This window comes from Lynx rufus, unplaced genomic scaffold (genome assembly GCF_022079265.1).
Source record: "Lynx rufus isolate CCGP_SWC_20201006 ecotype Redwood Valley unplaced genomic scaffold, mLynRuf1.p SCAF_20, whole genome shotgun sequence".
NCBI classification, from domain to species: domain Eukaryota; kingdom Metazoa; phylum Chordata; class Mammalia; order Carnivora; family Felidae; genus Lynx; species Lynx rufus.
The window spans coordinates 21,790,458-21,934,636 of NW_025814835.1; positions in this window are offsets into that span (position 1 = coordinate 21,790,458).

A 144,179-nucleotide genomic window follows, 5' to 3' on the forward strand; every position below is an offset into this window, starting at 1 on the left:
CAAACTCTTTCAAAAAAGCAGTAACCTGTCACCATTCTTTTTTGGCTTTAGTTTGCTTGTTTATTTATTTGTTCATGCACGTATTCATTCACACAACGCATTCTTATTGAGTGCCATATGCCAAGCACAGTATTATTAAGTGGGGATCCATTACTGAACAAAGCTCCCCTAATTCCCTAATTCCTGCCTTCACAGAGCATTCATTTCAGAACATAGAGACAGACAATAATCATCAAACTTATTAAATAAGTGTACTGTTGGCTATATTAAAAGATAACAAGGGTTTTGGGGAAAATACATCAAGGTAAGGCAGATTGGGAATTCTGGGTACCAGGTGGTAAATTTTCATGGTGTGGTCAGGTTGGACCTTATTAAAAGGTGACATTTGAGCAAGGAAGTTAAAGAGGAGGGTAGGTGAGAGAAGATATATATAGTGGAAAAGTGTTCCAGATAGGAAAAAAATAGCTAGAACAAAGAAAATGCTATCACTATGAAATATATTAATAATTGATTCCCAATTAATAAGAAAAATATTGATGTGGAGTTTTTCAGTAAACGTTATTTAAATTGCCCTTAAGGCCTGAAGATCCCTAATATTTCTAGCACATTTAGTAATAAATTTGTTTCTCTTGGGAAGATGATAGCAATAAAAAGCAATGATAAACTTTTGTCCTCAAGCAGGTCTGACAGTGATCTGTGTGAATGCTTCTGAAAAAAAAAATGACTTTTATGGTATTGAAACAACTGAAGTTATAAAATGTTTGCAAAGTCCTGATGACAAATCTATATGCAAAATCTGTGCCAGATTAGTGTTTACCGCTGCAGCTGAAGAATGGCCTGTCCATTCTTTTCTCCTCAAAGGCAGTAATGAAGTTACTATCGGAAGTCATCACTACAATCACTGCCATCATAGGACAAGCCTGAAGAAGGGTCTGGAAGCTACACGCTCTTGAATCAGATGGCCTAATAGGAGGCAAGAACTCCTCAAGGATCTGACTCACAGACTGGGGGAAGTGTAGTTTAGATTATACATGTGGAGAAAATTTCAATCCACAAACAGAGTTGAAAACATATGAGAAATGCAGAGAGCAGAAGCAGTTTGCCCAACAACGTGTTGTATGATATTTGGTGTAAGCAAATAGTATCAAAAGAATCCTTTGAATAGAGGTGACCTATGTGCCTTTTGCCTATTAAAAAAGCCTGAAAATTTAATCTAGCCTTAGTATTTTATTTGTTATTATTTTTTAATGCTATTTGTTTTTGAGAGAGAAAGAGAGAGCATGAATAGGGGAAGGACAGAGAAATTGAGGAGACAGAAGATCTGAAGCTGGCTCTGTGCTGATAAGTGGCTAGTCCTATGTGGGGCTTGAACTCACTAACTGTGAGATCATGACCTGAGCCAAAGTCTGGCACTCAGTTGATTGAGCCATCCAGGCGCCCTAACCTAGCCTTGAGTATTTTAACTCAACCAGCCATTCAGCAGTGCTCAAAATATTTTTCTCTCCCTAATCAGCTCTGTCTCCCATTTTGCGCGCACGCACGTGTATGCGTGTGTGTGTGTGTGAGAGAGAGAGAGAGAGAGAGAGAGAGAGAGAGAGAGAGAGACCTAGCACTTAGTCATCAGGTGCTTAGAAAGGTAAGCCTGTTTTCACTAGAATTTAGCTACCGAGTTTCCATTTGACAGTTTCCAGACCATTTGTTTCTATGTTGGTGATATCAACACATTGAAGGAATTATTATTTTCACTTGGAAAAAACTCTCAAGTTTCATTTCAGTATTGAGATGAGCCCAGGTTTTGGAGGAAAAGGTACCAGATCATTTTTTTCCTGATGACTAGGGACTATCCCCTCCTTATACCTTGGTGTGTGGAGCTCAAAGGCTGCTGGGAAAGAGGGTAGGTGAGTTTTCACAATAAACCAAGAGGACTGTGGGAAGAAAAGGATTAAGACCTTGACACAATTTTTTGAGGGAGGTGGGGGTGGTGGAGACTGAATGTTGGAATATTCTGAGCACAGTAAACCCTTAGAGACCAGCAGATGGGAAAGGCCACCCAGCAAAATCACCTAGACCCAAAGAGAAACTAACTATGAAATCAGGGCTTAGGTTATCCTACAAAAGAGCTAGTTGTGGGCATGACGTGAAGTCGGTAGAGAGACACTCTCTGCCCGCTCAGCCCTGGAACTTTGGTCTAAGCTTATGCATGTATTCCACACCACAGATCAGAGAACACACGATTCGATCTGCCAGTGAAGCAGATTGAATGTTAAGACTTGTAAGGGAGCTTTTAGAAGAAATTGCTCTCTTGCTGGTGGTGTTGAGATACCGTGAGCCTGAAGGTAAAAAGGTACGTGATCAGCCAGCCAGCCTTGTGGAAGCAGAACTGAGAAATGCTTTCTACCGTTCTTTCATCCCTTTCCTGGTTCCTTCTCAAATATCATTTGCCCAGGGCATCTGCAGACTTGATGGAAAAGGAATTCTCAGTACGAGTGACCATGTAAGTGTGTTTGGTGTGGCTCCAGTAACTCATGAGCCGCATCTGTTTCAGGGAATAAGGTTTCATTCATAGGTCACTTTTTGTAATTCCATTTTGATCTTATTCACATCTTCTTATATGTTTTGTTTGATGAAAACTGTGCCCAAGCCAGTGGAGACTTAAAACTGATGTTGTTCAGACCTGGTTCTACTGACTTGTCTCTCCCGATAGTGCTGTACACGGTTGGTTGGCTACCACCGTTTAGTGGCAGTGATGATGGCCTTGGTAGTGGTGGCTATAGGTTTCTTGTGGAGACCGGAAGCAGAGAGTTGGAAATGCATTATTGGGTGACGCTTTATTTTTAAAAGTAGCTGAAATATGTTTTTGTTTTCAAGGTGCCTGAGACCAAAAGAAATGTCCCTAGCATCAAATCCCATATACATGCAAAGAAATCCTGTTAATGCTTTTTGGTAAATAAGTCAAACAACACTGAAACTTCCAATGTGTTCTCCACTAGAATGCCTCACCTTCTCCATTAGTTTTCATTTCACCTGTGGACTCAAATTTCTCCCATTCATTTTGAGAATTCTGGAGAGAAGTTTGTGGCTTGATAACAAGCAAATAGGCAGCAGTGCTCTGAACCCTCAACTTCACAGGATGAAGAGCTCCCGATGCTCCAGGGATAGCAAATATTTCATGGGATACGCTGTTTGATCTAATTCTTCTTTTTTTTTTTAAGCAAAGGCTCTCTGAGGTGAAAACAAATTTGTAATTGGTGATACACATGGTGGCAAGTTGACTCTTACCATTGTGAATAGTAGGGAAAATTAAGAATTTAACCAAGAGCTGGTGTTAAAGAGAACTCAGAGGTGAAAGCCTCGCTCTCTCTCTCTCTCAACTTCTCTTCCCTTCAATATGCACTGAACAACCAAGACTTTACGCTGCCTCTTATCTCATTAGGATGCCATGCTGAGCCGTCTTCATTTTCACACTGTCTTTTGCTGTGATTTCTCTTTTCTGCCTTTTCTTTTTTTAAATCTTCTTTCCTACTATGCCCAAAACCAACCATTCTTGTCCTATATTCCATTCTCTCAGAGTGTTTCTGGGGTCCAGAATGAATCTTATAAACTAAGGAATTGCTGGATAATTGTTACAGTTTCCATATCACAAAAAATATTTGCATCTTAAAGGAGTAATTCTGGAGGTGGCATGCCATATCCTAAATTAGAATTTTCAATTCTGGGATATTCAATTCTGGAATAAAGGTGTTCGTAGTCCTTCTTGGATAATATTACCTGGGTACTCTGCTTACATTGTGCATATATAAATGGGCATGGAATGTGTAGCTATAAAACTCTGGGCCACTGAGCCAAGTTTCAAAGTGTAGCTATACAGTGAGTAATACAGATAATGACTTTTACACAGTGCATAGACTTCTTCATATGGCCCTCAATCTTGAACACTTTCCGTACAAAAAGTTGAGAAATACGTACTATTTCAGCAAGAGCAAAAACAATAAAACCTGCATGGGGCTTCCTAACTTTTGTGTTGGGAATAGATTGCAGATGTTCCCTGAAATATTGATCCCTTTATCCTGTTGACTCTCAAACTTTAGCATGAATCAGAAAGCCTAGAAACCTTGTTAACATACAGAGTTTCTGTCTCAAGCGGAGCCTGACAATATACATTTCTTGTAAGTTTTTAGGTGCTGTTGCTGCTGCTGTTGTTTTGGGGACCACATTTACAGAATTGCTTTAGCCTTCGGGGCACTTAAATTGAGTCATCAAACAAGGGCTCAAGGAGCCCGATCTGGCAGTGCTTGCTCTCACATGCCTGCTAAGCACTGAGGAGATGCTCTACCTTGTGGAAATCTACTTTAGAATCCAGTCCAGGCTGCTGCTGGAAGAGTTTACATTCAGAACACAGCATACAGCTCAAGGTGAATTGCACAGGGGTGAGGGTCGGAGAGGCCACAAGAAAGGTCCTGGAGGGTGTTATTTTAGGACTGGGCTCCTCAAGCTGTTTGTGACATGTTTCATTAGTGCATACAATCTAGCTTCAGTATGACCATTCTAAAAATGGATGCATTTTCTGCAAATTAGATGTTCTCCCTTATTTTGGAATATCTCATCTACAAAAGTTTATTTGGGTTTGAAATCCATTTGCATTGCTATAAGAAATTTCAACATTACATTGGTAAAGGAGAGTAAAGGAAGTGCTTTTAGATTTTTTTAAGTATAACTTCAATTGGCTAGTTTTTAAGCAGCTATAAAATGGGAAAATGGTTTTAAAATTTTTTATTATCTATATGTGAACAAAGTTTTTTACTTGATGTGACTCTTAAGGATTTGAAGAAAGATCACCATAAAAATCATGATTAGGAAATGCTTGTCGTCAGCTTAATCATAAAATCAAACATAAAAATCTATTTTCATAAAAGGAAGCTCAAGTTTCTCATTAAAGAAAAAAATGAAAAGTCTTTATTTTGAAGTTTTATATAAATTCAATAGTTAATACTCTTTCTATCACTTTTATTTGACTTTTCTAACATTGTTATCTTACATCAAGAATGTAATTTTTTTTCCCCACCAAGCGCTATATAGATATTCCCAAATCCATTCCAGTTTATCCCAGTTCTCATACAAATATAATAATTTTGTATGTCTACTCTAACTTGAAAATGGTTGGGAGACACTGCCATGGTCCCCACTGAATGTGACTCAGCCAAGTAGTATTTAAAATGATGTCCCCAGGGTGCCTGGGTTGCTCAGTTGGTTAAGCATTTGACTTCAGCTCAGGTTATAATCTCAGTTTGTGGGTTTGAGCCCCATGTCAGGCTCTGTGCTGACAGCTCAGAGGATGGATCCTGCTTTGGATTCTGTGTCTCCCTCTCTCTCTGCCTCTCTCTTTCTTTCTCAAAAATAAACATAAAAAATTAAAACTAAAATAAAATAAAATTATGCTCCCCACTTCTATGTCTAGAACTGTAGAGTAAACCCCCTTAGAGCAGATTTGTGCTATTATGGGACAATCAATTGCATTATCCCTCTTAAAAATAATTTTAAGGTAAGTAGGTACCCATTGCTTTAGGGAAAATATGAAGCAGCATCTATATATGGTTTGACAAAGACACCAGTTTTCCTCAATTATACAGAAATGAGCATGGGAATGAAGTAGATAAATCTGCACAAATGACAAGGATCTTCCTGGGAAGAAAGTGATAAAGACACCAACCATTTTCCTTTTGAGATTCACTGTTATCATAATGAAGCTCTGTGGTAGATTAGAATGGCTCCAACTAATGCCCCCAGGGATCCCCAGAAAAGAATTCATCTTATAAGAAATGAAAAATTCTGATTGGTAGCTTGGATTTATGGCTGTCTATGTCATGAAAGGAAGAATTATTTAGGAATAGCATTTTTCAAAAGTGAGAGATCTCTTTCTAATCCAGATACTCTGACATGGAGGCCAGAATAATGAATACATTTTGTGAATAAAACTAAGTATGATTTCAAATTTATCTGTAGTTTATGTGGCTATTTTGGGGCTAAGTGGAATAGTGCATATAAAATACTTAGAAGAGTTAATGGCCCATGGTAAGTGCTTAATAAATGCTAGTCACTGCTAATGTCAAAACAAATTAAGTATGAATCCTTACTTAGGAACTGAATATTTGGGAGCCCAAGTAGAATACTCCCTTAACTGATCATAATATTGAAAGTAATGAGGTTATTTTTCCTCAAAACAAAACAAACACAACACACACCAGGTTCAGAAAGAACCTCTTAAAATCTTTGTGAGATTAGTTTTCAATGACAATAATTGTAGCCTAAAATGGGGCCCAGTGGTGATGGATCAGATTCTTCATTTGTTTCCTTGGCATTTAGAAACAAGGATGATTTTTGTTGTTGTTTGTTGTTGTTGTTTGTTGTTGTTGTTATAAATAAGTTTCTTTGTCCTTCAATAATTTCAGTGGGCAAAGGAAAGATAGAAATAGAGAGAGAGGAGGGAGGAGGTGGGAGGAAGAAGGGGAAGAAAAAGAGACAGATTGAGAGAGAGAGAGAGAGAGAGAGAGAGAGAGCTGTCAGATAACTAACTTGGCCAGGTAGAGGCTTGAGTCATGAATTAAGATATTATAAGGAGGTTTGACCACAAGGTGGTGAAAGATGTCAACTGGGTGATATAATAATAGACCTATATGAGAAGCATTTTTAGAATTAGAGAGCATTGTGGAGGAGAGTGGACATCTTTACATTTTTTCATTACAGGAATTTCTAGCTTGAGAGGCAATTTAGGAAATCAATAACTAGAACTTTAGAAGAATATTTGAAGGACACTGAGAATAATGTATGAACTTTAAACAGTTTTACACAAAAAGATTTAGGATAGAAATGCCTAGAATGAATCCACATACTTAAATGCATGAAGGTGAACATGTAGATGCAGAATGATAAGCATTAGTGGAGTTGACACAATACACAGTGCAAAAGGTGGATGATATACCAAAAAAAACCACCAAAAAATAAAAAACAAGGAAAATCCACAACAGAGATACTTCCTACAACCATTCCTAAAGATGGATTTGAATTAATACTGTCACTACCAGTTTAATTTTCTTTTTGCCGTTTCAGATATTTCTCTCTCTCTGTCTCTGTCTCTCTGCATACAGACCCAAGTACACACATATACATAGGCATGCGATTGTACTTTTTTACATATGTGCACATGTATGGTATCTATGTTTACCCTTAGTTTTATTGGTAAATAGAATGTGGCTTATTTTACAACCGGTTAATTACTTCCCAGTGAATTTTTTGCCCATTTGTTTGTTTGTATTAATCACATAATATCTAGGTAAGAAAACATCTTACTGGATTCCGAGATCCAGAGAATCAGCACCTTTCAAATAGTGTTGCCTTTGCCATTCCTCTCACTATCACTAGGTCATATTTTATATTTATGCCAACAATAATGCCAAATGTAGCCACGCTTGACTATATTCTCCTTATCCCTGCATATTTCAGGGAAGAAAAAATGATAGAGATGTTGTACATGTAAATTTTGCATTTGGGTTGTAAAGGATGGGTTCTTTTCTCTGAGAACTTCTTAAAACCACAAGTATCGATTGCACATAACTACTGCACTCAAGGGGAATTTGGAAGTATGTGAGTTCATTACAGTGTAGACTTGGACATAAAGTCTTCATCATCAACATACCCAGTTTTGGCCTAGGGTGGGAAACTGTGTGAAAATATTCTTAACATGCTTAATCGAGGTCAACCCTGTAGCTATGACCACACAAAAAATTGAACTCAAAATTTTAGTACTTATCCTTACTAATTTCATCAATACAAATGGCTCTGAATGATTTAGAAATCGACCTTTTCTTTTTCCTTCAAAGGCACATTTTTAAGGAATGCCACGAACACTTACCAATCATTCCAGCTTGGATTTGGAATTGATGATCAATAAAGTATTCATCATTTTCTCAGTTGTTTTTCCTTCTAGATTTACTACTAAATATATCCTCTCTATTTTCATTTTGAAATGGAAAGAGCCCAGCCTTAATCTTTCCAGGATACTAGTATAGCATACATCAAAATGATACATGAGAAGATTTGGACTTATTTTTGAGTTTATATATTTATTTTGAGAGAGAGAGAGCAAGTAGGGGAGGGGCAAAGAGAGCAGGAGAGAGAGAATCCCAAGCAGACTCCACGCTATCAGTGCAGAGCCCAACGTGGGGCTCAGTCCCACAAACCATGAGATCATGACCTGAGCCAAAACCAAGAGTAGGATGCTTAACCGTTTGGACTTTTAACAACAAATCTTCCATTATTAACAGAGATTACTTAGATTTTCAGAAGAACACAAACAGTTAGCAACCTATTAGATGAGTCTGGCAATGGGAAATAGCAATGCAATAATTTAGCCTCGAATTCCCTTCTTCCCTTGATTGTTGCCATTTCCATCTTGAGTTGTATAAAACATTGCAGATATGTTTACCTGGTCTAATAAATAGGGAATGTTATAGAGTTGTGCCAAATTGTCAGTGGTTTGTAATGCACATGTTTTCTGAATCTGGGAGAGTTCTAATGTGAGGTGGGAGTGGGGAAGGGTCTCTCTCTGACTCACACATAGACTCTCAATTCTTCCATGTTTACCGCTTGCACACTACAGGTTTTATTTTAAGGACAGGCATCTTCCAATGCACTTCCATCAAACACACTTGGCAAAATTATGTTTTCTGAGATATCGCAGCTCAAATTTATCATAACTTACTTCCCGCCTCCATGTGAACGTAATTTATAGTAGAGAAGAACAACAGGAGAGATAGATGGAATCATTGTTCTTTCTTTCGAAGTCTTAGAGTCATGAGTAAATTATTCCTGGAGTCTTTCACTATTACCTGAAGCCCTGGTGTTTTGTTAATATAACCAATATTTGAAATAAAACTCAGAAATGAAAGACAAATTCTGAAAATAGGCTAATCCCTAGATTTTATTATTTACAAATATAAAAAATACAAAAACATCTCTCTATCTACCGATCATCTATCAATCATCTATCATCTCTCAGTCTGTCTCCATTCTAACAGTCTTCATCAGCTGTTAAAACTTTTATTTTTATTTAATTTTTACCATTTAAACTCTATAGTTCATATTCTTGACTATCAAATTGTTTCATTCTGGCAACTGTAGAAACATTAATATACCTTATAGTATTCTGGTTATTATCTTTAGCAGCCGTTAACTCCCACAGGAAGTGGGGAAGTTATGAGTTTCTTTTTTCTTGCACATTTCTAATATGAAAAAAAATTGAAAATAATCCTAAAAGAGGAATAAAAATAAAATTATAATATGGTAACTTGCTGTATTATGTTCATGTACCAAAGCTGAAGGAACATGGGGAAACCTAAGTGACAAGTAATTTTGCATTTTTATAGCTTGAGAAAAGAACATTTTACCAATTTTATTGGAATATGGGCAACAAGGAGGGTTAACGAAGAATTTTAAATAGAAAATTATGTTAATCTTAATTCACGTTACAAAATAGTAAAGTCAGTAGACAGACAAGCAGTCACACATACGTACAGTTTTTTTTTTTAAATCTAACAGAAGCTATAGGACTGTAGTCTTTTCTGTAAATGGATTTGAACACCACAAGTACCAAATACTGCATTCAAGGGAATATAATTAGAGCTGAAGAGTTGAGAACTCTCAAAATACAGATGAAACTCGATACTCCCAAAAGATTGTACTGGCTCAAAGTTTAAATGGGTTAAATAAGGGTTTAGATAAATCCCTGGATGACTGAGCCATAGCCAGTCATTTAAAGGCAATTAGAGATTTAAAGGTGAAGGTCTTGGGAGGATTATGTCACAGCAAAGGCAAAAGTCCCGTAGGGCACTTTAAGAGCCAGGATTCTGCCCAATTCTTTCATTCTTAAACAGAAGCCTTAGATACCTCATTCTCTGGGACTTTATATATATTTGAGTGTTTGGTCTGGTCCCCAGGAAACACAGTAGCTACTCCAGGTTAAACCTAAAGTAGTACTAGATGATCTCATCCTAATTAATGAATTCCATTATCTATCTAGGAAGATAGAAAATCATTCCTAGTGTTCCTTTTGTAAAAAGAAATGTAGGTTTGAGATTACCTCTCCATTCTTGTTTGCATATTTTTTCTCCCTAATTTCCTCCATTAATATTATACTTAATTGTAGAAGTAATTCAGATATAATTACATTTTACAAGTAAGAATAAAGGGGAAGGAATCATGTAACATGACTGAAAAGAAATAATTTTGACCATTTCCATTTCTGTTACATTTCAAGTCCCCAAAGATTTGAGTATGTGATCAACTGTTTGCAAAACTGTCCCAAGTTCTTTATCTTTACCTCTCCTTCTACCCTTTGCAATGTAATTTGCAGTTCTTCCAATCAAAGCGTGGCCTATTTCCCTAACTCTTGTTTAGTCTGGTCTTGTTACTAGCTTTGGCCAATAAATTCAACAGAAATGATGGTGTGCCAATTCCAGGTATGGAATGGCAGTATTTCAAACTTCTTTTTGAACCTCAGCCACTGGCACAAGAACAAGCCTGCCGGAACATGAGAGGCCGCGTAGAGAGAAACTGATCATCTTCAAGGCTAACTAGCTCACAGATGATCAGCCAGCTGATAGTAGATGCATGAGTTAGCCCATCTGAAATCTTAATAATTGTGCACATGATTTACATATCCATAATTAATAACGGATGCTTATTTTATGACAGTGCATTTTGCTGTGGATTGTTATATAGTAATAACTAAATAATAAAGGGATGAAGCATGTAATTGAGGTACTTGTTAGCTATATATTATCATAATAAGTATGTGGCTTTGTACTCTCTTCCCTCAGTATTTCCTTGGTGATATTAAATGATTTTGAAACATGTGACCACATATTAAATCCAGGAGAATAAGGAGAAAGCTAGACACCAAACTTAAGGAAGTGAATCTGACAAAAAATATTATTCTTTCATTTAATGGATTATCAGAAAAATACAACTGTCTACTTATATGTACTAAATAACATGTCCTTAAAATATATAAAAAACAAAAATGGTAGTAAATTAATTATAATGAGATGCTTTAAACACTCTACTTTCAATAGTTAAGAGTTACTTATCATTTGAAGAACAAAATTACCAAAAAAATGATTATCAAAACCAACTTACTAGAATATTCCACTCAACTGCAGAAGGCTGGTTTTTTTCCCCCAAACACCCAGAGGATATTTATAAAAACTGACCACAGATTGGGTCATAAAGCAAATCTCAACAGACTTCCATGAATTAGAATCATATGGAATAGTATATTCCTTGATCACATGGATGAATTCATGCGCACACATATATATAGGATAAAGTGGGGCATTACATAATGATAAAGTGGTCAATTCTTCAAGACAGTATAATATGCATGTGCCTAAAAGAAGCATCAAAATATGTGAATAAAAGTGCATTAGAACTACAAGGAGAAACAGATGAATCCAGTATTATTTCTGGATATGTCAACACCCTTTCAGATATGGAGAGATCTAATAGGTAGAACATAGTTTAACTTAACAATACCATCAATCAACTGAATATAATGGCCTCTTATAGGCTGATTCATCCAACAACGGCAAAATACACATTCTTCTCAAGCTAACATGGAGAATTTACCAAAATAGACCACATTGTGGGCCATAAAACACACCATAACAAATTTAAAGGAATAGAAATCACACAATGTCTTTTCTCAGACGACAGTGGAATTAAGTTAGATCTCAATAAAAGAAAGATATCTAGAAAATACAAAAATATTTGGATATTAAACAACATATTAAATTTTTTTAAATGTTTATTCATTTTTGAGAGAGAGGGAGAGAGAAACAGAGTGAGTGGGGGAGGGGCAGAAAGAGGGGGAGACAGAATCTGAAGCAGTTTCCAGGCTCTGAACTGTTGGCACAGAGCCTGAGACAGGGCTCGAACCCACAAACCATGAGATCATGACCTTAGCAGAAGTCAGACGCTTAACCCACTGTGCCATCCAGGTGCCCCTAAAGAACACATTTTTAAATAATGCATGAATCAAAGGAGAAATCTCAAATTAAAAAAAATATTTTAAATAAAATGAAAATGTAACATCAATATTTGTGGGATTTGAATACATATAAAGTAAAACCTTGGATTATTAGTAACTTGTCCTGTGAGTGTTCCACAAGACAAGCAAACATTTCTAATACATTTTAACTTGATAAATGAGCAATGTCATGAAATACAAGTAGTACCTGACGCTGAATGTCACATAGTCAGAATTGAGCCAATGGTTCTTGAAATTCACTTTGATATACAAGTAGTTTGAACTAGAAGCATGTTTCTAGAACAAATTATACCCGCACACCAAGCTTTTACTGTATTTAAAAGAATAAAGATCTAAAATCAATAAGCAAGTTTCTACCTTAGGAACTAGAAGGAGAGCAAATTGCATTCAAAGTAAGCAAAAGAAGAAGAGGAAGAGAAAGAAGAAGGCAGAATAAAAAGTGGAGCAGAAATTAATGAAATTAAAAATAGGAAATCAATAGAGAAAATCAATAAAATCAATAAAACCAAAAGCTGGTTCTTTGAAAAGGCCAATAAATTGATAAGCCTCTAGACACATCTGATAAAAAAGAGAGGACACAAATAACTAATATTAGAAATGAAAGAAAGAATATCATTGCAGATTTCATGTACATGGAAATGATAATAAAGTGGTACTCTGAACAACACCCACAAATTTGATAATCTTCAACCTAATATCTAAAATTATGTTTCTAGAAGAAAACATAGATTATCTCTGTAAACATGAAATAGGCAAATATTTATTAGACTTGAGTAAAAATGCACGAAACATAAAAATGGATAGGTGGTTTTTAGTGGAGATCAACAATGATGCTTTTTGAAAGACATTTAAAAAATGAAAAGGCAAGTGAAGAACTAGGAGAAATATTTACAGTACATATATCTGATAAAGCATTTATATCCTCAAAAATTATAATAATATGGAGTTCTACATTTATAGTCCATGCACTATTCTGAGAATTCAAGTTCCTAATGAAAGGTTAAAACAAACAAACAAAAATGGCAAAAATCTTACAAGTTTCCAGCACATGTTTAAGCTGGCAAATATTTAAAAAATTTTTTTTAACGTTTATTTATTTTTGAGACAGAGAAAGAGACACAGCACGAGCAGGAGAGGGGCAGAGAGAGAGGGAGACACAGAATCCGAAGTAGGCTCCAGGCTATGAGCTGTCAGCACAGAGCCCGATACAGGGCTCGAACCCATGGACTGCAAGATCATGACCTGAGCCAAAGTCAGATGCTTAACCAGCTGAGCCACCCAGGTGCCCCCTAAACTAGCAAATATTTTAAAGAGAGCTTCTGGCATGATACACAAATGTGTTTCTGCACAAAAACAGTACCCTTTCATGCTGGATTCATCAGCTGTTTTCCTTCATACCTACTATATAAACACAGCCTCCCTTTACAAAACAGTAGAATAAAATAGAAATTTCCCAGAGAAATTTTTTTCATAGAAAATAATCAGGGAGCATAGAACAAGCTGGAAATATATATTCATTCTTATATACATATACACAGGCATACAGATTTTTTTCTAAAGTTCCAATCTTTGTGTTACTTTTTATGAAGACGCTGTTGTAGTAACTCCTTCTCAGAACATGATAAGCCTATGGGATGTCTGAGATGCATCACTGGTGAGGCGCCCACAATTTTCTTGCATCCTCCATAACCCTGGAGGAGAAGGCCATTACTGTGTCCAGTCATTTAAGACTCAGGAGAGCCTTGTTTCATGGCATACTGTTTAAAGGTTTCTTGATTACAAGTGAATTCTATGGATCTATTATGTTTCATTGGCAGTTTAAAAGGAAAATTTAATAGATATCCCTGTTTACATAAGGTTTTGGCTGATAACCATATTGAGCATCCTGTACACTCCTATGTTTTTTCTGAGTCCTTTTTGCTTCCAAAGATTGTGCTAACTGCTGTTGATGAAACAGAGGCCATTCTCACCATAGAACAACTGACTGCTTTTACCTTCATTGATTTTTGAATTGTGCTGCTCACCAGAGAGTAATTGTTAGAGTCTCTTGTGGACCAGGGAACTTCAAGCCCAGTTCACACAGCTTCTATTGCCCAAGTAACTTGCAGAAACTTTTTATAACCTAAGTGTACTCATTTTCGAGGAAAGAAGATATTTTGTTCTTTTGGTAAGAAAGGAAAATTTACCTAAATAGACTCCAAAATTGCAACACCGAAATGTTTATATATTCTTTTAGTTTAGTGTTCCTTTAATTGAAGAGAGCTATACTGATATGGTAAAAAACTCGAACAGTATAAGAATATGCACAATGAAAATCAAAACTCTCCCACACCGTGGGACCTCTAATCTTTAGTGGTCCTCACTGAACAGTTTCTTGCATACTGCTGGAAATGGTTCATATACATGTATGAGCATGTGTAAATTTTATGATATATATATTACAGGTATCATATATGTATAAATAAAACACTAAGGGAAACATATGATATATATACTCCTCCGCATAATATGTTTTAAATTTATTTTTAATTTCCATGTGATAAAATTCACTCTTTTTGATGTACAGTTCTATGACTTTTGACAAATGCATAGAGCCATGCAAACAACATAAAGTACAGAACAATTCTATTATTCTTCTCCCCAAAAATGATCCCCTAAGATCTCTCTCTGTCTTTATTGTAATTTTCAGTAGAGTTAAGATACAGTGCTGTATTAGTTTCAGGGGTACAGTCAAGTGATTCAACACTTCCGTATACCAGTGCTCATCAGGATAAGTGTCCTCTTAAACCCCACCACCTGTTTCATCCATCCACCACCCACCTCCCCTCTGGTAACCATCGGTTTGTTCTCTATAGTTTAAGAGTCTGTTTTGTGGTTTGTCTCCCTCTTTTTTTCCCCTTTGTTTGTCAAGTCCTCCCTCAACCTCTCTTTAACTTGTGGAGTTCACTAATTCGTTTTCCTCTCTAGTTTTGCCTTTTCCAGAATATCATATAAATGGAATCATAGCATGTAACCTTTTTAGTCTGACTTCTTTCACTTAGCAATATATATTTGGAATTCCTCTGTGTTGTATATGTTGATAGTTCACTTCATTTGATTGCTAAATAGTATTCCATTGTATGGATGTATCACAGTTTTTCTATTTCCCAGCTGAGGGACAGCTGGGCTGTTTCCAGATTTGGTGATTAAGAACAAAGCTACTGTAAATATTTCATGAATAAATTTTTGTGGGAACCTGGGTTTTTATTTCACGTGGGCAAATACCTAGGAGTGGTTGCATATGACTTTTAACCTAATATATTTTGAGTATTATTTAATATTAGCATCAAAAGCACACACAAACACACTCCACAAACATACTTCTCCAGAGAGGACGTAACTCAGACTCTAGTACCTCTGTCAATGCCCAGAAATATTCCATGGTGTTAAGAGAGGTGTGAGTTTAATTTCTGTTCCTTTCTTTATTATAATTTTCTAAAATGAATTATGTATTATCTATCTACTAAAGAAGAAAACAATAGCAAACATTAATCAGCTCCAATTAAAAAATAACTCTAATTTAAGTAGCTCACTTAATTACTTTAATACTTTTTAGATTTTGTAACTAATTTCAAGTAGCAGTTTCTCAAGTCTGTTTTGAGTTTATAGACACAAACTGCCTAACTGTTGGAACATTTTGCTCATTAAAGCTTTCTGCTAAAGCTATTGTCCCATGTTTATATCTGAAGAATTCACTTATTAACCAGGTTTGCCAACGTCTCTGACTTGACTGGTTACAGAAATTTGAAAGCATTTAAGTCAATTAAATAATTGGTTATATGGACCAACGACAGGAAAGCACTCTTTAGATGTTTAAGCATCGTGTAAATAGCCATTGGGTGATTTCCCCAAGGAAAAAAAATAATTATGAACAGAAATGGAAGTTCAAGTTCAGAGAACTTAAATAGAAGTTGATAAAGTTTTTCAGCACCCAACTCTGTCAGATTGCTTCTCCTGTAAATATACGTGTGGGAGGGGATCTCAAGGCACCTGACCCCTTTGATTTATAGATACTACAGTAATAAGGTTAATTTAAGACATTTACCTTATGTATTCCCACCACATTTTTACTTTTAGGGAGTAGGGGGCTCCTTGTTAAAGAAAATTCCTGACATACATTGCCTTCTTGGGTTTTTCCAAAATTCATATATTGAAAACCTAGCCCTCAGTTTCTCAGAATGTGATGGTATTTGGAGATAGGGACTTTAAAGGGGTATTTAAAATTTAATGAGATCATAGGGCAGGTCCTAGTCTAATATGACTGGTGTCTATATAAATAGAGGAGATTAGGATATACATGTAGAAATTAGGTGACCATGAGAGGACACAGCTGGAAGGTGGTTATAAGCAAGCCAAGGAGAAAAGCTTCAGAAGAAACCAAACCTGCCAACATTCGATCTTGGACTTCTGGCCTCTATAACAGTGAGATGTAACCTCTACTGCTCAAGCTACCCAGTCTGTGACATTTTGTTATGGCGGCCCTAGCAAAGTAATACATTTGTCACCATGGAGGACTGTTTCCACTTCCTGGTAGAAAGTGAAATATCACAGCCTGAGCTTCTGCTATGAAGACTTTGCTTAGAAAGAAATAGAAAAATAACAGTTACTTCCATGGTTACAAATAATGCTAAGCAAGTACAAATAGATTTGAAAGTTCTACTTTTTTTGAAGACTTATAAACAGATGATTACAATAGGATTTGGTAGTAAATAAACCTTTGTTCTCTCCTTTCCTCATTTCCTGTCTTCCAGAAATGCTTATTTCTCACTATGAAATTTTTTTTGCCTCTTGACCTCCTTTACCCATTTTCCATCCCCAGCCCTTCACCTCTGGCAACCACCAATCTGTTGTCTGTATTTATGAGTTTGTTTGTTTGTTGTTGTTGTTATTGTTTGCTTTTTAGACTGCACGCATAAGAGAGATATGGTATTTGTCTTTCTCTGTCTGAATTATTTCAGTTAGCATAACGCCCTCAAGTTCCATCTATGTTATCACAAATGGCAAGGTTTCCTTCTTTTTTTTTTTATGCCTGAGTAATTTATTTTTTAAAAGTTATTTTTATTTAGGTATAGTTAACACACAATGTTATATTACTTTCAGGTGTACAACATAGTGATTCACCAAGTATATACGTTATGCTGTGCTCACCACAAGTGCAGTCAGTATCTGTCATCATACAACACTATTACAATATCACTGATTAAATTTTTATGTTGTACCTTTTATTCCTGTGACTTACTTATTCCATAACTGGAAGCCTGTATCTCCCACTCCCCTTCAACCATGTTTCCCATTCCCCCACTCTGCCTCCCCTCTGGCAACCATCAGCTTGTTCTATGTATTTATAGGTGTGATTCTGTTTTTTGTTTGTTTGTTTATTAATTCCTTTTTTTAGATTCAACATATGAGTGGAATAATGTGTTCATCTTTCTCAGTTTGCTTTATTTCACTTAACATAATACCCTCTAGGTCCATCCATATTGTTGCAAATGGCCTGATCTCATCCTTTTTTATGGCTGTACAATATTCCATGTTGTATATAACACATCTTTCTTATCCAGTCTATTGAATAATTTCTTTTTTAGAAAAATGTGTTTATTTATTTGTTTTGAGAGAGACAGGGAGAGAGAGAGAGACAGCGAGAGAGAGCGTGCACAAGAGGGGGAGGGTCAGAGAGAGGGAGAGAGAATCCCAAGCAGGATCTGAGCTGTCAGCACAGAGCAGAGGTCAAACCCATGAACCATGACATCATGACCTGAGCTGAAATCAAGAGTTGGACACTTAACTGAGCCACCCAGGCATCACTTGAATAATTTCTATGCAGGCAACCTCTACATGGGAAGAATACATAGGTCAGCTTCCACCCTATTTACTTCAACTAACATTTATTGGGTCCATGATAAATAGACTCTAGTGATTTATAGATTCAGAAGTCCATATGCACTCATCATTATTCTTATGAGGGCAGCCAGGGAGATATCAATACTAAGAAAATAACCACAAAAACATATTTTCAGTGGCGTGATAGAAGCATGAATGGGTATTATAGAAGCACACACAGAAGCTCCCAATCTAAAAGCAGTGAGCATATGAGTGAGGCAGTACAAAGCATCAGAGACTGATTTTATGAGAAATCAATGTTTTAGTTGAGATTTAAAGGTAAAGAAAGAGTAAATTTGTAAGAGCAAAAAGGATCTTTCTGGCAATGGGAAATGCATAAGAAGAGGCATGATGGGAGAAGCAGCATGAAAAAGTTAAGGTACTGAAAATAGTTTGGTTTCACTAAAACATTACAGGAAGAATGCAGGAAGTTGCGAGTTTGGGAATGAGCAGGTAGACATATGCAGGATATGAACTTTGTAAACTGTGCTAAAGCTTTAAGTTATTATTTAAATTCTGGTTACTTAACATACAGAGTAATATTAGTTTTAGGTGTACAATGTAGTGATTCGACACTTCCATACAATACCCAGGGCCCATCACAAGTGCCCTTAATCCCCATTACTCACTTAACCCATCCTCCCACCTGCAACCAAAGACTTTAGATTCTACAAATGAGAAATGAGGCATAGGGATTTTTTTTTTTGAGGAAACTGGCACAGACATATTTGCATTTGTAGAAGGATCCTTCTGGCTGCAGGACTGAGAGAAAATCATACAGGGTTGAGACCAGGAGCAGGAAGAACAATAAAGAGGTCATTGAGTTTGTTCAGAAAAGAAATAAGGTAATCCAGAAGTGAGGAAGTCATGTCGGAGAGGAAGAAACAGAAATTCAAGGACTGGGAAGACAAATAAGTTTCGTCTCGTGTATCAACTCCAGTCACCTGGTGGTTGATGAGGGACGTTGTTTTGAGGAATTATGTGGTGGTGAATTCAGGATTAGCTGGAATGGGTATTGTGATTATTTAATTATGTCTGCACAGGCTTAGCAGAGGAGCGTATGTGGTAGGATGCTTTTCATGCATTTGCCGGCCATGATTTCAAGGGAAAAACTAGGAAGCCTAGAGAGAAATTGGATGTTGGAGAGTGTGGGAAAGGAAGCCAGAGGTGAAGGTGACTTAGATTTCTGGCTTGAGTGACTGGATGGATGTCCTATTGGTAACCCTACTGATAAAGGAGATATAAAGAAGGTTTTGCAGTGTGTGTGTGTGTGTGTGTGTGTGTGTGTGTGTGTGTGTGAGAGAGAGAGAGAGAGAGAGAGAGAGAGAGACAGAGAGGACATTTGTGCCCTAATGCATCTATTTTGGGGGACAGTTCCAGTTTGAGTATAGTGAGATAGAGTTTCGTACATAACATTTAGGTAGAGTTAGGTAGAGATGTCAATTAGAAAATTGACTGCACTGGGGTGCCTGGGTGGCTCAGTCGGTTAAGCGTCCAACTTCATCTCAGGTCATGATCTCACGGTTGGTGAGTTTGAGCCCCGCATCAGGCTCTGTGCTGACAGCTCAGAGCCTGGAGCCTACTTTGGATTCTGTGTCTCCCTCTCTCTCTGCCCCTCCCCTGCTCATGCTTTGTCTCTCTCTCTCTCAAAAATAAATAAACATAAAAAAAAAAGAAAAAATTGGCTGCATAAATTAATCAAGCTAAGGGAGAGCTGGAGAATCATTATTTAAGACTGATTAGCTCTTCAGTTTAAAAAAATCAGGAAATGTAGAATGAAACACAATGTGAAAGATTTTCTCAATATGTCAGTTACCTTAAATTTCTTAAAATAGCAAAGGGCAGAAGTCAAATCTGTAGTCTATTTTAATTCTCTGGCATCCTCCAGGGAAGATAATTAATTTTCTTTGGGCTCAACATTTGTACATCCGAAATAGAAATGATATGACTTGTCTTTTACTTTTATCTCAGCAATCTTGAGCCAGATCATTCCAGTTCCTAATCTTCTCATTAATCCCCCTTGTGATTGGGTTAATTCTTCCTAGATGCTTAGTGAATGTTGTCTTAACAATTCACAGCCCTAATTGATGACATATTTATAAAAGTTCCTACAGGCGTGCCTGGGTGGCTTAATCAGTCAAGCATCAGACTTTGGTTTCATCCCAGGTCATGATCTCATGGGATCTTGTGGGTTCAAGCCCTGTATCAGCACAGAGCCTGCTTGGGATTCTCTCTCTCTCTTTCTCTGCACCTCCCCTGCTCACTCATACTCTCTCTCTCAAAATAAATTAAAAAAATAATTAGGGGCATTTGAGTGGCTCAGTCTGGTAAGCATCTGACTTTGGCTCAGGTCATGGTCTTGAGGTTCGTGGGTTTGAGCCCCTCATCAGGCTCTGTACTGACATCTCAGAGCATGGAGCCTACTTGAGATTCTGTGTACCCCTCTCGCTCTGACTCTCTCTCTCCCTCTCAAAAATAAATAAACATTTAAAAATTCATAAAAAAAGAAATAAAAAAAGATCCTACAAACCCTAACTTTGTTTAGAGAGTAAATGTACCTCTCATAATCAACAATCTGATCAGACAAACCAGACATTAAGGATAAGAATTATCTCTCCCTGCCTCCAGTCCACTTCTCAGTTTCCCAGGATTCTCCTTAAGACAGAACATTTCCTCCTTTGCTCTCATTAGATATCTTCACATCAGGGATCATTTTCAAAACTTCTTGGACCACATATAGGATTCTCATCTGTCTTATGCATCCTGCCCATGCTGGCCCATGTTTCCAGAACTTGCTCTCTTTTCAGAATTTTGATAAACTTTCCCATTGATCAGCTCACTCTCATTTTCTCAGAATATGTCTTTTATTAGCAAATACGAGGTGGAAAATAAAACCTTTTGTTGTGACAATAATGGCTTGATCTTATATTTTGTTTTTTATTTTGTATTTGTAGATTTTTTTTCTTAATAAGCACTTCTCTCAACTATTGGAAACTCTAATGTCTACAAAATGTTATAATTATTAAGGTACATGGAAGCAGTGTATTTGTCTAATGCTTTTAATATTGTTATGGTTTTCTAGAATATCAATGTAAGAATTAATTATATTGTCCAGATATTACAGACCTGGGCAGGGAATGGGGTCAGATAAATACTTAGGTGATCAAGTCTAAGAATAAATTGATAAACAGGAATCCGTGTGATTTGAGGTTTAAACTTAAGGGAAAAAATGCCTTGCACCTACCACTGGAATTAAATATAAAAATGTTAATGATGGTGTTCTTAATGATCTAATTCTAGGATATTCATGTGTGTGTCTTGTAAACCAGGGGGATTAATCATTTCAGTGGAGAAAGACTAAATGAATCTGACAGGTGACACATTTAGTCTGTAAATTTAGTTCCTTGAGTGACTACCTGATAATTTATCAATGAAAAAATATATCTCTTTTACAATCAGAAGGAAAATAAACACAGCCCTTAAAATTAAAAAGAAAAAGCCTTATCAGTAACAGCTGGCATTTCAATATATGGATCCTCAGTTGTGATTATAGGTAAAACCTAAATAATCCTTTGTTTTTGGATTGCAATTGGCCATAAAGAGCTGTAAAATAAAAAATCCATTAAATAATAATGGATTCAAATATGTAGATTTTTCTATTCCAAGAGAAGATCCAAAATCTTGATGATAGTGACATTAGAATTATGAGACAATGGGTCGTTTAACAATAGAGTTAGGTTTTATGTTCTCAGAGAAATCACTAGTATTTTTGTAAATGTGTAAATAGTATTCTGAAACCAGTTATCTTGTCTTATCTCAAATTTATGTTGCCCTTTTAAACTATAATTTTAAGTGTAATCAAGGAGATAGTTGAAAAGCAACAATCCAATGTGCCCCCGACAGGTCCAGATCATAGGTTCTCGTTGTAGCCTAGTCTTCATTCATACAGACAGATATCAGCCATGACTGTGGTTGCCAATGGTCAAAGACATTGCCATAGTGATATGAGCATGAAACATGGGAAATGAAAAACATAATCTAAGAGAGGAGGCAGCCAATTCAGGACATTTGTGAGATACCCCAGGGGACTCCCAGGACTATTTGGGAAGAATGTTTGAGAGGCTGGACTTAGAAAGCAGAAGAAGAAGGCTGAGACAGAGGAATATCCTTATTGTCACTTTTCTCTTACTGCTTTAGAATATATGGCCTTAGAAAAGTTTGTTATAGGCAAAAAATACACTATAGTGAAGTTATCATAATCTAGGTGTATTAGATTCCTAGGGCTGCTATAGCAAATTTCCACAAACTTGAAAGGTTAAAACAACAGAAATTTTTTCTCTCAACTTCTGGAGGCCAGAAGCCCGAACTCAGTTTCACATGGACTCAGGCAGGGTCTTACTCCCTCCATAGGCTCTGGTGGAGACTCTGTTCCTTACCTCTTCTGGCCTCTGGTGGCTGCTTGGGGTCTCATCACTGAAATCTATGCTCCCACTTCGCATTATCTTCTCCTCTTCTGTCTGTGTCAAATCTCCTTCTGTCTCTCTTGTGGACACTTATGAATGGATTGAGGGCTCATATGGCTAATCCAAGAGAATCTCCCCATATTGAGATCCTTAATTTAATCCCATCTGTAAAGGTTCTTTTTTCTTGTTAGATAACATTTACAGGTTTCAGGGAAAAGGATCTGAAGATGTTGGGTGGCTTGTAACCAGTTGAGAAAGGGTAACAGCAGCAACTAATTAAAAAGATATAATAGGGGAAGTCATAGGCCACCAATGTCAATTTCCACTCCTTTCTTAATTTCCTATTTTTAAAATTGTATTTTCATTGTCATCATAATCTCAAGCCACCCTCTTTGCTTAATTTAGTTTTGTCATTCTAGCAAATGTTTTCTACTCTGGCTACATATAAAAATCACCTGGGTAGCTTTATAAAACCACAAATACACAGGCCCAACCTTAAACTAATCAAAATAGAGTCTCTGGAACTGGGGCCTGGGCATCAACATTTTTAAAAGCTTCTTAAGCGATTCCAACATGAGGCCAAGGTTAAGAACTATGTCAGTAAATGGGGACAAATTATGGTTGGTTTATGGGCCTGTGTCATATAAGGAAACCACTGGCTTTGAAACTGGAGTTTGAATCTTATCTGACATTTACTAGCTATAGGACTTCAGACAAGACACTCTAGTGCCTAGATTTATTGTAAATTAATATAGATTTATATATGTGTATGTGTATATATATACACATATATTTATCTATAATATGCTTAACACATGCATATTCATTTATAATATAAATTGGATAATATTTGTTAAATGAATACATGAATGTCAGGAACTATACTAAATGTGACACCATGTTAAATGATAGTGATAAAATAGAGAGGAAAGCAAACATATTTGCTGCCCATGTGCAACTTCTACTACAGTGGGGAAAAAAGACATTAATCAAACAAAGTCTCCCAAAATGTGATATTGAGGAGAAAGAGTGCTATAAAATTCTATAATGTTTTTACTCAGTCAGAAATGTTTGAACCACTTCTCTAACGAAGTGATAAACACTGATAAAGAGCTGAGATAAGAAGGATGAGCAGGAGTTATTGAAGGAAGATGAAGAAGGAAAAACACTCTGGGAAAAGAAACAGGCATATGCAAACCCCAGACTGTGAGAGAGCACAGGAATCCTGTACTAAGGAATCCTGCCTTCATTCTGAACACAGTGGAAAGCCACCCAAGAGTTTTGATCAGAGATGGTCAGGAAATGAGGCTGGTATGTTACCTTGGGACTTGGAGACGTGCCAGAGTGGATGCAGATAAATGAGTGAGTGTGCTATTAGCAGTCACGTAAAAGACTATGGTGGCTTCCTTCAGAGTGATGATGACAACATGGAAAGGTATGGCTAGATTAAAGAAATGGGTGATAAAACTCATAGGGCTTGGTGAGGAAGAGTGTGAAGGAAACCAGTGATGACTCCTATGCTTCTGGTTTGTACAGTTGGGTGAATGGTGAACTATTTACTGTGATGGAAAACTCCAGAAGATAATCGTGTTCAGAGAGGAAGATCAGGAGATTTGGTGTTGACCTTGTTTACTTTGACATTTCTATGAGTTATTGAAGAGGAGTCACAAGATGGCATTTGGATATGCAGGTCTACAGTTGAGGAAAGAAACTTAGGATCAAGATAGATATTTGGGAATTATGTGAAAATGAGCAGTAATTAAAGTTGCAGTTATAGATGAGATTTCTCAGGGACAGAACATTGGGTGAGAAAATATGAGAAGTCAAGGCTGACTCCTGAAAAACTCCTAGCCTAGGCAGAAGAAGACAAACTTGAAAATTTGGCAAAGATTATCAGAGCAGTAGGGAAAATATCTAGAGAGTATTTATCAAGGAACCCCCCTCCCAAAAAAAAAGGTAATTATACTTAACAAGAGTGTACTCAACAAATTTGAATGTTGATTACAAGTAAGGTGAGATCCATAGGCTCTAATGACATGGAGGTCATTGGTGATCCATGGAATAACACTACAGGGAAATAAAAAAAAAAACACAAAAAACATAAAACCGGATTGAATTACTGAACAGTGCATGGAAAATAAGAAATTAAAATGTAGGGTGTAGATGAGTGTTTTGAGAAATACAGTTGTGAAAAGAGACTGTTTCCAAATGACATTCAAAGATTGAGGGATTTTTGCTATACTTTCTGTTTGTTTTAATGGGACAAATTGAAGTCATTTAACAACAGTGAAAAGGAACTCCATGGGAAGGAGAGGGTGAATTATAAGAGTAGCAGTGCATGTTTCTGAGAAGGAACTAGATTGGTCTTGGGTAGGAGCTAGTTCTCATCTGAAACAGGAGAGAGACTAGGATGAATGCAGATGAAGTAAGTTTGCATGCTTGGTCTCAGGAAAAGTTTCTATTTTCCTTACAAATTCATCTACTGAATGGGTAGTAGAAAGAAAATGGTCAGAATTTTGAGAAGAGGGGGAGATTTGCAACAGGCATGTGGAGAGTTTAAAAGGAGAGACTGAGTCAACCAGAACCGGACAAACACAATAGGACTTCTAGGTATCATGAAGGTCTCAAGTAAGGTTGCTATTTTATCAGAAGTTCTAATCTCATACTGTGTAATGTCCACAAAGCTCAGCTCTTCAGGGCAGAGTTGAACTCACCCAGGGTTGGAGGGGAAAAGGAATGAGCTTTGAGGAAATTGTGGTTATACAAGAAATTATGCTTATTTCAGAATTTCCCCTCCCCACAAAGTTCTAATCCATCTCTTCCTTCCACTACCAGCTCAGAAGATGAAAGCCCCTCCTACTAAGAGAAATTTCCCATTTCCCTGAGACCAAACATTCGAGTTAGTGATTCCCATGGAATTTGAGCTTCATAAAGAGAAGAGTGAAGAAATGAGAGGGACTGATGGATTGGAGTTCCCATTGTCCAATTTGTTTTACATAAATATTCATAACCTCATCAAATTTCTATAAATTCTTTTTAATATAAATATCCCATTGCTGTAAATAATTAGAAAATTCCTCTACTATTATTTCTATTTGTTTTATTTGATCTTTCACTGACTTCTTGTAATGAATTTTCATGGTGAATAAAGAATGCTTCCAAATAGCTACTATGTGGTTTGGACCCCCCCCCCCCCCCCGCCATGTCCTAGAGTCATGACAGTGGCTGCATAGCTCACATGTTTACAGAATGATGCTAATGAGGTTTGCTTAGTGTCTTCCTCCCTGGCTTCAAACTGACCTCTCTACTTTCTGCTGTTCTACTCGACAATCTCACAGAAAAAGATCATTAGTCCCACAAAGTGAATGGGGGTGGGGGGGGAGAGTGGAACAAATGTGACCATAATCACATCAACAGTAGGGTAAGAAAAATACAGCTTTCATGCTTTCTGGATGGACTGTTCCTTATAAAAGGATAAAATATCTTCATAAATGGATTTATTGTTTTCAAAGTGCCTTCACATCTATTATCTGCCAAAATTTTTAGGTTTATTTATTTATTTTGAGAAAGCAAGAGAGAGAGAGTGCATGAGTGAGGGAAGGGCAAATAGAAAGGAAGAGGGAGAATCACAAGCAGGCTTTGCAGCATCAGTGTAGAGCCTGATGTGGGGCTCGAACCCACAAACCATGAGATCATGACCTGTGCTGAAATCAAAAGTCAGACACTTAACTGACTGAGCCATCCAGACGTCCTGAGAAAAGAACATTATTATCTCCATTTTTCAGAAGTGAAATCTGAGATTCAGTGATGTCAAAGGCTTACCATCAAAGCAACTGTATTAACCATGTGTTTCATTTTCTGTATTGCTGATGCTTTGAAATCTGGGGCCTTGCTGACCTTGGAGGCCCTCCAAGGTATTAACAATTCCTAGAGACAGGAAATAACTCACTTGTGAGTGTGCCCTTCAAATACAAACCAGCCCATCCAGAGCCCACACCCCAGGCACCACCTCTATCAGGCTCTCATACTCAATGCTACTATCCTCCAGCCCTAATGACCCCAGGGCCAGGTACCAGAAAACTAGAAATAGCCCCTATGTTCCAGGGCCTGTTGAAATTGTTCACACTAACCAGTCGTAAGCCTGTGTACCCTATCTCCCCATTCCTTCCTGCAGAAACCACAATAAAGGGTCCTGCCCACAGCTTTTCCTTCTCCTTGTGCCTCCTCACCAACCTTGGTGCATCCCAGTGTGGATCCCCATGGCATGTCTTGCCTCTCCCCTCGGGAACTTTGAGTAATAAGCAATCTTTTTAATGGCTATCATCTTCTGATCTGTTGGCTTTACAATACCTCAAGTTTTTTTTTATATCAATGCACTATTTCAGAATAGTAGTTTGGCTTGAAAGTGGTGAAACCAGGTTTAGAATCCAGGTTTGGATTCTTTCCATTTTACCACTCTACTACACTGTGGGTGGTGGGGCAAGAAAGTCACATCTACTGCTAACTGAATTCATTCATACATCAAATATGTATATTTGGAGCACCCATACCATGCTAAGCAATTGCAAGCATTGGGTATATATGTTGATAAAATAAGTTATAATAGACAAAGTGTAGAGACAGAAAATAAACAAGTAAATAAACATATGGGTATATAATTACAAATAGTGACAATGCTGTGGGTGAAAACCAGAGCATACAACTCTAACATATAGTTGTCTACTTCAGATTGGAGGTCAGAAGAGATTTTCCGAAGAGGTAATATCTGAACTATGACCTGAAGGAAATGAAGGATCCAACCAAGTAAAAAGCTCAAAAGCCCTTAGACAGGAGTCATCTTGGTTTCTAAGAGAATGGAAAGAAAACTACAGTAGATAAAACATAGGAGAGATTGGTACAACGTGAAATTGAAGAAGGAAGGAGAAGTCAGATTATTTCAAGGTTCTGTGGGTTATGGAGTTTGAATCATTTTTCCAGGACAATGGAAAGATATTGAAGGGTTTTAAGCAAGGGAGTGACATGATTCCTTTCATGTATGTAAAATTCACTTTGGCAGCTGTGGAGAATGGATATAAGATGGATAATAATAAAGGAAGGAGTTAAGAGGTTATTTTAATAGATCAAAAAAGATATGTTGATGGTGGCTAGGTCTAGGGTGATGGCTGTAAAGATGGAGAAAACCAGGCAGGTTTAAGATATATTTGGTGATGGGTTGATTATATGTGTAAGGGTGAAGTGAGAGAATCAGAAAAGCAACTTGAAGGACTTTGGCTTAAATAATTAGTCAGATGATGATGATGCCATGTGCTCACATGGGGAACTCTGAGGGAGGAACATGTGTGTGTGCATGTGTGTGTGTTTATGCACGTAATAGGGGTGGATGAGGTGGAAATTGAGGATCCCATATAAAAACCACATGACAAGTTTGTCATGTCTCCTAACTCTTTCAGTGGAGTAGCAATAGATGGTTGCCTATGAATCTGAATTTCAGATCTCAGAAGGCTGAACTGAAGATATATTTAGGAAGAAAATGCACAGAATTAATATTTTACAATGCATGACAGAATTAGTTCATTTGGGGCTGTATATATGAGAGAGAAGTAGAAACGTCCATAACCCATTTCTGAGAAGTTATGGCATTTATAGGTTTAGGGGAAAAATACTGGAGAACGATAACCAGAAGTGGCCAGAGAAAAATGAAACCACAACATGTGGACCACTATTTAATAGACTCAGAAGCTAATCAGCTAACAAATGGTAGAATTGAGATTCAAACTCAATTTGTCTGACTCGGACACTTCTATTCTTATTGCTCTACAAGCTTTCTTTCTGAAAACAGTGAGAATAATTGAGCACCACATACTCTCAAGGTTTTCCAAATTGACAGGTTAGAAGTGTCTCCTGGCATTTTTATTAAAAAGCAGATTTTCTAATCCTTCTCCTGATTAAATAAAATTCCTTTTTTTTAAAAATCTCGTAGCTACAAGCTAAATATAGGTTGATATAAAAATTAAAGTAGATAATGTAGTTTTACCCAAACTTGCTAGAATCAGTGGTTAAATGACCTGCCCAAGGTCACACAGCTAGAAAGAGTTGATGTATTACTTAGGGCCATTTGTCTTCTGTGTTCTACTTTCTTGCTCTGCCTCCCCAGTATGCATATAAACACTAATCAATTCCCATGAATGTGTAATGGCTCCCTTGGCTCTGTTGAAAACCCATCTAACCTCCTTTAGATTACATACATTTTTTTTCTATGAAGCTTTAACTTTGATGCTTTTCCCTTCCTTTGGATGCCTATAGTATTTATTATCTCTAATGTTAAATTATTGCTCAGCATATGTTCCTTTGTGTTGCTGTATTCTGTCTCCCCTGGATTGTAAATTCCTTGTGGTCATGACTTAACATTTTGTGACGGTCTCTTAGCTAACCACCAAAATCCATTTTCTCTTTCTTCCTAGTTACTGAGACTAAATTCTCAGCTGCCCTTGCACTTCAGTGTGACTTTGAACCAAAAGTTCTTCTAATGGACTGGAAGTTTAATATGCCTCTTCCAGGGCTAAGCCATAATAATTTCCACGAGTGCTTCACCATGATCTTTCCCCCTCTCTATGTGCCAAAATGGTAGTAGTAGTGTTAAGTATGGTGGAGACACTACTAGCCCGGTTCCCTGACAGACTGCATGGAGCATAACTACTTGCCAACCTGAGATGCTCTAAAATGTATGTGAAGAGAAAATAAGCGTAATAGTATTTGAACCCTCACACTGAGGGGTTGATATATCTTTGATAGTTTACTATACCCTAATACACAGTATCATGTCTTTTGTGCTCTATCACATTATACAATATTCAAGATGTGACAAATGCTTAATGACAATGGTGATGAATAGATTAAAAGCTGAGTAATGTGAAAACAGGCAATTCTTGTCAAAGTTGTATACCTCATCAAATACTGCTAAGTTTTAGTTTCAAGTTTATTATGATCATTCACTTGATGTCCAGTTTTTGAAAAAAATCCTGTCTTCTCGTATTCTTTTTTATTTTAGGTCAGTATTTTGATTATATTCATCTGATAAAAATGTTCTATTTCTAGTTTAGCTCAGGTGGGTCATCAGAGCTAAAAATTATTGGGTAATGTCAGCTTCACAGAACATATCAGTTGCAATAGAAATGGTGGGTTTAAATATTGTTTTATAAGAATCAGGGGAAATATTACTTTCTATCATTTATATAATTTATTTACAAGTCCATTTTTTTAAAGATTAGAGTATCTACAGACCGAGCACTCAGATCCCTCTCATGAATAATAGATCATCCTCATTAATACTTTCAATAATATATTAATAGTAGCATATTAATACATTAATGATTTATTACTGGTTACAGCTTTGAAACAAAAGTAAATCTTGAATTACAAGATATATATTACAACAAGCATAATATTTTTATAAGGCAGTTAGGGGAAAAATATACTTAAGCTATAGAATCAACCAACCAAAAAAAGAAAAAAAAAGATTTTCAAGTTTTAATGACATTACTTGGAGAAATAATTAAATAAGATATAGAAAAGGCATTGGAGTAAATGTTTTTGTCATTTTTCTTTGAGATGTAAAGTGTGTTAATTAATAGGGAATAAACTAGAAAAAGAATAAACAATTTTGTTCTGTTGACTATCAACTAAAACTTGATTTAACTGAAAGTGATTATTTTGATTTGTATTGTGTATTGTAGTATGAAAACAGTAGGTGATTGAGTTGACTGCTAGAGCTTAATGTGATGAGTATATACATTATCCCATGTGTAATTTGTGAGATCTCAGAAAGTGGCTGAGGGAAAGAGGGATTCAAAGATTCTTCTCCCTTCTGTTCCCATCTAATTCTGATTTATTGCTCCTTCAGAGGCAAATATCTTCTGGGACCTATAGATAACTGGGTACAAGTGGGACCTTAGACTGTTGTAGGAAGTTCCCACCAGAAGCACTGGCTCACAGCTTTCTAATCCAAAGGCTGGATGAGTATCTGCACCCTTTTTTCAGAAACCCCAGGAGCAAAGGTGGTTGGATTCTAGAGCTTTATCCACATATAACTGAGGCTCTCTGGGAGAAGATTGACAATGGATAAATATATGATCTTTCTGGATCCCAAGTGTCCAGAGAAGCAAACTGGACATGCCAAATTCTTTTCTCTTGGAAACTGAGACAAAAATTAATTACCTGAAATTGGAGAAAATTCTTTTAGGTAGTTTAGCAAGGAGGTGGCTGGCTATTTGTTTCTATACTGCCAGCCTTCTAGAATAACATACAAGTTTATTTTCCCCTATTTGTAGGGCAACCACCACTCAGAAAACTTTTATTAATCAACCTGAGATCTAATGACCAGAAAAGAAAAAGAAAGAAAAAGCTGCTTGCATAGTATCCACAATAGCGAAATGTAATTGCTGAAAAAGACCACAATCTGAATAAGAAAATAATAAGAACACTTAGGTAGAACCTTAAGTGAAGCAATCACACACACATATAAACACTTTGTTAGCTTATTCTTAAAAATCCTCAAGTTGTCCATGAGAATATTTAAGTGTTGAATGTTTAGATCAATAATCAGACTCAATACAAGCATATACACAATCACATGGAAAACTATCTTAAAAGAGAATACAGCTCAAAGTGTCTGTATTTTCATTTGTATTTATGATCATGATGAAACTTTTAATGGATTAATTTATTATCACCTGCCAGTAAGACAAAATTAAAGGGTAGGTCTGATAATATTTAATGGTTCACTAAATGAATTCCATATGAAAAAGTTTTGCAATAAATTAAATGGGAAATACCACTTTTAAAAAATGAGTCATCAAATGATGCAGCGTAGAATAGATCAAACCCAAAATATTCTGTACAATTTCCTACTCAATACAATATTTACATTGTAGATGGTAATGTAGATATAGCAAAGTATTGCATATAACATTAAATTGTTATTTATTTGATTTTTATTTGTTTTGTTGCTCTGTTTTTAACTTATAAATTTATGTTTACAATTGCATAGGAATTAAAAATATAAGTTTAGTTTTATGTTTGTGTATATTTAATTTATACTACCAATATTAGTCTACTATATTTTCCCTTTATAAGGGGTGTGTATATACTCAGATTTGAGAAATATTGTTTTATATATATGTGTGTGTGTGTGTGTGTGTGTGTATAAAGTATTTTATTTCTCACCCTCGGTTCAAAATATCTTGTTGTCTATTTTATATTTATATAATATCTCACTCAAGATATTTCCTAAATTGCATTTTCATACATTTAATCTGTAGGCTTTAGAGACTTTTTTTTTTTTGGTAGATAAGGCAAAAAAAAAAAAAAAAGGTAAACATTTCTTGGATTCTACATCCCGGGATTCAGAATTGTGATGTCAAATCAATATATCATGTGGCTATTAGCTTTTATTCCACATGCAGACACACTGTCACATGTTCCAACAACCCATAATACAATGGGCAATTCAAGAAATGGAAAAGCATTTTCTGGAGTCCAGCTACGGTGGGATCAAAAAAATCTCAGTTACAACCAAATTTGTGATTGTTTACAAAACACAATGAAAAGTAATTCTTTAGAGATGAGGTTTACTGTCATCTATTCAAATAAAAATATCAGGAGACTATTATATTTAAATGAGAGGTGAAGGAAAAGCAAGCAGTGCTTAAAATGGTGTCTTTAATCAGACTTCTTCTCATGCCTACATTGTCCCTTAATAATAGATTACAAAAATGTGCTTTTCCAATTCTTTATTATTCCTCTAATAAGCAAATAATGTTACTATGTGTTTGTTTTCCAGTATTATTTGTATTTCTATTCTTGGCCTCTGCCCTGCTCAAAAGTCCTGAAGGTTCTTCTTGAATGATCATCAAGAGTCTCAAATGTGGCTCTAAAGCAGACCTAATCCTAGTGGCAGAAACTGCAAATGTGCCCTTTTCAATATATTTACCTTTATTGAGACCAGCTGGGAGGGAGGAGAGCCTAATTTTGACCATAATCGCAGGATTATATCCTAATACCTTGCTCATCAAACATTGGCCCACTGAATGTTAGATTGACAGGAAGCAATATATGCTCTCTTTTAAGAAATACTTTTGAGTGGTTGCCATAATAGACTTGAAAATAGAATTCCTAAAAACAACAGCAAAGAAATCATCTCAAAGGAGCACATCCGAGCTGTCACTCCAGCTCCCAAAAGCTTGATTCTCCGTTGACAATGTTAACTTAGGCCATCTGTAACTTGTTCCTATCTCTTCTCAGTCTCATCTGGCCACTTAATATGTCTTGGGTCTGACGCTTCAAGAGTCTTTGGTGTGTATAAAAAAATTGATACATCTTGATTCAGCTGATGGGGCATAAGATTGCCCTTATAGATATACTGCAAGTTTTCAAAAAAAATTTATGGGACTTCAACAGAATAGAAGACACTATAAATTTTACACAATGAATGAAACATGTTTTCTCAGCTCTTTTCATTTGGTAGAAAATTATGTATAACGCATTTCAGATGGTGCCCACACTTCACGCGTCTATTTGATAGCTGGTTTCATTTAGCTGGTGGGGAAGGGATAGAGGAGAGCAGAAATGCCACTCATTTGTTCATCTTTCACAAGAAAATCTGAGACACTTACAAAAAGCAATTTAGTTCTTTTTTTTTCTTCTTCTTTATATGAGGTTTTGACTTATGACTTAAAGTAAGAACCCTGTCAGAACCCAGCAATTCACAGGGACTTATCCTTGGGCACTTTTTGATTGCCACCTACTTAGAGTAAATAAGTGGATACTTCCAGGAAATCTATTTCCTTTCAGTGCTATAGGATTCACACTATATTATGAGATAAAGAGGAATACTGTGGGAAATACAAACTACAATGACAAAGAAGAATTGCTCAATTTAGTAGAGAAGAAAGATTCTTCTTCAAAAATGTAAAAGTAGACAATATACTGTTCTGGTGTGGTTTCAATTTTCATTTATATGCAGCTTTCAAATGGAATTATTTCAAAAAGAATTAAAATATGAGGCTATTCTCTCATATCTTAAATGAGCTGGTTCTGAATTTTTTTTTCCTGCAGGAATTTTTCTTATTTAATCCTACCTGACTTGCCTCACTTTCATGCTCATAATACTGATGGAGATAAGATTGTTGGCTTTTGTTGGGTCCCTGCTGAATGAGTTACTTGCTTTCCAAGGATTTCGGCTTGATTTCTTCCACTAGATTGGCAGCTCTTGGAAGATCAGTGTGCTGTTTTATGATTGTCACTAGTCTGTTTAGCCCCTCTTTACATGTCAAAGAATTCAGAAAATGTTAGGGCATGATCACCTGAATTGGTTTACAGGTAGTCTTTGTCCTGTCGTGCATGTTCAGTGCTGCCTACAAGAAGCTACTACTCACTCCTCATTGTCTTTCACCCCAGTTTTCTGTTCATGAGAGTGGAGCATGTCCCTTTGGTTACAGGCAATAGTGCATAGCTGATGGGCATTTTTTTGAACCAATATCTTGGTATTATCAAGTGAAGAAATTTGGCCTTTATGAATGTCAAGAGCACTTCAGGATTATGACCTCAGAGAAGTAGCACTGTCTGTTTCACTACTACCCATCAGGTAACACTGCAAAACATTGGATGGTAAAAATGGAACAACCTGTATACATGCTAGGTAAGTCCCTAAGATTAAAACAAACAAACAAACCAACAACCTGAAAAGTAGCTTCTATAAGGTGTATTCTGGACTTGATAGAAGCCTCTTTGGTATATTTAGATAAGACATTTTGGTTTTGAGGAGTTTAATAGAGAAATGATCACCTGTTACTCTTTCAGAGAAATGTCTTAGGGATTGATGCTTTGATTTGGGTGTGGGGATTTGAAATGCTCAGTAGTAAAGCAAAGCTCTTATAGAATAGTAACTACATATTACGTGACACGAGGATCTAGAAATGAGATGAGTTACAAGTGACTGAGTGTATCTGCCCTATTCTCTTCCCATTTTTGCTTCTTGGATTTACTTATGGTGATTGTTAATTTATATGTCAACCTGACTGGGACACAGGGTGCCCAGATAATTGGCTAACTCCTTTCTGTGTGTGTGTGTGTGTGTGTGTGTGTGTGTGTGTGTGTGTGTCTCTTTCTAGGTGAAATTAGCATTTGAATCAGTGAATTAAAAAAAGCAAACTGCCCTCCCCAGTGTGGGTGGACCTCACCTAATCCCCTGAGAGTGTGAATAGAACAAAAATAAGGAGGAAAGATTGGCTCTTTGCCTGACTAGTTGAGCTAGGCCATTGATTTTTCTCTTGCCCTTGGTGCTGCTAGTTCTCGAGCCTTCAAATTCAAACTGGAATCTGTACCATGGGCTCTCTCTGCTCTCAGGTCTTCTTAATACACCATGGGCTTTTCTGGGTCTCTACTTTGTAGACAACAGAGTGTGGGACTTCGAAAAGCTCCATAATCACGTGAGTGTGTGTGTGTGTATGTGTGTGTACTCTATTGGTTCTGTTGAACCCTAACTAGCACCCTTATGCAGCAAATATAAATCAATGTTTATCTTCATTTAAAATTTAGAAATCAAAAGCATTTTTAAATTCTCAACTCTTATGATATAAATATAAAATGTGCTTAAGCCAGAGAGAATATATTGGAGAATATAAAATCATTCTCAGGGTGGCTGGGTGGCTCAGTTGGTTGCACATCCGACATCAGCTCAGGTCATGATCTCACGGTTTGTGAGTTCAAGCCCCGTGTCAGTCTCTGTGCTGACAGTTTAGAGCCTAGAGTCTGCTTCAGATTCTGTGTCTCCCTCTCTCTGACCCTCCCCTGCTCTCTCTCTCTCTCTCTCTCAAGAATAAATAAACATTAAAAAAAATTCAAATCATTCTCAAGGGTATAATGAGTGAAATAAGGACTTGAATGAACACGACTGAGAACTGGAATAACTATAATATACTCCTGACTCTGCTTCTAACTATAGGTACAAATGTGGTGATGTCCCCTTCTGTTTCTGGATTTTAGACACCTTATCTTCAGATGAGGAGTCTGGTCTGTATCAGTCGGTCTCAACTTGGAGCAGTTTTCCTCTTAGGGTACTGTTGGCAATGTCTGCAGACACTTTGGTTGTCACAAGTGGGAGTGGTGGCAATGTTTCCAGATGATCTATCATCTTCCTGAGCTGCTAACTCAGGAAACCAGCAGGTGAGCCCTGGCACTTTTGTGGCCAACTGTTCCATTCTGGGGAATCCTGCTGGGGTCTGGACAAACCCAGAGCACATCTCCTGGCTGGGTTGGCCAACACTGTTGACAAACAAGCTTGGATAAACTCATTGCAAGAGAAGTCAGTAGCTCAGGAGATGAGAGTTTGGAAAAGGGAAAGGGATAAATTTATTTCGGATGTTGGCAACCAGGGGAGGTGGTAGACTGAAGACTTAACTGCCTTCTCTACCTGCAAGATGGAAACCGAGAGTTGTACAGGGAGGGGTTGGGGAAGAAAGCAGCAGGGAGTGCATGATCATGGGTTGGTGGGGGGTTGGTACGTGTTCAGCTTAAGATCAGAGACAGGGGAGGAGATTTGTGTTGTGTGGTCTTCTAGGAATTCTATTGCTATCAGACTGGCAGTTGGAATGTTCCAGTCATTGTCAAAGCCTCAAGAAAGTTCAATAAGAATAACTGTTGGGGTCTATAATCGATCAAGAAGGCTTGCTGACAGTAATACTGGCATCTCATTAGTAAGGGCTAGGGATGCTGCTAAACATCCTACCATGCACAAGACAGAATTATCCATCTCCAAATGTCATTAGTGTCAAGGTGGAAAAATCCCCACTTGAGACTCTTTCTCTTACAGTCCTAATCTTTTGAATCTATCACTCTGCTCTGATTGTTTCAGTTAAAGTAACAAACCACAAGAGACTCTTGATAGAGAAAAAACTGAGGGCTGATGGGGGGAGATGGGCGGGAGATGGCTGGATTGGTGATGGGTATTAAGGAGGGCACTTATGGTAACGAGCACGGGGTGTTGTATGTAAGTAATAAGTCACTGAATTCTACTCTTGAAATCAGTATTGCATTGTATGTTAATGAACTAAATTTAAATAAAATTAAAAAAAAAGTATTTGAACTTTTGAGGTTTTTTTTTTTAAATAAAAAGAGCAAATCATGGTGCATAATTAACATGAAAGGAAATTTTATTAGTAAAAAATATAGTCTCATTTATGAAATTCTCCCATGGATTTATTAATATAAAGGAGAGGATCAATACCAACCACCTTCCCCCAAGAAATACCTTCTTTCATGGATCTCTATTCACACAAATTTTTAATGAAACTAAGTTAAGGAGGGGACTGAGCTCTCTCTGTCTGTTAAGCTCTTTTTGTATTTGTTACTGGTGACACACACTGTCAGAAAAAATTTGAAGAGAGAGGCTCAAAATGACTAAATGTCTGAAAATCCCCTTGCTTAAAAATCTTTTCCAAACTACCTCTAATTGAGAAGTGTAGTCTGATTAGCAAGCTCTTCTTGGAAATGCAGATGGTCCCTGAGAATGAATGAATGTTATTCTCTGTTAGTAGGAATCTCCATAGTCAGAAAGAGGCCTCAAGGGCTCAAGAGTTTTGTTTGGAAATAAGGAAATTCAGAGGTGGTGCCTGCAGGGGTGAGGCTGTTTGAGAATGTGACTCTCTGGTGGGCTGGAAAGAGAAGGCAATAGATTGAGGTTGATGGGAAGAGGGAGAATAAAAGAATACTTGGGTCTTTGTGTTTCTGCTTTTGGGAATCATCCAGTGGTGTATGAGTGCCTTAGGAAAGACAAAGAGGAAGAAACCCCGAAATTTCCAGTTTAGACATCCCTTCTCCATAGCGGATTTTTCTCTAGTTGTTTCCACCAAATGTTCCAGACAAGAAAAGGTATGAAATGTACTGTGAATTCTTTCTTTCCTTTTTTTTTTCTTTTTATTAGTGTTATGCCCAGAATTCGTGATCCCCAAAGACCACTAGGGAGCCGAGTCCGATGCAAAAGCAAAGAGCCTTTATTCGAGCTAGCTCAAGCGCAATCCCCTACCTGCACCGACGCAGCGGTGAGATACCAGGGAAAGAGAGCGAGTTTCAAAAGGACAAAGGTTTTATTGGGGCCTGGGGGCAGTTGGTGAGGTAATGGCTATGGTCTCAGCCGATTGGCTGGGGAAGGGTCCTGGGGAAGGGTCCGAGTCCTGTTAGGCAGGTGAGGGGGGGGTTACTCAAGGGGAGGAGGTGTGGTCAAGGTGAAGGACACAGAACAAGATGGAGTCGGCGGCGTAGGCCCGCCCTTTCATTAGTAGTAGATTTTCATTTTCAGAGGGCCCTAGAAAATGTTATCCAGGAATGCAGGAGGTTTATATTTGAATTTATGTAACAATCAAAGGTGACTTACCTGTCTTTCTGTTAGTTTAGTGAGTCACCTGACTTCCTTCAGCTTATGGCTCATTATCCTCAGCTCATAGGGGTGGGGATACTGTTTCCAACTCAAGGGTTCACCTGTGAATATAAATTATTCTTTAAATATAATATTAATATTAATGATTTTACATATTGTGTATAGTTTATTTATAATTATTAATAATTGTATTGTAATTATAACAATTATAATTATAGCATAATTATGTAATTATACTATAAATATATGTATATATACATACACACATATATATACATATATATACATATATGTGGTACATATATGTATATATATGTATATGTATATATACATATATATGTGTACGTGTGTGTGTATATATGTATATATATGTTTTAACATGTAAAATTCTGATCAGAACAAGGTCAAGTGGGCATTGTTTTGATTGCCTGGGACAGATCTACCGGTCCTCAGCTGGTAGGATGAGCTGGCTTCCCCTTTCAGCAGTGGATTTACTTTTGAACACCTCTCCTTTTTGAAACTTACATTAAGGTGTCAGTGACCTATGGGCTTTCAAAGTTTTCTTTCTATGGCATTTAGAGTCTGTTTAGTAGCAGGCAAAATTAAAATAAATTAAGCATGAGTTAAATTTGTCAAATTTCAGATATTAAGAATGAACAGTTGAGGGGTACCTGAGTGGCTCAGTTGGTTAAGCGTTCAACTTCGGCTCAGGTCATGATCTTGTGGTTCATGAGTTTGAGCTCCATGTAGGGCTCTGTGCTGACAGCTCAGAGCCTAGATTCTGCGTCTTCCTCTCTCTCTCTGCCCCTCCCCCACCAATGCTCTGCCTCTCTTTCTCTCAAAAATAAATAAAAACATATAAAATTTAAATAAAAAAGAATGGATAGTTGAGCTATAAGGTGCTTTCTAAGGCTCCTATTACTGACCTTTTGTTCCTAAATTTAGGTAACCAGTGAGTCTTTTCCCTTTTCATTCCAGAGACTTCTACCTGTGTATTCCATAGAAAATACAGGTCTACTGTACCTTATCTGAAACCTTAGAGCCTGATGTTTTTCAGAATTCATTTTTCTGAAAGAGATAATACAATGAACAGGTGGAACACAGAGGATTTTTAAGGCAGTGAAACTACTCTGCGTGGTCATTTCATGGTGGATACCTGTCATTATGTATTTGTCCAAACTAAGAATGTACAACGCCAAGAGTAAACGCTCATAAAGCTACAGACGTTGGTAACAATGATGTGTCAGTGCAGGTTCATTGATTGTACCACTCTGGTGCTGGATGTTGATAATGGGAAACTATAAATGTGTGGAGATAGGGAATATATGGAAAATCTCTACCTCCTACTCAATTTTGCCATGAACCTAAAGCTGCTCTAAAAAATAAAGTCTATTTTTTAAAAAGGTAATACAGTATAATAGCCATATCTATTATAACATCACTAGTAGAGTCTGAAGCAATACCCAGGGATCAATATAATATTTACAGTGAAAATTATGCTCATTTATGCTAAGTGGGATAAACATAGTATCTAAATAGTATATAAATAGCCTCAAGTCAATTCAGGTCAGATTTTGCCTCCAAATGAGTTTGCATCAAACTTGCAAAAAAGAAAAATAGTAATAATCGTTTTTCTGAGATCTTTGGATTCTGAAATTATGGATAAGAAAATTCTCCACTACTCTACCCTATTTATATTGGCCTCAGATAATCAGCCAGTCCTTAATAGCAGCTGCCCTTGTCTGGTGACAAGGCTTGTAACTGCCATCTTGGGAAAGTTATTCCGTGTTCTGGTTCCCCTGTGCCAGTGTCCTCCATGGCCTGGGCCCCTGGGGAATGCAGAGCTGCAGGTGGTGGCCAGGTGACAGTAGGTGTAACAGGAGAGGATGACCTTCTCCTACCCAGGCCTTCTCTCTTATAAATCATCATAAAGCTGCCACTGGATTTCAGAGACAGCAGTTCACTGTTGTTCTTCCTCGGTCTCTGCTCTCAGAAATGGGCAGCATTATCCACACATTTTTTGGCAAATAAATGTGCTTTGCTCTTGGGCAATCCTGAACTTTTCAAAAAGGCAAAAATCACAGTTGAGTTTTTGCTGATCACCAAATAACTCAGAAATTAAAACACCAACTTTTTGTATTTTTATATTCTTACTTCCAAGTCCTGATCTATTTCTTTTGAAAGTGGATACCTACAAGTGTTCCTTCTTTTATGAAGCTTGTTCCATACATTTTAAAAAGAGCAAGTTTTTAAAATGTATACTAAGGAGTATGCTACTCACATAAATCCCTCAGTGATTTTTTTTAAATAACAAGTCTCAATTTAACATTTATGTCCATTGTAGCAGAAAAATTTTAGACTGGAAATTCAGGGGCAGGTCTGATTTCTAGTCCAATTTCTGCTGGTAACTACCCATTTCACTTGGGACAGTTCCCTCTGATTCCTCATTCATAAAATGGGGATGTTGAATGTAAGACCATCTCAAAAGTTTATGTCCATAAACTTTTTTCAGATGGGCTTCAGAATGTCTGTGAAACCATTGTTAAGCAAAAATGCATGTGTGTGTGTGTGTGTGTGTGTGTGTGTGTGCGTGCGCGTGCATGCTTGTACATAGGAGCTTTGGATAAAAGCAGCATAGCTTTCATGAAATTCTAAAAAGGATGCATTCATTTTGCCTTTAAAGTTTTATGATTTGATAAGTATAAATTTTCATGTATCAGATTGGCTTAAATCAGGTTATATTTGCAAACATATAGCAGCCTTAGGTGGAGATTAGGTGGACATATTGAGTCAGTAGGGCTCCAGAAAGAAACAGGTGGCATACTCTGGAATGTGTAACAAGGAACTATTTACAAACGTGTAGGTAGAGTTGAGGAAAGTAAAAAAAGTAACGCAGCACCCAGGGAATAGTAATAGGTAAGGAGGAGTTGTTACCTCTATTAAGCCTGAAGAGGCAATGGGAGAAAGCTGTTACTAAAATCCCAAGGAGAAAGTCATGACCTTGAAAGGAGTGGTGAATTTTGGTCCGGGGTTGCAGCTATTCTTATGTGACGTCTAGAAAGAGAACTGGGAAAATAAATGCTTCAACCATCATCTCCTCCATCCCTTGGATTTCTCTCTATTGCTCTGCAATAGCCAAATTCAAATGTAAGACCGAGGCAAAGGAATCCGCTAATGTAGGTCAGCATCCTCAGATAGAGGAGAATGGATCCAGACGGGCAAAATGAGGCTACCCAATCAAGCAATGCAGAGTAGATTAGGTGGAAGCAGCTGAATCGGTCTTATCCCTGCTCTGTGACCCAGACCTTCCATGTGGTTCTGTTTCTTCAACTGTCATCTAAGGTGATAACATGAATGTACCCTGGAGAATTGTTTTCAGAAATGATCAATAAAAATGAATATTAAACACGGTGCAGATATAAAGTGCCATATGGATGCTCAACATTTGTGGTTATAGGTTTTAAATTCCATAGGAGGCATGCCAAAAGGAGAGGTGGCATGTGCACTGGTCTGAATGGCCCTGAGGCTCCATCTGGGACTGGGCCAGCTGTGGAGAAGGACACACTGGCAGCTTTATGGACATTTCTGCAGGGTGAGATCTGTCCTTTATATAGTTCAGTCAATGCATAATATGGCTATGGGATACTAGAACAACTAGTGGATTCAATGACAATATCAATAAAATACTGGTCAAGTCAGCCATTTACGTCTCCCAATTAAAAAACTTCCGGTTTTAACCAATTGTGTGTAGTACTGGTGATTGGCAAGCCAAAATACAGATTCCTAGGCCATGGGTCTGGAGATTCTGACTCTGCTCATGGAGCATAGATCCTGGTAGCTCTACAACAAGCTTCCCCTGGTGATTTTTATGACTGGGTTGGTTGGGGGACACATTACGCAAACGTGGGAGGCCTTACTATGTCCATTCATTCCTTTGTCACAAGAAGGAATGATTGGGAAAAAAGAAGGGAGAGGTGGGGGGTTTATTTATTCTTTATTAAGGTAGCTTGGCTTCCTAATCCAGACTATTGGCAGAAGTCAGTAGATGTTTTGTATTATCTGAAGGTGCTAAAAGCCTGCTCAAAAATGCCTCCCTCACTTCTCACCCCCCCCCCCAAATCTCACATCACTCATCCTTTTGCATTAGCCATTAAAGCTTCATGTTCAAATGCAATCATTATCTATGAGCCAACATGGCAGATTGGAAAGGTCATTCAACTAGGAGTCAGAAAACCTGGTACTGTGATTTATTTCTCACCTCTTATTATCTGTCTCTAAGACTTTTGGAGCCTTAGGTTGCTTCTTTATGAAAAGGGAACAGATGAGATTAGTGGCTTTCTGGAATATTTACTTATTAGTGGAAATCTTTTGTCAAACTAAAGCTTGCAAAAGGTCATGATATGTCAAATAAGCAAAAATTGAGTCATTTTAATGAGAAAGAGGGCAGAGAACTTAGAAAGAAGCCTGTTCTCCTTTTCTCTTGCCCCCTCACTGTTTCCATTGTCATGTTTCCCGAGAACCCTAGGATTCTACCACCCACATTTAGAAAATTACTGGAAAAAATGGAATCTAGACTTTCTTCATGTCTAAAAAATTGTATTACAGTTGGATTCATATTAAACTATTAATAACAATTATATTTTGAGCCATCAATTCAAAGAAGTTTCTCAGAAAACTTAATCATCTAAAAATATCCACAGAAACTAGAACATTTAATAAATATATTACGATGAAGCACAGAAAGTAGGAAAGGAGGGCCAGGCTCTAAAGAGAAGGACCTGAGCAAGGAGCAGGGTAGAAGAGGCTGAGACCTTCTGCAAAGTGTAAAATATGAAGGCTGAGACATTCTGCAAAGGGTAAAATATGAAAGCTTGGCCTCTTTGTCAAGGGAAGGAATTCTAAGGGGAAATGGGAATAAATAACATGATAATAATAATACTATAAATTATATAGTTTTATGGATTCCTAAAATACTCACATTCTTTTCCCTTTTATCTTCTAGTAAATCCTTAATACAAGTAAGGCTGGTTGAACCCCTCCAACCTCCATATTAGGGTTTCTCAGTCTTGGTACAATAGAAATGTTGGTTTAGATAATTTTCTTTGTTGTAGGGACTGTCCTGTTCATTGTAGAATGTTTAGCAGCATCCCTAGTCTCTACCCACTAGACACTGGTAGTAACTTCTCTTCCCAGTTGTGACAACCAAGAATGTCTTCAAACATTTTACTCCACTCCCAGGTGAGAACCATTGGTCTACATGAAATAATTGAGATGGAGAGAAACTATGAGGCTGGACTGCAATGATACAGCTGTTGAGTTAGGACCTTTGTTCCCATCCCAGTTCTTTACCTGTGCAGTGCTATTTGAAAAGGACCATTTCTTTTCTCTATATTTTAATTTATTTTTATTTTACTTAATTTTATATCTGATCCTGGCAATAATTTTATCTCCCAACATTCCATACCTTTTTCAAGAAATATGCTTCTAACACATGTTTTTTCTAAAAAGAGAAAGTCCTGAGAGTGGGGGGCAAATTTAGGAAAAGGAGAGAATGAGGCAGCACTCCTTGCTTGAAGGAATATCTGCTTTAGAATCGAGCCCAAGGCTTTTAGGGGATGTTGGTCTTAACAGTGAATGTGTTTATAAGAGACATCCTTGGTCCATTATTAATTCAGCTGTCTATAAGACGTGATGCTTTCTGTATGTTCCCTCTTCAACATTTTCTGTTGAATCTTTAATAGCCATTTAGAAAAATTAGCCATTAGTTTCAAAAAGCTCATCAGGCTAATGAATTTCTGTACTCAGAAACTGATATCATGGTCTATAATTTTAAGCCTTGATTGGACTGGTATTAGAAAAGGAATTTATTGCTTTGAAGAGTTAAAGAATCAATGCACTCAGAATAATGTGTTGGGTAACCATGCCAACACAACTTATATACAAGGCTGGAGGGCAAAGTGGTTTTAAAATAATTGACAGAAAGATAATTAAGTCTAGTTGTGACAAGACATAAGATAAATGATGATTCACTTGAAGCCCTCTGGTATTTCTTTAGCTGGAGAAAAAATAAGGCTAGCATAGCAAACATGAAATCTAATAAATGATTCTCTAAACAAGGTTTCCAGAGTACTTCCCTAACAGAATTTTCCCTTATTTTGTGTTTCCCCTTTCACATTTGGGCTTATTCCATTTAATCTCTTCTCAGAGACTGCAAGGAACTCATTTGTTTCCTGTTTAGGAGTACAAAATGGATAAACACGCAGGGAAGTCATGGCAATTAGGGTCATATGTGATCAAGTCGTGATGATGGTTGAGTTCTTTGTTGGTAGACCTTCTTCCTGTTCAGCACCACTCTCCTTCCTCAATCTTTTTGTATTTAACATAGTCTTCCCTTGCTATCAAATATTCCCAACAACAAAAAAATCTCCAGAATGCTTTCCTAGACTGCACGCTATGCCAACAGTTCAAACTGAGGTATTCTTATCTCTGAGAGTGCATGAAAACTCTCTTAGAGGTACTCTGGCATGAATAATATTAAGTCAATCAATTTCCAGAATTTCAATTTCCATATGATTTGCCCAAAGTATCTGCAATTGAGATGTCAATCAATTCTTCTCCACATTCCGTCTTACTTTTCCCCTTTCATCTCACCTGTCCAGAATCTTACTATGGTTCATTGCCCAAAGATACTTAAAAAAAAGTACAAAATAAAGGGATAATTTAACCCTCCCCCCTTAATCTAATCTTTACTTGCACTCACATCATTAAGAAAAGCATTTCCGATTCTATTTTTGGCTTAAAAAGTATGTATCATTTATTTGTTTTGAATAATTGTATACTAACAATAATTATAATAAAACTCAATCCAGATGAAATTTTTTATAACATCACAGAGCCTCCAGTCACAGGAAAAAAAGATATATATATATATATATATATATATATATATATATATATATAGTTGTTGTTGCAAAGAAATATGATATTGTAGGTGCCCCAAACACTTTCAAGTATAAATAGTATATTAGAACAGAATTTTGTGGAAGAAGTAAAATGAAGATATGATTTTTAAAAAATGTTTATTTATTTATTTTGAGAGAGAGAGAGAGAGAGAGAGCAAGAAGAGAGTGGGCGAGAGCCAGAGGGAGAGGGCCAGAGGGAGAGAAAGAGAGAATCCCAAGCAGGCTCCATACTGTGAACACAGAGCCTGACACAGGGCTTCATCTCATCAATAGCGAGATATGACTTGAGCTGAAATCAGGGGTCGGACGATTAACTGACTGAACCACCCAGGCACCCCCAAAAATATGATTTTGAAATGTACAAATAAAATATAAAATTGTTCCTGCATTTATTTAAAATGGTTGATGGTGAGTATCAAGTTACTATGCTATTTCCATTCTATTGAATACATTTAGAGAAGTGATACAATGACTTCAAAGCCTTAATACTTAGAATATGCTGGAAGTTACATTCTCAAGACGATGTATAGGAGCAAAATGTTTCAAGCTTATTACTGTATGCCATGAACCACTTCTCCTTTCAAAGCCTGCCTGCCTTGTGACCTCCTACTATATCTGATAGATACAACTGTTTTCTTAATTAATGTCAACTAAAATATTAATTATAGGTGAAATGTAACAAACATTTGCCTTATTATAGTGCTTTAACTTGAACCTTTGAAATCTTATAACACTTTTTGCACTGGTAGGAAGGGTGGGCATTTTGTTTTTCTTCATATCATGTATAATTAGCTCACTACACTGTCAATCCTTGAAATGTCCTATGAAGGATCAAATAACTCTTCAGAAAATGTGTCGACCCTAATTTTTATTTTTAATTTTAGATGCCGATGTTTTAACTTTACAGTATTACATTTGTTTTAATTTTTAGAATTTCCCATATCTGTAGACTGTATTAATTGACTGAAGTAAGGTAAAAAGACATCCTACGATACTGTGTTTTCTGTTTCTTCAGTTCTTGAGGGAACTCTGCAATTAATAGAACTTCTACAGCAGAGTAAAGAGAGTGGGAGATTATGAATTAACATATTGTTGGGAAATGTATATTGAATTTCAGTTGTCCTAAATGTGTCCAGGTAACTTGGAAGACATTGATCCTATCCAAACATAACTAGTGGTTCTAAGTCATTTCTTAACTGTAGCTAGGGCTTTGTTTATTTAATGATGCATTCAAGTACCTGATATAATGAACATGGCAATAAACATTTTTCTTCTATCTTTTCAAGATATTTTTATTTCTGTATAGAAAGGAATAGAAGAAAAGAATGTCTATAACTATACGTGCAGCAATACATTTTCCCTCTTCTCTTTAATCCATGTCCCTGAACAATTAAGACGGTTACTGTCTTTAAATCACATGTCTCTATGACTTCTCTAAACATTTACTCTTGGATATACAGATGCTCCCCAGCTTAAAACAATTAAACTTACGAATTTTCGACTTCACAATGGTGCAAAAGTGGTGTACATTCAGTAGAACCCATACTTTGAATTTTGGATGAGGGTCTTTTTCTGAACTAGGGATATGTGGGAGGGTCCTCTCCTGTGATGCGGGGCAGAGGCAGTGGCTGCAAAACCCAGTTAGCCACGAGCATGAGGGTAAAAACCTGGTAAACTAACAACCATCTGTACCCACACACCATCCCATTTTTCACTTTCAGTGCAGTAGTCAATACATTACATGGGATAGTCAATGCTTTATTTTAAAACAGGCTTTGTGTTAGGTGATTGTTCCCAACAGTAGGTTAATGTAAGTGCTCTGAGCTGTTTAAGGTAGACTAAGCTATGATGTTTGGTAGGTTAGGTATACTGACTGCATTTTCAACTTACAGTATTTCAACTTATGATGAGTTTATTAGGGCATAACAGCATTGTAAGTCAAGGAAGATCTGTCTACGAAATATGGAATTGAGGACTTATACAAATAACCCAGTAGACACTGAGCTACTTGGAGAAAGGCAACATCTTACAAATCTTTGTATTCCTTGTGCTTCACTCATTAACAATTTCATAGTAGGCAATAAATCAAGTTGTGTTCAATTTCCTAAAGCAGTATTTTCACTTCCAGGACCAGTTTTAATATACTGAATGCATGTCTACCAATGTATGAACTACCCAAATAATTGATAAAAAAAACTATCAGAACCATTTGTATAATTGCTCTAGGATCCATTTCCAGTTTTCCTATATAGCCTCACCTCTAAGTTCAAGATTATTGCAAACACAATTTATAGCTTCTTAAAACAAAATACTTAGTGACATGTATACAGTTCAGCTGCCTAAATAAATTCTATTTATCCAAGCTGGCAAATAATTCACAGCCAAGGACAATGGAAAACAATCAAGGTTTTAATCCTTAACATTCTCCCTGGACCATTTATTTATTTATTTATTTTTAAACATTTTTTTAACATTTATTTCTTTTCAAGAGACAGAGACAGAGTGCGAGTGGGGGGAGGGGCAGAGAGAGAGGGAGACACAGAATCCGAAGCAGGCTCCAGGCTCGGAGCTGACAGCACAGAGCCCGACGCGGGGCTCGAACTCACGGACGGTGAGATCATGACCTGAGCTGAAGTCGGATGCTTAACGGACTGAACCACCCAGGTGCCTCTCCCTGGACCATTTAAAATGAGGCTGTAGTTCCCAGAAAGATTGAACCAATTATATATATATTTATATAATTATAAATATATAATTTAAATATATAATTATATATAATGCAATAATGGTGACATATAATTATTATAATATATACTCCATATATAGAGAGGGAAATATCTTCTATTTGTCTAAGTCTATAATATATATGATATATATATGTATATATATATATACATATATATAGAGAGAGAGAGAGGGAGAGGGAGAGATCTTCTATTTGTCTAAGTCCTGCTTGTTCCTAGTAAAGAAAACCACTATCTACTCTGAGCAAATCTAAACTGAGATGGTTGGAAGACGGGAAGAAGCATTGTAGAACGCGTGCTACTGAGAAGAGAGCTCTTGTTTGCACCTGCTTATTTTTTTAAGAAGACCTTTGTTTGTCAAAACATATTTTCTTGAGTTGTCATAAGGTATACTGTATAATGGTTTTGGTCCCAGGTTCAATCTGTAAACAGTATGCTCACAGCTGGCAAAGCTGTTACATTTTGCTTCTGGCTTGTAGTTTTCATTTTATTCAAGAATAACATCAGCTCAGAGCTGGCACTGGGACACACACTTGAGAAACTCGGTACACTTGAATCCATAAACCTATAATCTGAACTTGCAAACTAGATGTGCTGAGTTCTGAGTTTTGCTACGCACCCCTGTCCCCAGCCCTGAGGATGTGTGTGTGTGTGTGCACACACACTTATTCTCTCAAACGGCCATATGGGCCGAGTTAGCTATTACAACTTAATGGTAGTCAATAACACAATAAAATCTGAGTTTGATTTATGTTCTCCTTACTTAAAGCACACCGTGTTCTGTATAATACTTATGTTGTAAATAATAACTGCAACCACAACAAAAAAATCCTCTATAAGGAAGTTCTCATTTATTGTCTGGGAGCAAAATGAAAGGTCTGGAAGACAAGAGTTTCAGTCCTCAAGAACTGGGATCTGGAAGCTCAAAGCCATTTTTGAGGATCCAAGATGAACCGATGTCCTGAAAAGAATGGGGTTGTGAGTTAGTTCTCCAATGATACCAAAAGTCAGGCCCAGAAGTGAAGAAACTCTCCTCGGTGGTGTCATAAAAGGTGCTGCTAAACACCATCACCCTGTGGGTTTTGCAGGAAATCTCAGACTGCCTTTTTACAGGGCATGCACATCTGTCAGCCTCACATGTCACACTTCCTAAACTGCAAAACGGCAAAGGGGGTGAGCTCAGTCTAATACGAAGACATTAGCAGGGCTAGCTGAGTACCAGATTTCCAAGCTTTTTCTGATTCCATTCAAACTAGAAAGAAAAAGAACAAATAAATATCACTTAGCAAACACCCACAAGTATGTGGCATTTTACCCCTGCTGCAGGGACTGTAAACAAGTTTGCTGTGTCTCTGACCTCACAGTTTATTGTTCAGATGCAGAGAAGAGATGTGCATACATGAAATGGTAGCAGAAATATATGCGCACAAAAAGTAAAAAAGATGAAAAAGGCCGGAGAATGTGTTATTAAATTCTAGACCACATACAACAAATTCCGAGAGTAGGCATTGCAGGGCAGAGAGATCAACGAGGGCACCGCAATGATGGAACATGTCATGGGTCTTGAGCAAAGTCTGTAAACATACACAGCGTATAACAGGCAAAATGAAGAAAGCAGGACTCTGTGGTTGGTATGTTTGAGGTTTGGTAATGAGACACTGCTGACCTTAGCAGAGTGTACTTGAAATGTTCTTTCTTTTTCTGTTTAAGTTTCACAACTTTCCCTTGGGAGGACACAGCAGGATTTAAGGGGATGTGGATGCCTGGACAATGAAACCAAAGATGGAAGTAAGTTTAATGTGGAGTAGGCATCCTGATGAACTGAATGTCCTCCAGAAACAATGGTAGTTACCACCTACTGTCTACTGTGCACCAGTTATATTTCTAAGTGTTTTACATGTATTAACTCCTTCAATTTCCCAATAAATCTATATGATAAACCTTCCCATTTTATGTTTTACAGATAGAGGAACTCAGGCACAGAGAATTTAAGCAACTTGCCCAGAGGCAAACTGGGTGAAACTAGAACTCTGGATAGACTCTCTTTCAGCCACAACCTTTGCACTCTAATACAGCTCCCAAAAAGACCCTGGAAAATCTCACATGGGCCTCACACAACTGTCTTATAATATCATCTTACAATATCATCTTATAATACCTTTGTACCCAAATCATTGAAGATAATTTTTTTAAATTCTTTTTAATATTTATTTATTTTTGAGAGAGAGAGAGAGACAGCGTGTGAGCAGGGGAGGAGCAGAGAGAGAGGGAGACACAGAATCTGAAGCAGGCTCCAGGCCCTGAGCTGTCAGCACAGAGCCTGACTCGGGGCTTGAACTCACGCACTGTGAGATCATGACCTGAGCTGAAGTCAGATGTTTAACTGACTGAGCCACCCAGGCGCCCCTATTTCTTTTTATTTCTTAATGCAGCTACTAGGAAAATTTTTTATAAATTTTTTTAAGTTTATTTATTTATTTTGAGAGAACGAGTGAGCAGGGGAGGGGCAGAGAGAGAGGGAGAGAGAGGAAATCCCAAGCAGTCTCCATGCTGTCAGCAGGAAGCCTGATGCAGGGCTCAAACCCACAAACTGTGAGATCATGACCTGAGCTGAAGTTGGACACTCAACCGACTGAGCCACCCAGGTGCCCCACATTAAAGATAATTTTTTAAAAAAATGTATACTAATATATATGTGAGGCCGACAGTTTGCTCACCTAAATCAGATGGGTATATGTCTGTTATATTCTTCCCTTCTCAGTACACATAATATCCTGAAAAAGTGATTTGTAATCCTTGTGTAACAATGATAATGTTATGATGAAGGAGTCCATGCCAGTGCTTAAGGTGGGAAGAGTTATAAAATCACAGTGCTTACAATTAAATCTTGCCCCATTCCTCCCATTTAACTTTCTGTATAACCTTGCACAAATTACATAACTTTTCTGTGCTGCAGGGCTTTTTTTTTTAATTTACTAAATGATGTAATATAACCTATTTGATAGAGGTGTTAGGAATATATTTATAAAGGAGTTGGATAGGCGTGGCACCAATGATAGTCACCACCACCACCACCAATAACAAGGACAAAAGATAACAATGAATGTTAGCTACTACTATTTTTTATTTTATTAGAAAGCTGCTACCAAAATTATCTCATAAACAGAATTGACTCCTCTCGAGATTTAGACTATATTTATAACAAACACTTTTATGCAAAAGTTGAGATCTGAAGACATAGCTGTAAATGGGACCACAACCCCCCCAAAAAATAGCTAAGCTGCAGGACCCCTGGGTGGCTCAGTTGGTTAACCTGACTTTGACTCAGGTTATGTTCTCATGGTTTGTGAGTTTGAGCCCCACATCAGGCTCTCTGCTGTCAGTGAGGATCTGCTCAGTGAGGACCCTCTGTCTCCCTCTCTCTCTGCCACTCCCCTGCTTACACACTCTCTCTCTTGAAAATAAATAAACATTAAAAGTATATAAAAGTGAAGGAATTTGTTTTTTGGTATGAGTAAGATATAAGAGAAAAGATGTGAAGTTATTAATAAAGTGAGATGAAGGGCCCTAAGAAATTTTCTTATTTGATTCAGAAAGAAGCCAAACAAAACAATAAAAACAATCAAATCAATCCATCAGGTATTTGCATTCTTCATGACAGCTGCTCTGGTTTCTTCAACAGATGAATGCTGTCGTAAAAAAAAAAGGAGGGGCTCCTGGCTGGCTCAGATGGTTAAACATCTGACTTCAACTTAGGTCATGATCTCATGGTTCAAGCCCGCATTGGGCTCTGTGCTGACAGCTCAGAGCCTGGAGCCTGCTTCAGATTCTTTGTCTCCTCTCTCTGCCCCTCCCTGCTCATGCTCATGCTCATGCTCATGCTCATGCTCATGCTCATGCTCATGCTCATGTTCATGCTCTGTCTCTCTCTCAAAAATAAATGAACAACAACAACAAAAAAAACTTAAAAAAAAAGTTTTTTTTTTTTAAAAAGGAGGGGAGTTGGAGCTACGTTAAAAGAGACTTGAGAGTATGGAACTATTAATATGATGGCTGAAGACTAAATTATAATCGCTCCATATAATTTCAATAAAGCCATACTCCATGACTACACTGTAACTAAGAGAAGAGAATACTGGGAAATTAAATTCACATGTTGGAAGAAAACCGAGTGTCCTAAACCAGGAGAATGACCTCTGCAGCACGTTTGGCAAAGAGGCAGCAACTGTGTTGAAGACAGGAAAGTTTGGTGAGGTTCTAATACAACACAGATAACACCAACCAGAGTTCATTCCTAGGAAAAAAAGGACCTACCCTGAATCTGAAAAACTTCAAGAACAATTCTGAGATCCAGTAAAACAGTGTACTGGTTCCTAAGGAGAGCAATAGAAAGGGGTTTGGAATTATTGAACAGACTGAGTGGTCCTGAAAAATACCGCTTCTGGTGAAAAGGGAGACATCTTAGAAAGAGGAGGTGTCTCTTGAAGGGAAGGAAGAAGGTAATGGTAGTCAAAATCCATAGTAAAAGAAGACACTAAGAATCAGAAGAATGCAGAAACAAATCAAAAAAGATACTATTTTTAATAAAATAAGTTTTACTTTACTATAGAAACAGAAGATGCTCTTAAACAAAGAAATCAAATAAGTCATACCAACCCCTCCCTTTGAAATGCCTACTATTCCAATAAAAAGTAATTATGAATTTAAATGAAGAGAATTCAATACACATATGGAATTTATATAAGAAGAAAATACATTATGAAACTCAAAATTTGCAGGAGACAAAAACACTAATAATAACAACCACCAAAGGAAGGCATGAAAAAAAAGCTGTAACTCAACACTATTAACTAAATATAATTAGATAAATCATAATAGAAATAAACAGAAAGATATAAGCAGGGAGATAATCAAATTTAAAAAAATCCATAGGAATATATTACAATATACACTAACTTATATTAATTTTATTGTATTAAATGACCAGGGGAGAATAGCTATGACTAAATTACAATTAGTAGCATAGACAATAGCAATGCAATAAAGTATATACAATTCCAATAAAAAGAGCTTAAGTTTAACATAAAAGAAAAGATAACAAGGATCACATTAAAAGTTAAGAAAACAGGCAAAGATCGAATGTGTATATAATTGGAGAGGCTGAAGACTAAAACAACAATGACAGAACTAATATTTAAAAGGATAGTTAAACTCTTTTAATACAATTAAAGGATATAAGATCTGAATAGATACATTCAGATAGATAAGACCTATTGGTCAATTCTTTTTATTTTTAAATTTTTTTATTAAAAAATTTTTAATGTGTTTTTTTATTTATTTTTGAGACCGACAGAGTGCAAGTGGGGGAGGGGCAGAGAGAGAAGGAGACACAGAATCTGCAACAGGCTCCAGGTTCTGACCTGTCAGCACAGAGACTGACATGGGGCTCGAACTCAGGAAATGTGAGATCATGACCTGAGCCAAAGCTGGAGGCCTAACCAACTGAGCACCCAGGAGTCCCCTCATTGATCAATTTTGAGATATATTCCAGTAAAATCAAAACTAAGTAAAATAAATTTAAACACAATTTAAAGATAAAATGAAGAAAATATTCCTCTGGGCATCAAAGATAAAAACAAGCAAAAAATAAAAATCCAAGTAACTTACAAATGAAATCATCTACCTATTTGGCATAAGACTTCTCAACAGGAACATACAATAAAAGGCATAAAAGGGCAACATTTTAAATCTAGGAAAGAAAATAAAGAGCCAGGGATTTTAAATCCAGGCAAGTTCACCTTACAGTATCAAGGCTATAGAAAAATCAGTTTAAAATTGGCAAGAATATTGTAATCATAAGCCTTTCCCAAGGAGTTAACTGGAGGGTGAGGCTGATTCAACCAAATGATTATTGGGTAAATTGGCCAGAGAACTGTGGGGTATTGAATATGTTCTGCAAAAAAGCTAAGCCTAAAGCAGAAGTGGTTCTAAGGATGGAATAGATGCCACATGCTCTTGAAGAAAGGAAAATAACACAACTTAAAACTGGGAAAAGAAAGGAAAGAGGAAAAGGGAAAGCATAAGAAACTCAGTGATTGCTGGATGGGTGGTGCAAGAGGATAAAAATACCATTTAATTGCTAACAAATGGAGTAATACAGGACTAAATAAGAAAAAAGGTGAGTAGGAACGTTACATACAGTGACTAGTAAAATATTATTTAAACAAACATATATATGTTTTAAGATACCAAGCAAAAAAATTTTAAAAAACAAATAAAAAAACCTGTAGTGAAAAAAACTAACAAATATAATGCACTCAAAATATCCAAAATAAAATAATAATAGAGATGAGGCTAAATGTATGAATTCTATCAATACCAATGAGCTTAATTCACTTAATTAAATGATAAGATTTTTAGAAAACTCCCCAAAGCTCAATTCATTGCAATCTACATGAGGGATACCTAACACACATTCGTTCAGAAAGATTAAAAATTGTTATAAATTCACCTTTACAGGGGTTGTATATCTTTGCATTCTTACTATCAAGGTATGAAAGTCTCTTTTTTCACATCTGCTCCAAAAAGTATATTGTCAAACTTATACATTTTAATCTTCATTTCTTTTATCATAAGGGAAACTGGACATTTTAAAATATGTTTAAGTACAGAGGGAGAAAAAGGAGAAATGTTTTATATATTCAAAACTTGAATAAATTCAAACAGGAGGAAGCAGAACACATAACTTAAAAGAAACAAAAATAATAAAACTATATATAAATTTGGTAACATAATACAGAGGAAAAAATAATTTGAGTTACCTTTAACTCTAATAGTAGTTTCTTACTGGGATATATTCTAAGGGGAAAAGTTGAACTCACTAGTTTCATTGCTACTGGTTTTATTTGTCTAGTTAATTTGAAACCATTTTATAAATACTTTAGTGTAAAAATGTAAACATGATTATGTTATCAGGATCCAAAAATTTGGGGACGAAATATTTGGAAGAAGATAAAAGTGATTAGAAATTTTAATATGAATTTGTAATTTTTAACGTATGTTTCCTAGGTCTGCCCTCTGAAATGGCCTATGAAAGAATGACAGTCCAGTAGTGATGACCACATCTAATTCCTACCAGAAGGAACTAGGACTTCTTGGAGAAATAGGCGATCGTCAGTCTGGAGCAGGTGAGCCTAGGATCTCTCATTTCAAAACAACATTGAAAGCACTCAAAGACTGAACTTGCTGGGATTCCCACTAGCCAAATTTGTGATAATTCAAATATCAAAAAGAATAATGACTTTAATTGATTGTAAAGCATTGAGCAAATTCAAATCTATGAACCCAATAATGCTAATCAAAAGAATAAAACTCATTTACCACCCTTGGAGTTAAATCTTCCACTGAATCTTTACTGTGAAAATTGCTAATTAAAGGGAAGGAATGAATCATTTACTTTGTCTTTTTGGCGAGGAAAGATATTTCAGCTCAAATTGATAATAGAAAGCTCTTTTTTTTTTTTTGTACAGAAAAAAAATGACAGTTAATAAATACAGAAGAAAGAAGGGAATTAGAAATCAACATTTATGCAACCCTCCATGATGTGATTGGCTGAGGCAAGAGAGATTATTGGAGTATGCATAAAGTAGTATGGAAGAAGTTGTTGGAAGGTACAATATTTACATCATACAATTATGGCTTTACAGGTTACTCACTGCAAAGAAGAAAATGTACCTTTTACAGGAGAACTATCAGGAGATTACCACCTTAACCAAGGGATCAGCCTTAAACTACTTAGAATGGAATAACTTGCCCTAATGTGCCCCTGTTGTAATGCAAATATGAAATATAGCACAGCATCACTCTTGAAGTAATCTTGCCAAAATATCTGAATCTAAAGAAATCTTTTGACCTTACCTTCAGTTTACAGGAAATGCGGGAGCTAAGCATTCTACAAGAACACCTGGACTGAACTTTTCAAGAAGCCAATGTTATTAAAATAAAAAGTAGGGAGAAGGCAGCCGTTCTAAAGTAAAAGAAACTAAAAAAACATAGCAACCAAAACCAAATGCAATTTGTAAACCCTGGTTGGATCCTTGTTTTTTTTTTAAAGTATAAAAAGTATAATTCTATGCAAAATTAGGATTGCAAAAAAAGATATAAAAGGAATTTTGTGTTTAATTGAGGAAATGTGAATACAGAGTATTAGGAAATATTAGGAAAAATGTTAGTTTTCTTAGATGATAATGAATTTACAGTTTAGGAGGAAAAGAAATTTTTTAGGTGATGCATGCTGAAGTATTCAGGGATAAAACATCATGGTGTCTAAAGTTTACTTTCAAATAGTTTATCAAAAAAAATGTGGTACATAATCTATATATGATAAACATGGCAAAATATAAACAAATATTGAATCTAAGTGGTGTGTATACTGGTGACCACTGAACTATCCTTTCGACTTTTCTGTATATTTGAACTTCATGATGAAAAATTGAGGGGGAATGACTTAAGAGATGTCACAATTCTATGGTATATGCTAGATAGCTAGTTTGTGCAAACATACCCTGAGTGACCCTGTTAATCACTTTCTTGAAAATGTAAAGACCCTGTCCTCCCTCCATATTCCCATCATGCATAATGTGCAGAGGAATGTGTTGTTCAGTGTTCAAAGTCAGGGGCCCCAAGGGTGGAAAACCCAGAGCATCTCCCTTTTAATGAAAAGTGTCCAGGTGCCTGGCTTTAATCACCTTGGAAATGCTGGCCATGCAGACGGGTGGAAGTGTTGCAGGATTTTTTACCTCGGTACCAGGGTTTGTTGTCTCACCACTCTGAAGAATGAAGAAGTGGACACAAAATGAGCAGCAGGCAAAACTTTATTCGAGTATAAGATCAGAAAGGAAGAATAGTATGAAAGCTCTCTTTATAGAGAGGGGACATTCAAAAGTGAATGCCCTTGACCTATAGTCAATAACTATATACATATAGTCTATAGCTAGGGTCTTTGTTTTATAAGGTTCTGGTCAGCCCATCCTTCACCCTTGCCCTCCTTCCTTCCCAGGTCCTACCCTTATAGGCTTGATAACTCTAGGTGCTGGGTTGTCCATTCTGATTGGCTCGATTTCATTGTACGAGGGGTGGTCTATGGCCATATCATTCTTTGTGGGTCATACATGTTATGGCCTACTACTTGTTTTTAGTCTTTAGTAAAATTCTTGTGGGAAACCTGAAGGGGAGTAGGTGGTATCTGTTACATTCTTAAGGGGAACTTTACGCCTGAGAGGGTTTGCTGTGGTCAGACACTCCCAGCCTTGGTGTTTTTCCCACCCAGGGATCTCAGGTCCTAATCTTTCCCTCTCTGTCTACTGAAGCCTATCTTTTCCTATCATAGAAGGGCCACTGATAGTTGCTTGGTTAAGTTGCTATGCTATAAAAACTGGCTGCAGAGGATTCTTTGTCTAGTCAGCTGCTCCCGGAGTCCCTGTATATAAGTTCCCCCTAATTGTCCTATGTCTTGATTACTGTCTGGGGGTCTTTTCTTTGGCCTCTCTGGACCATCACTCACCTGAGGCTTAGAGTCTGCTGGGCTGTGTCTCTCCAATATATGGCCCTAAAATGTATACTGAATTAGATAAAACATTTGTTTATTAATTTATCATTTGGGGAAGGTTAATGATGACAAAAATTAGTTTTTAAATTATTTTATCTATAATGAAGTTTAAATTCTCTTATAGTTCCAAAGGGTCATGATAATTCAAGACCTACAGTATTGGTGAAGTTTTGGGGTAATGGGGGGTTTGTAGAGTCCGGAGCCAATGGCCAAGAAAGAATTCTTGAAGACATCTGTAGTGCAAAATGGTGATTTTATTAAAGCATGGGAACAGGACCCTTGGGCAGGAAGAGCTACACTGGGGTCATGATAGGTAACTCATTATATACCCTCAGGTTGGGAGGGGGTCAGGGATTGAGTAAATCTCTAAGGTATTTTGGAAGGAAGATTTCCAGGACCTTGAGGGGCTAGCTGTTGGTAGGGAAACATCATTTATCACCATTTAATCAAAGCTGTCATGAGACCCTTCAGATGCATGTGGTGGTGCAGGGACATAAACTTGGAGCATGATTCTGGGGCAGTTGAGATAAAGGAAGTAGACTTACAGGATCCTCAAGATTGGGACAACGTTAAGCCAAGTTGCTCTTTTGCCCCTAGCAAAGTGTCATCCTTGAGGCAGCTGAGCTCCTAGAGGGAGGTCACTCTGCTGGTCTCAAGGACTTGTCTATGGGCTGTAGGCAGTAAGGGAATTTAATTTTTCATTTGCCTTAGTTTCCCATATTACCATGGCAAGCACTTAAACCCCTTTCTTTTGTTCTTGGGTAGCTAGGAGTGTCCAAGGAATGTCACACAGATCCCACCTGGGGTGCGGTGGGGTGCTAGCTTCTGTTTTTGCCCCTCAGTCTGCCTCATGCTCCCTTATCAGTATGGTATGGTCAGTTTGGCCTGAGTGGACATCTGGTTAGTGATAAAACATCCAGAGTGGTTGGCTCACATCTGCCAACTGAATGCAATAAGTCTCTGCTAAAGGGTTTCACTTCAGGTGGACACTTGAAAGATATCACACGTGGACATCCTATGAGTGCTACAAGAGAACAGTAAAAGGTAAGATATCCTTTAGGCATTATTAAAAGGCCTATAGGAGGTGAGGGTGCACTTTTGTGATATGCTAGGATGATAACTAGATCACTAGGTAATAACTCAAGAAATCTTTGTTTACCTAGCCTTGTGATAGCTATCTGTATAGAAATATGAAACTTGATATATTTAGTACATTTGGTGTAATGTATTTCTCCTGTAAACCCAAATAATCTGATTTTATTTTCATAAATTACATATAATAAGAAAACTGTCAATTCTGTAGAATCAACCAGTTTACAACATACTTTTATATACAGTGAAGAAGGCAATGAAATAGTTTTTAATCTCATTTTATACATGAAGCAACAGGTACAGAGACTAAATTATTTGCCTAAAGCCAATGGCTAATAAATACAGAAGCTGAAACTTGGGTAAGCCCTAAAAATTCCCCCTCTTCCTTCTCTTAAACAACTGAATCCCATCAAACTCATGTGTACTTGACAATCCAGGCTAGGGTTCAGGTTGACTAGTGATGAGGGGAGAACCTACACTTCACAATAATGAATTCTCTTAGCCTGATGTGCTTTACAGGGTAAGACATGGCCAAGTGTATGTTACAGGTTGCAAGTGGCTGTTTGCTCATGGAGATATATTTTTAGCTTCTTTTTATTTTAATGATGCTGGATGACTCAATTTCTTTTCATTTCACATGAGAAGCGTGGTGATATTTTCCTGTTTTACTTCGCTTGAATATAAAACACCTTAATGAGCTGTGATGCTGGGTGGGCTAGTCTGCCTTTGTTTGCTCCTGAACTTCCATGGAATGCTTGGCCCCAGTAGAGCTTTCTCAGTTCATTGCTCTTTTTAAGGAACTGTTAGAGGAGCCTGAGGGCTCTTGAACTTTTGATGCCAATGGGTAGTGAGACACTCTCTTGGCTTAATAGGTTCTTTCCATAATTGCTAGACTGTATTTGTTTTTCAATACCGGCAGGCAGAGATATCCGGGAGGGGGGGGGGATCTTTGGGTATAATGCAGAAAACAGTTTTTTCTTGCTTGTTTTAGTTCTGTTGCTTTGTCATTGTTGTTGTTTTACCATTTCAATTTACTATCTGTGCATAAAACACTTAGTGTGTTTAGCTAATGTATTAGAATGGAAGCTGAATGAGTATTTTCAATTTTGTCTTTCCTTAACAGACCATGATTTTCCAGACCAAGAATTCTGTAACAGATTAAGTCAGGGGTTCATCTTTGTATCTGCTTTATTTACAGATTGGACACATTCACCCCATTGTAATATCCACCTATGACTCACTTGTAGTTTATGTGTGTGTGTGTGTGCACCCACACACACTCATGTGCACATGTACTATCTAGTTTACTTCATAGACTAAGATCTTTGATTCACTTGTGGTTTTTAGTTTTAATTTTTTTTAACACTTATTTAACAGAGCGCAAGAGGGGAAGGGTAGTGAGAGAAGGAGACACAGAATCTGAAGCAGGATCCAGGCTCTTAGCTGTCAGCACAGAGCCCAAAGCTGGGCTCAAACCCACGAACCATGAGGTCAGGACCTGAGCCAAACTCAGATACTTAACCGACTGAGCCACCCAGGCGCCCCTGGTTTTTAGTTTTAAAAGAGTAGCTGCTCAAGTATAATTTCTCTTTTAAAAGTAAACAAATTAAGTTTAAAAGCCTATCGGTATATGTAATATTTTTTACTTGTTTTTGCCAAAAGAGATAATTTCTTCTCTAATTGTTCTAACAAACAGTGTGAAGACTGCTCTTACAAAGGAAGTAGTTGACAAGAATTACATGTGTGTGTGTGAAGAGAGCCAATTTTTTGATAGCAGACTTTTAAAAAAATTATAGTCTATATTAACAAAGTGAAATTATGATAGGGAAAGATAGGATAAAATAGTCAGAGAGGGAAAGTTAGGACCTGAGATCTCTGGGTGGGGAAAAACACATATTTTAAAAAATGCTGGGAGCATCTGACTAGGAGCAAACTTCCTCAGGCTTAAGGTTCATCTTAAAAATCTAATGAACACCACCTACTTCTCCTCAGGTTCCCCTCAGGATTTTGACAATCAAAATACCTAACTAAAATAGATAAACCATAAAACTCATGTTGTAAAAGGGACAGTATGACCATAGTCTGATTCCTCACACAATGAAATCAGCCAGTCAAGAATGGACAACCCAGAACCTAGAGTTATCAAACCAATAAGGGTAGGACCTGAGAAGGAATGAGGGGGAAGGGAAGCGAGGGTGACCAAAATCCTATAAAACAAAGTCCCTTGCCTATAGTCCACAGATATTCACTTTCGAATGCCCCCACTCTGCAAAGAGAGTTTCCATACTATTCTTCCTTTCTGATCTTATACTCTAATAAACTTTTGCCTGCTGCTCATTTTATTCTGTGTCCACCTCTTCATTCTTCGAAGTGGAGAGACAATGAACCCTGGGTGTTGAGGTAAAAAATCCTGCAACAAATTGGAGAGGACAGGATGTAGGAGGGGGAGGGAGAATGGGAGAGAGGAAGTGTTATAAAAGATCATTTATTAGTAGAAACTTGAGCTATAGTTGGACCAATAGATTAGAAAACTACTGCCACTGAAAAGATAGTTTCTCGTTCAAAGGTCCCAAGAGGTAAGAACACACCAGGTCATGGAGGTATCTACACACGGAAGTATCGCTATCAGTTAGGAGATGGAAGGAGAGGGAAAACTGTGGGCAAGAACTTTGTTATGGTTTCTTCAGTAGAATGTGCAAGGCAGGATAGGCAGGTTTAGGACTGACCAGTTTGAACAATTTCAGTGTATAAGGTCTGTCCTTACTTGTCTGGCACCTAGCCTATGGTGATTAGGGTAGAGAGTTAGCGTCCCAGAATGTGACAGTGTGATAGAGTGGGTAGTTGGGCTCTGGATTGGTTGATTTGTATTTGCAAAGTGCACTCTTGGGTGAGTTGTTTCTTATTTCTGGGAATTGGCTCCCCTTGGAAGGGGTGATCCCCCCGGGGTCAGCAAGTCTCCAGATGTCAAAATATCAGAATGTGTACAATAAAAGACATGGTTAATACAGAGAGAAAGAGAAGGAAGGGGAACTGGAGATAAATTAAGAAGAAAGACACATAAAATAGCCTTGAAACTAAAATGATGTTTCGGAAATTTAATATCATAGTATAGATGAAGAAAACAAGGCTTTCTCTGATGTATTCATGTTGTGTGTAAGTATTCTCTCCACTTGGCCTTCCACAGAGCATTTTAAAGTTTCTACTACAACAATATTTACCACAGTGCTTCAATTCTTTTTTTTTTTTTAATTTTTAAAACATTTATTTATTTATTTTCGAGAGACAGAGAGAGACAGAGCACAAGCAGGGGAGGGGCAGAGAGAGAGCGAGACACAGAATCAAAGCAGGCTCCAGGCTCTGAGCTGTCAGCACAGAGCCCGACACAGGAGTCAAACCCATGAACCATGACCTGAGCCGAAGTTGAATGCTCAACCAACTGAGCCGCTCAGGAACCCCCACAGTGCTTCAATTCTAATTATTTTGTGATATCTGTTTTCTCCACAGGACTAAGGAGTCCTGGAAGTCAGTACTTTATTATCTCCTCTATGTACCAGCTCTAGCACATTCCAAACCCTTACAAACCTTTGAAGAAGGCAGGGAAAAGAAGACAAGAAAAATGGAAAAGAAGACAGGAAGTGCTAGAGTTTCAAGGACTGTTGGCATAAGAAGGGGATTTGAATACTCAAATCATAAAATTGAAAATAAAAAAAGAAGGGGACTTGAGGGTAATCTCCAGGGAAACACCAATGACAGAATTATTTTGTAAGGAGGAGGCTAGCAACGTATATCTTATGCAGTAAAATACATAATTCAAACCACTGGCACCATCCAGCTTAGATGATACCTGTGTCACTACCCTCACCTTATGATTGACCTGCAGATTAATACCTGACTATAATTGTTGGGGAGCAGCAAAATGGAAAATGAACATGAAAAGAAAGCCATCCTGAGCCAAAATGCTAAAATCATGTATAAGATGTAGGAATGATGAGCCTACATTTTGAACCTGGGTGACTCAGTCAGTTAAGCATCTGACTCTTGATTTTGGCTCAGGGCATGATCTCATCGTTGGTGGGACTGAGCCCCATATTGGGCTCTGTGCTGACAGAGCAGAACCTGCTTGGGATTCTCTCTCTCCCTTTCTCTCTGCCCTCCCCCATTCATGTGCACGCTCTCTCTCTCTCTCTCTCTCTCTCTCTCTCAAATAAATAAATAAACAAACACTTTAATGTTTATTTATTTATTTTTGAGAGAGAGAGAGAGAGAGAGAGAGAGAGCGAGCAGGGGAGGGGCAGAGAGAGGGAGACAGAATCCCAGGCAGGCTCCATGCTGTCAGCACAGAGCCTGACGTGGGGCTCGAACCCATGAACCATGAGATCATGACCTGAGCCAAAACCAAGAGTTGGACGCTCAACCAACTGAGCCACCCAGGCGCCCCAACAAACACTTTAAAAGAAGATATAGGAATAGTGATACTTAGGAATGAAAAATGAAGATAAAATCATAATTATAAGTTGAGTGCTATGCAATAATATCAAGAAAGAAGTTTATAAAAGTAGGTACCAGCAAGTCAGGATAGATACTTATGTTTCTCACAGTTCAAGAGACATGCTGGCGTGCTGGGGTGCCCTGTGCTTCGGGGAGAACTTATCAGCAGAGCGGTGATACAAGGCTGATCTTCAGCAATATCTGTCAACATGAGACACAGTCTGACTGTAGTTTGAAATAAAAATACATATGAAGGGAAAATACTAAATTTGAAATTGAGTGGTTGTAGAGGAGGTGGTCTCCCACTGTGAAAAGCTAAATATAGATGTTGACCGATTAGGAGTTTTCAAATTTACCCACTTAACCATCACTTGAGTTCTTCCTATTTCAAGTTTCCTAGGATACTACTCAAAGACCCCTGCAGGAGCCTCTGTGGGATCGGTAATAATTGTTAGAACACCAAACAGGCCTTAAACCAAAGGTGACGTGAAACCAGTTAAAAGCTGTTTGTGAAAACAGAGAAAATAGAACTCATATTCTTTCCCAGTCAGGTGTTTGATTTACTGGTTCTTCTAGCTTCTGATCTCTGTGGTATATAATCAATTATTGATAATCTAAGTCAGTGGTTGCAAATAGGTTTAAACTTGCCTGTCAACTCCAATGGCTTAGTAGAAGCTGACTGGAGCCTTGTATTAAATAATTAAATAATTCTGAGAACATATACCAGCTGAGTAGTAAAGAACGCTGAGCTCAGTTAGCAATGCCTGCCGTGGACATAGCCATTTGTGATTTGTGAGCCATTCCACGCACCCTCCCCACTTTACTGGGTAGTTTAAGATTATATTTGCAGGCCAAGAAATGGATATAATGGTTTCCTATACAAGTCCATTTGATAATAGTAAAATAAAATATATTAAATTTTCCCAGACCTCTTTATATATATTTTAAGTCACAGATTTAAAGGATCTATGAGCTACATGAAAAATACTAAAAGGTCACTGTAGCCCCACGCAAAATCTGAAAATCCATGTGAGCAACCACATTATCTCTAATCCTGATTTTGTTGGCCCTCACCTTCTGCCTTACTCCACTGACACAAAATGTTCAAATCAATTCTATACCAACATAAATCAGCCACTTAAAAAGGCAGATCATTTGTCATTCATCAAGATAATCTGTCTGTGTTTTTCTGCATAAAATGAGATTTCAAAATATATTGTGGTCTTTTTCTAAATCGCTCAAGCTTCCACTCAGTTTCATTTCCTTAACTTTTATCCTTGAAAGTATTTGGTAATGTAGGAGTCCCTGGAGTCCTTTATAAAAGTAGAACAAAACAAACATCTAATCAACCAACCAAATAAACCAATGCATAGCCCAAGCCAGTCTAGTGTTACTTAATATTGGGTTCCTTTATAGGTCAAGATGGCCAATTTGCAATGGATCACTGACCTCTAGTAACACTTTTCTTGATTTAATTTATTCCATTTTCTTTTTGTAGTTAGTAAAGGCTATTTTAGATAAAGCTTATTCCCCCAAAGTAGAGTATTTTTAGTACAGAACATTTTCATAACTGTATTTGTTTTTATTCTTTTCTTATTGCTATGTATTCGCTCTTTTTGATTTTATACCAGATTGCCTGTCTGTCCCTTAGTCTTCCTTTGCATATGCTATAGAGAAAGAAGTAATTAAAACTGAAATTGGGAGCATGGAGGTTGTGCTAAAAGTAAAACAAGGAGTAGATCAGTAAAACATCACTTTCTTTTGGTGTTCATTGCAAATATCAAAAAAAAAAGTGACATTTAATACAATGTACTCCCCTTTAATAGTGATTGGGTATCACCAGCTGGTATCACCAGCTACTCTCTGTGCATTTCTCTACATTCTCTACATTCTACAGTGGAAGGGAATCACTCTAGAATTTTTTGCATGTGTTTCAATAGAAAACTGTGCATTATCTACAACATATTCTTCTAGGTTATTAACTCTGGCCCTGCTTGTTGTCTTTGAACTGGTTTGCAATTAGTTATCAGTTATAGATAACTAATGGATAGGTAAATAATGTCCTGTTTGGTAGTGATTTTCATGATTTCATCCCTTCTGGAAAATCCAGTTTTGTCCTATTTGCAATTCATCTTGACATTCCTTCACATCATAGAATTTTGTGCTCTTTTGGTTTCTCTTTTGAATCAGTAATAACATCTGTTTGGTTCCCTCATATCAAATAAGTAAAGTCTTTAACACATGATTATTATTATTATTTTTTAATTTATTTGAGAGAGAGCATGAGTTGGGAAGCGGGGCAGAGGGAGAGAGAGAGACTGAGACAGAGACAGAGAATCTTAAGCATGATCCATGCTCAGCATGGAGCACAATGCAGGGCTCGATCTCATGACCACGAGATCATGACCTGAGCCAAAATCAAGAGTTGGATGCTCAACTGACTGAGTCACCCAGGCACCCCAACACATGATTATTTTTATATCTGCATGAAACATGATTTACCATTTCCTTAAACTAAGGGAAATAATTAATCTAAAGACAAGACAAGTTGAGGGTGCCTGGGTGGCTCAGTTAGTTGAGTGTCTGACTCTTGATTTCATCTCAAGTCATGATCCCAGCATCATAAGATTGAGCACCCCCCCATCAAGCTGTGCATTGAGCTTCATGCTGAGCATAGAGCCTGCTTGAGATTCTCTCTCTCTCTCTCTCTCTCTCTCTTTCTCTCCTTCTACCCCTCTCTCCTACTCTCTCTTGCTCTCTAAAATAAACAAAAAAAAATTAAAAATGAAGGTAAGACAAGTAATTTTTGAAGCAGTTTAGACATTTACAGATTTTCAAATAGACTATTACTCCTTTCTCCTCTTCTTTATTAACAGGATCAATTACGTTGGGCAGATGCCTTCTAGTGTAGTGACAGTGTTAGAATCAAAGAAAATATTTTGTTTAAAGTAAGAGCACTATAAATATTCAAAAAATGTTAAGTTGCTGCTGATTTACTTCAGTAAACAAGGGATTTTACATCGTAAAGTTGGCTATAATTTACGTGATAGAGTAAAATGCTAAATTACCTTGACAGGCAAATGGTCTGCCAGTTTTGTGTCTTGGGTCCCTTTCCAGACTTCCAATGCCTGCTCATCTCTCTAGGGAGAAACTAAACAGATTTCTCTAAGAGAGAGAAAAAAATTGGGGGTTTAATTTTAAAATATTACTAGGGAAAAAAATAAAATGGAATGCCTATTCAGAAGCCGAGAATAGACAGAAGGACATAACTTAACAAAAATACCAACACAATAAAAGGGCCAAACCATCTTTTTCTTCTCACATCTCACAAGAGAAGTACAGGATCATTCTTGCCATTTGAATTTCATGGCTCTGCTTCAATGGTGAGAAAACACTAGCTAGGTTTCTTTTTATTCTTGTTTTTAATAAGCTTTGCTATTTATCTCCCAACTCCTTCCCCTTTAAATGTTAGGGAACTAGGTAGTCCTGACTTTTCTCAAAGTTTGATTTTTTTTTTCAACGTTTATTTACTTTTGGGACAGAGAGAGACAGAGCATGAACGGGGGAGGGGCAGAGAGAGAGGGAGACACAGAATCGGAAACAGGCTCCAGGCTCCGAGCCATCAGCCCAGAGCCCGACGCGGGGCTCGAACTCACGGACCGCGAGATCGTGACCTGGCTGAAGTCGGACGCTTAACCGACTGCGCCACCCAGGCGCCCCAAAGTTTGATTTTTTTAAGTTAATGTTGCTTTATATAGTTTTTTTCATTGAACTTGTTATTTGTTTTTCCTGCCTTCCCATATCTAATATGATAAAAATTAGGCTTGAACATTTTAGTTTAACTGACCAATTTTTTTTAAGTTACGTATAGTAGAAAACTACTTTTAAAGTTTATATTCATAATTAAATTTACCAAACATTATTAAACACATGTTATGAATTGTTTAGGGGCTGAGAACATATCCGTGAAAGTTTCAAGGCCCTTAGAATGCATAAATCATTAGCAACAATTTCCACAAAAGACTGGAGGCACAGGGGATTTAAATTTTTTTTTTTCAGTTCTAATTGCATTCAAGATCTCTTGATTTGTGGTCCATTTACTCACAAAGTAGTATCTTCTTTAAGATAAAGAATCTTCTGATAAATAAAAATGTTGAGGTTACTTTAAGTCTGACCCAGTAAAAAGTTCAGAAAAGTGATATTGGCGACAGAGAATGATGTTCATGAAAAGACAAAATCATGATTCATATAGATATAAAATATTGTACTCGTATGACATGATATTTTACTCAGGGAACTAAGAAAATATTTAAACTGTTCAAAGGAAAAGTCAAAAGAGCACACATTTATGTAGAATAAAGGAATGCTGCAATAAATTGCAAATAGAGACGAAACTGGATTTTCCACAGGAGAGAGAAAGTCAATTAAAATTGCCATCAGTTGCCTATAACTTATAAAGATTTGACAAAAGAACAATGAATGAAAACAACCAACATGGCTAGAACCTAATAACTGAGAATGGTGTGCTATAGATGAGGCATAGTTTTCCATAGAAACACAATTTTTTTTTTACATAAGGAAAAAGTAGAACACCAGATAAGCTCATTAAAACTAGTTAATTTCTTCAACTCATTTCTCCTACTAACTCAGAGTGCCACGTCCATGCCAAAATGGATACAAAGAGATGTGGTCAAAGGCAACACAAAGTATAAGAAACATCTTGGTACATCTGCCCTGCCCCTCCCCACAGGGTACCACCCTGAACCATGACCCTGGCACGTTGAGCACAGATGGTAGACCAGAGGTCAAGTGCTGACCCAAACTAAGTCAATTAGATCCTCTCTCAAGAATTACAAACTTTGAACTTGATTCCAGTCCCTGTCTGGGTTATCGCCTGCTTGTGAGAAACTTGTGGGCTCAATTGTGACAATGTTTAACCATGTGCATTGTGAAGCAAGCAAAAGTAATCTCAGAGAAAAAGAAGGAGAGAAATGAGTAGAGAGAAGCAGAGCCTAGGGACAGGTCTGGGTTCCTGATGAACTCCCTGTTCTGAGTTCCAGTTCATCATGAAGTCTGGTGTTGGTACCTGTTCAAACAAATAATAGAAGGCCCCTCTTCGAAGAAAAATAATGTGTAATCAGAATGGTGAGTCAACTTGAAGAAGGAAATTAGACTTCAAGTAAGGGAAGCTAGCATCAATTTTCTGAGATCTCAAAGTAATTTGTTTATTCATATACTGTGCTATACACGTTTCCTTTCTGATACAAATGTGAATTTATGACCAAGTAATCTATAGTGTGTAGGGCCATCAGGCTAAAATAAAGGTGTTAAGTAAAGTCATATTTGGCTATGCTATATTATTATAGTTATGGATTGCTGTAGCAGTTTCCTTCATTCTTTGTAAAGAAACAAAAGATGTTCTTGTTAAAAAACTGTTTTACTCAGATTGTTTTGACCCATTTAAGGTAGTAAATCTGCAAGAAGTCAGAGTCTGTGAGACATTCTTAGTTAATTGTGAAACATCACAATGCGTGGATAGTGTGAGGGGTAGTGATAGTCCACGAGTTATTTTCAATGTCAATCATGTCAGATTGAACTGATCTTAAATTCAACTGCAAAGATTTTGATGATCTTTAAAATTTTTCCGTTTCATTTATCATGAGTCTTAGCTATGTCCCCAACGAGTTGACCCTGGCTGATAGAGCAAAAAAGAAAGGTATTAAAAACATACTGACATCTCTGGCTTCCACCGAAGGTGTAGAAAGCTGGAAAGAGCATGGCCTCCACCTAATCACATAAAACCAGCCAGATAATGTACAAAATCATAACTTTTCTTGGACCCATTAAAGAGCTGAGTTTTCTGTGCAGCCAACTAGCCTGAATTCTTAAGATGTGCACCATCAAAGACAGGTGGGATGTGAGTACCATTTCTCCTGTGGGGGTGGGAAGCAGACAATGACTCCACAGAATGTGTAAGAAGATAAAAAGGTTTTCAAATAGATAAAGTCAGAGTGTGGGCTACCATGAGGGCACAGAACTGTTTGGACATTAACTCCTGAAGGAAATCTATACCTGACCCCAGATTTTTCTGGAAGTTTCTGGCATTCAAGAGTAAGTTTCTGGTAGGTGAGCAGGAGAGGACAAAGCCTCCAAGCAGAAGTGCACTTGGCTCCTTTTTCCTGGAGGAACAAAAACCTTAGTTGCTAGGGGAAGGGCAGTATACCTGTAGCCACCCATCCACCCCCTGGGGAGGGGTGGGCACAGGTAAAAACTCATTGCACCTGGGGCAAGAGTGTAAGAAAGTCATCCTATACTCCTGGGGAAGGGTTGGAAAGGGCTCTCAAAACACTAGAGAAGGGACCGGATCTCTGAGAATCCCCACCCTCTAAGATGCAGCATTCAGTACCAACAAAAATGGGGGTGGATGTCAATTCCATGATGTTTTGTGAAAGAATCCAGACTCAAAAGGCTAAACAAACTGTAGGGCAGAAAACAAATCAGTGGTTTCAAAGGGCTGGGGTCCCGGGAAGAGGACACTAAAGGGACATAATTATGAAGAAATTATTGGAAGTGATGGATCTGTTCTATGTTTTCACTGTGGTGGTGGCTACATAACTGTACACATTTGTCAAAAATTATAGACTGGTGTACTGTATAAATTGCATGTGAATTATATCTCAGTAAACTTACTTAAAAAGATTAATGTAGGATTCTTGGACTGTTACAAGATAATAACAGCAGTATAGATTTTGAATCTCCCCAAATTCCTCTTCTTATAAAAACACGCAGAGAAACTTGATTAGCAAATCAAAACTCCACAGATAACATATGTATCCTCATTAATCCCCAAGTTTGAGTAGATGGAGACAAATCAATGACAGCTACAAGACATGCATGGTGTCAGTATCTGTATAGAAGAAGCACCAGGGTAGCTATAGCCCAGAAAATCCTAAAACAGCCATCAGATCCTCACTGAAATGCTAAGAGACTCAGTTTGAGAACAATAGCTAAAACTGAGAGAGCTTCTGCACACTGAATAGTGCATAAATGCAAGTCTTCAGAAATGTCAGAATGGGCTTGCATAGTTTCTGCCCTATGAGTTCTCAGAATGAACCAGCAAAAGCCCCCTTTCAGGACGAAGCCCACACTAAGAGAAACTCGAGGGAATAGAATTTAAATTAAGTAGCTCAGGGAAAATGGAGACAAAGTGGGAGAGAATGTCCAGGTCAAAGCTGGGGAGGTAAACCAAGTCAAAATATCAGCTGCCGTATTTTGTGACACTATACAGCTGTGAGTTTTGAAATGCTATCTAGAACCAAGCTTTCACTGTAGTTCAAGAAAACTAAGGTCACATAAAAAGAGCAACAAAAAGGATTGAGGTCAAATTCCTTGGAATGTTATTCAAAGAAGATGGTGTAGCTGGGGTGCAGCGGTACAAGAGCACCTGGCTCTGGGGTCCCAAACACACCAGATTCTACCACTCCCTGCTGACAAAATCCAAAGCTGAGAAATGAGCGGAGGTGAAACAATTTATTTCTTTTAGGTCAACACCAGGAAGACAGACTAATGTCTCCAAAACTGTCTCTAAGCGCTAAAAATACTTCTATGTTTACCTAAGGAAACTGTTGGACAAAGGTCGGTGGGTGCATGCAAGTGGGCAGTAAAGGTCTGGTCGAACATTGTCTTGGGGTTAGTCATGTGGGGTCTTGCTGGCATCAGGGCAGAGTCCTTATTTCTTGATGGGTTAGTTTTGGTTTCTGGCTGGGGATGCTTTGCCCTCAGGGTCTTTTGCCTGAGTTAAGAGATAAGCTGGGAAGAATTTAATTGGAAAGTACAGACAGAGGTCAAAATGGAGGTAGCTGATGTTCTCTTTCAAGAAGACTAGCATCCCTAGTCAATGTAAAAGCATGCCATAAAGACGTCCACAAAAAGGTAACAGTACAAACTATCATTTCAGAATTACTTAAAAGACATTAAGAAAATGAAACCACATGTGAAAAAAACAACATAAATCAGAATTAGAAAATTTAAAAAATGAGATGATAATTATTAACAGAAAATAGATGCATAATAACTAAAAATTAAAATAATTGAAGCCTAAGTTGGGACATCTGAGTAAATAAACTCAAAGATAGTGAAAGAAAAAATTGAAAATAAGAAAGATTTAAAAAAAGCAAGGTAATAAAAATATTGGAGAGAGAAAAGATAAGCCCAAAAGATCCCAGAGTGTGTATGATAGTAATTCTCCAGCTCTCACTGTCCCCAGAATGGAAGAAAATGGAACAGTTACATTTAGTAACTGTTACATTAGCTATACTTAAAACAAAATCCTAAAATTAAAAATGAAAAAAATTAAAATTACAGTTAGAATGGATACATTAGTACTGGAGAAAACTGACCGAGAACAACCAAAATCTGGATATATTCTAGTAAAATTATAGCACATTAAAGAAAAAGGAAAAATAATTATTAAACACCCAGAAAAAATACCCAGCTACTTACAAGGAAAAGAAACTCAGATTGTCATCAGCTTTTAAATAGCAAAACTTTATACCAAACTAATTGGAGTATCATATTCAAGATAGTTATGTAAAGGGCATCTGGGTGGCTCAGTAAGTTAAACATCCTACCCTTGATTTCAGCTCAGGTCATGATCAGTTGGGTTCTGCACTGACATCTCAGATCTTCGAGCCTGCTTGGGATTCTCTCTCTTTCCCTGTTTCTCTGTCCCTTCCCTGTTCATGCACACATGTGCTCTCTTTCTCTCAAAATAAATAAATAAATAAACTTGAAAAAAAAGGCATTTAAAAAGATATTCATGTAAAGAAAATGTAAGACAATCATTAAACCAAGGCAATTTGACTTTCCAGTATAAACGCCACAGGCAAACTCTTACCTTTATGCAAGAATTCAGGAAATACCTGTTCTCTAAGCTCCTCCTATGGAATTTAAACCAAATGCCCTGAGACATTAATATAAAGACTGGGGTAAATATTCATTATATATTTGCTTACACAACTAATACTAAATAAGGACTATAAAGGAAAGAATATACTATGTAATGTGTATATGTTCTGACAATGTAAATAAGCAGAAATTGAGAGAGAGTGGGGAAAATATAAGCAAAAATGTCCAACTCCTTTCAATAGTAGCTTTGATTATGTTAATGTTAGCATTGTTATTCTTCTTCTTTAATGTTTATTTTGAGAGAGAGGAGAGAGAGAGAGAGAGAGAGAGCAAGCAGGGGAGGGACACAGAGAGAGGGAGAGAGAATCCTAGGCAGTCTTGATGCTGTCAGCGCAGAGTGCATGGAGCACAGTCTCCCCAACTGTGAGATCATGACCTGAGCCTGAGCCAAGAGCAAGAGTCTGATGCTTAACTGAATAAGTCACCCAGGTGCCCCCTGGCATTGTTGTTCTGAGGTTGCTGTGAATGTAATGTGGGATTAAACGAATACGGTTGACCCTTGAACAACAGAGATTTTAACTGCATGGGTCCACTTATATGCAAATTTTTATAATTCTGTAAATGTATTTTCTTTATGATTTTCTTAATAACATTTTTCTCTTGTCTAGCTTACTTATTCTAAGAATCCATAATATAATTCATATAACATACAAAATATGTGTTAACTGACTGTTTAAGTTATTGTTAAGGCTTCTGGTCAAATTTGGCTATTAGTAGTTAAGTTTTGGGGGATTCAGAAGTTATACTTGGATTTTCAACTGTGCAGGGAATCAACGCCCCTAACCCCTGCATTGTTCAAGAGTCAACTGTATATAATTATGTAACAGTTTACTTTACTTCCCCAGTGATCTTGAAAACCAGCTTCTCAGGGAAGAGACATGAGATACAGATATATGGTAGACAAGTATAAGTCAATATCCTGACATTCTAAAATTAAATTAAAAGTATTATGGTGAAATTACAAGATGCTTTATCTTTAAAAGTGTATGTGTGCATGCGTGCGTGCGTGTGTTCTAGTAATGACCACTAAAAGATAAAAATAATGACTAGTCTAATAGCAATGAACATTCCTGGAGCTCAGATGGTACTTAGTATACATGATTTCCTTCTTAAAAGAAGCAAGCAAACAAAAGTGTTTGGGGAGTAATGTCTGATTCTAGGGGCCTGGGTCAAAAGTGTTGAAGATAATTATCAGAGATCGTGTCACTGCAGACATGAACAGAGTTATCAGAGACTACAAGGGTCAAAGCCAACTTAAAGAGGCTCCTAGTGCCTATAAGATGTGGAAATTTATGTCAATAAGTGTAATAAGTATAATAGTTTGAAGACATCAAATATGTTTAAATATATGAATGAGTTCAAAGTACTACTTTATAAAGAAATTAATTGTTCAGTTTTGGAAGGTAGGAAAACAACTCACTATTTTAGAGCCTGGTAAAGGAAGGAAAAGGTCTAAGTATTATCCTTTATGAGTTTTTTACTGGGTAACTACAAAGTACATGCAGAGAAATGTCTCTTTATAGATGTATTCCAGCTAATAATGGGAGAAGCAATGGGTGAATTAGAATAACACCATTTGCAAAGCCTAACAGGCTTTGGAAGAACATGACACGAACTCTGAGGAAATTCTTTTTTAAAAAAATCATAGAATCAGAATATGACAAATTCTTTATATGTAACATGAATTTATAGGAAATATAGGGAAAAGTGCAGCATGTGAAACTACACCATGGAGATAGAATCAGCAAAACACATACTGTGTTTTGTGAAATTCGAAGGGCTTAAATAAGCCAGCTATGTAACATACAAATTGTAGGGAGGGAGGGAGGAGAGAGAGAGAGAGGGAAAGAGAGAGATGGATGGAAAAAGGAAGGGGTGGGAAGATCTAAAAGATATATTTGTCAAAACGGGTACCTGTATTATTTCGGGGGTGCACATTCCAGTAATAAAACTATAAAGAATGAAAGAAATAATTATTTTTTAATGTTTATTTATTTTGAGAGAGAGAGAGCATGCTCGTGAGCAAGGGGAGGGGTAGAGAGAGGGAGAGAGAGAATCCCAAACAGACTCCATGCTGTCAGCACAGAGCCAGAAGTGGGGCTCGATACCATGAACTATGAGATCATGACCTGAGCCAAAATCAAGAGTTGGGCACTTAACCAACTGAGCCACCCAGGCACCCCATAGGAAATAATTATTTTAAAAGTCAGATTAGTGGCTCCTTTGAGTCGGAAGGAGGGCTGGTAATTGGTTTTTAGGGAAAATGATAAGTTCTATTTCTTATCCTGGGTAGTGATTACAAAGGTTATCCTTGTAATAATTCACTAAGTTATGCCTTGATATGAATTTTTAAGAATCTATGTTACATTTCACAACAGAAAAGTTTAAAAAAAAAAGATAGTAAGTGCCTCCCAGAATTTTCAGAATAGTAGAGGACTAACTGGAAGTGAAATTCCCTACTCCCCACCCCACCAAAAATGTTAAAAGCACACCACGGAATCCTCTGATAGGGAAACTGGTGTTCCTACTGCTTCTTACACAACAACAGGCTAGATGCAATAGTTTGTTCTGCTGCTTGTGAGTCTACTTTATGGCAACTATAAATCCTGTCAGCACTGATGCTACTTCTGCATCAGACCCCCGGCCTTGACAGACCATTTCTTGCTTCCCAAACTAAAGCAAGCAGAATGGATTCTGTGAGATTCTCCTTCCTTGTGTTGTTTACTTCCATGTTGGAGTCTCAGGGTATGTGAACAGTGGAGCCTAATATCAGAGAGGTGGGCATAATCCTTGGGAAATGATTGGCAGGTTATGTGACAAAATACCTTTTTATCTTATTTTTAAAGTGTAAGGCTTATGCTCTATTTTCATGTTTATTTTTATTATAAAGCTTATAAAATATAGACATACATGACAAGTATGTTAATAATCTTATGTTCTCCACCCAGAGTTAATGAATATTCATATTTTATGACTTTATATTCAAATATGTTACATATAAAAGAGATACAATGGGAGTCCCTCTCTCAACAAGGAGTACAGGCTCCTCCTCTGTTCCTGTCTCAGAGGGCTGTTCTTCAGCAGCATACAGTGACTCTAAACTATACTATACTTCTCTGTGACTTCAAGCATGGCCATATGAGTTGATTTGGGCAATGGAGTATTGTGCTGGGCCAAGATGGCAGAGCAGCATGGAAGTTTTCTGCTTCTCTTGTCCCTGAAATGCAGTTAGATCAACACCTAACCATCTTGCACACCTAGAAAATTGGTCTGAGGATTAACACAACACTCTGCATTACTTGAGCCACAGAACGCAGCAGGTACATGGCACAGAGAGGTGAACTGGGGGAGAGAGAAGCCACGGAGGGTAGGGTGCTGTTTTTGCTTATGGAGAGAGGACAGAGACAGGGTGGGGAGTACAGGAAAAGCACTCCCCCCAAAAGCAGCTGGAGAGAAAGAGGAAGAGTGGAAACACCCATAAGGGACTGAACAAGAAAGGGAGAAAGGAGAAAGGAGAAAGGAGAGGGTTTCAGTACCATTAGGACTCTATAAGCAGAGGAGTGCAGAGTCTGAGACTCCACAACTCGATACCTGGCAGAGCTCTGGTGGGAAGGATGAATCCCCAGGAGCAGGCAGTGAGGTCTGAGGGGTCTGAGAGGTAGTTCCCCTGCTGAGAGGATATTTGGTAGAGGCTGTACAGCCTCCTGACTGGCAAAGGTCTCAGTGGACCCTGGAGAACAGCCATGTTTGCTGGTATTGGAACAAGGACTTTAGGGAAATGGTGAAGCCTAGGGTGAGATGTGTGTTGTGATTTACCACACTCCCTGAAATGCTGCTGCTACATGATTGCATGACACTTTTCTGGGGTGGGCTGGCATCTGACCCCAGTCTCTGGGCATCTGTAGCAGCATGGTCACACCAATGTTCCTGGGGGTGGGCCTGCACCTGGCCATTGTTCTTTGAGACCCTCACCCAAGGATTGGAGTGGGTCAAAGGTGCAGGGCCCTCAGATGTGAGGGTTTTGAAAACATAGCCCCATCTGAGATAAAACTTGGGAGGGAGGTGCCGCCTGAGAGGCTGATTACTCAATCCTGGACAGTGTAGAAGTGTGGAGTGGACGGAAGCTGGAGAAAAAGGAGGAGTGCTTGATTGTTGGTGACTGAGAACACAGAGTCCTGAGGCTAGAGACTGGGTAGCTGGGTAACACCAATTTTCACCTCTCTGGCCCATGTGCATACACGCACACATGCCACAATGATCCACCCCATTAAACTAAGCAGTGCCATCTAGTGGAGAACAGAGCTGTTACACCAAGCCCCATCTAACTGCGCCAACCGCGTTCAAGAGGAAAACCACAAGTCTCTGCCTGCTTAGTTTATGGACTATAAAGTGCTTCATAGTTTAACTTCTAGGGGAAACTGGATGTAATTTCAATCACATTTAATTCTGTTTGCTGGTAGATCTATTCAATTTTTTTTTCTTTTTCTTTTTTTCTTTTTGAATACAGAAGGAGAAAAAAATATTTTTATTTTCCGTTTTTATAAAAAAGATATTTCTTTAATTTTATACTATATTCTTTATATTTTTTATAAAATTTTTAATTCTATTTTACCTTCATCATTTCATTTTATTCTATTTTACTGTGATCATTTTTTTAAATTTTCAAACTTTTTCCTGCATTTTTTTCCTTTTCTTTTCTTTCCCTTTTGTTCTATGTTCTATCAAGCTTATTTCAACAACCAGACCAAAACACACCAAGGATCTATCATCCTTTATTTGATATTTTTGTGTTGTTTTTAATTTAAAATTTTTATTTTATTAATTTTTTTCTCCCTCCAAAAGGACAAAATGAAGAATTTCACCCCAAAAGAAAAAAACAGGAAGAAATGAAAGCCAGGGACTTAATCAACACAGATATAAGAAAGATGTCTGAACCAGAATTTAGAATCATGATAATAAGAATACTAGCTGGGGTTGAAAAAAGCATAGAATCCCTTTCTGCAGAGATGAAAGAAGTAAAATCTAATTGGGACAAAATTAAAAATGCTATAACTGAAATGCAATCTTAAATGAATGCCACAGCGCAAGGATCGATGAAGCAGAGCAGCGAATCAGCGATGTACAGGACAAACTTATGTAGAATAATGAAGCAGAAAAAAGGAGGGAAACTAAGGCACAAGAGCACAATATAAGAATTAGAGAACTCAGTGACTCATTAAGAAAGAATAGCATCCGAATCATAGGGGTCCCAGAAGATGAAGAGAGAAAAAAAGGGGTAGAAGTTTTATGTGAGCAAATCATAGTGGAAAACTTTCCTCAACTGGAGAAAGACACAGACATAAAAATCCAGGAAGCACAGAGAACTCCCATTAGATGCAACAAAAACCAACCATCCACAGGCATATAATAGTCAAGTTCACAAAATACACAGACAAGGAAAGAATCATGAAATCAGCAAGGGGAAAAAAATCCTTAACCTACAAGGGAAGACAGATCACTTTTGCAGCAGACTTATCCACAGAAACTTGGCAGGCCAGAAAGGAGTGGCAGGATATATTCAATGTGCTGAATTGGAAAAATATACAGCCTAGAATTCTTTATACAGCAAGGCTGTCATTCAAAATAGAAAGAGAGATAAAGAGTTTCCCAGACAAACAAAAACTGAGAGTTTATGACCACTAAACCAGCCCTGCAAGAAATTTTTTTTTTTTTAACATTTATTTATTTTTGGGACAGAGAGAGACAGAGCATGAACGGGGGAGGGGCAGAGAGAGAGGGAGACACAGAATCGGAAACAGGCTCCAGGCTCTGAGCCATCAGCCCAGAGCCCGACGCGGGGCTCGAACTCATGGACCGCGAGATCGTGACCTGGCTGAAGTCGGACGCTTAACCGACTGCGCCACCCAGGCGCCCCCCTGCAAGAAATTTTAATGGGAACTCTCTGAGGGGAGAAATGACAAAAAAATAAAAATAAAAAATACCAAAAGTCACAAAGACTAGAAAGGACCAGAGAATGCCACCTGAAACGCCAACTCTACAGGGAACACAATGATAATAAATTCATATATTTCAGTACTCACTCTAAATGTCAATGGACTAAACGTTCCAATCAAAAGACATTGGTAACATAATGGATAAGAAAACAAGATCCATCTATATGCTGTTTACAAGAGACCCATTTTAGACCTAAAGACACCTTCAGATTGAAAATAAGGGGATGGCAAACCATCTATCATGCTAATGGTAGCCAAAAGAAAGCCGGAGTAGCCATACTTATATCAGACAATCTAGATTTTAAAATAAAGACTGTAACAAGATGAAGAAGGGCATTATATCATAATTAAGGTGTCTATCCACCAAGCAGACGTAACAATTGTAAACATTTATGCCCCCAACATGTAAGAAGATGAATATTTAAATCAATTAATCACAAACATAAAGAAACTCATTGACAATAGTACCATTATTGAAGTGGACTTCAACACTCCACTTACAGCAATCGACAGATCATCTAAGCAGAAAACCAACAAGGAAACAGTGGTTTTGAATGACACACCGGACCGGATGGACTTAAAAGTTATATTCAGAACATTTCATCCTAAAGCAGCAGAATACACAGTCTTCTCAAGTGCACATGGAACATTCTCCAGAATAGATCACATACTGGGACACAAATAAGCCCTCAACAAGTACAAAAAGATTGAGATCATACTGTGCATAATTTCAGACCACAATACTATGAAACTTGAAATAAACCACAAGAAAAAAATTGGAAAGACAACAAATACTTGGAGTTTAAAGAACATGATACTAAAGAATAAATGGGCTAACCAAGAAGTTAGAGGGGAAATTAAAAAGCACATGGAAGCCAATGAAAATGATAACAACACAGTCCCAAACCTCTGGAACACAGCAAAGGTGGTCATATGAGAGAAATATATAGCAATCCAGGCCTTCCTAAAGAAGGAAGAAAGGTCTCAGATACAAAAACTAACCTTACACCTTAAAGAGCTGGAAAAAGAATAGCAAATAAAACCCCAAACCAGAAGAAGATGGGAAATAATAAAGAATAGAGCAGAAATCAATGCTATTGGAATAGAAAAAACAGTAAACAGATCAATGAAATGAGGAGATGTTTCTTTGAAAGAATTAACAAAATTGAGAACCCCCTAGCCAGTTTGATCAAAAAGAAAAAGGAAAGGACCCAAGTAAATAAAATCAAGAATGAAAGAGAGATCACAACCAACACCATAGATATACAAACAATAATAAGAGAATATTATGAGCAATTAGATGTCAATAAACTGGGCAATCTTGAAGAAATGGACAAATTCCTAGAAACATATAAACTATCAAAACTGAAACAAGAAGAAATAGAAAATATGAACACACCCATAACCAGTAAAGAAATTGAATTAGTAATCAAGAACCTCCCATAAAACAAGTCCAGTGCCAGATGGCTCTCCAGAGGAATTCTACCAAACATTTAAGGAAGAGTTAACACCTATTCTTTTGAAGATGTTCCAAAAAATAGAAATGGAAGGAAAACTTCCAAACTCATTCTATGAAGCCAGCATTACATTGATTCCAAAACCAAAGACCCCACTAAAAAAGGAGAATACAGACCAATTTCCCTGTTGAACATTGTATTTCAACAAGATATTAGCCAACTAGATCCAACAATACATTGAAAAAATTATTCACCACGACCAACTGGGATTTATACCTGGGATGCAGGGCTTTCCATGTCTGCAAAGCAATTAACGTGATTCATCACATCAATAAAAGAAAGGACAAGAACCATATGATCCTCTAAATAGATGCAGAGAAAGCATTTGACAAAATACAGCATCCTTTCTTGATAAAAACCATCAAGAAAGTAGAGATAGAAGGATCATAACTCAAGGTCATAAAGCCATATACGAAAGACCCAATGCTAATGTCATCCTCAATGGGGAAAAACTGAGGTCTTTCCCCCTAATGTCAGGAACAACACAGTGTTGTCCACTCTCACCACTGCTATTCAACATAGTATTGGAAGTCCTAGCCTCAGCAATCAGAAAACACAAAGGAATAAAAATCATCCAAAGTGGCAAGGAGGAAGTCAAACTTTCACTCTTTGCATTCGACATGACACTATATATGAAAAACCCAAAAGATTCCACCAAAAAAACTGCTAGAACTGTTCCATGAATTCAGCAAAGTTGCAGGATATAAAATCAATGCATAGAAATCAGTTGCGTTTCTATACACCAATAATAAAGCAACAGAAAGAGAAATCAAGGAATTGATCCCATTTACAATTGCACCAAAATGCATAAAATACCTAGGAAAAAACTTAACCAAAGAGGTGAAAAATCTATACACTGAAAACTATAGAAAGCTTATGAAAGAAATTGAAGAAGAGACACACAAAAAAGGAAAAAAGATTCCATGCTCCTGGATTGGAAGAACAAATATTGTTAAAATCTCGATATTACCCAAATCAATCTACATATTCAATGCAATCCCTATCAAAATAACATCAGCATTCTTCACAGAACTAGAACAAATAATCCTAAAATATGTATGGAACCAGAAAAGACCCAGAATAGCCAAAGCAATTCTGAAAAAGAAAACTAAAGCTGGAGGCATCACAATCCCAGACTTCAAGATGTATTACAAAGCTGTAATCATCAAGACAGTATGGTACTGGCCAAAACCAGACACTTAGATCAATGGAACAGAATAGAGAATCCAGAAATGGACCCACAAACATAAGGCCAACTAATCTTTGACAAAGCAGGAAAGAATATCCAATGGAATAAAGAGAGTCTCTTCAGCAAATGGTGCTGGGAAACCTGGACAGTGACTTGCCAAAAAATGAACCTGGACCACTTTCTTACACCATACACAAAAGTAATCTCAAAGTGGATGAAAGACCTAAATGTAAGACAGGAAGCTACCAAAATCCTCGAGGAGAAAGCAAGCAAAAACCTCTTTGACCTTGGCCACAGCAACTTCTTACTCAACATGTCTCTGGAGACAAGGGAAACAAAAGCAAAAATGAACTTTTGGGACCTCATCAAGATAAAAATCTTTTGCACAGCAAAGGAAACAATCAGCAACACTAAAAGGCAACCAATGGAATGGCAGAAGATATTTGCAAATGGCGCATCAGATAAAGCATTAATATTTAAATCTATAAAGAACTTATCAAACCCAATACCCACAAAACAAATAATCCAGTGAAGAAATGGGCAAGACATAAATAGACACTTTCCCAAAGAAGACGTCCAGATGGCTAATAGACACATGAAAAAATATTCAACATCACTCATGATCAGGGAAATACACACCCAAACCACAATGAGATACCACCTCACACCAGTCAGAATGGCTAAAATAAAAACTCAGGCAACAACAGATGTTGGTGAGGATGCAGAGAAAGAGGATCTCTTTTGCACTGCTGGTGGGAATAAAAACTGGTGCAGCTACTCTGGAAAACAGTATGGAGGTTCCTCAAAAAGTTAAAAATAGAACTACCCTACGACCCAGCAATTGTACTGTAAGGTATTTATCCAAAGGGATACAGGTGTGCTGTTCGGAAGGGGCACATGCACCCCGATGTTTATAGCAGTGCTATTGACAATAGTCAAAGTATGGAAAGAGCCCAAAGGTCGATTGACAAAAGAATAGATAAAGAAGATGTGGTATATATATACAATGGAGTATTACTCATCAATCAAAAAGAATAAAGTCTTGTCATTTGCAACAATGTGGATGGAACTAGAGGGTATTATGCTAAGTGAAATAAGTCAGTCAGAGAAAGACAAATATCACATGACTTCACTCATATGTGGAATTTAAGATACAAAGCAGATAAACATAAGGGAAGGGAAGCAAAAATAATATAAAAAACAGGGAGGGGGACAAAACATGAGACTCTTAAATATAAAGAACAAACTGAGGGTTGTCGGAGGGGTTGTGGGTTGGGGATGGGCTTGATGGATATGAGGCATTAAGGAACACATTTGTTGGATGAGCACTTGGTGTTATATATAGGGGATGAATCACTGGAATCTACTTCTGAAATTATTGCACCATATGCTAACTAACTTGGGCGTAAATTTAAAAAAATAATAGTAATAGAAAAGAAAAAAAAAGATATAAAATGTAATCCTCCATAGTCTCCCTTGTTACTTTCACAAGTTCCAAAGTTCTGTGTTCCTTCCAGAGGTACCACTATGACACATTTTATATGTATTCTTCTAATTCATGTGTACTGTTCATGAGCAAGAGTTTGCTAAGGAACTGCAATTGGTAGCATTTTAAAAATCATACTGAAGCACAGTGTCTACTTCTATAGGTACAGCCAAATTTTCCACTAATATGGGTGGACCAACATTTAAGATTTCTTTTTTACCATCTCTTTGCCTGCTTGATATTTTTAGACTTCTCAATTTTTGCCAATTTGACGACTGTTAATTAGAATTTCACTTTTAATTGCATTTTCCTGGTGTTCATTATAGCGCCATTTGTAACAGTGAATTATCGGATTTTTTATTTTATTTTTTAAGTGCAAACCATACTGTGATCTAAAGGGATACACAGATGCTGAACTAGGCCAATAGCACAGAAGGCATGCTGATTTTGTTCACTTGCCAAAGAGTAAAGCATCTACTCAGATCGTTATAGCAGATGCACACCAAATCAATGGTAGAAGCTTGACCTGTGCTGATTTTCTGGATTTTCATTTGCTGGATTTCTCTCTGTTGGAAATTGAGAATTTGAACTCATGGGCCTCCGATTTGAGAACACTATATTTGGAAGTTGATGTCAGAAGTGCAGTTGCATATTTGAGCAGCCATTTTGGGAGTTGGGGAGAATAGAGCATGGTGGTACAGAAATGATCAGGAAAATTGAACATGCGATGACCCCAGAGTCAGGAGAGGCAACTTCGGGTTTCGCTCCTGCTTTCCAATTCCAGATCCAGGTCAAAGTGAGACCCAGCTGCAGTGCTTGCCTTTATAAGCTCTGGAAAATCTCCCCTGAGTGTTTTATAATAAATCACCTTTTGTTCATGGCATGTCAAGTGAGCACTTACCTACATCCAGCAAATGCCTTGTTATTTTATTGGTTTAGGTATAGCAATCATTTTTGTCAGTGGAGACATTTTTTCCATTATGGCAAATAAATGATCAACACTAAGGATCAGATACTTTTGTACCTATTGGGAAAAGTTAGACGAAGACTGAGTCAGCAGATGTTACCAGGCAGAGTGGAAAGTAAAGTGGACTTGGAGTTGAAAGGTAGGAGGCAGACTCTAGGCCACTTTCTAGCTGTTTGAATTCAGGCAAGGAACTCTTCTGAATATAAGTTACCTGTGAGTAAAGACAATACTGTCTCAGGATTGTGGTAAAGACCTAATGAGATTAACTAAGATAAAAGATGCAAATGGGCTTTATAAAACTTGTCCCATAAAATAGAGTACAACTTGAGAACAATCAGAGTAAGGCAGTCAGCAGAATAGCCCAATATTCTTACCTATTTGTGTTCCTTTTACCTTTTCTGGGTTAGATACACACAGCTAAATTCCCCAGGGCAGTTTAAACTCTGTAGGAGATGTAAACTTTTTAGCAAAGCTTCTTTCTTGGCTAAGCCTAATCTCAGGAAGTAAAGAAGGAAATCTGAAGCACAAATCATGCTTAGTGGCATTTTATTAAAACTGTCTTCGGGGCGGCTGGGTGGCGCAGTCGGTTAAGCGTCCGACTTCAGCCAGGTCACGATCTCGCGGTCCGTGAGTTCGAGCCCCGCATCGGGCTCTGGGCTGATGGCTCGGAGCCTGGAACCTGTTTCCGATTCTGTGTCTCCCTCTCTCTCTGCCCCTCCCCTGTTCATGCTCTGTCTCTCTCTGTCCCAAAAATAAATAAACGTTGAAAAAAAATTTTTTTTAAAAAATAAAACTGTCTTCTTCTCTCCCACTCTCCTTTCTCATCGCTACTTGTTTTTCATTCAACGATAATGTTGCTATTCAATGATAGCAACTTCACATAGAACAGTAAGAATTTCCTAAAGGAAGAGACATTCTTTGCTGATCTAGATGAAAAGTAGCTTTGCCCTTGATTGCTGGGAAACCTGGAAATGTCAGTATGATAGTGCATTTGGTAGGAGATTGGAAATGAGGTTTAAAGATTTCTTTTCTTTTCTTTCTTTTCTTTTCTTTTCTTTTCTCTTCTTTTCTTTTCAAGTTTGTTTATTTATTTGGGGGGGTGGGGAGACAGAGAGAGAGGGAGAGAGAGAGAGAGAGAGAGAGAGAATCCCAAGCAGGCTCTGCACTGACAGTGCAACAACTGTGAGATCATGATCTGAACTGAAATCAAGAGTCAGATGCCACCCAGGTGCCCCAAAGGTGATTTTCAACTTTAATGAAACACCAGCGATAGACTTGGATTCGATGGGCTCATTGTACACATGGAGGGGGAAGGGCATAATCAGGGACTTTAGTGAACTAGTAGTTATTAAATAACTCATTCTGTTTAAAAATTTTTTTAAATTATGATAAAAAGTCCAAAATATAAAATTTACCATCTTAAGCATTTTTATGTGTACAGTTCAGCAATTTTAAGTACATTCACATTGTTGTGCAAGCACCAATCTCCAGAATACTGTTCATCTTGTGGAAGTGAAACTCTATACCCATTAAACAATAACCATTCTAATTATTATAGAACTTCATTCTCTTGAATTGTTTGGTAAAGTACATATTAGATCAGAAGCAATATACCCTGTGCCTTGTGTTCATGTAAGTATGTCATTCTTAGGTAACAAAGGCCTAGAGAACTGGCACAGGTTCAAAGCGTTTGTATACATTTTAAAGCAACATTGTTAATAACTAAAAGGACTCTGGTGATAACAGTGATGTACTTCCAAATATCAAAATCTGACCTCGGATTTGATCTAAGGACTATATTTGAGTTGATTTAGTTCATTTTGCTGGATGATGAAACCGTTTCTTAAAGATGATAAAAAAAATTGGAGGCACCTAGGTGGCTCAGTCAGTTACGCATTTAACTTCAGCTCAGGTAATGATCTCGCGGTTTGTGAGTTCAAGCCTCACATTGGGCTCTGTGTTGATAGCTCAGAGCCTGGAGCCTGCTTTGGATTCTGTCTCTCTCTGCCCCTCTCCTGCTTTGCTCTGTCTGTCTGTCTCCCTCTCTCAAAAACAAACATTAAAATTTTTTTTTAAAAAAACGATAAAAAAAATCATCCTCATTAGGATTTTAATTTCATGGGAAAACTGATTTGGATAGGAGCCTTACTCAGCTAAGGTTCATGAGCACTGGCCTCCTCAACTTATTTTTGGGTGGTAAATGTGGACTCTCAGACCTATCTAGAGATGCACATTTGCACATTATTGATTTTTCTCTGCAGGAGACTTTAGCTGACATTTCCTCCATGACATATGCTTATATGGCAATAGAAAATTGTCCACGTTCATTTTTATGCCTACTTCAAGCAATTGTCCAAAAACGTCTCTCTGACTCTCCAACCTTAGCACTCAAAACAAGTTGGGGTTAAATCAATTTCAGAATACAGCAGCCTGTTTGGAAGGAAATCAACGGGAAGTGCAAATGACAAAGGCTTTTCATTGTCATTTTTCTTAGATCTAGAAAAACAACTGAAATTTAAAAAATTAAATATAGTTGATCATATAACATTTCTTATCTGTAATCAACTTATTAGATTTTAAAGTTTTGATAGAGGTAAACGAGGTCCTGAATTACTTGCAAGATGAAAATGAGCCCATGATAACCGATATACATATTCCTCTCATGCTAGAGCTGCAGAAAAGCTGGAGGGGTTTTAACAGATGCCGCTTGTCCTAGCATGACATGGATTATTATTCCTATTATCATTTACTCTTCCATCTGAGGGGAACGGGCAGAACTGTCACAGCAGGAGAAAAAGAAGGAAGCAATAAAAATGAATGTTCTTCCCCAGATGACAAGAATTTATCTTGCAATGTTTGAAATACTATTTAGGTGGAGTAAAAAACAGAATAGGCCTGAAACTGTTCAACCAAGGCACTTCCTGGAGATTACCATAAATTAGTTAAGTCTTCCATAGACACCTTTATGAAGAAGAGTTGAATGCAAAGTATTTGGGGGTTTAGTAGAAATGATTTAAACTAACCTTTTTTTCTTAATTAAATCATATTAATCTTCTGAAAATAAGATGCCATAATGTAGTGTCAATTTCACTACATTGAAAGTAGTGAAAAATGTACTGTTATGAGTAAGAAAAGAGCTCCTGCCAAACATTTATTGGAAATAAAAAATTATATGCGATGACATGGATGGAGCTAGAGAGTGTAATGCTAAGTGAAACAAGTCAGTCAGAGAAAGACAAATGCCATATGATTTCATTCATATGTGGAATGTAAGAAACACAATCAAAGGGAAGGGGAGAGGGAGAGAGCGAGACAGAGAGAGAAAGAGAGACAGAGAGAGAGAAAGAGGGAAACCAAGAAACAGACACTTAACTGTAGAGGACAAACTGATGGTTATCAGAGGGGAGGTGGGTGGGGGAAGAGTGAAATAGGTGATGGGGATCAAGGAGTTACACTTGTCGTGATGAGCACTGGGTGATGTATAGAATATTGATGAATCACTATATTGTACACCTGAAACCAATATAGCACCGTATGTTAACTAATGAATTAAAATAAAAACTTAAAAAAAGAAAAAATATTACATGGCAGTAAATATTGGAAATAAGAGAATAAAGGAAATTAGCTACTGGTTCTAACACCCATTTATTACCTATCATATTTATTAAGGCACTCATTTTATATCCTTAAAGGCAATGCATTAAAATAAAGATACTTTAAAAACATATATTGCAAAAAAGCAGGATCACATACTTGACCATTTATGGAAGGTTGCAGTGAAATAATTTTGATAGTACTCATGCTTTGTGACATTATTATTCATGCAAAGAGATTTAGAAACTAGTATAATTCTGTCAAGCCATGGAAATAAATGAAGACCAACCAAATGCGAACAAGCATAGGCTATTTATTCTGAGCGTGCTGGATCAAGAGAGCCAGCCACAGTCACTTGCCTTTTGGCAAAGACTCAGAGACAAGCAGAGGAGTAGGAAAGCTTTCTAGTGGAAAAAGGAAAAGCTTCAAGTATGTTCTGATTGGAGGCTGTTGCCATGAGGAGAGTGGGCCACCTAGAGGCAGGGCATCCTGCATGACAAATTAGGGATGCATATTTGGCTTTCTCTTGTTGGTCCTATACAGGAAAAAGGAACAACAACAACAAAAAAAAAAAACCGACAAGAAAGCTGTTAGTTATTAATCAAGTGCTAGCCATTTGGAGCTGGTTCTTACAGGGGGTTATTGTTTGGCTTCCTGAATTGTTGCTAGCGGTAACAGTCTGACTTCTTACATGTCTGCCTTAGAGCAGGCTGGCTTCCTGGGCGTACTATTGCAGAGAACAGGTTGGTTCCTGGGACAGGTTGCTGCAGGTTATGGATCTGAGGTCTATTTTTGTGTAGGGTTTGGTCATGGCCCTTTTTTATATTCAATCTCTCAAAACAAACCAGTGTGAAAGATTAAATGCACGTAGAGTTGGGTCTACCTTTGCATTACTCATATTTACTGAATGGAGATTGGACTTTATAGGGAAGGGGTCTTTTGCTGTTAGCTCCCATAATGCAAGGGAGTGGGGTTATTTCTCAACATGTGTTGCCTTCTAGGAGCACAGGGATGTTTAATATTGTCACAGGGGATTGTTTGAAACAAGTCAAATGCTTAGAAATAATTAGTTGTTTGATCTGATGTTCCTTCTTGGCATTGTCTATCTACATGCTGGCTCTAGGCTGAACACATTCCATGATGTGTTTGTATGAGAAGTCTGTATAAGCACCATCACTTCTGACAGGAGCAATTTAAGAAGACTTCGTGGATATGTATTCACATTTGAACTGGACTTTGAAGGATGGCTAGGATGGGAATAAGCATTCCAGGTGGATAAAACAGAATGCAACATGATCCAACTCATGGAAGTAGGAAAGCCTCAAAGCTTCTTGGGTGGATTGGCAAGCTGTCATGCCCTTTTAAGGGCACTGTGTGTGGAAATCTGGCCATGTTAATCTGCAAAAGTAAAGGGGGAAGACAGATCACAAAAGGTCTGAGGAATTTGGATATGATTTTGCAGACAATAGGGGACTAGGGAAGATCTGGGCCAAGGTAGTAGTGTGTCAGGATGATACTTGAGGAAGAGCATCTTCTTAAATGCAGTCTCTTCATCAGGCAACGTAAAGGCTGTATTCTTAGAAAGATACCAATGAGAAATTGAGGAAATGTCAAAAAATAAAGCACTGAACTAGAGGGTGACAGTGGTTCTTGAGAGGAACATGAGGACAACTGCTTGTCCAGTTTGTATTTCACTTTCCTCCAGTCACTGCACATCGGATTTCCTTTCTCTTCAGCTGAATCTTCCTCTCACACTGTCTTGTGAAGTTTAGACTTGTTTATTTTGAGATGCCGGTGGGATAACCACATGGGGATGTGCAGAACATAGTTTATTATTTATGTTGAAAAGTTAACTCATGTTTTTGGCCCCAAACTTCCTCTTTTTCTGGCTTGCCCTGTTGGTGAAAGGGGTCAGCTTCCATCAAGATATCCATAGAATCCTGGAAGGTGTTTTGACTCCTTTCTCTCCTTGATCTCACAAATTCAATCAACAATGAAATCTTATCCATTTTACTTAGTAAATCAGATCCAAATCCATCCTCTATGCTCTCTTTCCCCACTACTACATTATCTTAGCCTGACCTTTCTCATCACCTTTGAATGGGCTTCTGAATACCTTCCCAAATGCTCCACATTCCTCCCATTTTTCCTGGATCCAAGCCCTGCATTAATACTGAGATTTTTATAAAAAATGCAAATATTGTCATGTAATGCCTTTGATTGCCCCTATTTTCTATTACCTTTAAAACAAAGTTCCAAACTCTTTCACATGGATTACAAAGCATCATATGACCAGACTCTTCTTTTTTTTTTTTTTCAACGTTTATTCATTTTTGGGACAGAGAGAGACAGAGCATGAGCGGGGGAGGGGCAGAGAGAGAGGGAGACACAGAATCGGAAACAGGCTCCAGGCTCCGAGCCATCAGCCCAGAGCTTGACGCGGGGCTCGAACTCACGGACCGCGAGATCGTGACCTGGCTGAAGTCGGACGCTTAACCGACTGCGCCACCCAGGCGCCCCTGACCAGACTCTTCTATATCATCATCCTGATTTCTCAAATCTACCCTTTGTCCAGCTATGCGTCAGTGAGATCGATCTTTATTTAATTCTTTGGATATACCTTTTTTATTTTGATACCTCCAATTTTTAAAATACGCTTTTGTATCTTCTTGTAATTTTCTTTCCTTCCCAGATACTCTTCCGCCCACAACTCTTCACTAATTATTACTTATCCTTTAGATATTATCTCATATTTTGTTCCCTTCATGGGGACCAATGAGCCTGAATCTGGTCAGGAATAAATGTATGTAGTCCATAGTGAAAACTGAAAACAGATGGGATTTTTTAGGGAGAGCACATGAAGCAAAAGAGAAAATTGTCTAAGGTGGTTCCTTGGGAAGTACTAACACTTAATAGAGAGGCAGACCAAAATGAAAAGTTGAAGGTAGATAGAATAGGCTCTAAGGAACGGGATTCAAGACAAAGCTAGCAATCAGCAGAATTAGGTGCATCATTGAGATCTGTTAGGGTTAAGATCCTAAAAATGTTTTTTGGATTTGCCATTTAGGAATTGGCTGGTGATTTTTAAAAGAGTAGTATTAGCACAGTAGTCGGGATAAAAGTCAGGTGGCAGTGAGTTAGTGAGTTAAAGAGTGCCAATGAAGTAGACAAAGCAAGAGTAAAATAGTCTTTTGAGAATTAAGGATTGACAGAGAATGGAAAGGAAAGAAGTTTTTAGCATTGTAGCTTTAGGGGAATGAAAATGGAACAAGGGCTTGTGCAGGTATTATGAACTGGAGGTAACTAAGAGGCCAAGGAAAAAAGAGAAGATTAATTTCTTACTATGTGCTCATGCTTTGTCTTGGAGGTGATATCTTAAGGCATGTAGAAAATGGCAGTATGAGACTACAATATGGCTAATCACAGGTAGAGTCTATAATAATCTTTTAATTGGTTTTGGAAAAGAAGTTTTATTACTATTAGTACATGGTTGTTTACAATATGATGAACATTTTATTTACTCTGTGATTGTTTTGAAGGTTTGGGCCTGTATTTGTCAAAACAATCTGAATAGAAACCATGTATTTTCTTCCTTAAGTGACCTCAACTCCTTCCTGCAACCTACTCTAGGCTAGGGAAGGAGAGTTTGTGAATCCGACTGGCATGAAAATGTAGCTTAACGCAACCATCATTTTCCTTCTTCCTACAGCAAAGATTTGGTGCAAAGATAGAATAGGTTGCCTCAGGGTGTAGTGAATTCCACATGACTGGGATTGTTTAAGCTTTTAAGAGTCATTCAGATTAATGACAGGCCTAGATGATTTTTAAAGGCCCTTCCATCCACAATAGTCCATGAATTTCACATTTCTAAATGACTCTAGAGCTTGAATGTAAGCTACACGCCAAGTTAAGAATAAATAGATGTGAGCTGTTAACAAAGTAAGCAGTGAAGTGGAATATTGTTTTTGCTGGCAAGATTTGCCAAAGATAATCTTCTTTAAGAGAACTGAGAGTTTATTCTATTAATGTTCATTGTTGCTCTTTTTAGACAAACTTCCATTTGTGCTTAACTTCCGAGTTGTATTTTCAAGAAGAATATGAAAATAGGATGAGAGCCTGGTGATAGGATATCTGTCTAGATCCTGAATAGTAAATAAAGCTTTGCATTCATAGAGAGCTCTGAGGAAATTGGCGTAGTTTACTCTCCCCCCATTTAAGTGTGGTTATCATCTTTTTGCATCATTTCCTTGTCCCTTTTATCATCCACCCCCTTTCAGATGAGGAAACTGAACGAGAGCCATTGCACATGGTCCAAGGTCACAGAGGGAAATGATGGAGAGAAATCACCATGTACGTTAAGAGAAAACATCAATAACAGGACAATCAATGATAATTCATCAAGATCCTGTCTTGATGCTGACATTTGGCCTTATGCTTAGCATTTCTGCATTCCCAGCTCTCCGGGCATGTTTTCCACTCAGTACAAATTGAATTACTGCTGATGCCCACACATTATTACTTGCAGAACAACTCAACAAATATTAGAAATAGCAAAAGTCAAATTTGTTATTAGAAGGCTCATGTCTCCTGCCAAAATATCTGAACACTGCCTTTACTAAAAATGAATTCCTTAATATTTTTGTTATTCAGAAAAAGAAGTATGATAATGGACACAGAACCATGAATTTGAAAAAAAAATTACCTCAAATAATTTTTGAGTCCCATAGATTCCCATTGGTAAAGCCATTTCTGTTTTCAAAATTGCATTCATTCTTATTAGTTTGGTTGAAGCATCTCAACCAGTTCTGCCCTCTCAATTTTCATAGAATGATATGATGGATCAGATCTGAAAATGTCTTGATGAAAGGCCCTGGCAATATCCTTAAATACACAATGTCTCTCTTACACTTTGAGACTTGTTAGTGGAATGGACACTTTCCCAGGCTCCAGCCTTTCTCAACTTGCTTAATGTATTTGCATGCATTTTGATGGAAGCCTTATTTTTTAGTTAGTCTGCATCTTTTCCTATAAAGAAAATGCAACAGAATATCAGAAAAATCAATAATAAAATGAGAACAAAGACTTCAAATTTAGAGTTTCTAGTTACCTTCTCACTAGTCCTTATGAAAATTGGCTGTGCATGTGGGAACAACAACAAAAATAACTGATTAATTTGTAGGAAACAAAAAAAAAATTAGAGAGTTTCAGAAATCCAAGGTAGTGTGTTTTTCCTACTATTAGAACAGGTAATTAGAAGTAATTGAGTATGCCTTTCTCATAAATCTCAGACATCACTATTTCACTATACTGCATATCAGTTCAGTGTTTTTTTAAAAATATTTTTTAAATTTTTATTTATTTTTGAAAGAGAAAGAGATAGAGTGCAAGTGGGGGAAGGGCAGAGAGAGGGAGACACTGAATCCGAAGCAGACTCCAGGCTCTGAGCGGTCAGCACAGAGCCCGACATGGGGCGTGAACTCAGCGAATGGTGAGATCATGACCTGAGCTGAAGTCAGATGCTTAACCGACTGAGGCACCCAGGAGCCCCTCAGTTCAGTGTTTTATAGTGCATGATTGTGAAGCCAACGACAAATAACAGGTTAGGCAGTGCTTTTCAAATTTTAAGTTTACAGCTCACCCGGAGGATTTTGTTAAAATGCAAATTCTGATTCAGAATTTGGGATGGGAACTGTTCTATATCTGCTTTGTCCAATACTGTAGCCACTAGGCATATGTGGCTACTGACCGCTTGATATATGGCTAGTATGATGAAATTTTTAATTTAATTTGAACAGCTGTAAGTGGTGAGTGGTCTCTATTGTACAGTGCATGATCAGTGTATCAAGAAAAGTCAGACGATTGACAGATCATTAACAATCTTCATGATTTCTCTGACGGTTTCTTTCCACTTTTTTTCTTTTTCCTATTTTCTAGATAGTGGTCTGTTTTGCTTATTTGATTACCTTGAATTTCCTGGTAGAATCTTTGGAAAGCATATGGTACTTTTTTTGGTAAACCTATAGAGCTCTGGCTGAGGAAAGAAAAATCAGTGAAGTATGACCTTTTTTTGGCTTTTCCATCAGAAGTATACCCCACAAAACACAGGATGCAGAGCACATTAAAATGCTCAGTGAGAGCTAATACACTACATTCACTCATGGCAAAATCACTTCGGGTGCCAGATATTAGAATAAGGAGATTTACTTTGAATATATTTTATATTTTCATTTAAATTAAAAGATTCTTTATGTCTCTTTGTCTTCTATAAAAATGAAAGTGTAAGATACTTTGAAAAATACTGGTTAGCAAACACAATCAGTAGGTAAATCACCTAATTAATATTTACTCTGAATCAACTTTTAAAGGCCATTCCTTTGAGTGATTTATCCTGAAAAATAAATCTTCCCTAGGTGCATAAACAAAATTTGTCAACTTAGCACATTAAATAGACTCTGACTGAGTTGACCACACTCCCATAAACTTTTCAAATAATTACTATTAATACATATTTACATAGTATTTATTATATGGCAGGCCTATTTTAAGTAATTCTAACTAATATTTATTGAACCTTCATGACAATTCTATTAGGTAGTAGTATCTCTCCCATTTTACAGACAAGGAAACCGGAGCACAGATAAGTGGAATAATTTGTTGAAGGTCAAATGGCTAACAAATAGGAAGCAGGTTTGAGAACTCCCAGAGCCCATGCTCTAAATTCCTGTACAATTCTGGGTGAATCATTCAGTATTGGCTTAGTATTAACGGATAGGCTTGCTCGTGTTAGACTTTTTATTTTCAGAATATTTCAGAAAGCACTAATTAATATGCAGTCTTTAAACGATAAATATGTTGTAACCATTTTTATTTCTGTTTTTCCTTATGGTCAAGCAGTTGAATTTTGTATTTGAATATGGGAAAGCTCTGGAATTTAATGCCCATCTCTGTCTCATGGCACTTGTGTCACTTGGGACAAAATTCTTCATCTCTAAACTCTTTCTCACCCCTCATTGTAGTCAATCATAAAGCTTATTTCACAATGTTTTTGTTAGAATAAAATGAGAAATATGTAATCCACACCAAATACCTTGATTAAAATGTTAATCAAGTCCCCAGGAAAAGTTAAAGCAAATAGAAATTTAAACAAAACTTATTTATGTAAGTAGTATTGACTGAGCCTGGTTCCATATAATAAAAACAAATACAAAAATTGCCTGAAAGTTGATGAAGTTTAAACTTTTATTTTTTTAATTTATTTATTTATTTATTTTTTAAATTTTTAAACGTTTATTTATTTTTGAGACAGAGAGACAGAGCATGAACAGGGGAGGGGCAGAGAGAGAGGGAGACACAGAATCTGAAACGGGCTCCAGGCTCTGAGCTGTCAGCACAGAGCCCGACGCGGGGCTCTAACTCACGAACCGTGAGATCATGACCTGAACTGAAGTCGGATGCTCAACCGACTGAGCCACCCAGGCGCCCCACGTTTAAACTTTTAAATCATACCTGTGCACTAAAGTAGAACACTTTACTAAAACTTTCTCTTGGAGAGGTGCCTGGGTGGCTCAGTCAGTTAAGCATCTGACTCTTGACTTTGGCTCAGGTCATGATCTCATAGTTTGTGGGATTGAGTCCTGTGTTGGGCTCTCCACTGGCAGCATGGAACCTGCTTGGGATTCTCTCTCCCTCTCTCTCTGCCCCTCCACTGCTCATATTCTCTCTCTTCTCTCAAAATAAATAAATAAACCTAAAAAAAATTTAAAACTATTTGGAAAATAGAAAAAAAGCAAATGGATAAAATGCTTAGTTTCTTCATTCCCTATATGAATGTTATATAATGTAGAAGATATAATCTTAACTTTTACTTGTGTTTGATTAATACACATTTTAATGGAGACTTGCATATAAAAATGGATTCATCATACTCATTCCTTTTAAAAAACATTTAGCACCTTTGACATCAAAATATTACCATGAATAATTGTGTCTACAAAATAAATCATGTGGCTGAAGGGTACTTGGGACAAACATTTCAATTGATTATACTGTATATAGTTAACTTTCAATGTATGCTTTTTGCTTTTTCCTTCTCTTTAAAAGCTTAGTGGGGAGTACCTGGGTGGCTCAGTTGGCTGGGCATGTGACTCTTGATTTCAGTTCAAGTCAAGATCCCAGGGCTGCGGGATCAAACCACACATCTTTTGGGCTCCACTCAGCATGGAGCCTGCTTGGGATTCTCTTTCTTTGTCCCTGTCTCCCACTCATGTGCACTCTCTCTCTAAAATAAAATAGAATAGAATAGATAGAATAGAATAGAATAGAATAGAATCTTAATGGTGAAGGTTGAAGTATGGTTATAAGGAAATATGATTTATTCTTTATGTTTATTTTTATTATTATTATTATTATTTTTTCAACATTTATTTATTTTTGGGACAGAGAGAGACAGAGCATGAACGGGGGAGGGGCAGAGAGAGAGGGAGACACAGAATCGGAAACAGGCTCCAGGCTCTGAGCCATCAGCCCGGAGCCTGACGCGGGGCTCGAACTCACGGACCGCGAGATCGTGACCTGGCTGAAGTCCGGCGCTTAACCGACTGCGCCACCCAGGCGCCCCGATTTTTACTATTATTTTTAAAGTAGGCTTCATGGACCAGCATGGAGCCCAGTGCAGGGCTTGAACTCATGACCCTGAGATCAAGACCTGAACTGAGATCAAGAATCAGGCACTTCACATTCTCAGCCACCCAGGTACCCCTATTCTATTTTTTAAAATATTGTTTTACATGTCAGTTATCTTTAGCCTTTAAAAGAGGTCATTTGGAAATTTTGTTTTTGTTGCAACAATGCTGCCAGGACCCAAACTATTTTTGAACTCCTTTTTGAGACTTTCTTTATATTCTTTGATACATTCTTAAGAATTTAGCCACTGTGTTCATTCTTCACCTGTTTGAAAATGGTTTTGAGTATTAGCACTCAAAGTCATTCAGAACAAAATCTATGGAATAAGGTGAATGGTTAAAAACGCATAATATTTTGATGACAAAAAATAGAGTTGACATACAATTATAACACAAATTATAAAGAAATGAGATGTTGCCAACACACCTAGGCTAATAACACTAGTGTCAACAAGAACTTGCTAAAGTTCTAGACTTTTCCAGCCACTCTATTAGGTACTTACTTCATACTACTTTATTTAATGTTCACAGAAACTCTGTATTATGTTTTCCATAATTCAAATGAAAATAATGAGAGTCAAAGCTTTTGTAACATTCTCAAGGTCACATAGCAAGGAGTAATACGACATTTCGAATTTAAGATTGCATAAATCTAAAACTCATGCTCTCTCCACTACTTACATATTTCTGAAGTCGTATTTTCCAAAGGTTTTAATCATCATGAATAAGGGCAACATTAAGGACCAAGTGGATAATTTATCTAGGTAATGAAATTAAGGGCAATATTTATTTGGATGATATATTTATAAAAAAGTAACTTCCATTACTTTTAGGACACAGTACTATATTCTGGTAATTTTACAAATTCGAGTGCAAATCATAAAGTAGTGATTTTATCTAATATTATGTTGCGTCAAATATTTGTTCATCTAAGTGGAACTGGACTATGAGCTATTGGATTGGATAAAATGTAATGTATTTTAATATATAGATATAGTTTGTGTAATGATTAAGTTAATGAAAATCTTTGTAGAAACCTTAATATTTATTATTTCACTTACAATTTCAATGACTAAAGAAAGCAGTCTTTTAAACATGCTTTATTAAGTATCTATTTATTTTTACCACTCCCTTTTCTCTAAAATTCTCAACTGCCTTTGCTTAATAATACAAAAAGCTACTGATTTCCCTTCTGCTTTTTAAAAATGTTTATTTATTTTTGAGAGAGAGAGCATGAGCAGGGAAAGGGCAGAGAGGGGGTGGGGGACAGGTGATCTGAAGCAGGCTCTGTGCTGACAGAAGCAAGCCTGATGTGGGGCTCAAACTCAAGAACCATGAGATCATGGCCTGAGTCAAATTCAGATGCTCAACAGCCTGTGCCACTCAGGTGCCCCTCCCTTCTGCTTTTCTTAATGCTTATTCTCTAACTCCTTTGCTAATCTTTTTTTTCCCCTCAATTTGGTTCTTTAAAATCGATAATGCTTGGTTCTGGTATTGAATCATCTTTTCTTATTCTTCTTGTCATCGGATTCACACAGGTACCTGCAAGTATCCTGCAGACACCTCAAAGTAATTCAGCTTGCCCTAACCTGAAGCTCCTTTCTTCTCAAACCTGCCCCTGTACAGCACTTGCTTTCTTGGTGAATGCTATTATCATACAGCAAATCATTCAGAATAAAAAAAACAACCAACCACTCAACCAGGAAAACCCAGAAAACCAAAACTCAGAGTCATCTTTGATTTCTGATTTGGAAGTCACTGTGCCGTTCTCATTAGACCCAGCTCCATGTTCATCATTTACCAGGACAGCATTTCTTATTGGCATTGCATATGTGGGTAAGCTTTCTCTAGGTATTATGTTTCAGCTGTCCACTTAGCAAAGAATAAGGGGAAGACTCTACCCACTGTGTGGATAAAATAGAAAAGTTTCTCCCTTCAATGCTTTGTTCTCCTCTAGCTTGGTGTTTTCTCTTCTCTGTGCTCACTGTCATCTTGGCAAGCAACTTGATGAACCAATCCTTGCTAGGATAATAATAATAATAGTAATAATAGTAATAATAATATAATTAATAATAACAAAAATTATAGCTGATATGTTTGGCTAACATATACTAGTCATTTGCTGAGCACACTCTCTATATAATAATCTTTAGCTTTATCAACTTCTCTGCAAAAAGAATTCTTCCTGGATTGAGATCAGGAGATAGAGGCTTAGAGGGTCAAAATGACATGTCCAGGGACATGCAAATGATGAGACGAAAGGCAAATTCTAGTCTATATCAGGAATATTTCAAAGTTGGGGCTCTCTTCCCTATCTCATGTTGCTATGGCTTAATGTTTGTCTCTTCCAGAATTATTTCCATTTAAACAGAGAGTCTGTGGAAGCAATGTCTTCAAGCCAATGAGAATATCTCTAAGGCCAGACTTTCAGAATACAGAGGTTTTATTTTTTTTAAGTTTATTTAATTGTTTTGAGAGAGAGTGAGTGTGTGCATGTGCACATGCTCAGGGGCCGGAGAGGGGCAGAGAGGGTGGGAGAAAGAGAATCCCAAGCAGGCTTCATGCTTCCAGTAGAGCTGACATAGGGCTTGATCTCCTGAACCATGAGATCATGACCTGAATCGAAATCAAGAGTCCAGCATTTAACCAACTGAGCCACCCATGCGTCCCCTAGACTACAGATTTAATTTGCGTTGTCGCAATTATCCATTCTCCCAACTAGATGTCACTTCTTGCTTTCCTCTTTTCCAAGAATTCTCAGATTTGTTGGGGCAGATGAGAGACCCAATGGACTCCTTGCAAACCGTCAGCTCTCCCCTGTACTAAACATCATCATGCTCCACATGACCTAACTTGCCACCACATCGACTTGCTATGAAGTTTTTTAAAGATGCAATTATGAGAGAAAGCTATTTGCAAATAGTTTAAATAAACACAAGTTTATTTTCAGAAAATTTTTGAGCGTAGGCAGAGATATGGCTGGTTTCACAGGCTCACTACATTCAATGAAGGGCCCAGACTGTTTTCTGGTCCTCAGTTCCCTCCATCCTTAGGACCTGAATTTTCACCTCATGGTTGAAATAAACTGTTGCAGTTTCAGACATCAAAACTTCACTCAGGAAGAAGGAGGAAGGAAAGACTCTGGCCACATCTATTTTCTTCTATCAAAAACACAAAAGCTTTAGGGGCCCGTGGGTGGTTCAGTCGGTTAAGCTGCCAACTTCGGCTCAGGTCATGATCTCGCGGTCTGTGAGTTAGAGCGCCACATAGGGCTCTGTGTTGACAGCTCAGAGCCTGGAGCCTGCTTCGGATTCTGTGTCTCCCTCTCTCTCTGACCCTCCCCCCACTCATGCTCTGTCTCTCTCGCTCTCAAAAATAAAAAAAAAAATTTAAAAAAAAAATTTTTTTTTTTTCAACATTTATTTATTTTTGGGACAGAGAGAGACAGAGCATGAACGGGGGAGGGGCAGAGAGAGGGAGACACAGAGTCGGAAACAGGCTCCAGGCTCTGAGCCATCAGCCCAGAGCCCAACGCGGGGCTCGAACTCACGGACCACGAGATCGTGACCTGGCTGAAGTCGGACGCTTAACCGACTGCGCCACCTAGGCGCCCCCCAAAAAAATTTAAAAACAAAAAAACAAAAGCAAAAAAACCAGAAGCTTTCCTAGAACCCCCCAGCAGAATTTCATGCACGATTCTCTGGTCAGAACTGTGTCACATGGCCACTGCCTGGTGTTAGGAGATGCCAGGCCAGCAGAGGTGTTGTGCAAGCCTGCACATTTGGCTGTTGGACTCGATTCATCAGGTAGAAGGGGATGGTGGATCTGAGATGGGCGGCTTGTGGCACCTGCCACACCTTGTCAGTTACACACATTACCCTCTTATAACCCCAGGCATGAGTCACTCCCTTGCATGTTGGCAGAACCTTTGTCTTTATCATCTTTCTATTTCCATTAAGTCTCACAACACCTGGCCTTTTATAAGTGTTTAATAATTTCTTGCTTATTGAATACCAATGTGAACCTAAAAATGCATTCATGTATTCTCCCCAAATCATCCTTAAAAAAAAAGAGCTTTGAATGGGAATTGGAAGAACGAGAAAAGAATGAAAGGAAGCAGAAGAGGAGTGAGGGAAAATGGGGAGAAGAAATGAAGAACATTAAGTGGCTAGCCATCCTGGAAAGAAAAAAATTAAAACTCTGAGCTAAAGAACTCTAGTTCAAAGAGAAAAAAAGTCATCTTGACTTTGTAGCCCTCGGGTCTCTGCCATGACTGTGGGGACTGCTCAGGGGTCGCCCACACAGGCCTGTGCTGCACTCAGTGTTGGGATGGGCATGGGGGAGTGCCATGGATTCTGTCAGGGTTCTTTTCTAAGCTTTGTTCTGGAAGCCTCTAAAAGTCAGGAAGCTTGAAGGTCAGTTGTTACTTCTCCAGTGAGGAAGTACACCGTATGTTATGTGTGTTCTTCCCCCCAAATACAGAAGGTTTGCCTGTTTCCCTACTAGTTTAATTTATGCCATGCCTTTTAGGAAAGAACTAGGTAACCTAGCGCTCCTAAGAAAAAATAAATTTCTGGACGGAACCGGCATGAATATCCAAAGTGAAGATTATTTTGGCTTTACAGCTCAAATTCTCTTCCCCTTTGTTTTCTTGCTTTTTCCACAGGTGGTAATCAAGGCACTCTGTATAATCCAGCAGAGTGTTCAAAAGCGGGGGGTGCCCGACAACAGGGTGGCAGAGAACACGGTTTGTATTTGTGCGTCACAGGAGCCAGACTGCTGCCAGCACTTCAGGCGAGGACGGTAGGCTGGCCTGGCTAGTCCCTTGACTGCTCTGCCACAGTTCCCACAACCACTAAGCCTATTAAAGTGTAAATAGCAATATGACAAGTCTCCATTCAATTTATAGTGTTTTTATTGCAGGCTGTGGCAGCAAGGGATTTATCTAAGGTGGAATTCTCTAATGACCACAACCAGCCCCAATGTACAGGCCAATTTAAAACCAGTGCTTACAAATTGCAAAATACTTGAAAACAAAATCAAGAAAGATTGATTCTTTGGTTGTAAATTTAGTTAGTTCCCAGACACTAAATATATGGATTTTTAAATAGCCATATGGCTTAAACAAAATAAAGCAAGAAAATGCTCTCCCAGTAAATCACATAGTAGAGAAATGCCTTGGCTTGAATTATCTTCCTTAGGGCTTGATCAAATAGTAAGTTTCCAAGTCTATTGTTTTCCAATAAGAGTCTTTTCCTGCAAACTTCTATTTGAAATATTTATGCCAATGCTCTAGTGGTTTCTTTAATGGGGTTTCAACATTGAGAAGTGGGGAGTGAGTACTGCAGATGGTGTCTGAATTTTGAGCTATGATCTTTGAACAAAACCAGCTGATTCACCCTACTCATCCTGCCTTGAGAATTCCTTTTCTCTCATTACCAGCCATGGCAGAGCATACCTGTAGCCAGGCAATACCTATGGCCAGAAATTGTTCCACATTCAGGGACCACTGGGAAAGAGTTCCCATTAAGTCATGGCCCAGAAAAATAAAAGTTAGTTATTACTGAATCACATTTAAGCTTCTTGCATAGCTACATACCTGCCCTAGAATTAGGGGATCTCAGAATTTCAGGGCTGGAAAAAAACCATGAAGCACACAAAATCACAAAATTGCCTCTTGAAAGAGACTCATATTGAGAGCTTGGTAGCAATTTGCATTATGGAAAAAAATATATCCATGGGTCTGGAATACCTAAATTTAAGGGTAAAAGAACTGTTCAACTTGACTAGGCAGAATTATCCTGCAACTGGATTCTAGCTTGTGCCTTTCATAGGTCAGCTGCTACCTGGAGGCCACATAGGATATTTATATTTTAAAGTTGAGACAAAGTAAATTGGGAGAAACATCAGAATATTACTCTCTAGAAATGCCTGTGGTCTTTTGGGAATAAAGACCATTTTTAGCTTTCCCTTACGTTAAACTTCTCGCAGGCATGGAACAAACCTGACTTAGGTTTTAGCTCTAGAGTCTCACACATTCATTCTTTAACAAATATTATTGAATGCCTGTTATATGTTAAGCCTGTTTAGTCACTGGGAACATAGCAGTTAACAAAAGAGACAACAATCCCTGTTCCATGGAACTTCTATTCCAGTGAGAGAAGACAGATAAGAAAGAAAACAAACAGTAAATCGTGTAATGTATTAGAAGGTGAAGTGTACCAGGTTAAAAAAAATACAGGAAAGGCAGAAAGGTAATTGCAGTTTTAAAAATGGTGGTCTAGAAAGGCATCCCTGAAGAGGTGACATCTCAGTAGATTGAAGGAAGAGTAGGAATGTGATATCTGAAGGAAGGCCACTTCTGGCACAGGGTGTACAGATGGCAAAGGGCCTGAAGTGGGAATGTGCTGATCCACTGAAGGAACCGCAAGGATGCTAATGTCACTGAGTTCAGTCTGGAGAGAGTGTAGGAGAGGTCAGGGAGGCTAAGGAGTCTGGATCACAGAGAGACTTGTGGGCTACTATAAGGTCTTGAGTTTGTATTCTCAGTGAGAAGCTGTTGTAAAGTTCTGAGAGTAGGTGTTTTAAGATCTCACTCTTGATTCTCTGAAAGTGGACTGCAGGTGGACAAGAATGAATGCAAGGAGACCAGGTAGGAGGTCATTGTAACAATACAGGTGAGAACCCATGATGGCTTGGAAAATGATGAGAAATTGTCAAATTTGGATATATTTTAAGGTGGTTATAAGGAACTTTGCTGATGCATTAAATGCTGTGGATAGTTGAGAAGAGTCAAAGATGATACCAAGATTTTGGTCTTGGCAATTGTATAGATGTGTGTGTGTGTGTGTGTGTGCACGTGCGCATATGTAATTGCCAGTACAGAGGTGGGAAAGACTACAGGTAAATTAGAGTTGTGGGATAACCATAAAATATTTTCTTGGATATGTTCAGTTTGAAATTAGACATCCAATTGAAAATGTTGAAGAATAACTTGGATGCATACATTCAAGACAAAAATGAGTGCTGGAGATTTAGGTCTAATTTTATGTTTCAGATGTTAACTTAAAAAGGGGAAATTTTGGTTTCAATTGAGAAGTTTAAGTATTTTAAGAGATTTTTCTCTTTTGGAAATCAAATCTCTTCCTAACTTCATATCTACTCACATTTTCACTTATTAAATAATAATTAAGCATTGTTTATGTACCTGGCAATGTCCTTGTATGTTCATTGATTAATGTGAAAGGCTTGATCTGTGCTCCTACAGGGTTCATGGGCAAGAAAGGAATGAGGGAAGACCCAGACCATCACAATACTTGGTATCAAGTGCAAGTTATGGGCTGTGGAATGTTGTATGTGAGTAGAGTGTGGTGGCACCTCACATAGTTAATGTTAATGACTCAGGGAAAGCTTCTTGGAAGAAATTATGTATTAAGTAGATCTTAAGGAAATAGAAATGTAAAGACAAAGGGGAAAACTATTTTAGGCACATCAAAACAATCTATGGAACGGCTTAGAATTGAGAGAGAGCACATTGTGTTTATAAAATGTAAGAGTTCAATTTGCTTGGACATAGGGTACAAGGTTGGAGTGGGGTGAGTTAAGAAGGACTGAAAATGTAGAGAATCTTTTAAAAGATTGTGAACTTTATCTTAAGAGCAAAATAATAATAAAAGTAATAAAAACATCAACTAGTATTTGTTTTACCCATTCAATGTTCAACAATCAAATATTTCTTTTCTCACTAAAACTGGGCCCACCATGTTTCTCATTTTGAAAGAATTTTCCTATCAGATCAATACCAATTTACTATTTTATTATACTTGATGTGCATATTTATTTTTATTAAAGTATCTGGTTGTTTCACTCAATTGCTAATTTTTTGTTCAGGTTTTGATGCACATACAGAGATAATTTTGAATATCTGAACAAGTCACACTCATGCTTCTTCAGATTGCTGAGAAATCAATCCTATGTGTTTCAGATAGTTATAAATATTGAAAAAAGAAACAGACCTAGGAACTGAATAGTAGAGATACAGGTATTGTTCATATGGAGTTTGAAAATAAAAAAGGGTTTAAAGATTCAAGACATCCCAGTTTCCTACCATCTGTTGGTGGCAACTATTGGAATACACAGTCAAAATTGAGTGTCCAGTAACTTAATGACCATCCATGGTGCCTCAGGAAGTCTTTGCCAGAAATATGTTGAATGGCATCACTCAAGAGGCCAAAAAGTGGGATGAATGAGAAGACATGACAGAGAAGAAAGCCATGAATAGAGGCAAACATGGATATTAATGCCATGTATCTGTTGTAGAAAAGAAGGCAAGAAGAGAAGTTGAGACATAGCCTTTAATCCAAGGTCAAGATAGTGAAATTTGCTCTCAAAAGGAATGTTGGTCCCAGAAGGGAGGTTGCCAAGGTGAAATTAAATAGTTCAGACTACCTTTCAAAGCAAATTTATCAGGACCCCTTCACTCAGCCATGTACATAGGCAAATGCCACACACAATGACAAGCTACTAATGTTCTTCTAGATAACCCAAAAGTTTCAGGCAATTTGTAGTTAGTGAAACGTAGGGAATAAAATTCTATTCTTCCTGAATTCACTGAGTATAATTGTAAGGTCAAAACTGGCTATGGGTGAAAAATGGCATAATCTCATTCAATTTAAGAGTGAGCTTTCTTCCCAATATGAAAGATAGTTAATATCAGCATATAACTTTTATGTTATAACATTAAAGTGGATAAATGGTGTTACAGAGCAATTAAGAAATTCACTTATTTGGTGAAGACTACTTGTTCTATCTTCTAAGTTTTAACACCCTATCTTTATATTAGTTTCCATTGCACAGTTCAACAAATGGTCTCAAGAGAATTTCAGGGGACTATAAGGAAGTAATAGTCTAAAGTGATGGATTCTTTCTGTGGGTCAAGGTGGTCAGAAGTTTGCAATTTCCCATAAGAATTGTGAAGTTTCTTATCAAGGCCAAAGAGGCCCCAAATACCCATTTACTTAAGAAGGTCAAAATAGCTATCTAATAAGGAAATAGCACATAAAATTTGGGAAGTTTTACATTTTAAACAAAATATTGTGTCTATGTGTGTTCTTATTTTTTGGATTCCCAAACTAGCAAAGAGGATTGAATGGATTATAGTCAGCACAGCCTTAGGAAGGAGAAATGTCAGACCAATCTAATTTTCTTTTATGATGGAGGGACCAGCTTTGTAGATGGAAAAAGCAATAGGTATAATATATCTTTCTTTCAGGAAGGCTTTGACTTTGCTCCCCAACATATGCTCATAAACAAGCCAGAAAAAATATTGTTGTTTATTTATGTCAGATGTCAGATGTTTGGAGGTCCCAGAGACTACTTATCAATGATTCAGAGTCAATATACCAGAACCCATTGAGAAGCTCTCTAAGTGTGGCTAAAGTTCAAATTTTAGAACAATGTCACATTACAGTCACTTAGAATTTAGGAAAATTTGCTGATGACTTAGCAAAATGATTGACCTGAAGCTCAACTGATGAAGTTTAAGTAGGATGGAGTCAATTATTTTTGGAATAATAGTTTTACAAAGTTAAAGAGGAACAATTGTTTTAGGGAGGAAAATAGAGAAGAATCTAGATTACTCTTATGGTTGAATTGTGTACCCAAAATGATGAGTTGATGTCCCAAACCTCAGTACCTGTGAATGTGACCTTATTTGGAAATAGTCTTTGCATATGTAATCAAGTTAAGATCAGATTATAAGAGTGGGTCCTAATCCAATAAAAGTATCATCCATATAAGAAGAGAAAAATGTCCTGTGAAGACAGAGACACATAGGGAAAATGCCACGTATGGAAAGAGGGAGAGATCTGATTGAAGCCAAAGAATGTCAAAGGTTGATGGTCATCCCCAGAAGCTAAGATGAGCAAAGAAGGATTCTACCAAAAGTCTCAAAGGAAGCATGGCCCTGTTAACATCTTGATTTCAGACTTTTGGGCTCCAGAACTGTGGAAAAATAATTCTCATGTTTTAACTGACCAAGCTTGTGGTATTTTGTTACAGCAGTCCTAAGAAACTAATAAAATGACCAACAGCAAATGTTCCACCAAAGGAAGTTGTGAATATGAGGCTACAGAGCACCAAAGAGACCACAGGACTCTAGATATAATGCAAGAACAGTTACTCACTGGCTTTGACAACAGATATACAATTTCACTCATTGCGATCTTGGCTCCCTAAACTTTTATAAAGGAGAGACACTGGTGTAGAATGGAATTAGACCAGACTTTCCTGAATAGTATTCTGTCAGACACATCTTTCCATGGGGTAAAAAAAAATTATTTAAAAAAATTTTGCGTAACATTTTAGGGATTTCATAGACATCTTTCAGCCCAGCACATGGTCCTCAGTTTAGATCCTCTGCCTTTAAACAATGCTTGCCTCTCTAAAAGCAAGCCACTGTAAGATGATATTCTTCATTGCCTTATCATGGCAGTAGGGCAATTTCAATCAGCCAACTATCTAAAGGGAAGAAACAGTCCTTAATGTATTTGGTCTTATGCCCTCTGCCATCCGTCTACCTACTCCTTTTCTCAGTACCTGCACAAGGTGTATTACCTCCGTAAAACTTCTTGTCTACCTTCTTTCATCGCCTTCTCCCCAACAGCCATCATCTGAGGTTCATGGCATAACACTTGATCACTTGTATATTCAGTGACTGTTTAATGGCTTCCATGACTTTTCAAATAGATTATAAAATAGTGCTCCTGGTTAGGAAAGGATGAAAAAACGACAACAACAAAGTGCAAGTAATCCTCAGCACCCATAGTCATTCACCATGAGAACTGCAGTGAGGATTTACATTTCAGCCTCAGTGGTGGTGAGGGGTGGTGAATCAAGTCAAGGGTAGTGACAGAGATAGAAAAAAGAAAGGAGGAGAAGAGGGAGCTTGTATATTGTGATCAGTTGTTATCTATAACCTCCAAAAAAACAATAAGAGGACATGGGGTAAAATTTTATTGGGGAAGTTGGAAGGTTATAAATACCATCCTCGCTATTGATGGCTTAACATTTTTAAGTAGATTTCTGGATGGATGTCACACATGAGCTTTAACAGCAGGCTTGATAACTATCAGTGAAGAAGATGAGAATACAGGCTTCACCCCTGAAGTCCTTCCAAACCAGCACTGCATGAGAAAAATCATTACACACTCAAAAGTCACAAAGCCAAAACAAAAGTCTCAAAGATTGAGCAGATAATTCCATGGAGGCCCATTTAGAGCACCTTCCTCAGTTACAGTCAATTTCCTTCCACATGATGTTTATTCCGTTGTCAGATATTTATAGTCCTAATACCAAAAGTCCATTGAACATCAACCATTGATACAGTAACATAAAGCAGATTTATATATTCAGCTTGTCTAATTCTCCATTGGGAAGAGAAGGCATTGCTCAACCTAATAGCCTCCTTTCTTAAGAGGTATTCATTTTAAAATGTTGTCTTATAAATACAAGATGGGTTGAGACTTGTGTGCTCTAAATATTTTAAGGGATTTATGTTTGCATTAACTGTCCTTTTAATCAAACTTCAATGCATTGCTGGCACTGCAGAGGTTTCAAGGAGAAAAATACTACTTGCCGTTTCAAAGTTAAAAGTTTCCTAGTAAAAAAAAGAAATCCAAAAAGTTCTTAAAAGAAAATATTATGGACATATTGTCAGACTCATTATATATAGAAAATATTCCTACATAAATCATAGTTGTGGATTAAAAAAAAAACAACCTTCCTATTCTTTTTTCTCAAATAATACCTTATAAAAATGCTCCAGACTTGTTTGTCTGCATTTTTGTGGTGTTAAAAAATATTCAATATCTCTACCTACTCAATCTCAAAATGCACAAATTTCCTCTTTAATTTGGTGTATTTTAGTTTCTGAAATATCAGTAGTGTCTTTAAGGCTCTGTCTTCAATGACTAGAATATCTGGAATTCATTGAAGTTGGACCTCACTCCATTGGTTATTTCCTCCCTCTGGAACCATCCCTTTTTCCCATTCACTGTATTTGCCCCTCAACCTAGAAACTCAGCACAGAGCCCAACACAGGGCTTGATCTTGTGAACTGTGATGTCATCACCTGAGCCGAAATAAAAAATGGGACACTTAAACCTACTGAGCCACCCAGGAGCCCCTGGCTACTTATACTTCTTGAACCTTTTCTAATAACTCATCAATAAGAAGTAATTAACATTCTTTTCTCTTCCTTACTGCTTCTGTTGTGAAACTTGTGAAATGTGAGATCATGACTTGAGTCGAAGTTGAACACTTAACTGACGGAGCCACCCCAGGCACCACAAGTTGTTGTTGTTTTTTTTTTTTTTTTTTGAACAAAACCAACAAACTCAAACTCTTCTTATTCTTGGTATCTACCATGTGGCCCAGAGAATACCTGAGCGACCAAGCCAATGATGTCAAGACAAATAACAAGGTGGGTTTTAAGAAAGAAGTTTGAGAACCGGGAGAACTATGTAGAAGCCAGAAAATCATTAAGTGTCTACACGCTAAAGCCAATTTTCTGGAATATGTACAAGGAGGAAGTAAGCAAAAAAATGAGGAAGCTGGTTTTATGTGCCCAGTAGGGCATTTTCAGAAGTTGTGATGGCAGTTCATTTCATACTACCTACTTCGGTGTTTTTCTTCCTTCCTTCAAACCCTTCAATCAACTGAAGTCTCACCTAGATCATGCAGTTCAAACAGGCTGCATTATGATTTAATGGACCTCTTCTTCCACCCAAAAATATCAAAAATTATATTTCATTCATGCATGTTCTGTGTTTTCACAGATTCTGTACTTACCTATTTGGCATCCATTCATCACAGAGCCAATATAAGCACACCTCGGATACAGGGGTTCAGTTCCAGATCACTGCAGCGAAGCAAATATCTCAATAAAGTGAGTCAAATGAATGTTTTGGTTTTCCAGTGCATGTGAAAGTCATGTTTATACTATCATATGGTCCATTAAGTGTGTGATAGCATTATGTCTAAAATACAATGTGCAAACTTGAATTTAAAAATACTGCTATAAAGCGCTAGCCATCATCTGAGCTTTCAGTGAGACATAATCACTGATCACAGATCCACCATAACAAATAAAATAATAATGAAAAATTTGATGTATTATGAGAATTACCAAAATGTGACACAGAGACACAAAGTGAGCAAATGATGTTGGAAAAATAGATGCTCGCTAGATGCAAGGTTGCCACAAACCTTCAATTTGTAGAAAATGTAATATCCGAAAAGCACAATAAGGCAAAGTGCAATAAAGTGAGATGTGTATTATTATATTAACTACCGTTTCTTATTTACTCTTGGTGCTCTGGCATTTGGGAGACTTACAGACCCAAAGAGACACTGTTTCTCCCAGAGCCAGCCGATTCCTAAAACTAATAGCAACAAACCGGCCAATCCCAAATCTCTACACCCAACTACTTCCTTATCTAACTTTCATACACCAAGCCAACATTTCTCTAGTCTTAAATCGCCCAAGGGCCGGGGATCAGGCAACTAAAGACCACCCCTACAGCCCAAAGCCTGCCAGAATTTCAAACAGGCCAATCCTAAACTGTTCACCCTGCCTTGCCTTGCCTTGCCTTGCCTTTTTTCCCCCCATTCAGAAGCCCCAGTAAAGGCACTGGGCCAGACTTTCTCCTTGCTGCTTTCTGCTTCCTGACCAACACTGCTGCTTTCCCCTTTGACCCTTCATAGTACAAAGAGACCCCCCCCCCCCCCGCCGGGACCTGTTAGTATAATCAACTTCTTCCAAGCTTTGTTCTTATTTCTGCCTGTACCATCTTTACCATATTCAACATTTACATTCTTAGAACACTGAGTTAGCATAAAGACAAATGCATTGATATTATACATTAAAATTATTCAAAGAGCTCCTTTTTTTCTGATTTCAAAAGAAATTAAAACATTTTTGTATACTCCTAAAAGTATCATGGACCCTTGACGTTAGATACAGTATATCTAGTAGATTATTTAGCCCTAAAGCCAGAGACTGCCTGCTCTGACTGACACCCTTGTAAGCTCCTGAGAAATTGAGTTATAAATAGACATGGCTAGTTCATATATAATCAATAGAACTGTGACCCACAACCTCACAAGGTGTCAGTTAAAACCTCTTCAGCAATTGGCCCCAAATGGTTATGAGTTGGTCAATGACTATCAGCTTCCCTATCTTTTATCGTTGCTTCTAATTCAGAACCAACCAGAGAAAGTTAGATATGCTCCCCAAATCAATCACATGAGATGTGTCATTTCTAGTTAGCCCACTTCCAGTGACTCCAGCAATGCATGCCAGTGACCTGGATCAGAGCCTTCCTACAAATCTTCTCTTCTGTCCACTAAAAAGCTTTCCCACTGCCTTGTCTGCCTTTCAGTTTCTGCCAAACACAAGTGGTAGTGACTGACTCTCTTGTGAGAGCAGCCTCTTAATAAATAGCCTCTGTTTGTTCTCGTTTGGTTGGTTTTTGCTTATTTTTACACATCCCATCTTCCTTGTAGTTTTTAGAAAAGCTGATTTCTTCTCACTAACAGCTACCTGTCCAGTACATCTTCTAAGAAAAAGGTTCGTTGTGCTTTCCAAGATGACAAGCAGATAATTTGATGAATTAATCTATGCACATATGAAGACAGAAGATTCATAAATGTCTTTGCCACTTTCTCAGATAGAATGCTTATATTGAAACCAGAAACTCTTGAATCTCATTTTCTAAAGATTTTCTTTATCCCCAAGGAAATATGAAAAAAAGCTAAATAGATTTAAATATGAGCTAGCACCAGCATCACCTGGAATCACATTTGAAATGCAAGTTTCTGGGCCTCATCCCAGACTACTTTGAGTGATCTTGCTGCACTCTGATGTTTGAAAGCCATTGGTCTAAACCATGCTCTCCTGGACAAATTCTCTGAACATTACTTTCTTCCTATATAAAATGTACTTATGGTCTCCTTCCTTCCAATTTTAAAGGATTATTGTGAGGATCAAGCTTTTAATGGACTTGACAATTTAATATTTTCAAGATGCTTTCTCTGAAGAAAAGAAAAATGAACTCTGCTCTGTAATACTTGAGAAGCTTTTAAGAGAGGAGTTGTTTCTACTTTAGACAAGAAATGGGGATAGCTAAGAATTATGTAATTAAAAAAAAGGGGGAAATGAAATTTTAGGCCAGGAGAGTAGAGGTTGTCACTCACTACACTTCCTTTACAGCTTTACTTAATACTGGTTCTGGGCTACATTTGACAATGATCCTGAGTTTAGTCCCACTCATCAAGGGATGAGTCATTTACTGATAGGACTTATTTGATCAGCCACTTAATAGCTGTGCTTCAATGAACATGTTCCTTGTCCTGTTTGAGATAGTTTTCTTATCTGTCAAATGATAATGGGAGTGAAAATATTTACCTTAGAGTATAATAGAAAGCAGTAATTAAGATAATGTACATAACATATTCTTTCCCAAGAAATATCAGCTGGAAATATAAGAATAAGATATTAAATCCATATTTTCCTACTTCACTACTATGCTTTGAGAACTATAATTTGCCTTGAGGTCCTTCCAGAGAGTATTCTGAGACTATTCTGTAATATTTGAGTTGTGCACCAATAATTAGTCCCCACGTTTAACTCTGAATCATCTGTCACTTTTCTCTCCTCTTAGGTTGTTTTGTTTTTGATAAATGTCCAGGCTAAACAGTAGTCAGTGAAACATGAGTCCACAATAATCAAGCTCTTATCCTGGTTGGTGTTTGATGTCTACATGGGCGCTGATTACACCTAAGACCAAGGGAAAAAATGTCTGTCCAAAGGCCCTCATCCCTAATGTGGAGGTGCCACTGGTGGCTCTCAGTGTAGTCACCAGTCTAATGCTCTTGTTCCAGTGGCACCTTTATTGGCGCTTCTATTATTGTCATTGCTGATGCTTCACATTCTAAATGTCCCATAGAGATTTAAAAAAATAGCTTTCATTTTTTCTTCACTCTTTTACTGAGATTCCTTAAGACTTTTATTAGGTTCTGAAGCAATGGATTAGTTTGAATGACATTGCTATGGTATCTTTATTTTTTATTAAAAATTAAAAAAAAATATTTATTTTTGAGAGAGAGAGAAGCAGAGCATGAACAGGGGAAGGGAAGAGAGAGAGGGAGACCCAGAATATGAAGCAGTCTCCAGGCTTTGAGCCTGATGTGGGGCTGGAACCCACGGACGGCAAGATCATGATCTGAGTTGAAGTCCAGTGCTTAACCAACTGAGCCACCCAGGCGCCCTGCTATGTATTTTTAAAAATCATGCCATCTCATCAGTGCTGTCTAGTTGTCCTTGGGCCAAACTCAGAAGGCTCCTTCATCCTTCATATAAATGGCTCCTTGAAGGTTCTTTCCTGCTAATTCTCTGAGTATACTCAGAACTTCCTGAGTCCTAGACTAAACATAACTTAAGCTTGTGTTGGCTCCTCTAATATATGTATTCATAGAAACAAACGTGTATGTGAAGAAATTTTAGAAACAAAGCACTGTAAGAACTATGTAATAATAATCCATCATTATTGTCATTACTACAACCTTGGTATGGTGGACAGACTTTAAGGTGGGCCCCATGACCATCACTTCTTAGTATTCATGCCCTGTACAATCTCCTCCCTTATGACTTGATTTTAAACAATAGAATAGCAAAGGTTATGGATGTCACTTCCATGATTGTTACATTACATAAAACTCCATCTTTCTAGAAGACCCACAATAGCAATCTCCTTTCACTCACTTTGAAGAAGCTGTCATGAAGTAAGTGGCCATATTGGAGAAGACTTTGTAGCAAAAACTTCAGAATTCTCTATAAGCTAAAAGAGACATCCAGCAAGAAATTAAAGCCCTCAGTTATATGACCTCAAGGAAATGAATTTTGCCACAAACCTGTGGGAGTTTGGAGGTATAACCTTCCCCAGTTGAGTCTCTGATGAAACTGCAGCCCCAGAAGACACGTGAATTGTAGCTTAGTGAGATCCTCAGGTAGAGGACTCAACTAAACATGCTCAAATATCTGACCCGCAGCAACTGTGAATTAATAAATGTGTGTTGTTCTAAGTTGCTAAGTTTATGGTAATTTATTGTGCAACAATAAAAACCTAATATACCAGGTTAAAGGAACAAAATCCAAAGGGAGTCATTTTATTATGAGCTCCCTAAAATATATTAGGTAAAAATGTATTTACATGATTTTTTACACACATCAATTATTATGACTATGAAGTAGTACAGTTTGCTTTATTACTATTTCTATTACAGAAACAATTAACAGTTTATGCCTAATGAAATTATGATGATATAGTCTAAGACATGCAGCTCTCATAGTAAAGATTTAAGGACTTCTAGTCAAACATGATTAAATGAACATATGTTTTAATGTTTGCTTACTCAAGAAACTCACTAAAATAATAATTTTAAAAAAACAGGCATAAATTCCAAGGGGAGCTAGAAAATGAAACAAGTGACAGTACTAGATCAAATATTCCAGTAAAATTTTTTATATTGGGAATGCAAATGGACAAGTATCAAGGTAACTCACATGAGAGAGTAGTGAAGAAAGTTCATATCTAACTGCCAATGGAACCTCAGAAAAGCTAAGGAATTCAACATAGCAGTAACCTGTAAAGTTGGCAGTGTAGGATGGAATTAAAAACAGGAGATTCTAAGTCTCAGTAGGAACCATTAAGTCTTTAGATATCTTCATTTCTCCCAGGCAACTAACCTGTCAACAGAAATAGAAGTTTGCTTTGTAAGAGAGTGCACCTTAGGGGTTCTGGGCTTGGAGTAGATAGGAAGCACGGTAGAACAATAGTTGGATATTGATATGTGGGCTTTTATTTATTTATTTATTTTTTTCAACGTTTATTTATTTTTGGGACAGAGAGAGACAGAGCATGAACGGGGGAGGGGCAGAGAGAGAGGGAGACACAGAATCGGAAACAGGCTCCAGGCTCTGAGCCATCAGCCCAGAGCCTGACGCGGGGCTCGAACTCACAGACCGCGAGATCGTGACCTGGCTGAAGTCGGACGCTTAACCGACTGCGCCACCCAGGCGCCCCAGATATGTGGGCTTTTAGAACTCCTCACTATCCCCCAGCTTCCTCCAACTCAGCTCCCATAACAGAATATAGATTATGACTTTCTGGGAAAACTTGTAAGTCCAAAAAAGAAGCTCTCTAAACAGTTTGGGTATTTAATAATAAAATATCCCAGCCAGATATTTTTTCCCTAAGAAATAGCCCCCTCTTTCACATTTGCATATACAGAGTTTCCACTGAGGTTCATTTTCTCTTTTTTAAGTTTGTTTGTTTGTTTGTTTGTTTATTTATTGAGAGAGAGAGAGAGAGAGAGAGAGAGAATCCCAAGCAGGCTCCACACTGGCATTACAGAGTCCATCAACATAGTGGCTTGAACTCATGAACTGAGAGATCATGACCTAAGCTAAAATTAAGAGTAGGCACTTAACTGACTGAGCTACCCAGGCACCCCTCCGCTGAGGTTTTTAATGCACTAAACTTAAATACAGATTCGAAGGTTTCCTATTTCTAGTAGTGATGGGCTACATGTCTTTCACTTAATACAACTGCAAAAGCCAGGAAAAATGTTTTTAAAATTCTATTTGAATGCATAAGAGACCCCTAAGATAATAAGATATTATGGGTCAAAAATCTAATATAAGGAGGTTTTCAACATTTTGGGTCCTGTTTCCTCTAGAACAGAAGTTGGCTACCTTTTTCTGTAAAGGTCCAGATAGTAAATATTTTTGGTTTTGTGGTTTATATGGTCACTGCTTCAACTAATCAACTCTGCTCTTGCAGCATAAAAACAGCCATATGTAAATAAATAGGCATTATTATGCTTCAATAAAATTTCATTTACAAAAGCAGATATGACTCCTGGACCATAGTGGCCTGACCTCTGCTCTAAAAGTATTTGTGAATTATGGAAGAAGTGGCTGACAAATTAAGGAGACTTTCCAATATATCCATGCTAGAACAAAATGTAGAGTTAAAGGTCCACGAAGAAGGGTAATAAATTTTTGAGGCTTGGATTTGGACCCTAAGTGGCTGTATCTTATAAATAAGGGTAAAGTAGATGGGGTACCTGGGTGAGTCTCAGTCTGTTGAGGGTCCGACTTTGGCTCAGGTCATGATCTCACAGTTGGTGAGATTGGGCTCTGTGCTGGCAGCTTGGAGCCTGGATCCTACTTCAGATTCTGTGTCTCCCTCTCTTTGCCCCTCCCCCATTCACACTCTGTCTTTGTCTCTCTCAAAAATAAATAAAGATTAAAAATTAAAAAAAAAAAAGAAAGAAGGGTAAAGTAGAAATAGACTAGTTCTCAGACTAAACTCCAGCTTCAAACCATCTCTACCCTGATTGGATTAAGTTGATCTGTCATAGCTCCTGCCATTAGCCTAGCTTTCTTGAAGCAAACATAAATTCTATCAGGAGGATAATATGATCATTCACAGCCTCAAATTAATGCTTTAAAAAATAAATATAAAGTTTCCTGAACTGCAGAAAGAGACAAGGTTAAATGGTGAAAAATCAAGAGAAAATAATGACAATATAAACAGACCTGCAAAAAATATAATAGAATAATAATAAATCAGTTTTAAAATATGTTCCAAAAAATAAATGTTGCAGAAAAATAGGATATAGATTGAGAATTTTGGGTTGAGAATGGTAAGTTATATAAAAAAGTTATAGAACTGAGAAATGAAATAACTGAAATTGAGAACTCATAGAATGGATTCAACAATAAAATATACACAGCTGAAGACATGATTAAGACTCAGAAACAATTGGCGGACAGTAGATACAAATGCGTATAAGATGTATGACATAGTAGAAAGGTCTAACATGTGGTTAAGAGGAGTCTAAGAAGAAAAGGAGAGAGAGATAAAGAGCAGAGTTGTTACTTGAAGAGGTAATGGCTAAAAATGTTCCAAAATGACAAAATGATATCAAATCATAAACTTCAGAATAACTACATACTCCAAATAGTTGAAGAAGAAAATAAGACAAAAAGAAAAATGATAGTAAAATTGCAGAAATCAATGTGGTGGAAGTCTAACAGCAGCTAGAGAGAAAAAAGAAAAAAGCTTACCTTAAAAGAAATAGTGGTGAGACTAATAGCCACTTCTCAAAAGAAACAGTGTCAGCTTGAAGACAATAGAACGGTATTTTTAAAGTGCTCAAATACACACACACACACACACACACACACACACACAACAAAACAAAATAAACAAAAACACAAAAAAACCAAAAACCACCTCTAACCTAAAATTGGGTAAATTTATTATTCTAACAAAGTGGTAAGTGGGGGATTTCCAGCTTATTGTTCTTCTTTTTAAGCAAAGTTTGTTGTTGTTAACAGCCAAGCTCATTCATTAATCTATTATCTATGAATGTTTTCACACTACAAAAAGAGTTTGAAGATATGGGATATTATAACTCAAACCTAAAAAAAGAATTCTATTTGGCTCTTTATAGAAGAATGCTGGTCTTTCTTCTAGAATAAAGATAAAATGAGGCATAATTTGTTAAACAAAAAGTAAGAGAATTTTTTTGCCAATAAACCAGTTAAAAAAGGAAGTTTGAAGCTTAAAAACAAGAAAGTGAGCAGTAGAACAAGCTAATAAATTAGTTACAGTAAATAAATGATATAACGTCATCATATTTTATGGGTTTAAAATGTGTTTAGAATGAAACTACACTACAACAAAAGCATATGATTCAAGATAGAGATACTTGGAATTAAATGTTCTAATATCTATGCATTGTTTGGTAAGTGGCAAAAGTACTAATTTGTATCACATTTGATACATCAAAATGGCATTTAGAAAAATCTGGAGTAAACATTAAGAGAATAGATTTAAAAAAATACTACCAAACTAGTAAAGTGAGAAAAAATGGAAAAAGGGGAAACCAAATCCAAAGGGAACAACAACAACAAAAAGACCATAATGTTATCAAGCAAATGAGAAGCAAATAGTAAGATGGAAGTCTTAATCACAAACATATCTTTCTTTTTATTTATAAATTTTATTTAAAATGAAGCCACAATATTTAAAATATTTTGAATCACAATAAAATTATATTTGGTTCTATTTTTGAAATTCAAACTTGTCTTTTTTTGTTTTAATATGAAATTTATTGTCAAATTGGTTTCCATACAACACCCAGTGCTCATCCCAACAGGTGCCCTCCTCAGTGCCCATCACCCATTTTCCCCTCTCTCCTATCCCCCATCAACCCTCAGTTTATTCTGTTTTTAAGAGTCTCTTATACAAACATATCTTTAACTACATTACATTATATATGAATAGAATAAATACCCCAATTAAAAGTTTGAGTGTTAGAGAAGATTACAAAATAAGAAGATCCAACTATATTCTGACTCTAAGAGCCACACTTTAAATATAAGCATATAGAAAAATTGTAATTAAGTACATGAAAAATATTATATCAAACACTATCCAAAATAAAGCTGCAGCTCTATTAATATCAGACAAATATCAGCGGGTTTGAAGGCAAAAACATTTGAAGTTAGAGGAATATTTCATAATGATAAAAGGCTTATTCCATGAGGAAAGCGTAACACCATTACAAAACAGAGAATTAAGAGGAGAAATAGTGGGAAATGTTAGCCCATTTTACTTAGTACCTGAAAGAGCAAATGGACAAAACAATTCTTAAAGATATAAATTTGTATGACATCATTAACAAACTGGGCCTGATTGACATTTAAAGAACACTACACACAGTAACAGCAGAATACATATTGGTCCTAAGCACACAAGGAGCATTTACAAAATTAACCAGAGACTGGGCTCTTGCGGCAAGTTTCAAAGGATTAAAACCATACAGAGTAGTGTACTCCTTGAACATACCAAAATTGAAATGGAAATTAATAACAAAAAACTATAAAAACTTCATGAGTTTGAAATTTAAGAAGGTTACTTCTAGATAATTCATGTGTGAATAAAAAAATAAAAACGAAAACAGAAAATATTTGTCATTTGGTTATAATAAAAATACTATATATTGAAACTTGGGGGGGGGGGCTAGAGCAAAAGCCAAGGCTAGAGGGAATTTATAACAAATGCAGATATTAAAAAAGAAAAAAGCTGGAGATCAATGATCTAATTTTTCATTTCAGTAAGTTAGAAAAATAACAACAAAACCAATAGAAAAGAGAAGACAACATAATGTAAGTACAGCAGATGTTAGTAACAAAACACAAACCTACAATAGGGTATACAAAACTGAAAATTAATTCTTAGGAAGAAAAACCAAATTAATACCATCCATGAAACCTTACTGAGGGGGAAAAAGAGAAACACACACACAAAATCAGTAACACTAATGAAGCAGAGAATATAATACCAACTGTACAGATTTTGAATACATTAAATATTATAAATAAAATTGAAAATATAGAAGTGGACACACACACACACACCTTACCAAAACTTAAGCAAGAAGAAATCAAAATTTATATGAGGTTCTAGTTCTTTAAGAAATTATGTCTATAGCTTAAAAACAAAGCATAAAGTGGCTTCATCATAAGTATCAAATTAATACAAACACTTCCAGGGAGTAGAAAAAAGGGGGCATATTTCCTAACTGCTTTTAACCTAGTAGAGAAATGGACATGGGACTTGGAAAATATTTCACAAAAGAAGACATCAAAATGGCTAATAAATATATTAAAAAGTTTCCAAATTATTAACAATAAAGAAAATATAAATCAAAGTCACATAACATAAAGACTTTTAATGCTAAATTTGTTGAGGATGTAGAAAATTTAGAACTCTTATAAATAGCTTGTAAAAGTACAACTTTGGAAAACTCTTTTTCTCTCTTTACTGAGGTTGAATATTTGCATATCCAGTAATCAATTATTTTTACTCTGGATATATAGCCACAGAAATGCATGCTTATACACACCAACATTTGGTATAAAAATGTTCACATTTGCATTATTCATAAAACCTCCACACTAGAAGCCAAATGCAAATTAGCAATAGAATTAAATACTATTGGGTAATTAAATGAAGAACTATGGTTATATGATATAGTGTGGATAAATACTACAAATTGAGAGAAAAGCTGGACATAAAATAATACCTACTGCATGATTCCATTATACACAGAATTTTTTTTTAAGCAAAACTAATCAACACTGTTAAAAAACTAAGTAGTGATTTCCTCCAGACAAAAAGAAAAGGTATAGTGATTGCAAACAGGCAAAGTGGGGGTTTTGGGGTGCTGATAATGATCTACTTCTTGACCATAATAGTTATATAAAGGTATTCTATTATAATATTTGTTGTTATAAGTTTATGCATTTTCTGATGATATGCTTCAATAAAATATATAGAAGTTAAAAATGCTAAAAATATAAACAAAAAGCAATGATTATCAGATATTATAACAAAGCTTCTAATAAGGAAGATTTAGACCAAAACAAAGTGATAAGAGAAAAAAAAAACTTGGCATAAATAGATGATGCAGCAAACAGAAGAAAACTTCAATAAAATTCACTAATCTCTTAGGAGTGTAAAATAGTCTATTGCATTCACAAAATCAAAAGACTATAAAAAGTGAACTTGCAGGAATTAATAAGATATTTTCCAATTAAAAAGTTCTAACAGAAAATTTTTTAAAAATGTGGAAGATGAGTTTGAGAAAATATCTTCAAAATAAGAACAAAAAACTAAAAAGCTCAAGAGAATGAGAAAAAAAGTAAGCCATTTTTTTTCTATGATATCCAACATACAAGTTAGCCTTTTACTATTTTGAGTCTCTTATTTTGAGGCTCCATGGTTTCTCTTCTTATAAAACAGGAAAGGTAAAATGGAGAGCCAGATTAGTTTTAACCTGCCCAGTAAACTTTGGGATTTGGTGAAAGTCCATACCAATCAACATCTCTTCACCTAGCCCTATGTCTTTACTGCCTATGGCAGAGTTTTCTAAACTTTTCCAAATTAAGTATTGATTTTAAAATGTTACTCATATGTATTTTATGTAGTGAAATTTGGAACCCCTCTGTATTTACTCAGTGAAAAAAATGAAAACTGCAAAATCTGTTTAAATTCATATACAATTGTCAAAGAGCTTCTGATGAGTCATTTTTCCAAAAAAATACATATAGTATTAAGGCTTAAATATTTGGATCAAGAGTATTAAAATCATATGCAAATAATAAAGGACAATCAAGTTTCAGGTATTACACCCATAAAATGAGGATGTTCTAACTCATAGCATCACTGCAAATATTTCACATTGAATTGAGCTGATATAATTCTATTACAAAACAGAAAAATTTAACAGTTTATCTGACAGAGGCTTATTTTGGGTAACTGCTTGATTTCTGTTCTACTTTTTCAAATAATGAAAATAGATTCACTGACTCATGTTACCACTTTTGTAATTTACTCCTAGTCTGAATAACCCAGCTTGGGAATTATTTGCTTAATTAAGGAAATCTTAAAACCTACTTTTACATTTATGATGAATAGAGTTAGAATAGTTCCTCTGTTTTTCGCCTTCCTGTTATTTAAACAAAATACAATATGCTTTTATTTTCCAATTTAATTTATTTATTTTTTTTTTAGAGAGACAGAGAGAGAGATAGTGCAAGCCAGGGACAGAGGTAGAGGAAGAGAGAGAGAGAATCTTAAGTAGACTCCATGCTCAGCATGGAGCCTGATGTGGGGCTTGGTCCCACAACCCTGGGATCATGCTAATCTGAAAGCAAGAGTAGGATGCTCAACTGACTAAGCAACCCAAACACCCCTCCAATGTTTTTTTTTTTTTTTTTTTTTTTTTTTAATTTTTTTTTTTTTCAACGTTTATTTATTTTTGGGACAGAGAGAGACAGAGCATGAACGGGGGAGGGGCAGAGAGAGAGGGAGATACAGAATCGGAAACAGGCTCCAGGCTCTGAGCCATCAGCCCAGAGCCCGACGCGGGGCTCGAACTCACGGACCGTGAGATCGTGACCTGGCTGAAGTCGGACGCTTAACCGACTGCGCCACCCAGGCGCCCCACCTCCAATGTTTTTTTAAAGCTAAAATTAAACATATTCAAAAAGAATCTTGAATAATAGTAAAATTATTTACACTATGATTTAAATTATAAGTGATTTACATAGATGTGTAGAATCATTTCTCTGGCCCCTAAAATTATATACATAAAATATGACTAAGTTAATGCATCTGATATGTAAAGTGGCATGCTAGGTGTTCTACCAAGATCCTTGTGAATAATTTTTTAACATTTATTTATTTTTGAGAGACAGAGACAGAGCATGAGCAGGGGAGGGGCAGAGAGAGAGGAAGACGCAGAATCTGAAGCAGGCTCCAGGCTCTGAGCTTTCAGCACAGAGCCCCATGCGGGGCTCAAACTCATGGAACCATGAGGTCATGACTTGAGCCACACTGAGCCACCTAGGAGCCTCGCTTGTAAATAATTTTTAAAGAGATTATTTTTTCGGGGCGCCTGGGTGGCTCAGTCGGTTGAATCACCTACTTTGGCTTATGTCAAGATTTTGCAGTTGGTGAGTTTGAGCCCTGCATCGGGCTCTGTGCTGACAGCTCAGAGCCTGGACCTGCTTGGGATTTGGTGTCTCCCTCTCTCTCTGTCCCTCCCCTGCTCTTGTTTTGTCTCTCTCTCTCTCTCAAAAATAAACATTAAAAAAAATAAATAAAAAAGAGATTATTTTTCAAAGACTTCAAGGAAATGGGGGAAAGGAGGAGGGATAGAGGCTTAAGCTGTAATTAGAGAGATTTTAAATTAGTTATGAAGATAGATGCTCAAATGAGAATGATTTAACACAGAAATGGGATTTTCGAGGAACCATCTTTTCTAGAGATTTTAAGCAATGCTTTCCCAGGGGCTGGAGATTTCTATATCCTATTCCTCACTACCTAACCCACTCTTTGGAGCCTTCCAGATACCAACTTAAGTCATTTTCTAACATTCTGGATGCTGTCACCATACCCTTTCCAATCATTCTGTATGAAGGAGTTGTTCAAAACTCTGGTTTATGTTACTGAGATGACCTCACCCGAGAACCTTTGGAATACATTCCTGGAATGGTTTAGGGCCAAAGTCTGACCATTGCAAGGACCAGCCAACGTCTTAGGGTCCCACCCATCCAGGCAGTCCTAGGCTAAGTTGTTTTTGCTGATGTTTATTTTTATAATGAAAAGAAAGAAGCTCTCAAAGGAAGGAAGACCCTTTTGTTGTCTAGATTCATGTAATTTTGCCATTTGCCACCTGGTGGATTTCCACCATAACTGCAACCATTAGACAAATTCTTAGTGGACAAGAATATAATTTCACCACAGACTTTCAAAGAAGTCTTGTGATTCTGATGAAAAGGAGGCAAACATATATAGTTCTCTCTCTCTCGTATCTATCTTTCCTATGTGAGGGATTTAAGAACATCTAAGGACAATCTTAATATTGACAGGATGCTTTTATGATACCAAGGGTCCTACAGGAAATCTAAAAAACTGAAGCAGACAGAGGTTACCATATCAACAGATGTCATAAAGACATTGCTACCTGATGGTGTGTATGTGGTGTGTGTGCATTTGTGTGTGTGTGTGTGTGTGTGTGTGTATGCAATGGATATTTTTGCATCAAAAAAACCTAGCTTGTGAAAGTGTTCTGACTTACTCTAGGAACAAATTAAATAATTGACATAATTAGGAATATCTCTTTATGGATCAAAAAAATGAATATTTATATCAAAATGCCTACTATCTGAGCAATGACTCTAAGATATTTAGTAAGACACAGACATTATCTATTTCTCAGCAGGGATCCTGAAATATCTAAGTTATGGTTAAAAAGGAGGCTTAGCTAACTTGAGACCTTTAGAAATTCATGGATTAAGTGATCTTTTGTTTCACCTTATTAACTGCAGTATAATATCATAGAAATAGCCTAGACCATTTGAATTCAGTAAATTAGAAACCTCCATTATCTCCTGGTGTCCTATAATTTTAAGTTCCTGTTCATGGGGGCTAATGATTTTACACAGAGTGAAAAAATGCAGCTTTGAAACCTGGAATTCCTCTGGGCTTCTTCAAAGTGATTCTTTCTTTTAACCTGTGAATCCCTCATTAGTAGGGCCATCCTTCAATATTTGAAATGCTGATAATATACCACCTACAGTGCCTAAAATCCCACCATTTGCAATTCAGACAAACATTCTGTTTGTCTGGAAGAGGAGAGAGAGAGAGAGAGTCTTGGAGGTAGTAAGGGGAGAGAGGAATATTAAGATAAATTTTGTTGTAGAACCTGCAAATAACTACTTATGACTGTGGGATGCCCTGGAGAGCAGAGGATCATGGATGGTACCTCCCACTTATATGTTCAAGTATTTGCACCTACATAGGCTAGTATCAATTTTTATGTCTGAAAAACACTTTATGCCTGAAATACATTTCTTATTGATTCATTTGTTCACAAGAATGATTTTAATAGGAAAAACCAAGGAATGCATGTGCTGAGTGGGGCCTTAAGTGTCTGTTTTGACATTGTTTGTCACTTGGAGAATCTTCAAAACCTCTAAGCTAACCTATTATTCCATCCTACTGACTCCAGAGATGCTTGTCTCCAGTTTTCCAGGCCAGTGAATGAATTCCCTACTGATTGAATGCATTAGGCTCTATCACACATTTCACTCAGGAATTGGTGATATGTTCTCTCTTATTTTCTAACTTTGACTTGTATTTCAAGATTATTTTTAATTTTTCTGTGCTATAGGGCACCTGTTCACTGCACCTGCCAAAGACCAGCAGAGCATTTTTTGAGTAAATATTCCCAGTGTCTCATCTTCTAACCCAATCATGGTGGACAAAATGGTGGATGCTGTATTCTTGCAGCTTTCATTTTAGGCCATTGTTGATGGTGCAAAGGTAAGTATCTGATACAATAGGACCAGTCATAGTTGCTCCTTGGAATATTTGAGCTTGGGAAGATGGAGAGAATATAAATCAGTTCCTCTCAGGTGATGAGCACTGTGGGAAGTCATATTTGGGAACTGTCAGTCATCATATTCTCTAGCACATGAAGGAAACCAGTTTGCAACATGAGAATATAAGGTTGATCTGTGGAGACAAAAGAGATGAGAATTTTTCAGCAGTTAAGTCCTGGATTTCAGTAGATGTTGAGGTAACTGTGCTGTCACAAAACATACCTCTAGTATATTACATATAAATCCTTCAAATATATTTTCTCTTCTATGTAACAATTTAAGTTGATGTCACTTGGAGCCAAGAGTTCTGAGTCACACATAGAGCTCTTTCCAAGTGTGGTATGTTTCTACTCTAGCAGTTTTCTCATCCACATACGTTGTAGAGAAGTCTTTCTAAGTCTATGGCTTCTGCCCATGGAAATGTAGCCCCTTGTTTCCTCTCAAGGAGACTAACAAAGACAGAAGAAAGTTGGAGACTGAGTGCATAAAAGGAGAAAGAAAATAATGACATAAGACAGTTTTGAGGACAATGATCAGGACTAGTTCCCTAGGACTTCCCAAAGACTAATTATGCTATGATAATCAGTACTAATGTCCTCCTAGGATCTCTTGTCTAAACTGATTTAAGAATGCAGAGTTGGGACATCTGGGTGGCTGCTCTGGTTAAGCGACCAACTCTTGATTTTGGCTCAGGTAGTGATTTCAGGAGGTCATGAGATGGAGCCTGCTTAAGATTCTCTCCCTCCTTTCCCTCTGTGTGTCTCAGAGTGACCGCATGTATTCACTACCTTTATTGAAAGTTTATTTCTGTTTGCTAAGTACACACAAACATAAACCTTACTAGGACTTCTCTTCTCATCAGACAGCAATGACACCCAGCTCAAGGGGTCCAGAATAATTCTTATTTGACATCTATGCTGGAATCAAAATGTAAATTTGTAGCGAACCTGTGCAATTTTTTTATTTCTTTGTATTGAAAACAAATTGAGCCCAAATTACTCACTTTAACATTTAGTACTAAATGCTGCGACTTCACTGTTATTCGTGATGATTCAATACCTTTTGAAGGAAAGATTGCTTTCAGTAAAGAAGGTGGTTGAACTTCTTAACGTGAGCAATTCAATTGGTGGCAGAGTATATTCTGTAATTAGGAAAAAATGCAAGAAAGAACTCCTGTGAGTCCCATGTATATTGGGGGAACTGAATATCTCTGTGAATTTATAAGAAAGTCTCATAAACACCATTGTAGAAATGAATGGATCAGGTGAAATAAGTGCATTTGAAACATTTTTTCTCCACTCAGTAGAGGTGAACATGCTCATGTTTCTCACCAGCTCCTTGACCACTTCTCCCAAGAGCCTCTGCAGGATGCCCAGGCCCAGAAAGGACAGCAGGCCTTGATGTCAACAGATTCTTCACAGTGAGATTTCTTTCCTAAGTATTCTGATAGTTGGAGTCCATTTTCTCTCTGAAACCCCATATTTCTGTAACTCTTACATATTTCTCAGTGTCATTTATGGCAGCTCTACTGACTTTCAAGTCACTGCTATAAGATCACTTTATGTATTTAATGATTTATTTAAATACAGTTGCAATGGGAAGGAGTCATGTTACATATCGGTCTACTTAACCAGTTTATCAACAATATCATTCTCTTCTAATAAAGAGGGATTTATTTGATTTGGTAAATATCTGCTACACCTATGTTTATCACCCAAACTGTGGTAGCATTGAGTGAAAGAGAATACTATTTATCATTACACTAGAGCAACAGGTGTAAATTATAAATTTCTTAGGAGAGCAGGACATATGGTTTCCTAAATTCAGTGATTATGATTTTATTCATACTTCTATTGGATAGAATCTTTTGGGTTACCCAGCTAGCTCGCATGTTTTTCTCTGAAAACTACTCTTTCCACATTCTTTCCTGTGGTTTATTCTTGGAAAATCCTGAGTCATGGCCCCTGCCCTTTACAGCCAAACCTACACATTGAAGTGGACTCAACTAGAGGTGGGTTTGGACCCAAAGTGGGCCAATCAGATAATTTATTTACAAAGCAATTTAAAATTGGGATTCAGAGATTCTGGCTAGAATCTGTTGGCATTTTAAACTGAAAGGTTGTGTAAAGCAAGACAATGATGATCATGTCACACATGTAGACACAAGGAATGGTGCTCTGCTGCTGAAGGAAAGAAGACACGTAGAGCAAGACAGAATAGTAATTCCATCGGCTCTACCTGGTGACAGAGATTGGCTAGGCTTTGGACTCCTTCTGCTTCTGGGTTTTATGATGTACCTGGGATCCCTGATGTATTTGAATACCCTTATAATGAAGACATCTTTTTGCTTATGATGGTGTGTGTTTCTTTTGCTTATAACCCAATATTCTCTGACATAGGTATATATTTGCTTAAGAGGCTCTCTTTCTCTAAATCTATGAATTTCAACAAAGTTAGCTAAGCTTTGGTCTCTGCAATGAATTGTAATGTAAGAAAATTAAAATTACTTATTAAAAGTAAATATGCTTTAGTTTCCTTATAGTCTCTAAAGACCAATTAAAATATGTCTTATTTTTGAATCAACATATAATTAGTGTTGATGGAAGAAACAGTAACAGAAATCTAATTTTTTGCTTGTTCCACCTTGCTTCAGAGTTAGCTACTATTTGCCTTCAACAGACAAGAAATACTAATGAGGTAGGAAGGCAATTGGCATATTCTCTCTACTTCTTTGGCCTCTTTTTATGTTTTCAAGCCTGAGTTGCCTATTCCAGTTTCATCAATCTCCTTTAACATTTGAAACATTTGCTTTCAAGGAGCTGCAGGTGCAACATTCAAACAAGCCAGGTTCTCAAGATTTAAGTAAAAAAATGAAAGAGAGTAAAAAAGCTCACTGGCCAAATTCTAGATGAGGGGTGAAAACGAAGGAAAATACACTTGTTTACATAGACACAGACCATCAGTATTAATGGGACCATCTAAAGAGCTGCTTACCTTGTGGGGCCATAGTGGACAGATGAGCTTTGTCAGATAGGAGAAGTGTAATATGCTTTCATTCTTGGGGGGATGTCTTGCTACAATCAGAAAGAAAATCAGCCATGGAAATTTAGTGTTGATTTTTAAAAATTCAAACACTCTTGTACTGTTAAGTGATTACTATTCCCTTCCGGCTTCAAGCTAATAATTACAGAAATTAGAATGATTTGTAAATACTGGAACCGGTCCTGCCTAAAGGAAGCCTAGTATGTCAGTGCCAATGGGTCACCTGAATTTCTTTTCTCAGTTTACAATTATAAATATACCCCACATTTATTAACTGATCTATTCATGCTACCAAAGGGTATCAAATAATGGAGTCTGAGCTTAAATCTCAATATTTTGGTCAAATCAGAGGGCTATAACAACCACATAGTTAGAAACTTTATGTATCAGGTTACTATTTCCTAGGCATTAACAGACATAACCATGGTTAAAAAAAGAAGGTTTCATCTATCTTCATAAGGTCACATTTTTCCCATAATTAGAGAAATATGTTAGTTGGCTGGATTCAGAAATATTGAATTTAATAGATTTAAATATTCAGCAGATTGCAGGTAATCAATCATTTCTAAGATTTTTTTTTCAATGTATGCTAAATAAGCGGTTTTTTATTTTTTTTATTTTTTATTTTTTATTTTTCAACATTTATTTATTTTTGGGACAGAGAGAGACAGAGCATGAACGGGGGAGGGGCAGAGAGAGAGGGAGACACAGAATCGGAAACAGGCTCCAGGCTCTGAGCCATCAGCCCAGAGCCTGACGCGGGGCTCGAACTCACGGACCGCGAGATCGTGAGGACGCTTAACCGACTGCGCCACCCAGGCGCCCCAATAAGCGGTTTTTTTATACTTCAGGCCCCATATTAGTGTAATAAACTAGACCAACCTCAAGTTTGAATTTTAAATGGGGATTTTTAAAAAAGATATGGGATCAGTCAGGGTTCAATCAGAGAAGCAGAATCAGTAGGAGATATATATTAAGAGATTTATTGCAATGAATTGGCTTACATGACTGTGAGGCCGGCTGGGCAAGTTGGAAATTAGTAGGTTAGGCCATCAAGAAGAACAGGCTGGAATTCTCAGGCACAGGTTGAAGGTGCTGTCCACAGGCCCAATTTGTTTCCTTTTCAGAGAGGCCTCAACTTGGCTTTTAAGACTTTTCAATTGATTGAGTCAGGTTCACCCTTCACAGAGTGTAATCCTATCTACAGAATACCTTTACAGCAATCCCTGGATTAGTGCTCAGTTGAATGAGTGGGGGCTGAATGACTGGGGACTGCAGCCTAGCCAGGCTGATACATGAAAAAGATCATCACAGATGTCTAAACCGTGGACGAAGCCTTAAGGTAAATTTCGGGTGTAATTATATTCCTCAATGTTGTACCAAATTTGATTAACTCCTTCATGAATCAAACAAATGGTGATTCCAAGAGATCAAGTTGGAAGAGAAAACTTTTTTGTTCAACTATCCATGGAATTTATGAAAAAGAAATGAAGTGTGAGTGGTAGAATATTCTAGACAAACATGATCTCCACTTTGAAAATAAACATCACTGCTTTCCCTTTTTTGATTTGAAAAAATTCTCTATTTCAGTATTACTGTAACAGGAGGTAACCATTATCCTGCACAAATGTTCCATTTCCCTGACATTATCTCTAAAGGATGATCCAAGGATAGATCTGAGAATGAGTTCCAAACTACCACTTTTCTCTCTGTGTTTCTAAGACCTTGGGAATTTTACTGGAGTATGTCAGAAGGGATTAATGAAAGCATTTTCTATTATATCACATTTAAACACAGAGAGATATGATGTGAGAATAAACTAACTCGTGATAAATAGCATGTGCTAAAGCTTTAGGCTGAATTTAAAATGGTGGTTTCCTAATAAATTTATCTTGGGTTGGTGTTTTATTGGTCAAGAGAGGATATTATATTTTATATACAAAAAGATGGCATTTCTCCTCAGCGCTAATAAATTTTATGCATTTCAGACATTCATGTAGCCAAATGATGTGAATTTTGTTTGAGTAAATCAGCTCAGAGATAAAGATGACAACAAGATAGTGCTTGTTACTATCTTCTGAAATCTGACTGGCTTCGAGGTTGGGGAGTTTGTTCAGGCCTGGTCACTCTGCAGTTTCTCAGCCGTTTCATGTATTATTTTTCTAATAACTTGCATAAAATTTTCATTTTTATTCATGTGCGTGGCTTGACAAATTTGTACATTCCAAATAATTTCTTTCCTATTTTAGAGCAAATGTTAGAATTGCATGTTAGAAGTGTTCAATGCCTCTGCATGGCTCGGAAGGCATGGCTTCATGGCTTCATGGCTGGAAGAACTTTGGCATCAGAGTTCTTTTTCTTTTGTTTTTGTTTTTTCTTATTCCATAGTACAACCACAAAACCAAAAATTTAAGAGCATTAGCTATCATTTACTATCTATTATCTGCTACTTATCATGCTAGGAGCTTTATAATCATCTCTTTTCATCCTGTGTAAACATTTCTGCATGGTGGTTTCCATATTGTAGATGAGGAAACTAAGGCTTATGGAAGTTAAATACCCGGTTTATGATCTCAGAGCTTCTGCCTGTTTCCAAACAGTGTCTGCCTGTTTCCAAACCTGAATTCTACTCTACTATCTTATCTGTCAATTTAATTTGTTATTTGGCCACATGTAAAAATGTGTATTCCAAAGAAATGGTAGCTCCGAAAGGGTGAAACTTTGTCATCTTTTCCAGATTGACAACTATCTATAGAAACTGTCTTCATACAACTTATGTGGAAATATCAACAATAGTCAGAATCACCATGAACCTCTTTAATTCTGGCCATTATGAAACCTGGAACTATTGGGTATTGGTGTAGAGAATTTATTTAAATTATACAGAATTCACTTTTATGCTATGTGTGCATTTAAAATCAAATGATATCTAAGCAAATTAATTGTACAATTAAGATTGTAGGGCAAATGTTTAGCCTATTTTGTAGGACTGGCTGATTTAAAGGACTTTAGAAGTACTATTAACATACATATAATTGCTGTGCTCCTTTGAAAGAAGTCTATTTATTACCCATTCATTAGGCCGATCATCAAAGAATTCTGCTTGACAACAATTTGTTAACCTTCTTCAAGTTACTATATTTACTTAAAAGTCATTAACCTGCACTTTTTTTTAAAACATTACATAACTGCTTTGGTTTTATACTAATTATGATGGTTTCTTCCCAGTGGTTTCAATCAGTGAAGTTTTTTCTATATATAGAATATACTTAGGTCATATGCATATGCATTTTTTTCTTCTCAAAAAAAAAAAACCTTATTCATGTATTTAGGGAGAAATAAAATGTTTAACTATATTCAGAACTGACCGTGGGTGAATGTTTTGATTAATTTCTCTTAACAACACAAGGACTTAGGGTTGTAATGGCCCTTGGGAGCCTTGGGACTACTTATAGACATCACAAAACAATCAATTGTAGTTATTTTGGAGTATTGTAATTATTACCCTCATGTAGGGACGTTCATAGAGTGAGAGCTCACATCCATCTCAAAAGTCTTCATTAACACAGAAAAAAAACTTAATTGCTACATTAGGAGCCCTCTCACTTCAGCCCAAATTATTATCATGTTTCCAAATCCTGTCTTGCCACTTCAAAACAGATATACATCTCATCACGTGGTATCAGAAGGTGCAGAAGTAGAAAGAGGAATGTTATTAGAAGAAGGAAGAGTAGTAAGAAAACGTCCCCATAAATTAGGTAATATTTGTTCTCAGAAGACACATTTTATTTTCTTTGTAATCTCTAAGAATTCCTCCATAGACAAGGAAGGATATCTCAGTCACAAAGGTATGGTTTAGGACCTTCCTCATGCCAGATACACTCCAAAATTATATAGATTCTATACATTAACTAGTGGAAAGATGAAAATCATTTTGAGGCAGTAGAACAGGGATGGCACCCAGTTTAATAGGTAGGGAAACACAAGATTTATAATACTGCTTAATGTAATTGTCAGAAAACTGAAATAGTGCCTCGTGAGAAGAATATGGAAAAGGAGATTTTAACCAGAGGATAGTCAATACCATTTAGGCACAGAAGCCAGAATAACTACCTAATTCTACATTATTTTTCTCTCATAGAATAAACTTTCTATTCTCTCCCATACTAGTATTTTTATGTAGATATTTCCACAAGCATGTAGGTGTTTGTTACACTCATGTATGTCCTGTGGCAAATTAGTCCCTAATGCTACCCTGTTTTGATCTGCACCACAATGAGATGAAAGAGAGATTGCTGTCTTGCACTGTAGCTTCTAGGCTTTTTGTTTCTTAGGTAAATAATGTTGAACTTGTTACTGCTAATTTTCTCTCGACATCAATTAAGTACCCATGTTGTGGGTTTGTTTTTGACATGAGAATTTAGGTTGATTTCCTTTTATGTTTCAGAAATATGTCAACATAAGAGTAGCTCAGAAAAAATACGTCATGAGCCAGAGAAGACAGGTAAGTGTGTACATTGACTAGAAACTTCTCATCTGTAGAATTATCTAAAAGAAATGAAATCAGATTACCTGTCTATAAGTGAAAAACATTTTGTTTAAAGTCCATAAAATGGCAAAAAAATATATATATATATATATATTTTAGTCAGTGAACTGATTTTTTAAAGGAAAAAACACATTAACTGGTTTTCTGCCATTCATAATTCTGCTCTTCCTAATTCTGCCATTACGCTTCTTGAGAGACATGACAGCAACATTTTTTTGATGCTTTGCAGTAGATTTATTTCAGGATAGGTTGTTCTTCTGGGTACAGTTTCCCCCACTCCTTTAAAAATCTAACAAAAGGCACTCAGGCACACACATAGCAGATTGTGAATAAAGTTTCAATGGATCATAAACCCATTTCCTGACACCACCAGCCCCAACCCCACATAAATATACTCATCAATAACCTGTATTCTGGACTCTGTTCTAAAAGTATACCGTTCTCAAGAACTGTGATAGCATCTTAATCAGGTTTACATACTTCAGAGAGTCTGATATAATGCCTTGAATATAAGGTGGTTCTTAAATATTTGTAGAATCGATGAGCATACAAATAAAGGAGGGTCATTTTAGCATGTTCATTGTCAAGACCAATTACATTAAAAAAGAAAAAAAGAAGAAAGATATCCTGACCACTGACACAGAATAGAGAGTCCAAAATGGCCTACACATATGTAGAGGATTGATTTCTTAACAAAGGTATCAAGGTTATTTAATGAAGAAAGTATATTTTTAAGGTAAGTGTTGCTTTAAGAATTGAATATCCATATGGAAAAAAGCAAATCTTGAACATAACTCATACCACACATAAAAAATAAATTTAAGTGGATCATAGAACTAAATATAAAGCTAAAACTATGAAACTTTTAGAAGAAAACAGGGCTAAATAGCCTTGGGGTAGAAAAATTTTCTTATCACATGTATTAGAAACACTACTGGAGGTGGGTGTGTGTGTGTGCCTGGGTGGCTCAGTCAGTATCCAAGTTCTAGGGCCACCTTGGGCTTGGTGACAGCAGGGAGCCTGCTTTGGATCCTCAGTCCCCCTCTTTCTCTGCCCCTCCCCCACTCACATGCATGTTCTTTCTCTCAAAAATAAATAAACATAAAAAAAGAGAACACTACCTAATTTTCCCCTCTTGAATTAGACAAAACCTCAGTCCCTACCTCTTGTGTGTCTCTCCTTTATTTTTACACATAATACTTCTGACACTTCTGTTCACCACATGGATGTGGGTTTATGCCATACCAAGCAATTCTGCATGACACCAGCTGAGTGTCCTACAATTTGACTCAATTCTGACACCATCTACTTGGAGATAGCACCAGATCTCCAGGTTAAGGGCTCAGTCCCACAAGACCACCCTCACCCTCATCCTCATCAGATGCAAGTCACAAGTCCAGACTGTCACCTGTGCTTCTGACTGGCTAGAAGCTAGAGGTCCCAACAACCCTCTCCTGGTTCAATTAATTTTCTAAAGCAGCACACAGAACTCAGGAAAACAATTTATTGGTGTGTACTAGTTTATTATAAAAGGATATAAAGGATACATACAGATGAGCATTTAAACAGAAGAGATGCATAGGGCAAGGTACTTGGGAAGGGGCACAGAGATTCTCACTCCAGCTACTCGCCTCTCCAGCACCTCCACGTGTACCCAGAAGCTTTCTAAACCCTGTACTTTTGTGATTTTTATGGAGGCTTCATCACCAGGTGGGATCAATCATTAATTCCATTTCAGCCTTTCTTCCTTCTTAAGATAAAAAGGCGTGGGGTTGAAAATTCTACACTTCTAATGGTGGCTTGGTCTTCTGGTGACCAACACTTACCCAGGAGCTGTCCAGGAGCCTACTCAGAGATACCACATTAGAGCAAAAGACACTCTTATCACCCAGGAAATTACAAGGGCTTCAGGAGTTCTGTGAAAGAAACTGGAAGCGAAGACTAAATATTACAACAAAAGATCCTCCCAGTGCTCTTATTACTTAGGAAATTCCAAGCATTTCAGAAGCTTTGTGCCGGGAACTGGGAATAATGATCAATATATATGTTTTTTCTATTATCTCACAGAACATGAAATGCATAAACAATAAATGAAAAGCATTGATAAATTAGTTTTATCAAAATTTAAATCTTTTGATTTTTGAAATACACAATTAAGAAAATAAAGAGAAAGCCAGATGTTGAGAAAGTATCCCAGTACAGATCTTTCTTGATTTATGATGGGGTTATGTCCCAATAACTGAAAATATCTTAAGTTGAAAATTTATATGATATATTTAGCCTACCCAACATCATAGCTTAGCCTAGCCTGCCTTAAACAAGCTCAGAACACTTACATTCACCTACAGTTGAGAAAAATCATCTCACACAAAACCTGTTTTATACTAGAGCATTGACTATTTCATGTAATGTATTGAATACAACACTGAAAGTGAAGAACAGAATGGTGTATGGATACAGAATGGTTGCCCATGTGTCAGTTGTTGTCATGTTACACCATAGTAAAGCCAAAAACCTGTAAGTCAAACCATTGTAAATCAGGGACCATCTGTACATATATCTCTGACAAAGTACTTGATGCAGAATTTATAAAGAACACTCACAACTCAATAAAAAAAGATAGACAGCCCAATTAAATAAATGAGGAAAAGATTGGACAGGGACTTCAAAACAGAAGATGTGCAAATGGCACATAAAAGATATTCAACCATCAAAACATGAATATTAAAACCACAGTGATATACCATTACATATCCAATGGAATGGCTCAAATTAAAGAGGCTGGCAATATCAAGTATATATAAGGAGGTGAACAACCAGAACTCTCAGACATTGCTGATGGCAATATAAAATAGTACATCCATTTTGGAAAACAGTTCACCAGTTTCTTATAAAATTAAACATGTAAGTACCATATGACCCATATGATTTTATTTTCCTAGAGATCTAGGAAATATCTTCCTAGATTCCTAGACATCTGAATTTCCTAAGAGAAATGAAAACACATGTACACCCCAAAAATTTGTGTTCAAATATTTATAGCAGCTTTATTCATAATAGTCCAGACAGGAAGAACCAAAATTGTCTACCAACAGGTGAATAGATAAGCAAATCGTAGTATTTCCATGCAATGGAATGCTACTCAGCAATAAAAAGGAACAAAATACTGCGACATGCAATAGGGATGGACCTCAAAACCACTGGGCTGAATGAAAGAAGCTAGACAGAAAAAAGTACACACTATGTGATTCCATTGATATAACATTCTAGAATAGACCTAATGACGTGAATGCAACCAGAAGTTTTCTGAGGCTGGGTGTGTGTCCGGAGGGCTTTGGAGGGATAGCTTTAGAAGGGACAAAGGAGAACTCTTTAGGCTCCTGAAGATATTCTATATCTTTATTTTGGTAGGGATTACATGGTGTATATATTTGTCAAAACTCATTGGACTGTACACTTAAAACTGGTGCTTATTATTTTATGTAATTATATTAGTTTCCTAAGGCTGCCATAACAAAGGACCACCAACTGGGTGGCTTAACGCAACAGAAATTTATTCTTTCATAGTTCCGGAGGCTTGAAGTTCCAAAGCAAAGTGTTGTAGGACCCCACTCTCTCTGAAGGCTGTAGGGAAGGATCTTTCCTTGGCTCTTACAGCTCTGGTGTCCATAGGCAATCCTAGGGATTCCTTAGCTGATGGCCACATAACTCCATTCTGCTCCATTGATACATGGCATTTTCCTTTCTGTGTCTCTGTGTCCAAACTTACCTCTTCTTAAAAGGACACCAACCATTGGGTTAAGACCCATTTCACTTTAACTTGATTATGCCTACAAGGACCTTATTTCCAAATAAGGTCATATTCTGGGGTTTTGGGTAGACATAAATTTTTGGGGGGATACTACTTTTGGGACAATACTCAACCCAGAATAGCAATATACCTCATCAAAGTTGATTAACAATAAGTGGGAAAATAAAAGCTATCTTCTTGAAATCTATTAGTACTTTCAGAAAAGTCATGCATGTTTTCAGAATATATTACCTCAGAATTGCAGACAATGCCACATCTACATACCAACTTCCATAGTGGAAGCATTTCCTTTTTTTTAAGGCCTACATGCCAGTTCTCACAGGAAAATCATATTTAGATTCTTTTTTTTAAGTTTTATTTATTTTTTGAGAGAGCGTGAGTCGGGGAGGGGCAGAAAGAGAGGGAGACAGAGGATCCAAAGTGGGTTCTGTGCTGACAGGCTGATAGCAGTGAGCCTGATGTGGGGCTCAAACACACGAACCGTAAGATCATGACCTGAGCCGATGTCAGATGCTCAGCAGACCAAGCCACCCAGGTGCCCCCATATTTGGGTTCTTGAATTGCTAACTGCACTGCCCAATTAAGAGCAATAACTTGAATTTAGTTACTAACAAAAATTATATTTAATAATAGCCACAGGGTTGCTGAAAGCACAGTAGCTTTTTGGGTTCAAATGTGCCTTATTAGTGCATGTGAATGGCCACTCTGACTGCTACCCAGCAGACCTCCTGGTAACATGCCAGCCTACAGTGCACAGGTGGTCAGAGTCGTTGGGAGACCCAGCAGCCTTTATGTCGGCTGAGGGGGCGCAGGGAGACACAGCCATGGAAAGGTCAAGTAGGGCCCTATCAACAAAGTTAACAGGATATTTAACAGAGCCCTATGTTTACTTGCTTTGCTTCCTGGCGTTGGCTGAGCCCTTTCCCTCTTCACACTGTATATGTGACCCCACAGGGAAGTTCTGCCTGAGTAACTTGGCACACATTTGCTTAACAGAAGGCAAGAGGCTGGAGCACACGGTTACTCAAATCCCATGATGCAGGTTACTAGTGTGATAGGCTAAGTAGGGCTGATAAAGCTGGAAGATCAGAATGAGCTACTGTGAGGAGAATGGTTGGGGAACCTTTTGCTTCACGAAGGGTTAGAAGATTGACCTTCTATGAACAAGCACCATGCAGAAGAAAGGGAAGAAAAATTAAATACTTCAGAGGTATAAAATGGTATATTGATAATAACAGTAACACACCCGTGATGTGTATAGCATTTTATAGCTTGAAAATTGTTGTGGTTTTTTTGTGTGTGTGTGTGTTTTTTTTAAGAGATCCTTGCAATAAATCCACCTGGTAAGCAGGGGTTATTGTCTGCATTTTATGGAGAAGGGAGGTGGGCTAAGTAACTTGCCCAAATTATTGAATGAAATACCTGGCACTCAATGTAATGCTTCTGAAATGCCTGTTACTGCTGTTACTATGATTGCTAAGATTATGGTAGTGTTCCCACTGCTTCCTGTGGTGCCTCACACAGAGAAGCTGCTCAACAAATATTAAGTGAATGAATGCACTGCCAGCAATAGTCACCATGTTTTATTTCCATCTTGAACCAAACAGCATTTTGGTCTAGGAAATCCTGATCAGATAAACCAAGCTTCATTCATAAGTGCCATATATATGGGACTCAATTTGGAGGTTGAACAAATGCTTGTTAAATGAATGGACATGTCTCAAGTACCCTTCTCTTAGCCACATTTAGAGGATGAAGAGTATAGAAATGGTGCCCTATGTGTGTTATCATGCTTTCCTCTTAAGCCAACTCAAACCTAGTACTGAAAATTTGCCAAAGTGACAAATAATTACATGTTTCAGTATTCCTTTCATCTCCTATGCGAGATAAAGCTATGTTTAACACAGAACTCATCATACAGTTTCAGTTCACATGTAACATTTTCTGCCATGCCCTCCATGACTCTAAGTCTGGGCCCAGTAAACAGAAGCTTCATGCATTCAGGACAGTGTCTCCGGTAATCAAGCATTCCCAGAGCACACAGTGGATAATCAGGAATGAATTCCCCAAAGGATGTTATGTCGAAAGCCTCATGGGGTTAGAATAGTGAATACAGCACTTTTGGCAGTAGCCTACATGCAATGACTGGAAATTCTGAAATCAAACTGTTCCTCTACTGGCATTTACCATTCAAATACTGAAGAAAAATTCATGAACACAAAGCATCAATAAATTTTTTATTTTTTTCATGACAGTTGATGCTCATTTTGAATGAGATTTGATTGTTCTTAACACTCTGGGGAATGCCAACCCCTAACAGGGAAATTTACTAGAAAAACAAAAGGACCTCTTCCGGACACATTTCCTTGACTGTTTAAGACCCCTTTGTCACTTCCATGATGCAGAAAAAATAAATTCTAAATGGAAACATTTTCTCTCTCCTTTATATTAAATGTGTGGTTCAACACACAAATCTATGTTTTATGATTTTTTCTCATTTATTTTCACAATTTAGTTAGGTATTTTTCTAGTCTAAATTAGACTTTAGTACGTAGAATGCTGAAGTGGACAGTGTTGAATTTTTCTACTCCAGAACACTTGCTTCTAGAAAGAGGACTGTCTTGGAGAAAGAGCGTGTTGTAGAAAGGGCACCTCTCTGTCCCTTCACCCACGCAGTTTCTCCTTCCTCCCCTCCTCATCAGTGACCCCGCCTGCCCATGTTTCTTTGGTTGCAGGTGCCAAGCCACAAGGCCTTCTCCCCAGGCACAGGTGTGGTCACTTGGCCCAGACGAGGCCACCTGCCCACAGTGCTCGGTCCAAGTAAAAGCACATTCCTCAAAGTAGATCAAAGAGCTCTTCCCGCAGATTGTTAGCTACAGCTGGTGCAAGCCTCCTAGGGTGCAGTCCAATAGCAGCTGCAGATGTAGTCCAGCCTTGTTGGAATGGCTAATTTGGGGGAGCACTTTTTGTGCCTGGTTTGTATATGTGGTTGCTAATGCTTTTGTAGTTTGATTATATGAACCAATAAACTTCCCATTTTTATTCAGGTTCAGCTTTAGTCCCTAGAAACTGAAAGAGACACCATTCGACTACTAGAAGCCTTAGCATTCTAATCACATGTTGGACATGCTTTTTTTAATTAAATTAAATTCGGGGCACCTGGGTGGCTCATAGGTTAAGGGTCCAACTTTAGCTCAGGTCATGATCTCACGGTTTGTGGATTCGAGCTCTGCATTGGGCTCTGTTTTGACAGCTCAGAGCCTGGAGACTGCTTCGGATTCTGTGTCTCCCTCTCTCTCTGCCCCTCCCCAGCTCTCACTCCGCCTCTCTCTCTCTCTCTCTCAAAAATAAACATTGGGGCACCTGGGTGGCTCAGGTCATGATCTCACAGTTCTTGAGTCTGAGCCCCGCATGGGAATCTGTGCTGACAGCTCAGAGCCTGGAGCCCGTTTCAGATTCTGTGTCTCCGTCTCTCTGCCCCTCCCCTACTCAGGCTGTGTCTCTCTCTAAAAACAAACATTTAAAAAAAAATAAACATACAATTTAATTTAATGATTTTTTAAACCTCAGATTAATTTATTTTTTCTCAAAGTATATTTAACATAGTGTTATATTAAGTTTAGGTGTACAATACGATGCTTCAACAATTCTATACATTTCTCAGTGCTCATCAGTATGTGTACTCTTAAACCCCTTTACCTATTTTACCCAAATTTTATACATTCTTGAAGATTTGTCTAGAAGAGCTCAAAGTCACTTCCTATTTATTCTATTTTATGGTCCTTTAATTCTTGTGTTTTGAGGAGAAAAGTTTTACTTTTCTCATTTCTTTTTTCATATCTGGATGATAAAATTATTTTGTATAATTCTGTATTAAGATGCAGTATTTGTCAGTATCAGAAGGAGCAAAACTGAAAGATGTTTAGAAAGTGTGGAATGAGTATTCTGAGGTGTGGGCACATTTATAGATCTAAAGTTCAAAAGTAGCTGGCAAACAGCTGTCATTTTCCAACTTTTACACATAAAGAAACATGTTCAGCGGCCCTTTTTTTAGTGGCGTAAACTCTGAGGTTCATCTGTGTTCAAAGTAATCACCTGAAACAGTCTTTCTATTCACTCCTTCATCTAGTATTAACATTAAAATATAAGCTAGAAAGGAAGGAAAATTATTTAACTGGGGTGCTTTACATATCCATAGATATTTATAGTTATTTATAACTCATGTTTGTAGCATAGTCTTAGCTACTATCCTTTAAATCACACTTATCTACATTGAATTAAATGCCTATCTCAAAAGATGCTTATGGAGGGGTACCAGGTTGGCTCAGTCAGTTAAGCATCCAACTCTTTTTTTTTTTTAATATGAAATTTATTGTCAAATTGGTTTCCATACAACACCCAGTGCTCATCCCAAAAGAAGCATCCAACTTTTGATTTTGGCTCAAATCATGATCTCACAGTTTGGGGGTTCAAGCCCTGCATCGGACTCTGTGCTGACAGCACAAAGCCTCTTTGGGATTCTCTCTCTCCCTCTCTCTCTGCCCCTCTCCCACTCACACACGTTCTCTCTCTCTGTCTCTCTCTCTCTCAATAAATAAATAAACATTAAAAATTAAAAGGTAATAAAAATAAGACATTTATAGAGAAAATTAACGTAAGATGTTGTCTTATATAAGAAATCTTGAGATGTCTTTAGAGAACTGTATTCTAGATCTGCTTTCTTTATGACTTGAAGAAAAATATTATTCAATAGCTTTCTTCAATATGTGAAAATTATTTCTTCAGTGTTTTCTGTATCTCCACAGGTACAAAGTAGAGTTGAAGAACAAGGAACAGATGAGACAACAGCCATTTAAAAAAGAAGACGAGAACAATAAAGGAGAGCAATATATATCATATATACAATAATGAAGAACAATAATATTGGCTATGGTTTTTCTCGGGATTCAGAACTTCTGGGAAAAATACTCTGATATCCCTAAAGTTTTGAAATGCAATTATAGGTAAAGAAACTGCAGAAATCAAATGGGTTCTTTTTGGGTTATCTAAACATGAAATTTTGGAGTCTAATACATCCTTTGGGATTAAAAGAGTCATTAAGAAGCCATTTATCTACAAAAGTATCAGGAAGAAAGCACTGAATCCAGATGGTTATCAAGTTATATTTTGGGAAATATTCAGTGATAAAGTATATCCAATTTTAAACAAGAATTGCAAATAGGCAGTAAAGCTATTTTATCTTAATTTAGTAAACATTTTCCTTCTTCACACTGAAGCAAAAAACTCCAAGATATGAATATCCAAAAAATTGGCTTTATAATTTAACATGAATCCAGTAAACTTTACTCCCAAAATATAGGATTATTATTATTTTTTTACTATTTAAGCAAAAAAGAGTTGAGACAGACTTGTTTTGCAAAATGAGAGGACGTATTTTGGTCAATTTCCTTTCTCCCTGCATTGGATAATACAAGTTCATCTCCTTCAGACATGAAGATGATATGAATCATGCTGATGGTTTTGTTGTAATCTGTCTGAATGTACAGGTTTGGAGGACAAAACCTTAGCGATTAAGATACCCTGGCTATGATAAGGAAAACTTTCCAGTCATATGATTTTGATAGTTTCTTAAAGCAGTTGACAGTCTATTCTTATAACTTTTAATTCTACCTAGGGAAATCTAGTGTACATTTGTTATTTTTGCCACCTAGCATCCACTTCTTCCTTCTGATAGTGATCAATTGTACCCTCCCCTATTCTCTCTCACTTCATGGGCTTCAATTGACACCCCCCCCCTCCCCGGGCCTTGAAGAAGGAGTAAATAGTATTAAGAAAAGAGCAAATTCTATCCACTTGATCACAATGCTTGGTTCAGGAATGGACCTATAGGATCGATATCCCAGCCAGGACCAAGAAGAGTCAATTATGGAACTATTGGTACAATCTGACAATAAAGACATGTCTAAAGTTAGTCTACCCTAAGTTGTTCAGGTATCTAAGCCAATATGCTTTCTTTTTTAAAATTTAAGTTAGGAGTTCATACTGGATTTTTTATTGAGAGAAGCAGAATTCTTATTAATATGTGATATGAGAATAGAAATCAACTGGGGAGGTGGTTAAAGTTACAGACTCTCAGACCTAACCCAGACCAACTGAATCAGTATCTCTAGAACAGGGCTCTAGGATTTATTATTTTAACAAGAGCTCCAGGTAGATTTTACAATCAATACAGTTTATGAAACACTCCATTAAGGAATTTCTTAGAACTAGCCATTGAATGTTATTCAATTTGGTGACAAAAAGCACATATTTTAGAGCTGACAGAAGTGTGTTTAAGACCCAGCTTTTCACTAAATAGATGACTTATGGCAAGATACATCATTACCCTAGTTTCAATTTTCTCATCAATAAAGTATCAATAATAGTGTTTCAGACATCAGAGTGTTGTTTTGCATAGTAAATGAGATAAAGTATATAAGGTTCTTAATATAGCATGTTGTACATATAAGGTGTTTAATTTCATTAGTGTTTATTATATTATTGAATTTATTATCAGCATAAGTCAAACTCTTGTGAAACATTGAGAAAAAGCTCAAATTGAGGAAACTTTACTATTGAATGTAAATCAGATAGAATTGAACAAGAGTTCTACCCAACATTGATAAATATGTTAATTATGTTATTTAAAAAAAATATATTTAGGGGCGCCTGGGTGGCGCAGTCGGTTGAGCGTCCGACTTCAGCCAGGTCACGATCTCGCGGTCCGTGAGTTCGAGCCCCGCGTCGGGCTCTGGGCTGATGGCTCAGAGCCTGGAGCCTGTTTCTGATTCTGTGTCTCCCTCTCTCTCTGCCCCTCCCCCGTTCATGCTCTGTCTCTCTCTGTCCCAAAAATAAATAAACGTTGAAAAAAAACATTTGGCTCTTAATTTTATACAGTACTTTATTTTTCATAGTCAAAGAAACAACAAATTAAATTAAATCCATTCATTCATTCCATAGATTTCGTTCATTCAGTCAGTTTGACTTCTCTGTGCATGCTCATAATGAAGAGGCCTTTGGTCTACAAAATACATTTGAGAAGGGTAAAAAGTTTGAAAGGAATCACCTTTCATAACTTCACCTTCAAGGAGGGTCCCAATTTGATCCAAGATAATCCAGAGGAAGAGCAAATATTGTTTCTTGCTCTGAAGTCTGGCCTACAATTCTTCCCTCACACTTAGATAAATGCAAGCAAACTGGGGTAAAGTTTCCATTTTATTTTACCATATTGTGGGGTAAGCACTATATTATAACAGCTGGCTTCAGACTTCCTTCTATACAGGAAATGGTCTTTAGGGACATAGAACCTTAATTAACTGCTTGGGTTAGGAGGTAAGAGTCTGAAGTTCTGTCAACAATAGGCTGAACAACAAAAGACAGTGATAATTCCCTAAAGGAAAGAATAAGAGGGATTTGTATTTCTTCTCTTGGAAGTAAGGACTCGAACAGAACAGAACAGAACAGAGAGACAAAGATGAGAAGGGAAAGAGAGGAGTCTGGGAGATGTGTAAGGACACGGACTGCATGATTTCTGGGTCGGTGGAAATTTCCTTCTGAGAAAATGGCTGAAGAAAATTACGTTGGAATGTTTGCATTTCTACAACTAAGGTAAAACCCTTTCTTCCACCCTTTCTGTTCCTGTCTTCAACCCAATCTCAAGTCTGCTGCCTATATTTCTATTTTTTTGTTTTGTTTTGTTTTTAATGAAAAAATAGTTGCGTCAATGAGATTAGCCAACAGAATCTGGCTGCATGTCAGCAAGTGCCTGAGCTGACATTTCCCACTCCACCCCTCTGGAAGTCCACAGAAACCTTAGGGAAGGCTTTGGACCCTAATCAGGTATAGGATTTCTGGTAAAATCCTTTGCAGATGCCTCCACTCACTTATGTTTTAGGTCTTGAAGGCTGAGTAGGTCACAGTTTTCTGAGTATAAGTATTGAAAATTAATACCATTGGAGCTTTGCAAGTTATAAAATAACACTTTATAAAAATAAAATGTTTTTATGTCTAGTATCTGATTCGATGCACATAGGAAATCTGTGAGGTAAGCAAGTCAGATATTACTACCCGTGTGTTATAGATAAAAATAGAGGGAAAACAAACAAAATCAAACCCAGAGAAATTAGGCACCTATTCAAAGCCCCGTGGCCAACAACCCTGAAGTTAATGCTTTTGACTGGGATCTCATTCCAGATTCATCTTCCCAGTTGCTGAACCTGGAAGGTCCATAAAATCCACCATAACTGTGAGCTGATCTTCTGGACGATCGTCAAGGACCCTCATTTACACCATACTTTTATACAGTAAACCCAACCTGTCTGTGTGGTAACATTGAAACTCTAGACTCCATCTCCTTTTCTCCACCAAGATATCTCCTCTAATCTCTTTGGACTTGGCATTTGTCTTTTCAAAAATTTATTTGTTGCATTTTAGACTTCATGGTCTTGCGTGGACTGAGCTTTACTCAGTCCTATCATATCAGTTTCTTCTAGCTACCATAACAAGTTACCACAAAGTTAGTGGCTTAAAACAACAGAAATGTATTCACCCACAGTTCTGCAAACCAGAGTCTGAAATGGCGATTGCAATCCAGGGGTTGGCAGGCATGCAGTCCCTCCAAAGCCGCTAGGGGAGAATCCATTCTCTACAGCTTCCAGCTTTTAGTGGCTGCCAACATTTCCTGGTTTGTGGCTACATCATTGCAATTTCTGCCTCTGTGGTCACATTGTTTCCTCCTCCTCTGTTTCTGTGTCTAAACTCCTTCTGTTTCCTTTATAGGGACACTTGTGATTGCATTTAGAGCCCCCAAATAATCTAAAATAATCTCCCCATCTCAAAATCCTTAAGTTAATCACATTGGCAAAGACCCTTTTCCATTCCATATAAAGTAAAATTTTCAGGTTATAGGTGTTAGGATCTGGTATAGGATCTGGTATAGGATCTGGTGTATTAGTTACCACTCTATCAGCTTATTACACTCTATCCTCTTGTATAAAGATACTGCATGCCCCTTTGCTTTTGGTTCTGGAGAGTTCCATTTCTGACTCTAAACCAGGGCAACCCTTCACTGTTATGCAACACTCTCTGGAGTGTTTAATTATTGTACCTCGCCTGAAGGTCTTTTTCTTAAATCATACTGCTATTCACTCTGAGAATTTATGACACAGATGAATTTGATTTGGAAATTGCTCAGTTTTCTAGAAGAATCTTTCTGAGTGATTTTATAGTTCATTTTTGAAAGCACATAAGATCCAGTTACCCTTCTAATTATTTCCCATGTTTCTTCTGTTCTTCATAATACAACTTTATCACAGTTATTGCACATGCATTATATTTACTTCATATGTTCTCATTCCATCTGTGATCCATTATAATCTGACTTCTACCTCCATCCCCTCACTGAAACTGCTCCTGCTTTAGTCACTGATAACTAGTATGACCATAAAAAC